The following is a 107,514-nucleotide window of genomic DNA, read 5'->3' on the forward strand; positions in this document are numbered from 1 at the left end:
CTTTGCCAGGCACAAGTAACCAACAGGCATGCAGAGATTTCGGATGCCAGAACTGTGAGTTAGAAAGTTGAGAGCGGAAAACACAGTCTTATGCCCACGTGGGCAAGACTTTTCTACACACGCATGCCCTTCCTGTGAAAGAGGTAAGGAAATCTTCCTTTACTCTGCCAGATAAAACAGCAGACTCACATTCTGCAGAGGTTTTCCAGACTACAAATCACTTAAGAAACTCAGTGTGTGCTTTAGCTCAGCCCTGAAAACCAGCCCCTCTCATCGCTCAGGAACACCCACCTCTCGTGTAGCTAAATGAGTCCCCCAGAACCCAGCACCCTCCTTCCAGGAACGTGGCCCACTTGGAAGCGGAGCAACGAAGCCCTGACAATAATCTGTGCAGAGCACTGAAATGGTCTTGCTAAAAGAGAAAACACGCTGGGCAAATACTCTTTACAAAGTCTACACTGACCATTAAACTAAGTGTCCCCAAAATGTCCTGCTGCAGTCCCTTTTGGCAGGTCACAGTGCTGCTCTGTCCTCTAAATCGGGTGCCGCTGATTGATGGATTGCCAACTTCAGTTCAACACTTAGTCTTCTCCCTGTAAAGGCAGCTACCTGGCTCAGCTAAAAAAAGGCACGCAGATAAACAAGAAAATCCCTGCGAGCAGCTAGGGAAGCAGAGAGAACAGGCGGGAAACGGCTTTCTTACCCCGTAAAAAGTCTGGGGGATTTCTGAGTTTTTCATATCCTGCACTGAGATGAAACAGGACCTTTCAAGGATTTTTGTGAAAAATTAGGTATCTCCAGAAAAGCTGCTAATCAACCAGCTAGGACACTTGCCTGGAGCTGCGGAGCAGCCAGAATGAGTTCTCACTTTCCTTGATTCAGCACAGAGAGTTGAAATCCCTCTCACACATGGCAGGTCAGTGTCAGTAATCACCATTAGCTAGTCTGGGCTGATTTGTGCCTGTTCCTCATCCGCCAGTTCCCTTCCACCTTCTCCAAATTCCATTCTGGGCATGAGCAGTCATTCCTGCCTGAAATAGTACATTTTTTAGTAGAACATTTTTTTTATATATATATATGTATTCAATAATTTGCATTTTCCAAGAGCAATAGTTCCAGCAAAATGTGTAGCTGGCTTTGGAGGTGCTGCAGCTCTTCTTCTTCCCCAAGGCTGGTGCTGAGCAGTGGGATGTGCTATTGGAGGAACTTCTAGATGCTTTTCACTGTGATCTGAACTAAATGTAAAACTCACTGGGAAATCCTGACTTGAACATGCATAGCCTCATTTAAAGAAGTATTGGTCTTGTCTTTCAGTAGTGAGAAGAAGAAAAACTTTCTCTTTTTTTCTTCTTGTTTACACTTTTAATAATTCTCAAAACACAAAGACATGCCATAGCTGAACCCCACATCAAAACCTAAAGCCCTTCCTTTTAGCATCTGACTCTTTAATGCTATAGCACTCAAGTACTAGCTATTTATAAGCTGGGGGGGAAATAATTGACTGCAGGAATGAAGAAAGATTGGAGAAGGAGCCTCCCTCATTTAAGATTTAAAATAAAAACAACTACAAGGCGTGGGGAAAAGAAAATCAGCCACATTGGTTTGAAATAATTACCTAAATAAGCATGAACTTGCAAGTGCCATAAACCCTATAAGAGCATGGGTAGGCAATAACAGCTATGTGGAAGTCAATAGAGTGATGCACCCAAGATAAGAGGGCAAACAGCGGGGCACCGTTTGAGCACAGTGAGGAAAACTGCCTATTCCTTGAGCAGCGAAGGGCAGTTCCCACCATGACTGTCATTACCATGTGCACAATTGCTATTGCACCCAGCAGCTAAGTCAGTGGGCAGTAACCGAGATGTGGTCATTCAGGGCCGCAAGTGACAATGCAAGGGAAGCTGGACTCCCACCTCCTCTGTTTGAAGGTTGCTTTGGGTAAGTTGCAGCTTTGCAGCACCTCGCACCTCCCGGACTGCACACTCCCTCTATAGCCTCTACCCTGCTGGAAAACAAGAACCATGAGGTGTTCGTGTGGACTGGCAAATTGTCTAGCCACCCATAGCAAAGTGGGTTGACTGCAGCTGAACACCAGATGCTTACAGGACTGCTTAATAAGCAGGCTTGATACCCACAGATGCAATTTCTTTGCACTCTTGGTTTTACTAGTGGACTAGGAATACACTGTATTTTGGTAACAGAGTAAATAACCAAGAGACCCACATACAGCACTTTGACATTGTAAAAATTTATGGTCATGGTAAAAACAGAACAAAACAAAAAGAAGCCCATGTGGCTCTAATGAGTGGAAATGAGCAAAAGGGAGCTGAACAGTGCTGCAGAGCAGCCTTATGCCATGGGTCTATCTCCTGCAAGATCTTACCTGCTATGGAATTAAGATTGTCCCATCATTGATTCCTGGTCTCAACTTAGCTTTTAGTGAAACTCACAGCAAACCTATCTTGGTCAGTCTTGCCCTGGGACCAGTTGCAGACTGGCCTAGCATGTCACAAACTCTCCTTCTTCGCATTGCTTCCCCTGCTGCAATGTATCCTACTGCTCTTGTGAGCAAAATGCAGGGGGAGGAACCTGTGACTTTCTGCAGGTTTTGAAGAATAGACAGCCTTTCCCATTATCAAGTACTGCAACAGTGATAAATCTCTCAGACAATGGGTCAGTGTGGGTGAAAGCAGACCTTTCTAATGCCTTTTCTTGTTAACCTTTTCTTCCCTTCTCCCTCCCAGCTTCTCATTCCAACCCGATCTGATTTCACTTAGGACCTGGGATCTGTTCCTGGAGGCTTCAGCCTGAGTGGTAACAGCAAACTAGTGTGATGTGGGGGACATTGGACCTCTTTCTTCCCCTCCTTGCTTTTTCACATCCCAGAGGTGGTGCAATGAATCTTCCACCTTCCTCGCAGCTGCTGACCCCACACACAGAGCTTGTGACAGGCATGGGCAGCCCCAGTCCCTCCCCATTGCAGGACATGTCTCCTGCTGGGGGAGGGAAACCAGCGTGGTGGGGCTTGGCTGCAGACCAGGACGTGAGCTCTATGGCAGCATAGGCACCCCATCATCTCTGCATGGCTGGGTCTTACATATGCACAGGATTGGAGTGCTGCTGTGGAGCCGGCCGGGCACTGCCAGAGCACGCAGGCATGCACCTTGCGAACCACTGGGCCACAGAAGAGGCTCTCGCCCAGACGCCTGTCTGCACTTAGTCACATCTCGCCTTTCCGCCAGCACGAGCACCCCCAAGCTCTGCAGGCAAACCGCCCCGGGGTGCTCCCTCGCCCGCTTCAGGGACAGCACGCTCAGTGAGCTGAAGCTGCCGAAAGCTGGTGCTCAGCTGGCTCTTCCTGAGCAGCCCCCGACAACGCGGACCAGAGCGCCCATGATGACCGAAAGGCAGGCGGAGGAGAAGGGCTGTTTGGCTACCGCAGGTGGAGCCACGTGAGGACAGTGGCCAGATAGCGGGAAGAAAGCTGTGGGCTGCGTGCAGTCTGTAAACGCCCCCAGCTATGCTGAAGGGCCCAGCGCTGCCGTGAGATCAGTGCTCCAGCAAGCGCATCAAAATTCACCACCTCACAGGCACTGGCTGGCACCACATGGGATTATGGAGCATTTTGCTGAATTGGGTTAACCACTAAAAACAGACTAAAATGATTAGTGAAACTGGAGGCTAAAATCAATGCATTTATTTTTAACGCAGTGTCTTGTTAGGCAACAGGATCTTTGAATGATAAAGTATGGGGTTAGGGTTTGGACAACTTGCTGCAACAGCGCAGACCAGCCAGATTTGATCTACAGCATAGCGTTTGTCAGGCTAACATAAAAAGCTGACTATTGGTCTGGCTTTTGATATGAAAAAGACACTATGAACGGTTCCTACTTCAATGCCAAGAATAATAGCAAGTAAGACAGGTAACCTATTTAAGTCAGTCCAGAAACTGTTTTAACTGGGAATCAAATACAATTGGGTGACTTTCTTAATGTAGTGCTAAGCTACATTAGCACAAGAGATGTGACTTTACCAATGTATAAGTACATATAAAAGCCTAAGGTATCCCAGAAATATTCTAGAAGTGGAAAAAAAAGACATTTTTAAAGCTAGCTTGGAAACATTAAACAGACCACACTTGTAGCAATTTTTTATAACATTTTTCATCTTCCTTTAGCAATATACGTATTTCTGCAACCAGCTCACCAAAAGACAGACTAGCCCTAACAACATCTATATAAAAGCTTTTGCTACAACACCCCATGATAGCAGGGGCGTTAAACAGTTCACCCCACTTCCAGCTGGAAGCCCTTCCCCAGGGGAACACATGGCAGGCTGCATGAGTTGCTCTAGAGGCAATAATCTGGTCCCAAACATCATCTTCCAGGCAGGGAAGGGAGCAGGAGGCCTACCAGTTGCTCTGTGAGCAGCAGTACAACAGAAGCAGGTATTTCCTGCACTTGCAAGATATAGGTGCAAGCACAAAAAGCTCAGTACAGTGGTAAGACAGCAGACCTGCAGTGTGTACAACCACCAACCGCTCTGCGCGGGAAGCAGGAGAGCACACAACGGTCTCAGGGCCCCACCACTGCGGCTTGGCCAGTAGGGCCCGGCACTTACATTTGCAGACTATCATTAATCTCAGGCAACGGAAGAAAAGCCAGGCATTGTGGCAAGTTTTCAGCCACTTTTGTAGAGATCTACATCCAAGGTAGGTAGCTGAGGCTTCCTTTATATGCAGTGGAGAGAGGCATGTTTTCAGGGCTCAATTCACTTGCCTATTTCAGACATTTATTTAAGGAGATGAATCGCACCTGAAGCTTGTCTTTCTCCAGTGGCCAGAGAGGGAGCTCTGGCTGACTACCTCAGGGGCAGGTATCTACACTTACTCAAATTAATCCCACTCTGAACGTCCTACCTGCCTGGTTTCAAAACGCAGGCACACAAATACGCCAGTGAACTAATGGGAAAGTCTGAGCTGTCAGGCCAGAGAGGGCATTTTCCACATAAAGGAGTTTGGTTTTGAATTCAGCTTGGATAAAATGTAAACAAGAAGAAAGCGCGTGGATCTGCAGCCACATGGGCCGTCTGGGATCACGCATGTGGCTCCAAGCAACGCTGTGATCTCTAGCCCTCTTAGCCTCTGCCACCCAGTGAACTAAGTCACTCAGGCGCTGCTTTGCTGAGCAGCTTGCGTGGTCACACAGCATGGCAGATCACTCTCCAAAACCCCCTCACGTATTAGCCTGACTGTACAACTTCAGTAGTTAATAGGGTGGGATTCCTGCCTAGTCAGAGTGCTTCTGATAATCACCAAGGGTCATGTATAATAAGACATATAGTGCAGAGAAGTACAGGTTTTACACACACACACACACACACACACACGCTGAAAGAAACAATCAGTACTTAAGAGTTATAATTAAAAGTTAAAAGCTGATATTTTAGATACGTTGAATGGTTTTGATCTTTTGTTCTAGCAGTCAGGTGTTTTTATTTCTTTTTACGGAGCCATTTTACAGATGAGAAACTCTTTCATAAGAAAAAAATCCCTAAAACCCAACATAACCTCAATTAAAAAAAATGCTACCAGAACTCCATTAAAAATCCCAAATTTTAATCTTGGAGCAATGAACTCGTTACAAAGAGATTTTAAAGATTAAGTGTACATATTCACAAAAGCAACAAACTAAGGCATATTATCCATAGCTGTGTTCAATAAATAAAAGACTTAGAAAAGCCACATGACATGATTTCATTTAAACCTTGTCAAGATATGGGCAGCAAAGATTTCAAATATTTGACTTCCTTTTACATGTACTGGACTGTCAGTTTGTTCAATTATCATGAGTATGGACTAGATCCATTTCTAATCACTAAAACAAACATTCTAGGAAGAGCATGAAGCATAAACCTTATTGTAAAGTGCTCATTAGAAACCCACCATTTTAGTCATAATTAAGAAATGTTAAAGATAATCTTATTACATTCCTTAGATATCAAGTCTAAAAGTACAGTATGTACACAATCTACAGTCTTGTCTGTATAAATAGTAAATAATTTATCTATATATCTCAAATGTGACTAGTAGCTGAAGGGAAGTTGAAAGCTATTTTGATTCAGCAGGGGGGGAATCAGAAGAGTCATCCTATACATATATCCATGGGAATTCTGTATCTCAAGTGCCGCCATTTGGGCTAATCTCCTTGACTAACTCCGACGACCCCACTCACGAAGCATCTGCCAGCACATTACCAATACAGAATTACGGTATCTCTTCTACAACAGAATTGCTTGGGTCTCTAGAACAGGCAAGACTGCTGCTAAGAGGAAATGTAATGAGACACACTAAGTCCCTTAATTAAATAGAAGAAATATGTGCTGAAATATATTACACTTGCAGAGATAAAAGAACTCTGGACCAGACTGTCAAGGAATAAAATTTTGGACATTTATTTTTTGAATGAACTTTAGCACTTATAAAAAGTAAGACAAAACTAATTAGAGGCATCTGTGACAAAGTAAAAAAGCCTACATCGGCTTTTTTTTTTTAAACAAAGTTTTAACCAGTGCATCTCAGTCCAGAGCTGCAGTATGTCTGCTAATCAAAGTCTCTTGTCTTACTGGGAACAAAGCAAACCCCTCCACCTTGCTACCAGTGTTTTCTGTGATTTAGACTCACGGTTTCGTAGCATGGAATATTATCCAGTACACAGGTTAAGCTTCTTTCACTCAGGTATCAGTGGTGATAGTGGCGTTAGTATTGTACATCACTGTACTCCCCACAGCGCACACACTTTTCAACATTTTCCTCAAAGTGCAACGTGACAAGCTTTCAAAAATACATGCACCCTTAAAATATAAGACACAATAGTGTTCATGAAGTACAATAAAAAATGTTTTACTTCCTCTCATTGCCTTTCAGTTCTCATCTGCTATGAAGGGCAACATTTCGTTCTCTTCCAGTCTTTTCCGCAGTTTTAAAACTGGACTTTGTAATTTGCAGAAAGATATATAGAAAGTGAGCACAGCCACTCACACATAGTGACATGGCTGCACTATAAAATAACACGATTACAGTAAAATCAAAAGCCATAAAGTAAAATAAAGGTGAACATTCCATAAATGGAATCTTAACTTTTGGTCAACATTTTTGCTAGCCTAAAGACAAAAATCTGCTGTACAGAAATCACTTTAACATCTGCTGCAGGAGCAAGCTTCTTGTTTAATAGTTTACTCTAGCCTCAGCTTTGTGTGTGGTAAGCCTGAACTATGCTTTTTCTTAAAAGAATAGGCAGATACGAGACTGTAAAGCTGTAGTTCTTCCCTAATTATACCCATTAGCAGATTCTTCCCTTATCAAACCATATTTACGTGAAAAAAATTGCTGCGATGTTCAGAAGAGTTGAAGGCAAACACACATGTATGGGCAACAGAAGCTGTCAAGGTGACAAACGATTCAATGGACTGCTTTCTTCTCCACCTGCAGCAAGCTTGAGTGTTGTTAGCTTTCGAGGGGGATGCTGAGGACTCTTACGAAGGTTGTCGTCCATCTGCAGAGAAATAATGAGAGCCGGATCTGGCAAACAGTAGAATACAGATTATGTCATTAGTCTATTTGTTGTGGGTCCAATCATGAATGCTGGTTTGCTTTTTTTTTTTACCCTGTTATTTCAGTCCTAGCCAAAAAAAGATGCCTTGGTTCCTTTTCACTCCCAAGTATCTGCTTGTGTTAGAGCTGCTATTCATTCCATTAGCATATGATAGCAAATCCAGGGCAAACAGGTGTGCTTCTCCCCAAATCATTTGACCAAGATAAATGAAGAAGGCAACATGGCTATCTTTTTCAAAGCGGCCGAAGTTTCGGTTTTGTAGAATAGTCAAACTCTACTAGAAAGCAGATCAGAAGTCAAATTACTAACCTCAATAGATGCTTTTGCATGCTCAGCACCTTGCAGGAGTGAATCTTTTTCAAATTGGAAACAGTCTGGAGGAGTTGGGGGAATTTAGGTGACTTAGAGATTTCAGAAAATATTTAATAAAGAGACTGTGATAAGGCTTTTTCAAACACAGGTTAAAATTAATCTCTGAATAAAAAGATTTTACATTTTCACTGTATATCAATCTAAGGCACTGTACATAGCGTGATATTTAAAAAAGAACAGTCTAGCTACTATACAATAAACAGAATCACATAAGACAGCACAGGGAGGATCTCCAGAGGTCATCTAGTCCATCCCACTTCCTCAAGGTAGGATCAGCTTTACCTAAATCATGCCTGACAAATGTCTGTGTAACCCATTCTTTAAAACTTCCACAGCCACACTTCAATGCCACAAAGAGGAGATACAATCAATACCTAATGCTACAGAAACGGTATATAATTAATCTATTTGATACACTGATCTTTTCCAAAAAGAAGTGCCATCTGTCCTTCTAGTTAGAATTTTTTGTCTCTGCATCAATAGACTAATTGTTCGCAAGCACTTTTCACATAAGTTAGAGAGCTTTTGATAGGTGCTGAGTGACAGCCTTGGAAACAAAGAATGCAAAGAAATAAAAGCTAGAGGTAGAACAAGTAGGAGAAAGAATGACTGCGGGTTAGTGACTAGAGCACTCAGCTGGAGGCAAGGGAAGCTGGGTATTAGTCTTAGCTTGCAAAACCATTTCTGGGTTTTGATCAATACCTTTGCCTTCTTTTTTGTTCGTATATGCACTTGCTGAAAGATATCAGTCTTTTTTGGTATGCACAGTTGCAAGATAATGTTCTTTTGATTGTAATAAAAATACTTCCAAAGTACAAGGCCTCATTAATCATTCCTTTCAAATTACATAATTTTCTTCCTGTATCTCTACGCAAACTAACTCATTAGAAAAGAAGCAATTAAAATAAAAATGTCCGTCGTAGAGTTGCAGTTGATAGGCGAGAATATTTGTTAACAGGAAACCACAAGGAAGCAAGAAAATTAGAAACTGAAGCAAAGGTAACCTTTTCAATCAAGTTGGATTCCTTATTTACAAGCTGTGTGAGTTTCTGCAGATTAGCATCTACTGTATCCTGTCCAGCTGGAGAATGGCCTGGAGAGTGAAGGCAGAAAGATGAAGAGTGAAAAGGTTCTTAGAAAAGCTTTCAAAACCCTTAAAAATGCATTGGAGAGAAAGTTCATACAATATTTTTATCCCCTCTAAAAAGAATGTAAGTGGAAAAGACATTCTGCACTAGAAACAAACAGAAGTACTGAGTGTGAGCCACAGCACAGAGACAGGTGTATTTTGCCAATGCCTGACAGGCTCTAAAAGTGAGGATTAAACCTGGGTTTTAATTTTCAATCATTTTTGCACAGCTTTGGAACATTTTTTACTCACACAAACTCCAGCATAAACAGAATAAAAATCTAATTCTGCCTTGGCTCACAGGTGGAAACCATCACTCCTAAACTAAACTGACTATACATGACAAAATCAGGAAAAGAAAACACAGCTTACCTGAGACAGCTAACCTAAAGTAGCAACTTAAAATATCATCACAGAAACGACACAGATTGGGAAGCTGTTTCAAATGCTCTTGTAATTGTATTCTGGGGAAGCACACTTTATAAAGTGGTGCAAGGAAACCAAACACAAAGGCATCCAAGGTAGAAGGCCTGAAAGAGTAACAGAACAAAACAGAGTGACTGAGACAAGACATTAAGACCGCTACTACATACCCATTTTCTGTCTATGTCAAAACATACTCCGGACAGAATTTAGTCAGCCCTTCTGGCATTCCATCTTTTCACATCAATCTGGTAAAAGCTTTGTGGAGAGTATCTACTGATTTCAGCACCTCTGAATTAGAGACAAGGAGGCAAGCTGAAACAATAACTTTGACATTAAAATCCAGTCATGATGTCACGTAGACTGATAAGCCACTTTAAAACACACTTCTGGCACCACAACAGCCAAGCAGACTAGTTGTATGCCAGGGGAACAGAATCCTCTCTCATGAAATGGTCCAACCTCAGTGGCTAAAGGAACAGATCCTCCTTTTGGGACCCCTTGGAGCTATGTTGTCGACAATATCTGTTTCCTGTTCTGTGTACGTACCACAGAAAGAGGACTGTTCCCAGACCTACAGCCTCTTCCCATGGAGGCAGTGGCAACACCTCAGGCTTAAAGCGTTCTTCTACGTACAAGTGCAGAAGGTGACATTCAGTGATTAGAAAAGCATTCTCTGGTGCTACACTAATTCACCAAGCACCCCACATTTTCTAAGCAGTGTAGGCAGCATCTGCCTCTCTATTAAGAAATGCAGGAGGAGGGGGAATATACCGACTGACACTGACTTCATCAGTCCAAAGATCTCATTCGTATCCTGTTCCCTCATTCAGATCTTACCTGAAATAACAGCGTGAAGCACGAACCCACTGCACAGCACCTTTTAACAGTTGGCAGGTAACAAACCCCAGTGTTCACTGTGTCATGTAGTGCCCGTTTTCCTATCCATTAAAAAAAATGTGCACTCACGTATTTCCAAAGAAAAACTCAGATGTTCCCAGTCTCTTCGACAGGAGATTTAGGCATTCCTTGGCATCCCTGTATATCTGATGAGACACAAAACTGTCTAAGAGCCATAGGTGTAGCAAGCCTAGTATGCACAGCATCATTCATTGTTTGGCAGCACGTTAACCTGTTTGAGCTCTTCTCTTTGACAGCACCAACTTACGAACCAAATTCTTCACTACAGGACACATACCTGTGCTTCCACTTCAGTGAGACTGTAGAGTGGAGGACCACCCCTGGTCAGCAAGATCCTGTTGAGAGCTTCCCTGGACATCTTTCCAGGCAGATACAAACTCAGTGGGAAGGGAATCCTTGAGGCAAACCATGGCTTTGTCACACTGCAGTAGTTCTCAGCCTCAACCCAGAATGTGTGCAGCTGTATCAACACAAGTAAGAATATGAACAAGAGCTGACTGGAATTTGAATAAGAATAGTACACTTCTCTTCAAAGTTTAATGTGGAAGATCTCTGTCACAGAAGCACCAGGAATTGTTGTAATTTAAAGCAATCAGACTCCATAATGGATTGTATTAATACTTTGAGTGTAGGCATATACAATTAAGGCCACAGCTACCTTATATCTAAATGAAAAATTTGAGATGTTACATAGACATATATACATGCATAAAATTACATACACACAGTGTTTGCATATACGTATACACACACACACACTGTGTGTATATGTACACTCACACACATTGTAAACAGAAACTATATGTAAATACTTACACACCTATAAAGTATGTAAGTTCTATTTTTCAGTGTGTCTGATACTACCCCATAAGTTCTACAGGATCAGGTTTGAACTTTTTAGAATTTTCTTTTGGAATTTTACATAAATCTTAAAATAAAAAGAAATTATGAGGTGATGAATTTGAGAGCCCTGCAGGATAGCTGAAGAGGCTAGCTTATGACACATTTGCTCAGAGTATTTTTTCCTGTACAAACTGAAGGCTGGGGATTTTTATACCTGTAATATACTTGCACTAAATTGGTGAGGACATGTGGCCATGTGCTATTTAGAACTGAAAAACAAAATTACCAGTGGCTATTTTAATTTCTCAAAAGTTCCAACAAAACAGTTATAAATGTCTTCACAGTTTGTGCACCTCACATCAGACACCATCACATATACTATATCTTACTCAAAGGTTTATCAGAAGCATCAAATGAAACAAAAAATGGCCAGAGCAAGCTGTTTTTAGCATACTGTTTAGCAAAAAGCATCTAAAAGAAAAAAAAAGTCATAGGTGCAATTTTAAAATCTGTCATAGATTCATTATTATTACCCTTCTATCACATTCTTCACCCACCCTGTTTTTTTTCTTTTCAAAAGTTGCTAGGCAATAGTTCCCAAATTCGACTAACAGAGCAAATGCACTCCAGCCAGGACGATGGTGTTACTTCAGCGTTTCTCCGATTGGGCACCTCTTGCAATACTCACTTCCAAAATTCTGCCCTCTATAAATATTTCCCGATATTTACCAGAGCAGGAAGCAGCTTCTCTTCAAGTAGCGCAATATATGCCAGCGTATCAGCTCCTTGTTTTGCAGACAATTCATAATCAGCATTGTATTTCTATGAATTAACAAATAAGAAAAATACATACTGCAAGTAGTGTTACACAGAACTTTCCAGAAAGATGATGCAACCAAAAATGCAACCAAAAATGATTTCAAACTTAACAGCTGTCAGGTAGGCAAATATTAACAATATTTTTCAGGACGGAAAGCACAGGCTCACTCGAATTTCCTTCCTTTACTTCTTCAGGCTATGTCACACTTCCTTGCATTTTACATTTCTGCTTACTCGTTCCTAGACTTTTGCACCCTTCGGTTCCCAGAATAACTCCTGTGCGTGCCTGCCGCTGCTTGCCAAGCAAGTGTCCAGTGATACAAAGGCAATTTTTCAGCACTCAGGGCTGTAGCAAACCTCTAGCAAGTCCTGGTCTTTATTTTTGGATAACAAATCAAAGTATTCCTATCTGTTACCCTTAATTAGCTTTTTTAAAGTTTTAAAATTGGGTATCAACAATATAAGAGACCAAATACACAGCAAGATTAATGCAGTTACAGCTAACTCAGCTTTTTAATTCTGACACAAGATTCTTTTAAGGTGCATAAAAACGGCTGGTAAATTTTGAGGGAGGGGAGAGGAGGTCAGTTTTATTAATTTAGAAACAGCAAAGGGTTGGTGCTGATCTTCCTTATTTTTGGATATCTGAAAAGTATGCATATCACTGTTGTACTTTAACTGAGTTTTTTTTCCCCAACATTAAAGAATCTTTAGTATTGAAATGATAGGAAACTTCTGAATTTTAAAAAGACTGTCTAAAATCCCATCTCAAATGCTCAGTTTTCATATTCTATTTTTCTCTCCCAAAAAGATTTAAAGTTTCACTAACATGCCATTCATTGGATAATCTTCTTGACTAGGCAGGAACTGAATTTCTAATATAAAAAACAGAACAGAAGGCTGGAGGACCACCTTAGAAATAAAAAGACAATGCCATGCTTTATTAGACATCTTTATACTCTGTGAAAAGAAACTGTATAGCTTTATTCTTTGTGAATAAAACATTATGAGACCTGCAAAATGCTGGCAAGACCTGACTATATAATAACATGATGTGCATCAAGAAATGCTTGCAGATGTTTTTCTGCTACAAGCTACAGAAAAACTACAGTAAGTCAAAAATAAGTTTTATGTATTATCCTTCAAAAAAAGAGTATTAGGAGACAATTACCCATTTAAACAGTCAAAACCACACTTTTCAAACTGTGATCTCCTAGGTCTGCAAAGCCATAATGACATTAAACCGTTTTAATTAAGAATGTGATGAAACTGCAGAGTGCTCAGCGAGAAAACACTCAGTTAAGGTTAGTTTGTTGTCCTGTTCAATGAACAGGGTTTTTTTTCATGTCTATTTTTGAACCTTGCACAGGACTAATAGTAAATCTTTTAAATAGCTATCTGCAATCCACCATTTTGCAATCCTTGTGCATGTCTGGAAAATATGAAAGCACTGGGTCAGAACTGAGCTCCAGGCTTTTGGAAGCCTGTGTCAATATACACAGCGGACACATATATGAACTAAGAGGCAGAAAAAACCTCAAATCTCTCGAAAGAGACCTACCTGCTTTCTTAAGAAGTTTAGTATTTTTGCTGGCTGAGAAATAACAGTGTCCTCCGATATCAAGATTGGTACCTCTCCTAAAAGGCATGAACAATACAGTCAACAGAATTTATACAGAAGACTTCTAATGTAACTGCACAATGATTGGTCACTTCATCTATCTCCCTTCTCTCCAATGCGTGCTCTGATCTTCCCAACGTGTACACATAAACTAAATTTTATTGTATTACGCCCGTAACTAACACCAATACCTAAAAAGGGCCCACATCAAATCAGACTGAAGCCGATGTCATCTAACAGACTGTTGATACTTTGAGAACCAGGCCATTTATCTGGATTTCAGATATCTACCTTAAATCAAAAATCCCAGCCCAGTCCAAACCCCCTCTCAACTCACTCACCCCTAGGCCAATCCTTTCATCCTGTTTGCTTCCTGCCCTTCTCTTCCAAATCCATTTTACCCACTTGTTTTCTCTTGCCTCACTACAACCACTGTCCAAGCTACCAGCGCAGAAGGCAGAACTCTCCTGGAACCCAAAACACCTCCCGTCCGCCAGAGGCGTCCTGGCCTGCCGCTACCGCTTAGACTGCAGGAGCAAGGACTGAAAAACCTCTGGAACAGGGGCTATCTTACACACACAGTATGTTCACAAGGTACTTGTCGCAATGAGCCTAACATGACTGTGCTGCTATGTACTATTAAAGTATCAGTTACCAGCAACATCTGTTATTTGGATTTTTGGCGGTATGGATTTTATGTATTTCGACTATCAAGAAAGACAATGGACCTCTGAGAAGTATACCTAGCTAGTTCTTGGTGTTTTCTACTAGCAGCAAACAGCACACTAAAGAGCAAGAGTCAAAGGCCCAAACTTTATGTGGACATAGTAATGCCTAAATTGATCACATGGTAAGTATAAAAAACAGAATACTTTAAACTTGCAGTGACTTTACCTCTGTGGAATACATCTAGACAAAAACTGAGATGCTGAGCAAACAGATAAGCAATAAGTACAAGTATCCAACACGAAAAAGTCCTCTCTCAATACCTTACCTATCTGACAACTAGGTTGTTAGTTACCTTTTCTAATTCAACTTCTCAAACCAAGTGCAGTAGTAAACATCCCAACTGATACAAGTTATGCTCCCTGAGACTCATTCTCAATTTCCAAATGCACCAGCCTTTTAAGTTTTGTATAATTAAAAAAATTTGATTTCCATATGCATGTCTGGTTACTATCGTTATAAATATGTAAACTGCAGAAAGCTTAAAATCTTGTTTTACTATACCACCTATTTAGACTGTTTGACAGAAATAGCTGTATACTTAGCATCACACATATGCAGTTTAATAGTGTCCTTGCGGCACTTTATTTATGTCTTCCATTATTTTATTCCCATAAATCACACTTGATCCTGTAAACTCATTTATAGATATGTCTGAAAGCAAGGAGCCCAAACTGGAGCGGGTTACTCACGAACACAAAACCAAAAGAAACTCTGAAATAACTCTGAAATTGGAACCTACATTTATAAAGTGACTGTGAGTTTAAAAAGGGGGGGGGGGGGGGGAGAGGGTACCTTTTCGAGCTCTCCAGGAGTTATTTATGGCATTCACTGTCAGTGGAGCACCAGAAAATTTGGCATAAGCCTGCAAGATTGCAGAGAAAACAAAATTTAGTGGGCGTCCGTAAGTGTGAGAGGGCCACAAGGAAGAGCAGAGCTTTGTGGCCGGCGGTGCTGATCAGACTGGAAGCGCTGCCCCGTCGCGCAGCGCGTTTCCGACCCGAGGGCGGCTGCCACCTCTCCCGCCGCGGTCGGAGGCTCCTGCTGCAACGCGCACTGGCAGCGAGCGGCGGCAGCATCGCCTCCCGCCGCCTCGCCCGACCCAGCCGACCGAGGGCCGGGCGCTCCCGGCGCCTCGCCGCGGCCGCTCCCCCCTCACCCGCGCGGCAGCCCGCGAGCGAGGTGGCCGGGGCCGCGCCGCCCCCGCGGGCCCCGCACAGGCCGCGCCCGCGCTCCCGGCGCCACGGGCGGGCGCGCCCCTCAGCGGCGGCGGCGGCGGCGGCGCCTCCCTCGGCGGGGACAGCAGCAGCGGCGGCGGCAGGCGGGCCCTGGGCGCTGTCCCTCCCGCCGCCCCCCCGGCGGGCGGCGGCCCCCCGGCCGTTACCATGACGGTGAGCGACTCCGGGTGCACGGACGGCAGCCCCCAGCCGCCGCCCCAGCAACTCAGCTCCATGGGAGCCGCCATCTTGTCCGCCGCCAGCGCCGGCCCGGGAAGCGCGCCGCGGCCGCCCTCGCATGGCGGCGCCCGAGAGCCCCGGCCCGCGCCCGGGGGGGGGCAGCGGAGCGCAGCGCGGGGGCCGCGGCCACCCCCCGGGCCGGGCCGGGCCGCCGCGCACCTGCCGCCCCCGTGCTGCGCGCTGCCGGCGCGGGGCCTTGGGCCAGAGCCGCCTGCGAGCGAGGCCGCGGTGCGCGGCGGCGGCGAGGGCGCCTGCATTTCTGCACCCCGTTTTTTTGGATTTGTTATTTCATACACAGTTACGACCTTCCACGGGAACGGAAAATCTGACTTTTGATGGAAGGTAAACAGCCGTCGTCAGTAATTTGGCTTTGAAAACAAGGAACTCTGATCATACTGTACGAGTTTTGTCTTTTGTATAAATTGTATTTTCTTTACTATAGACCTTTAAACATTTCATTTTATCATTCCTGCAGACATTCTGTAGCACTTTTAATTGTTGAAATATTACGTCAAACCAAATGTTTTTATACTTCCTGAACAAGAAGGAAAAATACCACACTGCCTTAAAAAGAAAAAACGCACTGACCATCCTCATTAAGGCCTTCTGCTCATAAAGAGAAGAGGAGAGCAAGGGCAAAGCTTTTTTTTCCCCCTCTTGAATTTGCACAGTTGCAGATCTGCATAAAACTTGTGGCATAGTGTCATGATCAAAACCTGCCACCCAGATCTGAGATCATTCTGCTCCAGATCATTAGGATCAAAAAAACGCTATACAACTGGCAATATTAACAGTAATGAAATTTGTGGGTTTTTTTAAAAGGGCTGATTACATTTCTCCCTGTAAAGAGGTATGTAAAGTAAAGGTTCTTAAGGACACCTTTCTCTTCCTTTCATCCCAGCTAATTCCTAGCCCGTCTTTCTGGGTGCTTCATTTAGGCCTGATCACCCTTGCTGGGTGTGCAAGATCTGAAAGCAGGAGTGGCTCGATAGCACGGATCCTAAATGGCTCGCTCTGTACTGAGCGTGTGCCAGTTTATGGCTCTTCTCTGATGCAGGTTGCAAAACTGCTTAGGAGGTAGTTACGAGTGTAAACTTTCCTTGCAGTGCCTTAGGGCCCAATTCATCTCTACGCTATTGCAGAAGCCAGAGCAAAGATGAAAAAACGGCAATCTGCATCTTCCCTCCCCCATCCTAAGCTATTCATGAGTTTTTTCCTCTTGGTTGCCTGAGTGGAATTCCTCTTAGTATAAATGAAAGATAGATTGGTGCATTGAGAATGAATATATGCCTTGACTTGAAGAAGTGGACTCAAGTCTGTGTTCCTGAAAAAGCAAAACTTCCTCTGAAACCTGTGTGTTTGAAATGGTACTGCACACATTTTTTCTTCAATGAAAATGTTTCAGGATCAAACCCATAAGTGTCCAAGTAAATGTGGAGGGACATGGTCTGGAGCTATACTTCACTTGGCTTTCACTTGTATTAAGACTTCTGTATCTTAGTTTTACTTGTATTCCCATCCTTAAGCCATCCATATAATTCCATGAAAATAGTGAGTCTTCCTGATGCACAGTAGGAGCAAAATATGAAAGATGAATTAAGCAGCGGGGATTGCTGCCTCCTTCCCCTACCTTGTTACTTGGAATTTGAACAAGTTATGTACGTATCTGTAAAGCAAATCTACAGTGTTGGCAGCTTCTCTGTATTCTCTATGTTTAGAGTTTTGTTGATTTACATAAATTAAGTAGGACAAATATTTAACAGGTGAGTTGAGGTTTACTTGCAGATCCTGTGTTAAGAATTAGTCTTAGGTTTCTGTGAGAAACTTCCGTATATAATGTTATTGACTGTATGAAAGTTTTTGAAGATATCCTGCCCCATAACCACTTTATGATTCTTGTTCAAAATATTAAGCTCCAGTAAATTAAGCTGGAGTTTGTACTTCAGAGAATACACAAAGTCTGTTGCTGTCAGCGCAAGAGACTCCACTGTAACTAAATCAGAAGTAACAATGATATTTTAAAATTATTTATTAAATATTTTTGACAGAGAAGGGAATATTTCTAGGAAATATTTCCTATATTTTGACAAAATCAAATTACATAATTGAGCAAATAATATTGCAAATACTTGATAGTGTTAGCTTAAAGAGGTGAAAGCAAAACCTCACTATCCTTTTGTCCTTTTTTGTTGGCTATAGTCACTGAATACTTTAATATGGACCCGTGAAGATTTTACTTCTTCATGGTGCTTTTGCCTCAGGTGTTTAAACCTGTGTTTGCAAAAAATGCTCTTTGATGACGAAGGGCTTCTTCCTCATTGCTCACAGATTGGAGAGCAGTATCTCGGCTGCTCTGTGCCCAGGTATTTAGTCTCTGCAGCTTGTGTGCTGTCTCCATCCTTTAGGTAGGAACAAGATCTGGACTGAGGCTTCCTTCCAGGCAGCTTGTGGCACAGTTAGTCCTTCCTTCTGCATTTTTTCTTCCATGCCCTTGCCTCCTTCCCTACGCTCTTTCAGCCTCCCCTCGCTGACTCTCCCTGCCCCGTATCATCCTGCACCTGCCACGTTCCTCTCTGCGCTGTGCTGTGCTCTGCCAGCCCTGACACCACCACATCGTCTTGTCACTGTCACCACAGAGGCAGGGAGTGAAGCTGAGGGTTATCTTCTTGAGTGGGGACACATACGGAAATGCCGGGGGGTGAGGGGATGGAAGAACGCTGTGCTGGGGCACACTGGGTATGGGGAGCACTCTCCAGCCTGGAGAGGCTGGGCAGAGGAAGAAAAACTGTGCAGTCAGAGTGGGGACAACACTGTCACACAAACAGGCTAAGGAGAATTGTGTGTTCTGGGGTATGGGGGTATGCACCATGTGGGGAGGGCAGCTAAAGGGTATGTGAATACAGGCCAGCTGAAGGTACTGGAAATGCCGTTGGCCCTGCATCAGGAGGAGCCAACACCTATGCCTTCTGCGGTGGTGGAGCCACTCGGCCAGACCCTTCTCTCGCAGCGAGCCCTCCAGCCCCAGCCCTGGCGGCGCCGGGTCCTGACTCACCCACAATGACCCCGTGGGGGCTGTTCTCCGCGGTGCTCATTAGCTGTATATTCCAAGCCTGATGTGACTGAACATTAATCAGCACTATTTTGTTCATTTAACGTACAATTTCTCTCCTATTGTTGTCCTTCTTTTTATGATGTAAATAATACCAGACAGCTCCAGCTATTCCAACTGTGTGCTGGGTAGCAGGTTGGCAGGGGGGCAGCCACAGCTTCCTGGCGTTCTCCCGTCCTGGCAGAGGTTCATCTGCGGGCTGGGGACACACAAACAAGAGTAGGAGGAGACAGGTTTGGAAGCCGGCTGCACACTGTCGGCTCCGGGGCAGGAGAGGCGCCCTGCAGTCCTTCTGCCACGCAGTCCCTTGGGAGATCCCTTCCTTTGCAAGCAGAAAGTGCTGGAGGAGGGTGCCCTCCCTGATGGGAGACTCCACGTGGGCATTGAGGACAGGGGCTGCAGGGCCGCTCACCCCGAGGGGCTTGCTTGCTTAACTTCAGCAATGCAGAGGCTGGAATTTTCTGGAGTAAGGATGGAATAGAATGGAAAGATGGATGGAGCACGGGAATAAGGACATCCTGGGGGCACATACAAGACTGAAAATCTGTGCAGTTGAAAGGGAAAGGGTTTTTTTGTTAAGCAGGTTGGTTAAGTCATCAGGTTTGGGGTTCTGTTAACGCGAAGCAACCTTTTCAGTAACCTTAACGCTTTCCAGTTGAGCTCTCCCAATGTTCCTGAGCGCTCTAAACAAAACAGGGGAGAAGGGATTATAGGTTCTGCACTTTGCCAATCCAGACTCTTCTAGAAACCAAACTTGCTCCAGTCTGATCTGCACGACCCCTTTTGGTGACACTCTTAACTCAGAAAAAGTGGCGAAGTTAAATTCGCACCAAGACCAAGCTTACGCACTGGAGCGTCCGCATCCATTTTGAACGTCACGCCATTGAGCGGGTTCCATTTCTAGACCAGGGCTCCTCAAGGAGGAGCTCAGCGGGAGCTGGGGCCTCGGCGAGACCCCAGGCCTGCCACCTCTCCCGCCTGCCGCCGCCCCAGCCGCGGCAACAACCCGGCTCGGCCCCGACGGACCGAGGGCACCCTGGACGGCGCCCCGCGCTCACGGCGGCCCGCGGTGCTGCCGGGGGGGGCTGCGCGGGCACGGCGCTGCCAGCGGGGCCGGGCCCTGCCCCGGCTCGGCCCCCGACGGCTCGGCCCTTCCCCTCGGCGGCTCGGCCCCCGCCAATGGCCTCCGCCGCCCGCCGCCGGCCCTCCCCGGACGCCGGGCAGCCCCGTTAAAGGCGCGGAGCGGCGCGGCCGGCCCCGCCGCCCTGCGCGCCCCGCGGCCGCCATGGGGTGCGAGCGCGGCGCCGCGCTGCTGCTGCCGCTGCTGCTGCCGCTGGCCCTGCGGCCGCTGGCCCTGCGGCCCGGCGCCCCGCGAGGTAAGCGCCGAGCACCGCCCCGGCCGGGGCAGCCCCGGGGGGGCGCGGGGCCGGGGCGCCGCTGCCTCTCGGTGCGCCCGAGCCGCCCGCCCGAGGTGGGCTTGACGCCGGGGGCGATGCCTCGGGAGGCGGCGTGGCTGCGCGGGACCTCCCGTTTCGGGGGCGCGTTGCCCCCGCTCCCCCCCCGACGGCGCCCGCCGCCCCCCGAGCGGTTTGGGTAAAGCAAAAGGGAGCCGGTCGGCTTAGCTGACCCGCCTTTTCCAAAAGCCCCTTTTAAAGTCCTTCTTGATTAAAACCACTTCAGAATATTAATTATCCTATCGAGAGCAGCGCTTTAAAGAGCAGAGGCAGAAAGACAGGAGCACAGTGAAGCGCTGGGTTTCTCAGCTTCGTGGAGACGGTGGACAGCCAAAGACCTCCCTCCCAGCTGTGAAATTTTCTCCTCATTAGAGTGTCAGAAATCCTTGCAGAGGGTCAGGATTTCACCCTAGGTGTTTAAAGCATCGTTAATTATTTCGAAAAGTGCTGAGCGGAGTGGAGTACTGCTTACGTTTGCAGGTATTACAGTTAGTTGTGACTGGAGCAGAGCTTCAGGCGGCTCAGAGGCTGATACAACATTGCAGCAGAGTTAGGGGAAAGAAAGGGTCTATTTTTAGCTCTTTGCTCTCCTGTGACACTAATTTTATTTCTACATGCTTCCTTCTCCTTTACGGGCTTTGCACCGTGTCCTTTAACTCATTACAGAGTTGGTCTGTTAGTACAGAGCCAGTCCTGACATTTTGGAGAGATCTGCAAAAAGTGACTTGCCGCTTTCTCCAGATGTAGCTGATCCCTTGCCAGCATTATGATAGGACGGTGTGCAGGTCCTTGCTAAGAAATTTGGAAAGCAGCAGGGAGATCCCTGGGACGTGTTGGGGTGGGCTCCATCTCACGGGTGGGTGTGCATGCACGCGCATGTGCTCGGGGGCAAGCTTAAGCCCGCACTGCTCACTGCCTGAACTCAAGCCAGCTGCATGTGCCTTTCAGGTTTCGCAGTCAGTTTTTAGCAGTTTGTTTTCCAGTCTGCCTTTCCAAGGAAAGGAACTAAAGGATTATTCTTCAAAAAGTGAGATCTGAAATCCTTGCAGATTTTTTTTCTCGTTCCTTCCAAGCAAGCAGTTATCTCCATCCTTAAACTCTACTGAAGGTGTAGCATTTTCATAACCCCATTGCTCTTCTGCTGGCCACTTTTAGCTAACATGTGAGTAATTTACCCTAAAGGGTGGATTCTGTCACGTAGAGTGTCTACATGCATGTCAGTGGAGGTATCTCAAAGGGTTTGATAGCAGCAACTGGATCCTTCAGCAGCATGTACGAGCTTTATGGGAGCTCAACTACCAAACCAATCTGAACATTCATTTAAATACGCAAATTTCAAAATTTTGAATAAGTGTTTTCTGTAAATGTGGAAAATAGACATTGACAGAAGTGTGCCAGTGTTTAATTTTTTCCCTTTACAATATTTTCCTGTATTTTGAAGTGTTTGACTCTATCCAAGATTAATTTGTCTCTTCGGAATTCATATAAAATATGTCAGTAGAGCTAGAAGTACTGAACGGCGTGTATGCCTATATTTTTTGCTATGAGAGACTAAGTGCAATGTTCTGGTGTTCTGGCTGAGAAGACAGCTGTATTCTGTGGATGGTTATTACCTGAAAAATGCTGTTGTACAGAGTAGCGAGTTACATTTCAGTCTTTCGCTTGGGCGGTTGCTTTGCTCTCTGTGAACCGAACATGATGGAGTACCCAGCCTTTCCCCTCCTCCCTCTGGATCACTGGTTGCGGTGGGAGCTGCGGTTGTCCTGGAGAGCTTGTAGGTCTGAATTGAATGAAGGACATGCAGTTTGGCCAGATCGCTCTCAGATATGCATTTCTTGGTGGTTTGACAACAGTATTACAAGTGCATGCAAATCAAGGACCTCATTCATCTTTCGTAGTGTCCTGGGACTCCCAGTAGAGTCATGGGATTCTTGGACCCCAAGGGAATGTAGACTTAAGCCATTAAAAATAGACTATAGATCTACGTTTCAACATTTTTGTGAGAAGAAGGGAAAAGATCTCTTCATTATTCTTTCTTGGGAATGACATTGGCGTCCAAATTAATGGAAGCTACAAACGAGCAATGGGAGCAGCATGAAGCCTGGCTCTAATTCCCGCTCAGGGAGCAGGGTTTGCCACGTGGCTCTGGGTAGGGCCGTGCACCCACGTAACACTGTCCGAGCACTCACAAGCCCGCGCCTGCCCGCGGAGTGCGGAAGCGCTCGGTCAGCGGGATGGCCCTGGCCTCCCGGCCAGCAGGCTCGCTTTGGGGAACCGCGCGGGGTGCAGGTGACCCGACCGGAGTTCGGTACGGGACGCTCGTCTGTGTAGGTCCACCATTCTCCGGCCTACGAAGCTAAACTCTGGCATGAGGACACAGCACGACGTGCTATCACGTGCCTTTGCCGCCTGGCTTGCGTTAGGGCTCTGCAGTGGCGGCTCTGTGGTGTCGTCCTGGTGTGGGAGAAAAATGTGGCCCAGCTATGACAGGTCTGTTGGAGTGGCAGTGTTACATGTGACCATCTAAATATATCCTAATATTTAAATAACCCTTGTGCACAGTTATTTGTTAGTCTTTATTGGAACGGAATAATATATTTGATGTTCTAATAGCAGTAGGTTTAAATAGGAGATAACCAAGAAACCTGTTGGAATAGTTGACGGAGTTTGGAGACATCATGGATTGAGGAACACTGAGGAAAAACCCAGTTTGCTGTTTCTGTGCCATAAGGGGCGTAGCTGACATACTTATGAGTATAATGTTCAGGCTCTTTGCTAATGCATTGTGCAAAAACTGAAAAGAAAAATATGAAGCAGCTTTCACTATGCCTTCAGGCTTATTTTTTGTGAGGCCTGTCTTTGTTATCTGTGCCAAAAAGGAAAGATGAGTCTTGTTTATATAATGCATCTCCTGAGGAGTCAGTGAAGTGAGAAGGAGGTTATGAATATCACATTGCTTACCTGGCTTTTTAGCATTTTAATTGATTCCCTCCAAGACACCATCAAAATGATTCTTAGGATAAGCACACTGGAAATCTCCTGTCTGAAAATGCTGGTGCCAGATTCTGAGACTAACTGAAATGTGAGCATCAGCATTTGGATTTATAAAAACAGAAACAGGTTAAAAAGCTTTCCATTGAGTTGCATCTCAAAAGAGATAAATCTTAGAGATCTACTTGAAAATATTTGGGTAACTTCAATTTGAAGACTAGATATTTCTGTTTTAAAAACTTACCAATAATTTCTAGAATCTGTTGCTAACAGATGATCTGTTGCACAAAATCCATATAATATTTTCATATTATTTCTTGTTATTTTCAGATTATTCATTTTAGAGAGGGTAAATAGGTTTAAATATCCATACAGAAATAGAGACGAGTTTGCATTTTCAAAAGGTGGCATGGGGATGAACAGGCTTCAGGCTACATTTTTCTTAGCTCACTATTGTATTTAAACTGCTGTTAAAACCATTTTATTTTTCAGTTTTTGATCTTCTTTCTTATTCCAACAAGAGAATGGTAACAAACTTTCTGCAACAAGCACTCAGTGATCCTACACTGAATGATGTGTACTTGCTCTCAACATTCAACCTGCAGTCCAAGAGCACAGCCACCATATTTGGCCTGTATTCGTCCGCTGACAACAGCAAGTATTTTGAATTTACAGTAATGGGACGGGTGAATAAAGGTGAGTTGTTTGGGGTGGGTAGGGGGAAACTACTGTTGGATCCGTAGTTATTGGTATGTTATGGATGGCCATTGAAAACAGTGTGATTAACCTTTGTGCTTGAGTCATTCCTGTTGCGTGCTGTCGCCACTGGGCCTCTTCACAAGATGAGGGCGTTGAGAGCATCCTCTCTCACTCCCCTCGTGTTTCCTTCCCCAACTGCGTGCTGCTCCCCTGGCCGGGTGTCTCCGCTCTGCCGTGCAGCCTGCTCTGAGGCATGCTCAGAAAGGAGAGAAAGAAAGGAGTATCGGAGGAAGGAGTCAAGTTGTTTGTCTTTATTTTTTTCCCCTTGGGACAATCACTGGTTCTTGTTACTCAGGAATGTGCGGGACACACGCACATGCCGCCTCATGCATATGAAAGGCGAGTACTTGTTCCCTCTTCCCCGGAGGTTAGATGTGACTGTGCAAGACAAACATTCCCAGCACTTACAGGACCTTTCGGGTGAATTAAAACGCTTGTTCTTTGCTTATGGGAGTCAGTTCATTAACAGTCGAAGCAGAAACTTGAGCAGATTTTTAGAAACTGAGAACTCTGTCACTCTCTGAGTCTCAGATCAGTCTCACATCCAGGATATGTTGCAATATTAAGGTTCAGTGAAAAATCATCAGATGGTGAAAATTATTGTTGCTCCATTGACTTCACTGCTGATATGGTTTGCTTCTGCTAATGTTATAATCAGCAGCTGAGTCTAATATACTGAGAAACTTTATCAGTAACTGTCTTGCAATTCCTAAAATTGACTGACTTTATTGCTAAATGATATATTGCATATTCTCTCTCTCTCTCTCCCCCCCTCCCTCATGCCTAATATCCGTATATATCATATATAGATATGATTTAAGTAACAGACTTAAGAGGCTTTTTGGTACAAAGTTGCAAAGTTTCTTTTGTTTTTGTCCTCAGTGTGTTTGGTTGTGTTGTACTTGAGAAGAGTCTGTGACAGGATTGGGGCATAATTTTAGGCAACATAAAGAAATTTGTGCTGGCAGTGACCCTTGTCCTTTATACCTTGAGTAGATGGAGGACTTCTGTAACCTGTTGTAAAGGTCTAACCGAACAGAGGGAGGCTTTTCTCAGCTTCTTCAGCTGTACCATGGAGATCCCTTTGCTGCCTCATTATTTTAGTGCACCTTGCTTAAGACGTATGACAGTGTGAGAGTAGTAGGCAGTGTTTCACAGCGTCTTCACACGTGATTTGTCTGGAAGTGTCAAGTGTCCCATATGGCTACTTCATACGGTAAGTTAAACTGCATCCAGGAGGCCATCACATGAGCTGAAAGCATGGAGTGTGGGGGCTGTTTGTGATCCTCTCAAGCCTGGAGATCATCACTTAAGTGGTGAGCCAGTGCTGGCATCTTAGCAAACCCTGAAGTCAAAATATTTGGGCTTTTGGAATGGTGCATGCGTGCATAATGCTCCCTCTGCATGGTATTCCCAGTTATGCACCCAAATTCTGATCTAAGTAGCCCAAAGCAGGCCTTAGCAATCTTTTACAGTGCCACGTTTGAAAACTACGTTCCAAATGTTTTGCTTACATTCTGGTTTTGTTGTGGTATATCTGATTGTAAATAGGTTAGCAATAGCTGAACATTTTACAGCACAATTTTTATATGAAATTATTTTTGCCTTTGATTTGCTAAATCTATAATAAGGTCTTGCCTGGCCTGGAAAGATGCACGGATTTACCTACGCGATGTTAGAACTTTTGCCATTTTATCCATTCAATTTAGGTAAACCGGTTTAACTCTTGCTTTCACTGGTTTATGATAAATGTGTCTTACTGATTCAAGATAAATTGATATATGCTTCAGTTAAGATGTTTTAAGTGCATCTGAATTACTAGGCAACTGCTTAACTTGTTTTGGTTAAACCAAAACTGTACTTCACAGAGGCAAAGTCTCAAATAGGTCCAGGGGTTTCTTGTCCTTTTTGAATGATACATTCCTTGGAACAAATAGCAATAAGTACATAAAACTGATGTAACTTAGCAACTCTGTGAAGCAGTTCCTATTTTACTGGATTAATAGTTTCATTGAAAATCTGTATCTTAAATGGTGCGGATGAGTCACTCTCAGGAGTGTCAGTGTAGAATATCCTAGCAGTAGACAGGTAATGCAGAGGCTGGGATGGGTTAAGTCTTACTGAGGCTGTGGTCCAGCAAAATGTCCCTTCAGAAGCCTATTCTACTTTACCAGATGGATATTTGACTTTGGTTGAGGAAGGAATTCTTGATCTTCCTTCCAAGCCAGACTGCTCCTTGTCCTGCAACTATTCTGGCAGGTCGCCATCAGTCCGTTCTGGGCCCTGCCATCATCTCTTCTTTCTTTCACTAACTGTTAGCTGCATTTGGTCCCTCTGTATGCAGGGCCCAGATCCAAGGATCTTGCTTTCATACAACCCTGTGTGCATAGTATTCACATAAGTAAAATGCCTGCAACATACTGTGTCTTGCCAGATCTTTGAGTTTGCCAACAAATGCTACCTTTTAGCAAGTTACTGGTGACCTCATGCACCTTTGCGGAAATCTCAGCTCTGGCAGTGTTTTAACATAGACAGAAGTGAAAACATTCCAGATATTGATCGCAGCTGCTGGGACTTAAGCACTAGTGTACACTTTAAAGATGAAGACATGTTCTGCCCTGTTCATACTGGTATAAATCTGGGTTTGTTCAATCATTAGACCAAGCAATTAGAAGGATTGTCAGATCTTCTGAGTTACTAGCTACATGTTCCCTACTAACAGAGATCTCACAGCATCAAGGAGGGTGCATTAACAAATCATCTTCCTGTCTCTCTCTGCTACTAGACAAATAGAAAGCGTCCGAGTTCCCTAGACATTAGAAGCTATTAGAAGCTTTCTCTGAAGCTATTAAGAGTTTTTGCCCTCCACTGTATCCACAATTTTTATCTGACCTCATTTTAGTCTAGGTGTTTCTTGAAGGTCAGAGTGTTTGTGAGCTCTCACTTGATGCAATAGTGGCAGCTCTCTGTGAACTTCAAACAGATGTTCGGAAGAGCCAGCACTTAACTATTTAGGTTCTCAACGTGTGTGCAATTTGGCTCCCCAATTCATGTAACCGTAAGGTGAGGAAATATGAGAGACATGCAGGCTGGGATCTTTAAAATAGGATCCTTAAAACAAGATCTGTTTAACATTGTAAAATAATTATATACTCTAGCTGCTCCAGCTCATTGCTTTGGTGGATATCCTTATGCATTCAGAGACAGGGAGAGATTTGATGGAGAGAACTAGCTAGCAGGTCTAAGTGATCTCGCTTGCAGATCTGGTTTCTTAAGGAAAGAGGCATTTCTTAATATTACTTAGTGTGTAAGAATTTTTGTTTGTTTGTTGCTGTGTTTTTGATGGAACATTTTTATTTTGTCAAATGAGAACATGTTGTGTTGGAAGTATCAAGTAGGTCACTCACTGAAGCCTTAAAGAAAGAGTTGAGAGGAGTGTTAGTCATCTTTATGGGCAGGTTGTCTTTTCTGGCTTACAGTTTGTTTTCATGTACTATTTGTTACAATGAAATGCAGATAATTCCTGCTTGGTTCTGTTTCTTTAATGACGCAGTTGGATATGCTGTCAGTCAGCTTTGCCTAATGCAATATGCATTACTGCAACTGATGATTCTGGTGGTACAATTCTGCTACACAGTAATTCTAGGGCTATCTGATATATACCTCGCAAAGTGCTGACTGTCGGTGTGCCAGCTATGCCCATTATCTTTATCACTGTGTATTTTAGCACATTACCCTTTAAGGTGACATATGCTTCCTCAATTCAGCCATTTAAAAAGGCCTGGACAAAGCAGTGGAAAACATTCTGCAGGCAGCAATGCTTTACAAATTGGGAGCCGCACAAGAGCCCTGGTAATCCAGCTCTGGAGTCTATGTCCCATTTATTCTTACCACATATATCTGCATATGGGATGCATTTACCAAAGCTGACATGAGGATAAATACCAGAGCCATGACAGTTTTCCACAGGATCTTCCTTGATCAGGCTTGGATTATCTGCTACCATCCCACAGTTATTCTGTATATTTTGTACTAGTGGCACTTCGCTATCTGAAGAGTGATGGGAGGCTGAACTCCGTCGTCTTCAGCAACATCCAGCTGGCTGATGGGAAACCCCATGCTGTCCTCCTGAGGCTGAGTGGCCTGCAGCAAGCATCGAGCACTGTCGAGTTGTATCTGGACTGCGTGCAAGTAGGTGCCCTTCGGGACCTACCGAAAGCATTTTCAACTCTGTCTCAGAGGTCGGCGTCAGTAGAGTTGCGCACTTTCCAGAAGAAGTCACAGGTGAGCAGGAAAACTGGAAGCAGCCTGAGCACTTGGAGGGGCCAGTGGGGACCCTCTGGATCACTGAGTCCAGACCTCTGCCCTCACGGCAGCCAAACTCTGAATGATGGTGCTTTAGTAATACTTGAGTGTTAAAATAATCTGTGAAAGAAATGTAAACAAATTCACTGTGGAACACGTGAAATCTTAGCCTCATTGAACCCAGTAAGAGTTTTGCTGTTCGTTGTAAACACAATTTTTATCTTATTTAAAATTTTCAGCCTCCTTTGCTGCAGTCTAGGTGTTTCTCAGGAATCAGACTTTTTGTAAGCTCTTATTTGATCCATTAAGGGCAGCTCTTCTTCTACAAACATCTTTCATTGCTGTTAATGCAAAATATGCATTAGGTGCAAAGACATTCTGCCCGAAGGTTGCCCCTTCCCCTGGCTCCATTGCAGGCTAGAAAATGAGCCCGTTTATGTGGAGAATTACTAAGGTGCCACATTCCTGATGTGAATGTGAGCCTGTTTGAGAGGGGGAAAAAGAGTGCTCTGGATTCAGTTCAACAAAAAATCATTTTTATATACTACGGATATAAAAATACTTCAACTTCCTGGTATGAGATTGTATGAATTTAAATAGTAAAAAAAAAACCCAAAACAAAACAGAACAAAACCACAGCTATTTGAAAATCTGCCACGCAAAAATTTGGGATTTTATTACAATTCAGATGGTGATGGGTGGTCTTGAAGGAACAGTGTAGGAGCTCTGCATGCTTAGGAAATGGAGATCCTATCTGAAAAATTAATTTACTTCTACCAGTATTTCATATTTTTCCCATTATTGTACCAGAACTGTGATCTCTTAATTTCTCCTGTGACTTTAGGATACACTAGATGAGCTGAAGCTGGTAGCAGGAGGATCACTTGCCCAAGTGGGGAATCTGCAGGATTGTTTCCTTCAACAAATTGAACCTGTTCCTCAGCACAACGGTAAGGCCTGCAATTGGGAGTTAAAATGCTCAGATTCCTTAGGATATCAATGCAAAGAAGCTATCGTGGTTAATATTAAAAACGTGAAGAAACTCTGTAGATGAGTAATGATGATTTTTTGACTGAATTATAGCCATGATAATATCCTGAAAATATTTTATACACAGCTCAGTCTGAAGGAGAAAACAATCACACAGTTGCAGGTGACAAAGCAATGAGTTGTTGGCCTAGTGAAAGAAGAGTCTGTGGTGATGAAAAGCAGCTTTTTGGCCTAATTTCATAAGACAATGCAACTTATGTGATTGTGCTCTGTGTGTGTCAGTTTAATAATATTTTAGCTCTTCAACCGGGACTTGCAAACAGTAAGTAGTGTTAAAGGTGATACACTCCTGCAGGCTTTATGAAAAAAGGCAGATGGATAGAGGAGCAAGACCTATCAATGCGCTTATCCACATGGCCAGTGTTCACCTTCTGTGGGTCATCAGGTACCCAGGAGAGGGGAAGGCCTGAGGCGAGGATGGGGACCACAGAGTGAGTTGGTGCTGCCGTAAGAGGGTGCATGAGTCCGTGTGGGAAAAGCTGTGCCAAGGCAGCAACTAGTCCTGCTGCAAGCTAGCCGATGCTTTTGTTCACCTGCTGGACCAGAAATCTGTTTCAAAACCAATTTCTTTCCTACCTCCCATTGCAGAGACTGGGCTAGGAATGGGGAGGAAAGGAAGGAGCTGCAGCTGTGGGAGTTCCTTCAGGTCCCGTGGGGCTGGATGCCCTCCCAGGTGATGGTGGGGGTGCTCCTCAGCCTCTTAACGGAGCGAACCTGGGCTAGACTGCCCCATCTGGACTCCCTCCCCAGCCGTGTCAATCTGCCTTTCTGTTGTGTGTGCGAGGGAACGCAACGGGTTCATGCTATGCATGCCGTATGTTGATATGAGACAGCAGTGAAACAAAAAATCTGATTTTAAAGTTTGAAAGAGCATCCATTAGAAGCTTGCTGTCTCTCCTACCCTTCTTCCCGCCCTCCAGAAAACTACAGCGTAGCTATTTTTGATTAAAATAGATTCAATGCCGTTGGGAAACAAGCCACGCAATTTTGATATAAGGCCATCCTGGGTGCACTACATGAATGTGGGCATCAGTGCCATGCAGTGATGACAGTACCTGTTTTGCTTTTTAGCTATGTAAATCGTCTGTGACACACACTTATGTTTTATTGCTCCTTAACATTTATACACCTAGGCAAAAAATATGAAGGGTTCTATTATCAAAGATCTCTCTTCCCTTAAATCAACAGGCATTTGCAGATAGAAGGGAAGGGTAATTCAATGTTTCCTCCTGGAAAAACTCGCAGCTCAGAGCTCAGTGAGCAAGATTTCCAAATTGCACGCTTGTTCTCATTTGTAACTTTCTGCTTGTTAATCAGTAATTCAAAGCATAGTAATACGTGGAGATACTGTCTCCCTGGCTGCCTACACTTGGCTGAGCTTTTTGGACTGGCCTCTCAAGTTCAATTGCTTATAACCTTCATATGAAATTAGTATCATATTAAGTAAAAAAAGCCTCACATGAATATATTCAAAGTCTGCATAGTCAAATCCACAGAAGGAAGAGGTGCAAGTGTTCCAACAACAATATTAACTCAGCTCCCTAGCACATTGTATATGTTTCATGGTGCCCTTTATAGGAGCAATATATCAGATAACCACAACTTTTTCTTTAGCCAGAAAAAGCAGGAATGCAAGTGCTTAGCTGTGTAGGGAATGACACTTATGTATCTTAGTATAAGCATGTGTATGTGTGGTTTTATATTGATCAGAAAACATGTGCGAGAGCTTAGTACCTGAATAACGGTACTTGGCTTTGATTGAGAGTCCTCATCATTGCCACTACTGTGGCAGCAGCAGTCCCTCAGTGCTGTCTGTGAGGCTGAGACACCTAAGCAGTATAGCTGTGAGGTGAGAATATTATGATCAGCTAGAGGTTGAACATGGGTATTCAAATCTTTCCATGTGGGCAGGAAAATATGGTGCAAGACACATTCTTTTTGATAGAAGAGATCAGTATGCCACATGTAATCAGAATCACAAAATCACTCAGGTTGGAAGGGACCTTTGAAGGTTATCTAGTTCATTTAGGGTAGCTGGACTTGACATAATGTAGAAGAATAAAAATGTCTGTGTTGCATCAGACCAAAGATTCTTTTTGTCTGGTATGCTGTCATGGACCCAAAGAGAAGAGTGTAAGAGAGAGTGCAGTTATAGTGTTGCTTTCCTGAATGCTCTCCCGGGTTCCAGCGATTCCTGGTGTGTGGACCTCGTGACCCAGAGGTGGAGTCTTTGTGCTTTGTACTCAATAGATGATATGTCTGGTCAGTTTTGAATGTGTGATTGAGTACATCTCCTGGCAAAGAACCCATTACATGTCTGAGGAAGTATTTCCTTCTGTTTACTTGGAACCTGCCACTTCACAATTCCCTTTGATGCCACCTTGCATCTTGTACGCGCAACTTGTACATCCACCTTCTTTGGGTACTAGGTTACAGGCAGACAGGGGACTGTTCACTTATCAACCATCATCTGTACTTTAGTCATGACTGGGTCTCTGATTTTGGCTGAGTAACCAAAATCTCTTTGAAAGACACTTCATGACTGTGACTTTGCCAGATGACCCGCAGTGGGGTGTTCAAGCCAGTACTGCTCCCAAGAGGGCTAGAAGAAAGGCTGGTGTGTCTATGAAGCTTTATACAGGGGCCTGCAGTCTCCCAGGCTAGTGTTTGTGTGTTGCCCAACCTGCTCAGATTAGCTGTGCAACAGAGCTGGTCACCTGCTCCAAATCCAAGGCCTGGTAAAAGGTCCTGCCTAAGGTATGAAACCAGGAAAGAGAAGGACAGGATAGCTTCTTGAGCCGAGTGTGTTGTGTCACTGTCATGACCTCAGGTTTATGGAGAAGAAGCATGTCAAGAGACTTCAGTTCCCTGTTGGACAGTAATTTTTCAGATCTGTCTCTGAATTTAATTATCGCCATGAAAGCCATCCTGTTATCCAGGTCGTTACTGTTTCAAACTGGACTCAAGCTGAACTGGGGAGTCATCTCAGTAGATGGGATGTGGATGAGAGAGACTAGGTGGTAGGACCAGGTAACTGTAAAGCCTCAGGCTGCACCTTTGGCTTTCCCAGCTCTGTCCTAGGAGAAGCTACCACTGAATGCTACCGTGCAGCACACTACGGCCAAGCAGTCCTGTGAAAGGCCTCTCTGAAGTTTGCCTCTTGCCATGGATCATCAGTAATTCAGCTACAGGTGGTATCTACCATAGGATTTGGCTTTAAATGCAAGAGAAAAAAATATCATGGGAAGTGTTTCTGTTTGTGGTAATGCTTTGCTATCTAAATTTGCAGTGTGTATAATTCATGGCAATACAACCTGTTCAGTCCACCTTAAAGTTTAACAGTCTGCAAAACTTAACTCTACAAAATAGATCTGTTTTTCATTTAGATGCTAGCCAACAAAGAAGCATCTGAAATCTTGAGAATTTTTTTGCAGATTGCAATCAATAAAGCCTAAGCCAATCTTTGTTTAAAAAAATAAAGCAAAACAAAACAAAAAAAAAACCCTACATCTGTTTTGACAGCCTGCATGCCAGGTTCCACTATGGGATTCTGAAATACCAATGATTTTAAGTCTTGCTGCCTTCCTCCACAAATAAAGAGAAGGTTGGGACTAGAACGGAGGCATGTTCTAGAACAGGTGCTTCCCAAGTCTTTAAACTTTAGTGTTTTGATGAGAAAATCCGAAATCAAGAAACAGTTAGAAATGCTTTGAAGTACAAAACAATGAGGTAAACATTAAGAAAAGCTTTTTTCATGTAAGCTTTCAATACCCATGCAAGTAACACATGAATAAACCTCCCTGGAGCGATTGGACATGATATCAAAATACCCTGCCTGCTTAAAATGTAAAAAAGCATATATTTATGAAATTTGTTTTGACATACAGACTTAGAGAAGTAAACAAATAACTGCTCGAGAGAGCTACAAACTCAGCAGGGAGCTACAAACACAAAGAACGGAGTATTACTGTTACACATACTCTACGCTTCTTTCCTGTCATCCGGTCAAAACTAATGTTTCATTTAACAAATGAGTCTTGTGTGAAAATCTTGGTGCACATTCATAAGTGTGTTGAATAGATGTTTTGTGAGTCCGTATGAATGAGGCAGCCCTGCAGTCCTTATGAATGAGGAGGAAACGCAGCCGTGGAACTTGCGTATGGTAAGATGAGCTGCAGTAGGAAGAGGAGCCAAAGGAGGGCTGCAGGTATGAAAACTGCTGTTTTGGTCAGAGGGGCTGCTTTTGATGCATGATCAGAGCTGCACTACAAGCTTTCCTGGAACGCCGAGTAACTTCTCTTTGAAAAATGAGCAGGAATTGATTGTAGTGACACAAAATGTATTTAAAAGGGGTTACTTACCATTATATGGACAGATATTTCTTGGCTCCCCCAAATGGATTATCACAGAAAAGTTCCTTTTCAGTCTTGAAACCATAAAGCTTCACATAGGGTTGCAGGTCTCAGGCCTGGGAGAAACCAGTAACATGAGTGGCATTAGTTGCCAATATTGTTAGATGCTGAAGTAGTGCTACGAGTATATTGCTTTACTCCCTGTAGAGAAGTTTTTGTTTTTTCTGCTTGTTTCTTGGCTATACCATGGAATTAAGTCCAGAAGAGCCTCGAGGTCATGCAAATCCCTCTACAAAAAATGAAGCTAAATACTGATTTCCTTTAAGCATTCCTACAGGACTTAAGCAACAGTAATATTCCCCCCACCCTTGGCTCTTTAAGATGATTCCATCTTGTATCTCATGATGGCATCATGGCAAATGAAGGAGACTTATGTGCATTGTGCACTCTTTTCATTACTGTTTTCCTGCAGATGATTTTAATAGGCAGCTGATGGGTCAGATGATGCAGATGAATCAAATACTGGGAGATGTGAAAGACCTTCTCAGACAACAGGTACTGTACACGGGCTTCAGCATGAAATCCCCAAGCTTGTGACTTTTATTAGGGTCAGGGCAGAATTAATGTAAGCAATAAAAAATAAGTGTGTAGAGTTCATTGCCCCAGAGGCATGGCACAGTGGAGAAGTAGTAACTGTATAGGCCCTGTGCATGCTGTGAAGGTTCACTGAATGTGGCAGTGCAGGTGACTTGCATATTCAGATCCAGAAAACCTGCTGTTTTAAGTGGAGAAGAACTACAGCAGCTGCTGTAGCCCATTGATAGACAGAGGTAGGTCTCTTGCACAGAACTGAAATTGAATTTGTTCTAGTCGTTGGTGGGTCTCAGAGCTGAATTTGCTGGCATATGCCTTTAGTTAAGCATGTCATTCTTAAAGGCTTTCTTGATGAAGGATGAACTGAATTAGGACCATTATCACTGAGCTTAGTTTTATGGAGTAGGAAGAGTATCTCATTTCAAGATGTAGTACATATGTTGCATGGTTTGAGTGGCGTCTTGGGGAAGAAGATAACGGTTCTTCTGGCAGCCAGGTGCAAACTGGAGCTGCCCGTATCCAAATAATGTTTATTTTCTATATCCTGAAGGTCAAGGAAACAACTTTTCTGAGAAATACCATAGCTGAGTGCCAGGCATGTGGTGAGTATTCCTGTATGGCTTGTAAAAGGCAGACAGATGAGATATAAAGTCACTTTAAAACTAATTCTGATTACATTAGATTTATTTGGTTTCTGAAGAGTACTTTTTAAAAAAATGTGTCTAAAATTCTAGATATATTTGACACAAATTTAAAATAGATTTCCACTGGGGAAAAAGCTTTCAGTTTCTATACTCCTGACAATCACCTACTGCGGGATTAAACCCTCTAAACCAAGCAGTGCCACCTCGACCTGCATCTCAGTTCTTGTGTTGCCGCAAAGCTGTGTCATGTGTCCCCCGGAGGGAGACATTGCCTGCAAATGTCTCATCACCAGTTGTAGTGGAAGGATAAGTGAGGAATCCTGTTCTGTAACACTTGCTATTTTCAAGCTCAGGAAGATCCCATGGATTTCACCTGAAAATACTCTGATTCTGAGTGGGTAATCATTGGTTAACAGCAGTAAGATCCAAATGAAACATTGGCCATCTTTTGGCTAAATGGAAGAAATAAATACCTTCCCGAATGCCGTTGCATGGCCCTCCTACACAACTGGCAATCAAAACATGTACACTGGCTATGAAAACCAAAGATATTCCCTCCTGGGGTGGCATAGTAGGCCTAAACTCATTAGGCCTTTTAGTTAATCACTTCTAAACTACCAGCCTCATCAAAATATTTTATCTCAGTTGAGCTCCAGTCAGATTAAACTTCCTGTGCGAGTGCCAAAGAAAATGTCTTTAAATCACCCAGTTGCAAAGATGTAGCCCATACATCGGTACCAAGGCTCAGCACCAGCCAGAGACTCTGGCAATGTTGCATTTCCCCAGGGCTGGCCTCTGTGTATCTGAACCAGTGTACTGCATGTCCTGCTGTGCATCCCATCTGCTGCCAACTGCTGCTGCTTTGTTCCCCTGTGTTGTAGATGGTCAGATTTTGCTCTTGTGAAGTCATAGCACAGTTTTCCATATGAAGGGCTAGCGTTGCTGATTTAGCCTGAGGAGTGCCTTGTACCATGAAACTTCAGTTCTCAGGAATCCTTTTGGCCTTCCGAGGTCCCTGGCTTTCCCCTGCCCAGCAGCAGGTCTGTCCTGGGACAAACATAGCAGGAGGGCTCCCATGTGTAGTCAAGAGCAGCATGCAGACCTAACGAAATAGGCTAAATTTCCACTGTCCAGAGGCTTGGGCTGTTCCCAGCATGAAGTCTCGTCAGCCCCAGCGCAGCTGGTAGCTCCTGCAGCCTCACTGCACGGGGCAGAAACACGATCCCCCACTGAGTCGCGCCACGGGGATCTCTGCAGAGCGCTTGCCAGCTGAAAGCTGTGATGGATGTTTCTTTTAATCGCTAAAACAGCTGTTCTTTCTGTGTTAAAGGTTTGGGAACTGTGAATTTTCCAACTCCACCTCCTAGACGCCCTAAACCCAAATGCGAAGCCAATTCCTGCTTCAGAGGGGTCAGGTGCACGGAGACAGCCGAGGGATTTCAGTGCGGCCCGTGCCCTGAAGGGCTCACAGGGAACGGAGTTACATGCTCAGATATCGATGAGGTAAAATACTGACTCTCACAGAACTAAACAAAAAAAAAATTAAAACCACCTGGTTTTTACATAGCAATGGGTGGCTAATGCTTGGTCTCTTCAGCATTTGCTGACTGCTTGCACAGTGAATGTTCTGACTTGATTCCACCCCTCTATTTTGCTGTTGCTGTTGCTGCTACTTTGTGGAGGTTACATGGGTGAAAACTTGGAATACCCTGGTGAGCTGAGAAGTTACCTAAAGGAGTTGTTTCTTTAAATTGTAGTGCTCCTGAACCAGCCGTGGAGACCAGTCCTCTGTTCACCCGGTACAGCTGCCATGCTTTCAGCTTAACCTTAAAGGTCTATGACAAAGAGTGAACATTTAATGTTCCACTTCCTTTTGCTTCTTTATGGTTATAATGAAAGCTGGAAAGGTTGACTTAAATCTTTTTTTTTCTTGTGCTGTATGTTACCTTGTTTGTATTGAAGACTTTATATCCTGAATTATTAATTGAAATAAGTAACGTTGACTCAGAACACTTAACACAAAAAACAAAACAGCCTACCACTTCACCACGCTTTTTCTGTACGATGATTTTTGCCATTACCTTTGCTGATTTTTGTGGAGAAACTAAGGGTACAGTAGACCAGGGAACCAGGAGGATTAGGTTGTTAGTTGTGCTTGTGGATAACCCAGTACTATCAGGGTACTTACCAAATGACATAAAACAGCAAAAGCACTTCCTCTTTCCCCTTCCGAGCCAGCAAGAGATGTGCTTTGACTGCTGGTTTGCTTTACTCGCTCCTTTTGGCCATCAGCAGAGGGGTATGGTGTGTCCAGCTTACTGCTGTCTGTGGAAGACGCTGGGGGGAGAACCTGGGTTCAGTGTTGCAGCTTCCTGAGATGTAGGAGACGTCTTTTATTTTGCCTCACGTGGCATGAGCTGTGCCTGCTGCAAGAGAAGGTGCCAGACCTGGGGGTGAAGGCCTGAAACGCGGATGCAGGAGGCGAAGCCGAGGCAGCTCCGGTGCGAGTGTCACGGCACAGACAGCTGTGCTGTGAGGCTCGCGCCAGCCGAGGTGGAGCTCAGCCGTATGGAGAGGTACTGCCATCTCCAGCGCCAGATTTGTGCTGGGGCAGAGCGTGGTAATGATCTCCTCCCTGCCATTTTCAGTGTGGGAGCAACTCTACCCACGGTAGTGCTGTGAGAAAGCAAAGTGCGACCGATCGGTAGTAACACGACGGTAACTTTAGGTTTCTCAGAGCAGCCAGGCTCTGCCACTAGAGACGTGTGTGCTTCACGCTCCTACCACTGCTCCAGGTGGCAGAGCTGAACTGACGTTAGAAACAGCGAGGAAATGTTGCCAAAATGATATCATGGAGACAGTCTTGCTTATATGAGTTCTCGGTCTCTGTGTGGACAATGCTACCAAAACGCCATCTAGTGTGGTGCATTTTCTTCACCAGAAAACATATCCTTTATCAGTTGGATTCACACTTATGGTTTCTCAAGGGAGGGGGGTGGAAGAGATAATAAATGCTGATAGATTTTCATTGTCAGATAAGCTGCACTTTGCCATGTTCTCTGTTTTCTCTAGTCAGCTAAGACAGTAAGGAAAGTAATATTTTTTGAAAGCTTTTGCAGAGTCTTCTCTAGGATAACACCCTTCTTCTGTGTGAACTTCATGTTATTTTAGGAAATAACAAAATTACTTCCTAAAACCTGGACATTTAAATAGGAGTTCACATGCAAGTTCTGGTGAAGGGAAACCTAGAAGTTTCCCCACTAGGAGCTGCCATCAGTCTTTCTGAGACTGTTAATATCTCTGCAACAAGCTCCCGTGTTCATTACTAGCTTTAGGACATTATTTTAACATGCTGATGTCCTCTATATTCTGCGCTTTGGCTCTGCTGGGTTTATGATGTAGTTTGACTGCCCTCTACTGGCTGCAATAAAATTTGCGTTAAATAATACCCTCTCAGGGACAACATGTCTGTCTTAGCTTTTACATTTGCCTTATGCTAGCTTTGGACATACTTCTATCAAATCTTTACATCAAACACACTTTGATATTAAACCTGTTTTTTTCCTGCTCCGTTAAAAGTGTGTGTGTGTGTGTGTGTGTGTGTGTGTGTGTGTGCGCGTGTGTGGTTACTGGTCTGTAACAGCTCTCCAAAGATGATACACTAAAGGGCAAATGCAAGCTCTGGGCAATATAGAATCATGTATTTTATACACGCACACAAGTTACATGTTTGACGCTGTACATGGATGTTCTCTGGCTTGTTCTCCTATCATTTTATGGATGTTTTTCTGCTAGCGATGGAGGCAAAAAGAAGTATTAAAAAGAAAACATATTTTTAAAAATCTTTCATATTTCTTTCTTATATTTCTTGCTTATTGCTGTCTTTGAATCGTACATAGCATGATGACTTGCTGACGTTTTCGACAATCTTACAAATTTTACCAAGTGGCTGGCGATATTTGAGAGGCAGCAATGCAGGATGTGGTTGCCCACGGGCACCCAGAAGACCACTGTCACCAATGGGTGACAACCATTCTGTGAAACCACATTGGGCAATGAAGTCAACAGCATCTTCAGTCCAAGGGTGATGGTATGGGTATGTGGTATTTTGGGAGAAATGCTGAGGGTTGTCTGTGGCCCTCTGGTCTAGAAAGGTGTGGGTGCTACAGGCACATCCCCGTTTATCTGGCTTGTATTTTGGGCTACTTCTGTCTACAGTATTTGCTCAAATACAAATGAGGGAAAAATGCTGATGCTCCTTTTGAGTGCACAAAACACAATGGCAGGATCATGTTGTGGGCTGCAGTTATGCTGCTTTCCAGATATGGTGGTCCTGCGCCTTCTAGGGGGATTCTCTACCTCAGCGAGAGCTGAACCTGCCCAGCAAAAGGAAGGATGGGAAGCAGAGCTTGGGGTACTACTGCAGGCTATAATGCAAGATTATAAGTGTCAGTTAAATTTCAGAGATAGCTGAAGATCAATGGGGTCAACTATACCTGAGACTTTTTTTTCTGCAAGCCAGCTCTGAACAGAAGATGTGCAGACATTTGCATGTAACATTGCCTAAGCAAATTCCCTGAGAGGTCTGTGCGTGTGCTCAGTGGCTGGATGTTACTGAAGCATCAGCATGTGCTCAGTTCATTTCTTGTCCTTGCAGTGCCGTTACAACCCTTGCTTCCCTGGAGTGCGTTGTGTGAACACTGCTCCAGGTTTCCGTTGTGACACCTGTCCCCCAGGATATACAGGACAAATGGTGCAAGGGGTAGGACTCAGCTATGCCAAGAGCAATAAGCAGGTGAGTGGCAGCATCCTTGAAGCAATCTCCAGTGTGAGGGTCTGGTTTATATCAATATTGCATTTTATTTGTATTTCAGTCATTACACAGTTGCCTTGTGCAGTTAGGCAGAGCTTAGAGCGTTACTGCTCCAACTGATTGTTGTGTTTGCTTGGCTTTAATGAGAGTATTAACTGCCTACTAGTCAGGATTAGGATGGAGACAGGAAAAAATGTCATTATCTACATAGGCACATCTGATTAATTTTAAAGAGAGGCTTTATTGATTTCTGTAAACTGATTCTGACCTAGGAAGAGGAAGAGTTTGATAGAAAAGGTCTGCTTTACTGCTGTTTTTATAAACTTTCCTGTACAGCTCTGCAATGGGGACATAGTTCTCCTCTCCACTCTTGTGGGTGAACTAGAAGCCCATCCTAAGTTTGACATTTTGACGCTATATCACACAGCATCTCTTCAGAGTTGACTTGAGTGTCTGAAGAACCATCCAAAAATTAAGTTTGTGGGTATATCTGTGCCATTCTTAGAGTGGTTTCAGGAGAGGCTATGACTCTTCTTTGGATTTAAACTTTGGTGGCTTTTCTTCAGACTTAGATCCAAGTTGACTTAGATTTATTTTAGGTTGTTTTGTTTTATTGCTAGGTCTGCTTAGACATTGATGAATGTCAGCATGGTGGAGATGGACTCTGTGTTCCAAATTCCCATTGTGTGAACACTTTGGTAAGCACCTTTTTATTCATGGCATTAAAAAAATCGTTGTTTTAAAATTCCATGAGGCTAGGATTAGATTTGTGGCTCTGATTCAAGAGCTAAATAATGTAATCTGTTTGGCTCTATCTAAACCAAAGAATCACCTTTTCATGAATAATAATACAATAGTCAATACTTAATTTGTCATTAACATGTACACCTGAGCTTTCCCTGAAGAATGGCAGGAATTCTCTGTTCACCCTCCAGTTATGTGTGTTTATGAGCATGTTATGGGAAGAAACCTCCTTTGAAAGATTTTATCTTTACTTCCCAGTGTGTCTACTCACTTAGGAATTACTGCAGCAAGATGACCCTATAGGATCATCCTATAGACGATCCTATGAGCCCTTTTTGTAGGAGTAATATCTTCACTTCATTAGGGTATCTGGTATATACAGTACCAGGTATCTCTCTATATAATACAGAGAGCAGGAGAGCTACAATTGGTATAGCACGTTTAATAGCTATAGACCTGGGTAGGTAATCCAGGAAAACAAGCATTGCAGAACTAAAAATGGGGGGTTGAAAGATGTTAGAGGTGACTGGGCACTGGAACAGGTTGCCCAGAGAGGTTGTGGAGTCTCCTCCCTTGGAGATACTCAGAAGCTGTCTGGACACAATCCTGAGCAACATGCTCTAGGTGGTCCTGCTCGAGCAGGGGGGTTGGACTAGATGGTCTCCAGAGGTCCCTTCCAATTTCAGCCATTCTGTGATATGGTCCTACAGAAGGAGCTTATGACCATTTTAATGCTGTGAAGCAATTTTGAGCTTTCACTTAACTTATCCCACTGTCAAATACTGTTCTGCTACCACAGCCTGCTGGTTGCATAAAGCAGGCTCTGTTCATAACAAGAAAAAGGATAAAAATAACCTACAGGTGTAAAGATGGTCTTTTCTGCAGCTGGGTATCATGGAGGCCACCAGCGACGTTCCAAATGGTCTGCTCTCCTTGTGCACGGCCTTGCCTTGCTAGGGACTGCTTTCACTGCTCACTGTATTTTTCTTTTTTTGATATCTGGAACTTTTCTTTCACATGTTGTACCTATTGCAAGACTGGCCCTCTTCTGAAGGCTGGTAGTCTCTGTTTTAGCAGAGAAAAGGGAAGCCTGCTAGCTGTCAAAACAGAGCAGCATGATTTTTTTGCTCTTGTCTTCCTTTACAAACTGTTGGGTCAGGAAGTGCTGCCTTAAAGGCTATTTTAATGCACAGAAGAGAATATATTTAGCAAACTCAGCATGCTCCAGAAGATTTAATCTGGCTTCAATTAGAAGAAAATGCACAGACCATTATGTTTTATATAGGCCATACCATTCGGATGGTCCAGTGATTATTTTTCTATTAAGTATACAGACTGAAAGTATACAGATAGCACAGAGTTTAAATTTGGAACAAAGCTAGAAAGGCAGGACAAAAATAATGCACAGTTGGGTAGTAAGTGTCTCTCTCTAGCATGGTGGACTGGGATGGTTCTGACAGTTCATCCAACAGGCTTCGTATGGGATGAGCAAAAACAGAGGTCTGAAGCACCTCTGTTTCACGAAGGGTGATGCACAAGTTTGTCAGAGATCTGTCCGTTTCTGTTCTTTGACATATCAAAATAATCAATCGCTGTAAGAAAAAAAGAGTTTGTTTTCAATTAACTTTTATGTCCTAGATTACAAATCTACAGATATGTGAGACAGAGACAAAAAACATATTAAATACCTAAATAAGGCCCATTCTTATCAGCATTTATCTGCTCATATTGCATATAGTGATTGTCCCAGCATAAACTGGGATTCCTTGGCTTAGCTTCTTTGGGTTTTCTTGCATAGAAGGTGCACAAAGGCAGTTCATGAAGATCTATGTATCTTTCTAGGTAAACCAATGCAAAAGGCTGCATCGACATTCTTACTGCCATTTCAGTGAGGATAACTGTATCTTCAACTCCTGAATTCCTTTCCAAAATACAAGATTTAGCTCAAATTGGCTTCAAAACATTTAGGATTAAAAAAATAAAATAAACAGGGCAAAGATGGTGAATTTCCTTGTCTCACTTCCACTCTTTCACTCAATCCCCAGCTGAGTTAAGATACACTGATGGAATCTCTTTTACACTGAAATAAGAGCACCCACACAGGTTTGCTTGTTTGGCTAAGCTGATCTGATTAAGCAGGTGCTGCTGAGGAGTTTACACAAAGTTTTGGCACCTGGTCTCAACAGGCATGAGTTGAGCATGTTTTCCAGCACATGCTGTGGGAGCCAAACCTGAATGTTATGTGGAAAGAAAAGTCTGTTCAAAGTGCAAGAGGTCTCAATGGATGAAAAACTGCACTTGCACAGTGTAAGCAATATGGCATGAATCTCATTCACACATCTGCTTTAGAAAAAATCCAGTTGAAAGACTGGCTAGTAATTTTTTATTCTTACAGGGCTCTTACCAGTGTGGGCAATGCAAATCAGGATATACAGGAGACCAAACCAGGGGTTGCCAGGCTGTGAGGAGTTGCAGAAGTCGAGCCCTCAATCCATGCAGTGTCCATGCCCGGTGTATTGAGGAGAGGCGAGGCGAGGTGACATGTATTGTAAGTGGATAAATTCATGCATGCGTTGACAGTGAGAGCCAACTGTTATAAGGCTGGAACTGAGCAAGTCTTTGTGGCCATTTTATTAGAACAGTTCTGTTTTTTAACCAGATTATGGCATGCTGGTCCAACTCGGCTACAAAAATAACTGAGCTAAGTCTGTGTTGCAATTTTTTTCTTCTTGCAGTATGTCTAAACGCAGCCATACTCATATGCTATATTTACTGTGTGGGCTGCTAGTGTCTGTGTAACTAAATTTTTTGGGAAGGGCCTTTTTAGCCCCTTACATAGTTTTCTCAGAAAGGATTCTCAAGTGTCACTGCACAGAGAACATCACATGAGCAAATTCCTCTCCTGATGTGCTGCCGCATGGAGCACATTCAGCTACATAGCTGTGATCAGGGATCCAGCCTGCATACCCGCAGTGCTCGCATTCGCCTACTGATATAAACGCTAATACGCCCACCCAAAGGGGGACCAAAGATTCCTGGCACAGGTAAGCTGTACTGTGCTTTCCAGCCCTAGGAGCAGATGAGCTCAAAGGGCATATGAACTTTCATTGTCTGACTGAAGTATATTTCTTAGTTTTTCCAGCTTGCAAGGGGAAACGAGACTAATCCTGTGTCCTAAATATGGCTACAGTATGTGCTTTTGTTGGCACTTGCTTTGGTCTCATTTTTAAGTGCATCTGTTTGAAAGAATAAGATGTTAGGATATTTTAAGTTCATGTTGTAATGGGAACATGTCTGGATACTCATGTTAGGTAAGTCCTTGTATTAGGAGAGATCTGAATTGGCCATGTAGTTCTATGCCTGTGTTCAACTACAACAGCACAATACAAATTAGGCATTTGAGTGAAACAATAGCAATTTAATCTGCTAGCAGAAACTTGCAGATGCACTTGCTTTGCTGATGCAAACTCAGTAGCTGTCAACATAGTTTTCTCTTAAAGCTTCCCCTAGTTGCAGATATATTCTTGCGATACTGATGCACGCTCATGCCACCCAACCATGGTGCTAAGTGCATCTGTCTAGGTCCCCTCTTTTCTCTACTTTCTCCACTGACATATGGGGAGCAAAAACTGCCTCCTGACAAGCATCTAAAAGAAATTTATAGCTCTCACTGAAATTGTTAGGTGTTGCAGGCACGTGGTCCATCTAAAATGAGGCTTCAGGCTCTTTTTTTCCACACTATGAGATACTAAGGCATACTTCACGGTACTTCAACATCTGTTGGTGCCTTTTGCATATTACTGCTTTTCAAGACTGATGTGGAGTTTCCCTCCTGAGTATTGCTGAAGTGACTCATTAACCTTTTGGTAATACTAGCACGGTGTTTTATTGTTAGTGTGGCATCGGCTGGGCTGGTGATGGTTATGTTTGTGGAAAAGATGTTGACATTGATGGCTACCCGAATGAAGAACTCTCATGCTCTGCTGAAAGCTGTAGAAAGGTAAGAAGTTCTTCTTAATCCCATAATAATACAGAGCATGAAGGAGGGAGGAAGAAGAATGGAAGAAACATGACTAGATGTATTCGTCTTTTTTCAAGTTATTGAATTCTTCTGGATAAATTGTTTTTCATTTGATTATTTAATGAAAACAATAAAGAAAAAAGTCATTCAAACCATGATAGCATTCAGTTAACCCGTAGAATACAGACTTCTCTCTCTTTGTTTTGTTTTGTTTGTTTTATCTAGGACAACTGCAGATTTGTCCCAAACTCCGGACAAGAAGATGCCGACGGTGATGGGATTGGAGACGCCTGTGATGAAGATGCAGATGGAGATGGCATTCCCAATGAGCAGGTTCTGTGTAGATCTGGGTGTTCATCTCACGGACTGGGGGTCTGTGTAAATTGTGTAAACAGAAGGATTTCATGTTATTGCAGTAGGCAGTGATTTCAAAACCTGGTCCATTGCCATTTGCCAATCATTATTCCATATCCATTACCGTTACTACCTCTCTAAATCCTGTCTTTTATGTAAGGCTAACTATTATAAAGCCTTAAAAAAAAAAAAAAAAAAAAGTCTGCCACACCAGCCTTAAATCCCAACTGTGAATGCTCCATTATTTATATTTTAGCATTGAATTTTATTTTCTCAATGACAGCTTTTCTGTAGAATGCACACATTCTACAGAACATAGTCTTGTGCTCTTCTTTCGCACTCTTCCATAACTTGGCCTTTAAGAACATTGCTTAAGTTATTGTCTTTCTGTTTAAAGAACAGAGTGACCTGGCAGCACATTGTGCGAGGGATGTAAAGCCTGCAGAAATTAGTGAGTGTCTTGCCAATAACTTCAAAAGCTTTGGATCAGGCTCTCAAAGAGGAAGAGCTTTCCACGTGAGGATATCACTGCAGGATATGCTGGAGCATAAGTTCAGACTATAAAAACTCTTTTGCTTTCACTCCTCACTGTTATTCCACATCAAGATATTTGTGTGGTATTGCTTAACGCATTTCCAAAGAAGACAAGAAGGATGCTCTGTTCAGAGTACAAACAACCATGTGGAGCTAGGGCAGACTAGCGGTTGCAGAAGGTCTGTTCTGGGGTATTTTGCCGCAAAGACAAAAATTCTGGCAACTTGGAGCAATTGGCTGTATTAATATTGCATAAGGAAAGACGTTAAATCCTCCTTCAGCTGTGACTCTCTGCAACGTCAGCACCTTCGCAGTCAAGCAACTGCTGTGAATTGTTGCTGGGCTCTGTTCTGCCTCTTGCTGCGTGTGCGTGGCAGGGTGAGGACACCGGCGTGCGGGTGGGGGAGGCGCGTTTACACCACTTCGAAATAGTTCTCCCCGTGTGCCTCCTAATGGTCCTAGAGAGTCAACAGCATGTTAGGTGACAAAAGAATAGGACTTGGGCCTTTTTGCATCAAGAAGCAGAGTTTTCCAAGTGTTTCAGCTTTGATTCAAGTCTCTACCAGAAGAGGGCAACCGCCTGTCATCAAGAGCACCTCGAGGACCTGTCAGGGCCCCTGAACTGCAGCCCTTGAGACAGACCATGTGAGGGAGCCAGGGCTTCTGAACAGGCTACTTACATGGGCCTGTCTGAAAGGAGAACCAGAAAACAAAGTCATAAATAAGGCATTGTCATACTGGATGTTTGCATGTAATATTCTCATGGTGTGGTTGAAAGCAGATATTTGAGGGAACCACTGAAATCTGGTCCAGAGCTAATATTCACATAAAATGTCAAAATGCTTGGAAATTGCTGCTTTTTTTTTTTCCTGAAAATATAAATTACAAGGCTTATATAAATCCACTAAAGTAGAAATGAAGGATTCAGAGCCCAGCTCATACCTCATTTGGGTCTGTGTCTCTTGCAGGATAACTGTGTCTTGGCTCCCAATGTTAACCAGAGAAATAGCGACCAAGATATCTTTGGAGATGCTTGTGACAATTGTCGCAATGTCCTGAATAATGACCAGCGGGACACTGATGGTGATGGGAAAGGAGATGCTTGTGACGATGACATGGATGGAGATGGTTGGTAATTCTTCACTTACAGCTTCTGTGATATTTGTGAAACTTGCCCCTACTGTGCTGTGCGTTAGGAAACTTTCACCAGCTGCTAAGTGTCATGTAACACATTCCCTTTCTGCAGGAGACTTGTGGTTGGAATCATCGCGTTTAGATTATTGTATATCTTTTTGCCTCCATCTGAAGCACTGTACACTTTTTAACAGATACCCTGAGCTGTGTTTCATGTATAAGTTAAGGGCACTGGTCATTCAGTAATTGCTTAAAGGCTCAAACGTGTCCCAGAGTGTTTGAGTGTCCCAGCTGCTGCCTGTCCCAGATGCCCAAGAGCTACATAATGTATTATTTTCATTACTGGAGGAGGCTTAAAAGATGTCATAAAATCACAACCCTCCAGATGTAATAATGAAGATGAAATGTCCCATCCTGTAAATTGTGACCCAGGGAACAGGCTAGAATGAAGTGTGTGTAATTAATGAAGTGTATGTTGTTGGGTTGAACAGGACAGCTGTTCTTCAGTAAGATGTTTCTTACTACTATTAATGAATAGATAAGAAAGATTTGCTGTAAAGGTTTATAGTGTCATTGCAGGATAAAGCAGTTGCAGAAAATGAATCGCATCTTTACTGTTCTTTATTTATGTTGTACAATGACAGATATAGGAAATAGTTTTTAACTAACGTCCAATCCACTTTTTCCTAGGTATTAAGAACCTTTTGGATAATTGTCAGAGGATCCCCAACCCAGACCAGGAGGACAAGGATAATGATGGCGTTGGCGATGCCTGTGACAGCTGCCCTACCGTCAGCAACCCAAACCAGGTTAGCAGGTGGAACGAAAAAATATCCTCGTTTAGTGAGAGGGATTGTTGAGATCCAAAAAGATGCAAGAGAATGAGGCAGCCAGTGCAGCCACAGTGCTTATCTTTTGACAGTGGGTGTTTAGGAAGATTTTATAGAGCTTTGAAAGCTCCTGACATTGGAAGGAGGAGCGGCCGGGTACATTCTCATACACTGGGCTGTTGTTAGCCCCTCTCCCTCATCAATGTCTCGCCCATCGTGCTCTGAAAGGCGGGCTGCTCCAGTCCCTCAGGGTCCAGTGCCAGACTTCACACAATGGTGTGACTTAGTTACACTGATAATTCCTTTCATAAGGACTAAATCCTGATGTCCTTATTTAGCAAAACCTCTGCTGCTCCTAGGTGAGACATCAGGGAGAGTTTTGATACGTTTACAACTCTGATTAAGCCCTTTGTAACTAACAAAGAATGTGGGAAGCTTGCTTACAGAAACACGGTACATTTTTAAAGCCCCTCAAGAAATGAACCTTGGTTAGAAATGAGAGGTACTTTTTTCCAGTAGCGGAGGCAACACTTGTTCTCTCACCTTGCTTGAACCCTCCACTCTAGATTAACCCTGTTTATCCCTAGTCTATTTTTTCTTTAATAAAACTGACTTTTTGGTTAGACAGATGATGCAGACAAGAGGCTATGTCTTCAAAACAGAATGTTTTTTCATGCTTTATTTTAATTGCATTTGATTTGATCATGTTTTGTTTTAGTATTGCTGCTTTAACAGATGTCTCAGCAGCTGGTGCTGGAGCTTTCTCTGTTTTCTTTTGCAGTCGGATGTTGACAATGACCTGGTTGGAGATTCCTGCGATACCAATCAGGACAGGTATGTTGTGTCATAGCTTGTAACATCCGCAGTGAGATGGGAGAAGCTAGTCTTGGACTGAATGCGCTGCTGATTCCTGGAGAGCTGTACTGCCTCAGGCTAGGCTGGATATAATTTCAGTACCTCCTGATAGATTGGTTATTTCAAAGATAATATTATTACTTATAAGCCTTGTTGGTTCACTTCCCTGTGGCAGTAAATAACGGAGCCTCTCACCTGTATCCCCATTTTCATAAGCATCCTGTGAGTTCCTCTGGAGGTGACATTCGTAGCAGTTCTCTGGCTGTAAAACCGGGGAGCACTGCTCAGAGCTTCTTAGTTAGGTAGCGCCTTTTTTATTTTTTTAAGCAGTTAAGGCTGTGTGTTTTCCCATAAGATCCTTGTGTTTCAGAAACAGAATTCTATTATCAAGTATAACACATCTGAAAACACGTCCCTTTGCTTTAGCACGGCAAGAGCGGCAAGGCTCCTCTTGGGCTTTCGCGTGCCCTGCGCGTTCGGGGGAGTGTGTCTCGTGACAGGCTGACTAACGTCCGGCTGGAAGCAGCTTCTGCGCAACCGGCTTTGGGGGGTGGCAGGTCCTCCCCCGTGCTCATCACTCAATGCGGAGGAAGGGGAAGTGACAAATCCTGTGCTGACACCGAGTTTCAGCAGCTGCAGACATCTGCACGGTTTCAGGCGTGGGGCTGTTGGCGGTGCCGCAGTCCGGGACGAGGAGTGCCGGGGACCCTGCTTGCCCCTCCTTCGCACTGGCCATCCCCAGCCCTTGACTGGCGGCTGCCACTGCCCCCAGTGTTTGGCAATTGTTTTACTGTTAGGTGGACATGGCTTTGTTTCTTCCTGTTTAAAAAAGGATGTGTTTTCTTTTTCCCTCAAAGCTAACTAACGTGCATGAAGCATCCCCTGGTAGAAATGCTGTAGCCCTCCCTGAGGTTAGCCTCGCAATAGGTGTATGTGCCTGGTCCTCGCTGCCTTTTCCCTTGGGAACTTGCAGGCATTAGCTGCTGTGAACTAAAATTAAAGCACCTTTCCTGAGCAGGGAGGACAGGCTGGCATATCCATAGCTATAAGCTTCAGCACTGCCTTAATTTGGCTGCACATCACTTTTGCTCTGCCTGTGCTAGACAAAAAGCTCCTGAGGGCAAACATGCCTGCTCTTGGCAAAAACCATTCTGGTTGCAGTGTGTGTATGAAACGCACCTGACTTCAGGCTATAGCCATAGCTCTTGACCTGATCTCTTGGCACAGGTCTGAAGCAGAGAAGTGCCCCTGCACCTCTCCTGGGGAATCAAATCCGGTAAGGCTGGTGCACCCAGAAACCGAGAAATGCAACAGTAGTACCATGCTCTTAGGTTAAAAAAAAAATCTATTGACACCAACAAGTTATTTCTAAAAGCCCCTTTTCCCCCCCCCGGCACACGTGCACTTAACCTTGGGATGGAGAAGCGGTGCAGCTGCCCTTCCCAAACCCTTTTCCACAGTCGGTGTCACTGTTCCCCGTGACTCTTAGCTGTAAGCAGCTGACACAGCCGTGTGGGGTTGGGGGAAGCTGCAGACTTTCTCTTCCTCTCTGCTACTGGATCACAGTGCGAATGAGATGCCAGGGGCTGCACAGCTCCCCTGTGTGAAAGTAATACAACAAAATGCAGTGTGCCGGAGGGTGAAAGTGATGCTTATTTTAAACAAGACCGATTTCAGTTGCTTGCTTAGATTCTCCCATACATTTCACTCTCACCCTCATTTTTCCGAGCCCCAAGACACTTGTGCACAGTGTGGAGGATAAGGGATGCCAGCTGTCGAGCCCTTCTGCGTCTCCGGGCTGCCTTGCACATCCTTTAGGAGTGGATGTTTTTTGGGATCTTGGGCTGTGGGTTCTTGTCTCACCCCATGTGAGGCTGCCTTTTCTTTTCCTTACCTCAGTAATTTTTATCACTCCAGGCCTAGTCATCATGTTCTCGTCACCTTGTTGTTGTGGCTTTCATTTGCTCTGTGTCTTCTTGCTATTCAGGCATCCGAATGCCACGAGGTCCCGTGGCCCTGATAGTCCGTTTCCGAGCCCAGTGACAGACTGCTGGGTTGCCCCTGTTGCATTTCCAGCTCAGGTACTTGTGTGCTCTCTCATCCAGAAGCAGGAACTGATGTTGGTGTGTGGTTTTCTTTGTGTCTGTACTCGCAGCGATGGTGATGGGCACCAGGACAGCACAGACAACTGCCCCACCGTCATTAACAGCTCCCAGCTGGACACGGATAAGGATGGGTTGGGTGATGAATGTGATGATGACGATGACAACGATGGCATTCCTGACCTCTTGCCCCCAGGCCCTGACAACTGCAGGCTGGTCCCCAACCCAGGGCAGGAAGATGATAATGGTAAGCTGGGTCTTCAGGAGCCATTTCGGAGCTTATGCCCTGCATCCTTGCCCAGGTGTTACACATGCACCAGGCCCTGGTGCAGACACTGCGTGCGTGGTACGCTCCCCCACAGCACCTGTCCTGGGAAGGACCCCAGTGCACAGGGGCCCTTTTGGCTGAGGCAGAGCTCCTTGGGGTCCCCTCCCCAGGCGCTGCAGGCAGTGGGGCTGAGACTCACCTCCTCTGTGGATGCCCCAGTCCAGTGGCTAAGCTTCATGTGGCTTCTTGCTGCTCCACAAATCTGCTTTCACTTCTCTGATGCATTCAGGCGATGGAGTCGGGGATGTCTGCGAGTCTGATTTTGACCAGGATACAGTAATTGATCGGATTGATGTATGCCCTGAGAACGCAGAGATCACCTTGACAGATTTTAGGGCCTATCAGACAGTGGTGCTGGATCCAGAGGGCGATGCGCAGATTGATCCCAACTGGGTGGTTCTGAACCAGGTAAAAATACCTCTGGTCCTTCTTACCTGTCTGAAAAAAATCATTTGAAAACCACATTAATGCTGTCTCTGTTGCTGGACCTCTAGCAAACAAATGAAAAATCAAAACTCTTAGGTAACTGACTATTTTACAGGAGCTATAATGAAGGAACTTTTTCTTAGTGTATGACAATTTGATGCTGCATTGCTAGTAACTAAAATAATTACAGGCGGGGAGACTCATTCTGGGTGGATTTCACTGCTGCTTGGAAGGCAAACATGAGACCTTCCTGTCACCTGTTGAATTAGCTCTGCAGCAAATGCAGTCTCATGAGTCTTTCCTAAAGTTTGAAAGTTGGACCTGTTGTGTAGCAGAGCATCTGCTCCTAGTTGGAGACCAGTAACTGTTATTTACACAAGCACATTTTAGTCTTCAGGAGACTAATGTATTCTGAGTCACAAGGAATGGACAATTCATTCCTATTGCCAAAGTCTCTGCCAAGCCTGCTGAGCTGCATATGCTTGCCTTAACCCACTCCTTGCAGACAATTTAATCACGAAGGCTGTGAATAAAACTGTATGAGTTAGGACTTAACAGCAACAAAACAAACAAACAAACAAAAAACCCTCTTCCCCATTTTTTTTCAGTTCCATCTCCAATTCTGGCTGGTTTCTGTGATTTCAGAAGAAGAACTGGAGGGGAGGGAGGGAAAAGTATCAGAATACATCTGGCCAGTTCTGCAATGGGAAAAGAAAAATTCTTCCACACTCTGCACACAAGCACCTGAAGCATTAGGATTTGATTATAGCTCTCATTTAAATTCAGAGCTACAAGTGTTATAGACACGTGAGCAAAAGGAGGAGAGGGATGATGGGGGTGCTAGAGGAAGGCCAGAAGAGGTGGTTGCCAGGCATAGCCAACACAGCTCTTCACGCACGCACGCACGCACACTCATTAACCACCCTGAATTTACTCTTACAGGGCATGGAAATTGTGCAGACTATGAACAGTGATCCTGGCCTTGCTGTTGGTATGTATCCTCTTCTGCAATTCAAGTTTTAAGCAGAAGAGCTTTTAGCATGTGACCACATTTCTGCTGACTTGATTTTAACCTGCGTGTTTCCTCAGGTTACACAGCTTTTAATGGCGTTGACTTTGAAGGCACTTTTCACGTGAACACGGTGACAGATGATGACTATGCTGGCTTTATTTTTGGTTATCAAGACAGCTCTAGTTTTTACGTGGTAATGTGGAAACAGACTGAACAGACGTACTGGCAAGCGACTCCCTTCAGAGCTGTTGCCGAGCCTGGCATCCAGCTAAAGGTACTGGCCGCAGCTCCTAGCTGGGTCAAAGTGTTTGCCACAGCCTGGCTACACCGCCACACCGCGTGTCGGCCTCGCCGGTTGACTCTGCCGCGGGCCACACAATCATGCTGTGTGTCAGCCCCGACAGCCAACTCTGCCGTTCTCTCCCAGCACCCTGGGTGTTAAAACGGCCGAACAGCCCCATTGGTGGCACAGTGTTTTAAGGAACTTCTCCAGCTGGAGCATTTAATCTCCACTCTGATTATGGCCTGGCTGTAATCGGTCAAATTAGAATTTAAACAGAGCTTTAGAAACACAGAAACAAACACATTCAGAGATTTAATTCAATGTGTTTATTAGCAGTGGTGTAGTGTTGCCAAAGCTAGTCTCATTGGTGGGAAACCTCTGCTCTCACCCATGGCCTGCCCAGGCAGCCTGCTTCTCCTTGGTCCCGGGTATTCAGAGAAGAAACAAATTCAGTTGTTTTTCCGTGCAAGCAGAGGAAAGAGCAGTTATGGGTGTGGGGACAGGAAGGAGGGTGCTTCTGCAGACATCCTCCCTGCTACAGAAAGACTTAGAGCTCCTGCAAGTGGCATTTCTCTGTGGTCAGTAGTGGAAAACAACTGTATTTCTGCAGGCTGTGAAATCAAAGACAGGCCCTGGAGAGCACCTCCGCAATTCCCTCTGGCACACGGGGGACACCAACGATCAGGTCAGGCTGTTGTGGAAGGACCCCAGAAATGTAGGATGGAAAGACAAAGTCTCCTACCGCTGGTTCTTGCAGCACAGACCCCAAATAGGATATATCAGGTAAGAGAGCAAAGGATGGAGAAGGTAAGTATTTATACACTTCTAACTAAACTATTGTTTCTCAACACTTAATTTAGATAATAATCTGAGAATTTATAATATGTCAGGGCTTTGCAGTGATGAAGCATTATAACAGGTTAGACTTATGAAATTCCACCTGCAATTCTTTTCCTAGGTAAGACAACTCCAAGCTAAACCTGTTTATCTGGGTGTTGAACTGTGCCCTACAGTAATAGCTTATCTTCCCTTTCCTGGCTTTAATAATTTGCTTTTTCAAGCTACTACTGACCACTGTAAAATGCAAAAAATAAACTGCACTGGCATCATCAGCCCAGGTTTTGCAACCTTGTGATATTTCAGAGAGAGCTAAAAACAGAAACACAAGGAAGACAGTTTTCTTCATGAAATCACCACCCTGCAGTTGAGCTACAGTAACTTGGTGGTATGATAATTCCACTTTTTTCTTGCAGAGCATCTTAGAGCATCTTCTGGGGAGATTAGAGTAAGCAAGTTTGACTTTATGCTAAAAGAGATTAAGCATATTTGGACTGTCAGTTTTTCCATCCCAGCCACAGGGCAGTAATGTATAGACTTGAGGTGGCAACTTTTCTTTAAATCAAGCTGCTTGTGAAGCTGCTTCACAAGCAAACATCTGCGTGTGGCTGCAGTCTCTCTAGTTGCCCTAAATGCCGCTATCTTCAGTTTTGGGGGGTGTTAATCAGCATTATGAAATCCTTCAAACTAAAGGCAGTCAGGCCCAAAGTGGGTTGCTGCCAGCATCTCACTGCAAGCTATTTACACTAGTTGTTGCAGACCATAACATGTCTAGCAAAGCTCTTCTGATGCTTCAAGGAGGCCTAGGAAAAAGACACTTGAGCCAGCCTCTCCCACAGAAATCTGAAAGACAACAAGCTTCATTCATTGTGCAGATACTTTTGAACTGCCTCAGCAAATCAGGAAGTGAACTCCAGAACATAACAGGAATTGGGTTTTTTTTTCCTTTTTCTTTTATGAGGAGACATAGGAGCTTTCTTTCCTTTCACCACTCCTTGTTTTCTTGCATGGCAGACCAGCTCCTAACACAGTGGTGCTCTCATCCAAAATGAGGCCCTTCAGGCTCATCCTCCTTTACATTGTTTACACAGTACCCCAGAGGCGGAGGACATGGTGCAGCCGATACTGTGATAGCATGGTCCTGCTCGAGCTCTCAGTACAGAGCATGCGCTGGGAATCTGGCAGTGTGCAACTATTCCCCAAATTATTCGGGAATTTTCTGACAATTCTTCTAACAGGATGCCAGATCATCACAATTTTTCCTAGAATTAATCTTACATTTTAAGACAAGTCTCACAGTCAAGGAAGCAGCTTTAAGACTCCAAACAGTTTGTTTGAAACTTTTTTTAAAATATACAAAGTTTAGCTTCAGACTGTGTGAGACAGGCTCCATCTGGTCGTCTTCAGCTGATCTAAGCTGATTCTCCCTTCCCCCCATAATTATCAGCTGTGGAAAATTTCAGGAGTTAAACCCCTCAGCCTGACTGAGGTCAGGAAAAAACAGTCCAAGGCTCTTGTGGGATGTGTTTAAAAAAACAAAACAAAAAACCCTTTCCCCAGCGCTTGCCAGAGTGCAGTGTTGCTCCAATTCCCAACCTGCAAAGGAGCTAACTTACCTGCTTTTTTTTGCCCTTGTGCTAAAAAAAGGTGGGGGGAGGACAGTGTGTCCAAAGCTGGAATCAAAATGGATAATGAAACAACTCATAAATGTTACAGCCTCAGAAAAGACTTAATAGCCATTCTGTTTGCTTTCTTGAAGGGCAAGATTTTATGAAGGCTCTGACCTAGTGGCAGACTCTGGTGTAACTATAGACACCACTATGCGTGGAGGACGGCTTGGAGTTTTCTGCTTCTCTCAGGAAAACATCATTTGGTCCAACCTGAAATATCGCTGCAACGGTAATGTTTCTCCTATGTCATTTTAGCTAGCAACTAGCAAGTGGGAGTTGAGAATTGGTACTGTGGCTGTTGGATTAAGCCATCTTGCATCCTTTGCTTTGCTTTTCATTTACAAGTTACTCGCAGCTGTGAAACACCTCCCCTGACACCAGCAGTGCACTGCAGCCCAGCCAGATGGGAACTGACACCTCAGAGCTGCTCCTCCCAGAGCAGTCACTCCGCTACAGAGATTGTGCCAACTAAGTAGTATAGCTGTCATCAGAGAACTAGAAATGTTATTTAAAAGCAATCAACCAAAAGCTAGTGCTGTTGTGGGAGTTGTATATGCACAACATACAGAGGACATCATGCATGTAGGACACCCTGAGGGCTGAGTACAAGGTGAAACCAAATCTGGAGATCCAGTGGGATCAGTCACCAGGAATCTGCATCACTTGTGTACCTGCTAGTTGCTCTTGCCTGTAGGAGGACAAGATCATAAGATGCCCTTTACACAGGGAGAAATCCTCCTCAGACTCTGTGGAAACACACTGGCTCTCTCCAGTTGGGATAAGAGCCTCACAGCTTAGCCCTGATCTTCCACTATATAAAGTATATTAAACCTTGACAACTCGCACAAACTGATCACATCCAGCTGTTTCTGCCCCAGCAGCAGTTCAGCTAGATAGCGCAGAGGTTGGAGGGACTTCTCCTGCCACATCAACCCCTGCCTGACTGAGGCAGCCATGGGAAAATAAGTTACCAGCCAAGTTGGAATTGTTTCGCTGTTTGATTTCTGTGGATCCAGAAAGCCCAGGTCTGCAGTGGACACAGATGCTGTGTGGATGGGCCCTGGCTCCGCAGCATCTTCCAGTGATAGACCACTCGGTACTCACAGGCTGACCCTTGTGAGTGATGGTTAAACAGGGGAACTTCTAAATAAGAAAATGGTGCTTACAAGTAAAAATTACTTGATAGGAATCCCAAACAGTACAGTGTTTCCCAGAGAGTGTGCTTCAAAGCTGCCACCACAGTCACAGACTTTCCTGGCAGTGAGCAGGCGTCAGAGTCCAGGACTCTCTGACCAGGTTCTTTTAGATATTCCACACCTACGGAGAATGCAGTGTTTAATATAAAAGTTTACTTTGAAGATATTTGATGTTACATGGGATTTTTGATTTAGTAGAGTGATCCAGCAATATACTGAAATCACAATACAAGTATACAGTTAGGCAGTTAGTCACAATACCAATGTGACTGTCATTACCGGTCTATATAATATGCTCACTGTCACAACGCTGGGTGTCCCCAGTTGCAGGGAAGGAATAGGTGGGTGGAAGCCAGCTCAAGTCCATTGCTCTCCAAAATTTCTGTGTTAGTTGTTGAGCTTTTATACTCTGTTGGGCTGAGCCACGTATACACTCCCCCCATGCTGGTCTGGTTCATCTCAGGGAGACATTCACATTCTTTTGATCAGTTTAGGAAGAAACATTTACACCTGGTCCAATTAATGGCTATGGCACTTATCTAAAACAAAGGTCACCCTCCAGCCCCCTTTGTGTTGAGATAAATTCAGTTCTCTGTGGAACAGCTGTGATTAACAAGTCACATCCTACACCATTCCTGAGCTTCTTGGGCACCTCCCCTTGCCCATCTCCTCTGAGCCTTTGTAGGGTTATTGGTCGGTCACAGCAGGCACTGGCTTTGCTGCAAGTGTTGCAGTGAGTCAATAAAACCCACTTGGGGAAGTCTCTGGAGTTCCCAGGAATCGCTTCTTTCATTTTTAGGCTAGATTCTACATTTGCAGAAAATGCTTGAGAAGAACACTTCTTAAAAAAAAAAAAATCAAAACAACAGTTGAAAAAAGCAGAGGCCTTGCCACTTGTTTTCTACACCGTATGTGGTTATATAGTTTTTTGTTGTTGTTGTTGTTTTGTGTTTTTAAGTCTAGAGTTACCTGTCCTGGGCCAGACTGGAAATAATCAAAGTCGAGGTCAGGTAGTTCAGCTTCGTTGTTGTGAATCCCTCTAACTGAAGAGTCCTGGGAGCTGGCAAAGGGATACTACAAACTCAACGTTAAAACAGAAACTGCAGTTATTCTTGTGACATTGACCCATCTCCAGCTCCCTTTGCCAATTTTGCGGTTATTTTCTAACAGTTACTACTGGTCCTGGGTTAATGTTTCTGTCCCCTCTTGCAGCATGAAAAACCATCAGAGAGGAAGCTGAATTAGGATACATGAGAAATAGAGAAGCTGGCAGCACAGATCCGATCTGGCAGATCTGGCAGATAAAGACAAATATTTTTTTTCCTCCTTTCTGTTCAGTGTTCAGTAACAAAAATGTAAGAGTGGAAGCCACAAAGTTTTCAGGTGGAAATGTGATTTGTAAAGTGATAGTACTCCACTATAGGCTCACGTTGGAGCACTCACTGTCTTGCTACCCTCTGTGTTTTTTAGCAGCATGGGGCTAAAACTGAAAACATTCCTAGTTCACTCTTAATATGTAGGCCTAAGTTACCTTAAATTAAAAAAAAGTAGTTGAATAATTCATGAATTTCTTAAGTGTTCCTTGGTTGTGTTAGAAGAGACTAAACTTTTGCATATTTTCCTGTTTTCAGACACAATCCCAGAGGACTTTCAGGAATTTCAAGCTCAGCAATTTGGTGTTGGTGATATTTAAGGAAAGGCAAAATAACATTGCTATTGCAAACAATAAAACAATGTATTTTAAATCCTTATATGACTGTCATTTCAAGAGTGCAGACCGCAGCTTTTTCTCATTGATGTAACTATGTCAAACTTTTTGTATAAAAATGAAAATAAAAAGGAGACAAAATAGACTGGGCTTAGTTATTTTCAAAGGTGCTCAAAACTCTGTGAAGATTCAGATAGTGTAAAGATAACTGCTTAAAACACTCTCAGGATCAGTTTGAATCTACTGCTCTCTTGGATTTATTATTAAACAGGGTGGTGGGAAAAAAGGGCAGTTTTGTCTCTCTGGTACATGGCAGAAGCTAAGACTTCACAGAGACGGAAAAAGAGGAGGCTGCATCGAGCATGGAGCGAGTGTTGGAAGAGATGGGCACTGCTTGTCAAAGGGGAGCGCTTCACGTAACCTTTTCCAGGCCTACTTAGTGTCCCTGGTAAGAAAGGAAGAAGTTTTATCTCCTTTAGGGCAGTTTAACTCCTTGGGAGATTTAGTTACCTTTGGCAGACCTCTCCCCCCTGCCTTGGAAAACTGAGAGTACGCTATCACATCTTGTAAAAACAAAAAAAGCTGACGGCAGGGAGTTGTATTCAGATCTCAAACACGGTATGACTTGCCCTTGAAAAACCAGATTAAAAACAAAAAACAAAAAAAACCCAACCAAACACATGGAGATAAATGCGGAATCATCCCTACAGAGAAAATAATCCTAACTTTCAAAGACTCAAAGCTGGGCTTTGACCTACTGAGCTCTCTGAACAGGTATTACAATCTTAACAAAATAAGTCACTAAGTTAAAAAAACAAAGATTGAATTAAGTGTTATGAACTATTAAGAAAGAAATGGAAAATAAAAGCCCAAAAAAGCCTCATCACCACATTGTACAAGAGACTGTTGACTTCTAATACATCCTTTTTTTTTTTAGACTGGAGCTAGGAAAGGAAGGAAAGACAACAGCCAAGAAAAGCTGCAGAAAAGCATATTCCAGGCTTTAGAGCAATTTCATTAAGAAGGGCAAAACTAAACAGTGTTTCACCTGGAAAGAAAAGAGGCAGAGGAATGTGATTTTTTTTGGGGGGGGGCAAAAATCACAAGTAGCATTGACACAGTTACCAGCAACTCTTGTTTCCCGGTGCAAGACAAGGGGAAATACTGCAGGGCACTATCAGGCAACAGTATCAAAACAAAAAAAAAAAAAAAAAGAAGATTTCTGTTCCCATTACAATAAAAATACCCTTAAGGTTTTGATGTTCTCAAAGGACTGGGCTACAGGAAGACTTTTCACCACATTTTCCATTGCAAAGGCTTCTGAGACGATGCCGATGCTGGCAGCCCTGGGCCAAGTCCCCTTGGGGAGCCATCACCGTCTCGTGATGAGGACAACGCTGAAGTGCCCCTCACAGAGCAGCCCTGGGGCAGGCAAGCGCCTGGGACCACACTTATTTGTGACAAAGCCTCCAGTTTCAGTCCCTTCCCCTTGGCTTCACTAAACCCAGCTTCACTCACCAAGTTTCCAATGGAGGACTGAAAGCCTAATTACTTGGGGTAGGGGGTAACACAAAGGGTATTAACATGTTTTTGATCAAATTATGCTTAAAAGATGCGCAAAGACCCTCCTCTAGCTGTACACAGACTATAACTGCAGTATCATTCAATGATGAACTAGAACCCAGATCATAAAGCAAATTTCCATCTTCCATATCGTGCATTTGCATTTCCCTGGATGCAGCCTCTTTTCCAGACAGAAATCATGTCTGAATGGCTTTTCAAGCAGCCTTGGCAGAACAAAGTTACTCGTAGCATGTACATCTTGGGCCCAACACAGCTGGGGTCCATCTGGCCAGGAGAGCACACACTTGCACAGCTGGGCTGCGCAGAGCAAACCCAGCAGGCCAGGGCCATCCCCGACTTCCCTGCCAGGCAGCAGACTCTGTGCGTGCTGACCAGAGCGCTGCAGCATGTGCGGCCCCAGCTGGGAAACACAAAGGGGGAAAGCCAGCTGCCAAACCTCCCTCCAGCCCTCCTGCCCATGGCCGGAGGCTCTCCTCCTGCTCGACGACTAGGAGAGCACCTTGGAGCTTGCCCAGTTCCTGCTGCTCTCCCAGCCTACAACACGGCCAAGCTCCCCATGGTTGGCGACAGGATACTGGAAGACAGGCTACCGGCTCTCTGGCTTTTGGGCTGCCAAAAGTAATGGCACAAAGCTGCGTGTTGCTGCTAGGAGCTTCTGACATCTCCAGCCAGAGAAGGGATTTGCTTGCTCACCCGCCAGCACAGGCGGTAGTCAGAGCTCTGCCAGCCAGAGCAGCCTGTTGGCTTTCGTTTCAGAAGGCGATTACGGGACTATACAAGTGGATGCTAGAGCTCACCACAGTATATCAACACAATGGACCTTCCCAGCTGCTGGACGGCCAGCAAATTCAAGAGCAAAGTCTCACTCCTGCAGACAGACACTTGTCCCAAGGTCATGCTCGAGGCTTGGGAAACTCTCCTGCCCTCCAAGTTTCAATCGCAGCCTGCAGTCCCTGTGTACAGGCATTCGAACAACCTCCACTTGTACCACCACCTCTTCCCGGCCCACTGTGCGACGTAGACAGAGCTCCATGTGTGGCCTTTGGCAAGTACAGACGTTACAATCCCTTCTTGCCACACACAGCCTAACGCGCTAAGCTGCAGTTAGCCCTACGCAGCATCTGCAAGTACTTTGGTGCTCTTGGAGTCACACAGCTCACGCACACAAGGGTCAAAAGCCTCACCAAAGGTTAACTCTTTCCTGAGTGCTGCAAAAACCATGACAAATACGCTTCAAACGCTTCCGTTTCCTAAAGCCCATCTCCAGAGCTGAGCTACGAGAAAAGACCAAAGTCCTATGGGGGCTGGAGGGGGACGGGGCAGACAAGGTGTGCAAGCCCCGAGGAGGTGCTTGACGAAGGCCACAGGCGCTGACAGACCCTCGGCTCAATGTGGGAGCTGCCGCCTCTGCCCTGCAGCCCCATCACCGAGCTCGGCTGGGCACAACGTGGCACCCAGACTCACAGCCACGAGAAGCTCGTGTCCCGACCAAGCGAGCTCCTGGTGAGGCTCTGGTGAACTCAATCACATCAGCAATGAGGGCCAAAAGGCAGCTGCAGCTAGGACATGCTGAAACCCCGTTTAACAGTGGCCTGCACAGAGAAAGGTGGAAAGCAGGGACTAGGGCTGGCAGAAATGCAGTGTTTTCTTCAGCACAGATCTAGGTTCCCAGTTCAGCAACTGCCTACCTCGCCATCTGGACAACTGAGAAAATCAGAGATCTGCATTTAACACAATTGCACAGGCTTCAGCGCCATACTTAGTCTGGAAAATACTTTGTTTGCACTTCCAGCAGTATCTGACACATCTCAGAATCAGAGCATGCAGAACAAATCCCACTGACAAATCCATGCGAGCCTACGACGCTCTGCAGTCGTGTTCTGGATGAGAATAAAACAACACGTACAGAAAAAGCCGCATAATATTCCATAGGCCAACCTCTTTTTGTTAGACCACATCCAAACTTTGTGAACAAGACAGACCAATCTATGCACCTTTACCTGGTCAGTAACTCTTTAGTTCATATATTCACATACATGTAAAATTTCTCTTAAAATGAGTTGATTTTACAATTTTATATACCACAACAATTCATTTCAAACGTAAGAAAAACTTTATTGGTCCATTAAACATTAAATCTATAACAATACATTCACTCAGTATACAAAAGGAAGTGTTCGTAAAAACCATTAACATGCTTTAAAAAGGCAAAGCTGTTTACCATTTTACAACCAGGTTCTTAGAATTGTCTCAAAGAAGTGTTACAGGTACTACAGACCACAACATTTGCAAAAAATGTAAAATAAACTAGCTAACCTCCGTTTCACTGGGCTACAGCTTAACAAAGTAAAACCACACATACACACCAAAAAAGTTCCCTTGAGATATTAAAAACCTTAAAAAGGACTAAGTAAAAACCCCTCACCATTAAGAAAAAGTATTTCCATTTTGAATAGTTTGCATCCAGTTTTTGAACACGCCACACAAGAGACTAAACACCACAGACCTGTGGTAAGTAAAAAGCAGGCAATTGACTGTATGTTCCTCATAAATATTTTCCCAGCTTTTACATGATAAGTTGAAAATTTTATTTTCATTACTTTAAGTTTGCACAGATGTCCAACACCACCTAAGCACCTGGACATGTATCAGTAAGAGAAAAATAAAGCTAAGGTATGAGTAACATTACATTATTTCCCTATAGTTTTCCAAAATTTTTCTTGGCTTCAGACTGAGAATTCTTTGGCAAAACCACAGTCCCCCTGCTGCACCCCGCAGCTCTGACTAACAAAAGCCTTGGAAGCTTTAAGATGTTGGAGAGATTTCAAAGCTGACAACTGCAACTCTAAGAAGTTTGTGCAAACGGCTTATATGCTACAGTAGTCAGAGCTATCAGAGACTGGGAAATGGGGGAAGCCAATTTGGTTTATATTTTAAATAAATTCAAACTTTATTTTTAATAATGTATTATTAAGCAGGTGGGGAACCATTCTAAACCAGGCGTGGGAAAAGTGGATTTAAGGCCTACTTGAAAACTACAAAATTTCTTCCGGCATTAGAAAGTGGTCGTCATGCCAATCTTCTGACCTCAAGGCCAAAATTTCTGTTCCAAACACTGCTCTGCTTATCCATATCCTCATTTTGGGACACTCAGGCATTACGCCTTTTGGATGTTGAAAAGACAGAGATGTATTAGTTCCCAAGCTACATATCCTGTTAAGAGTATAAAAAGCCCTTGACCCCTGGCACTCCCTTTTACAGTCATGTGAAACACTCTGTTTGAACTAGTGTTTACAAAATTGAGCACACACAAAGTAAAATTTCACTGCACTGATTACGTGTTTTCCTCCCACAAGAACTTGCAAAGAAGGGGGACCAGGCCACTTCAGAAAACAAAAGATACAGTTTTCATACAGAAAGAACTGATCCAAATATGAAGTCATGATCCTCAACTTTGCTTCAACACTGCAGGTCCTCCTATAAAAAGGAAAGGATCATCTACAGCTGGCAAGGAAGTTTCTATCACTGAAGACAGCCCAATCGATAGGGAGCAGAGTGCAAGCTAAGCAGGTTTACAATGCCTTTAAAAACAAACCCAAGGAGAAAAGGGAAATAAAATGAAGGGATACGGTCTGCAAGGAAAAGATATACAATTGCTTCTAAAGCTCAGAAGTAAAGATGACAATAAAATTGTAGCTGCAGAAAATTTTGCTCATCTGTTCATACATAATCTCCTGGTACTTTGTTTTACAAACTTATTTAGGAGAAAAGCTTAAATTGTTCATAGCACAGATCATTTATAGCATGTTATAAAAATGGACAGTGAATTATTTTGTTACCAATCAGTTCAGAGATCCCCATAACATTGCAGGCTGCTGGCTGAAGTTAAACTAGTGATATCTGGAGTTTCCAAAGTCTCCTGATGCATTGGTCAGAAATAGAGAGTTGTTAGAAATCAGCTGTTTTGCAAGTGGGATGGCTGCCTTAACAGCAATGTTCTAGCCCAAAAATGTCTGCACTAGTGGCTGGTGAAGCAGTTATATGTGCATAGCTTATGATCTCAAAGCTCTTCTAGATTTGCAAAGGTGCTAAAACATAAAATAAATAAATAAATAGACATGCAGTGTTCACGATTCTGTGAGGAACAAGCCCTCTTTCCAGACTACATATATATTAGCAACACTGAATTACCCGTTTCAGAAGAAAGTGGCCCATCCAGCAAGGATTTATTGAATTAGGCTGGGTAAGCATGAGCTTTTCAAACCTCATTGAAACTCTTCAAGTTCAAAGTTAAAAGTATCACATAAGCATGATTCTGATTTGCAATCACAGTGCAGTTCCTTAACCAGCATCCACTTGCAAGGGCAGCCCGCACACTTTGATGAACCAGGTGGTAAACAGCAAACAAGCAGATCCATTTGTTTTCCATGTGTTCTTCATAAGATTTCGTGGTCTCATTTGTTAGTTCAGGAGTTTGGGTTCGGAGACTTGCTCTCCGAGTCTGTCCCCTTGGTTCTACCCCAGAAAAGAACCAATAATGATTTTGGTTCTCAGTTGCCTTTGTGAGAAAAAATAAAATTGTTCCAGTCTCAGGCAGAAGTGCAGCAGTGAGCTTCCAAATAACTTTTCCTCCAATAGGGAATTTGAAAAAGTAGGACGACACTAATAAAATAATTCCATCCTCCCGGCAGAACTAACTTCTGCCAACACCCCCGTTCCTCCAAGAGGCAATTAAACTATAACACTAGTTCAAATTCAAGTTAAACTAGAGGAAATGAGGACATGATCTCTAGTCTTCCTGTCTTTAAAACTGACAGCTTTCTCACTTCACACAGCTCAAAAATACTAGGGCAGAGAAACACAGCACAGGCCGTTTCTGTTCAGGAGCAAATCCCAAGAACAGTTGTGGTACAACGTGCGTGTCCGTGCAGAGACACGGCACAGCTAACCACGTCAAGCAGGGCAGCTACCTGCACTTGAAGGTGTGGAGAGAGAAAGTTCTGCTCAAGGTTTAAATTCAAGTGTAAGCAACAACTACTCTCATTTATTTACTAAAGCATCAGACTATCTGTGAGTTTTCCCAGTTTATCTTCCCCTGCACAGTCATATCCCAAATCAGGCTCCCCCCCAGGAGCCCATCAAGCATAGATTACGTGGTCTTCCACACGCACGGCGAGTACGACTGCACCGCGTGCACACCAGGTGTAACGCACAAGGCAGGACCACCTGGCCACAGGCTCAGGTCAGGTTTTACAGTTCCAGTGCCACCTGAATTATTAGCTCAGAGGGCAGTATGTACGAAGGCACTTAAAAAAAATTAAAAAGCCCATTTGTGTGAACTGTTCACAATCTATGAACTGGACATTTGAATCTTAAAAATCCCAGCTCAGGATTTTATGAAGCAGTTGCATGTGGGAAGTTCACAGTACAGGTTTTACAACTAATGTTAAGTCTGTCATATTTGCCTGCCCTGCAGGAAGCCATTGCTCGCTAAGGAAATAGAGGCTTTGCACACTGAGGCGCCATTTCCTCAGAAAGGCCTCAGATCCACAGCTGCATCTGGGGCCTCTGTGTGGACAGCCAGGTCCAACTAAAAGTTATTTTTGGAGTCTTCTCCCACAATGCTAGCTTAGAAGCAGACAAAGCAGAGGACTCTCGCACGGCCTCATTCCCATCCTAGGTATACTGCAGACCTTGATACTTAAGGTCAACAGCAGGTGGACTGGAAGGATGAAGGAGTAACTTAGCAAGGCAAGTGCTGTGTAAGAAGAACAGACTCATGCCTCACTCCGGAGTTTCCTCTTATGACCCTATTTCCTTCATAAAAAAAGCTATTTCCCTAAATACAAACTACAATAAATGAGCACAAGGAGGCGTACAATGACTTTATGTAGGCTGGTACTGCCTACACAAAGTAACCATTTTTGTAAACAAATAAAAACACCCATTGACCAAGATATGTACTAAGATCATCCACATTTGTGACCAAGACGCTTGTTATTAGACACAGAGAATGGTTACACCGTTCCCTGCCCCTACAAGTTGACATATTGCATGCCCTTCTTCTGTAGGGCTCCTTGCCCACAGATTGTTCTGCTTTAAAAAACATTTTAATAAAATATGCTTGGTTTCTTATACTACAAGATATTTGTGACCAGAAGGCAACTCCTGCAAGACTCTGAGCAGCATTTACCTGGGGAGGGGGTGAGAGTCTGGACTATCTCAGTTGCAGTTCTAACATTGAATCAAGATCATTTGTCAGAATAACTGCTACAAGTTAGGAGAGACGACTGTTAGTCTTCATTGCGCAGTCCATAAGCTCTCATCTTGGAGATGGGACAGATAAACACTTCTAGTTTGTTAACGCATTAAAAAAAGGTCTTCCTGCTGGAAAAAGATCTGTGCGGCTGGACTCCAAATGCAGAGACATAGAGACGGGCCCTCATGCTATCAGAGCTCTTGGCAAGATTAGAACCTCCTAGCAGAAGCAAAAAAGAAAAAAAAAGAAAGAAAGAGAAAAGATAAAAGCCTGCCTCTATTCTCCAGAGCTATTTGTGGCTTTCATAACTCAACTACTTTCTTCCCCTAGAAACAAACAAGAAGAAGAGCAAGAGTTTCACCTCTGGGCAGACTTTCCCCCCCCAGTCTTCCTCCTCATCAGATTACATGATAGGGGAATTTTGAGGGTTGGTGTGCTCCTGATCACAGGGGTAGGTACTGTAAGTTTACAGGACTGCAGATCTGTGGGTTTTGCTTGAGGTGAGAGTGCATGGAGCTGGGAAGATCGCACCTCTAGCAAGCTCTCTGCAGGGCAGGACCCCACGATTCCAGAGCAACAAGGCAGCTAGAAATGTTACAGACAGCAACGGCATGATTGGTATCTAGCACGTCACGGTTATTCACCAGCTGTGCATTAGCTATCAATTACTGCAACAGAACAAGTAAGACATGCAAATATTTTGGCCATCTCATGGGCCTCTGTGTTGTGCTTTTCTTTATTCTGTACAAAGCATTGGGTGAAGATTTAAGGCTCAACTGTATTTAAGAAAAGAAATGCTACATAAGTGGATTTATATCCTGAATATTTTGCTTTTGAGAGCGAGAGTTTGAGAGGGAGAGAGAGAGAGAAGACTCTGAAACTAACATAAGTCATAAGTTTATCCCACAGGGACGTGGATATATAAAGTGAGTCCAACCTTATTCAGCATTAAAAATGTCTGAGGTGTTGTTCTGCCAGCAACTCATCTATTTAGAGCAAATAAAAGCGACGTGGTGGGGTTTCATATTCTGAAGTCAGCCATTTTTACTAAGTCTGCTGCTGCCACATTTGGGTTTTCTGGTTTTATTTTTTTGACTGCTTATCCCACTGCTTAGAACATAAGTTCTCCAAAAAAAGGTTAGTCTCTATTAATGGAGTGGTTGGCTAACTCCCATTCCCATAGCAAAACTTGATTAACAGAGAAGTATAAAAATATAAAGTTAGAAAGATCATTTTCCAACCAACACAGGCAGAAAAGGAAGATAACACACTGAAGTCCTTTTTCTGACTATCACTGCATTTTAAATATTGTAAAACTGGTAATGAAAACAGAACACAAGAGCCCGGGAAATCTTTAGATACAAGCTGAAACAGCAGGTTACAGTAGTAACTGAGCACTTCACTTTTAAAGTTATCAGTTACTGGCAATGTTCCTGTAATTCGTGTTCCTGTAATTAGCATTCCTGCAACAGCAAACATTCTGAATAAAGAATGTACCGTATCTCATACCTCTGCACAGAACAGCTTGCAGTTAAATGATCTGGCAAAGCAAAACTGGTCAAAATTAAGAGTTTAAGAATTTGTGTGCAAAACACCCCTTCTGTTAATAATTGGACCAGTTTGGATTTACATAAAATATTCAGGTGCCTTTTTAACTTATAATAGCATAAATACTCTGTTATCATTGGTACATTCCTTTCTCATACTAGGTTTGCAATAACTTAATATATTTAATATTTAGTTAAACAATTTTTAGTAGATGCTTTGGCAGTCAAATTCTTACATATTTTCTATTTCTACAAAAGTATTTAGGTGCATTTTTGGGGAAAAAAATATCTGGAGACTACTTAAAAGAATTATATGCTGTACAAAACAGCAGTCCAAACCATCACTGCAATTGCTGTAAAAGACATAGTTAATAAAAAACTATAAAAAGGAATGCATATTTGCTAGAAGATACCCAGCATTCACAGGAAGGAAGAACATATATTTCCACCATTTTTTTTCTTTTCTTGCCAATGAAGTTGGAGAAAGATTGTCAGTTATTCTAAAAGCATTTCACTTATTCCAGTTTACGTAACAATCATGCTTCCTACGCTCTACACATCAGTGTTACAAAAATCTTTGAACAGAGACATTCCCTGGGACACCATTTGTTCATGACAATTAGGAAAGGTTAAAAAAATTCTTCAACCATTAGTTTTGTCTGACTAAAAGTTACTAACTAGTATATTATGAAAACTGGGCAATAGGTATTTCCTCACTATAAAGTGACTGCTGTACTTTCTTTCTAAGAGAAAAACAGAAGGGGGGGAAAAAAGAAAGCACCTTCTGAGTCTTCACACTGAGAACTGTCTCGTTGGGCAACAGAGCGGAGCAATTAGAGTCCATAAATACAGAAAGACACAAACCCAACAGGAGACCATCTTAATCCAGAAGATGGACCAGGTTCCAGTGAAGAATTTTTCAATCTGAGCACTTTCATAACTGTTAAAGAGGAAAAAAAGAAAAAAAAAAGCAATAAACTCACTGTGCACAACTATTCACATCTCAGACTGCAGTACCCTCTGCTTTTCTGAGTGGTTCACAGACTTCAAGTAACTTAACCCAGACCTGAAGCAGGAGAAAGCAGTTCTTTGCAAACAAAACCTTGCTCAGGGATCCCCCAGGAGAGACTTGGATCCTTTCTTCCAGCTTCCTACTTTATCAGACGAGACACTCATCTAATGGTAGGAATTCCCATTCGTATCTCCCCTCTCTTAAATGCACAAAGACATTCATTTCTCAGCTTTAAAGAAATACACTTACTGGAACCAGTGAGTTACTGTCATCATCACATAGAGTGAAGCCAAGAAGAAAACAAAGTGGAAGTAGGCGTAACTGTACACTGTGCCTTTCTTTTCATCATAAATCACAGTCTGGCCTCCTCTTTTTTCAGTGTGCTCTTCAGCATCAGCTGTAAGAGATGGGAAACAAGAAAGCTTTTGCAAACGTAATGAGAACTGAAAACAGCAGCTGGTTTCATGAAGCATAGATTAGATATAAGCAAAAAGTCTTTGGTGTGATTTAGCAAAGCCTGGTACAGAGCAACACTTGAACATTTTCTTGCCCTTAGGGCATGGGCCTAAGCCTTTATTAAAATAAATGAGACAACCACTGAAATGCTGCCCTATATCAAGTTCCTGGCCTACCAGCTGGTTTTTGAGCATTTGGAGCATTTAAATTGTAATAGGCCTGCACAAAGGGCACCCCTTCTCAAACTCGGGCATGGGGAACAGGGACTGAAGGGGCCACAGAGCAGCTGAGCCCACAAATCTGGCAGTCACACCCACACACACGCAAAGAGCAGAGATTCCTCTTTGCATGTTCTGCTAGACAGCCTTATTTTAAGAAATTATTAACTAGCCTGCTGTTTTAAAATGGTATTATTACACCTCGTTTCCCTTCCTCCTCTAATGTTTTGCTCGAGCATTTCAGCTGCTTCAGTTTGATGCACTACAGAATTAGGATACAGGAATCTCTCCATCTGCAGCCATGTCTTTACTTTCTTTGGTTGGGTCTGAAAGCCACAAGTTAGGTAAGTTGTGCAGTGAATAGGTAATTACCATCTCCATCAGGCATACAGCAAAAGCAGCAACGAGCTACCTGTGAAAGAGACAACAGCAAGTGTAAGAGCCTAACAACCAAGAAACAGAACAGCTGCTGAAGAAGGTCTGCTGTGTCTGAACTACAGACACTAGCTTAGGAAAAATCTACTTTGTATTTCCAAGCAACACAAAACTCAAATTAGGATTAGCCAAGTAGTTCACAACAGCATTTTCTCAGTTTTGCTAAAACCTACTCAGTAAGCCTTGGTGCAAATTAACCACTCTTTAAGAATGACTCTATCAAGACATTTTATGTAATTCAAGATCAAGCACTGGTAGTAGTAGTACAGTGCAAGCAAGCTATGATAAATTGGTTGGAAAGCTACACTACAGTGGCTGTGCATTTATATTTCAGAGTGGACTTACCTTCTTAAACTAGTATCTAAGTGCTTTTTAAATAAAAATTTCTGTACTGAAATGAAGATGCAAGGAACTTTCGATATCCTGCTGATGGGATGGAAATCAACTGCACAATCGTAAGTCTGAAACGTAGTCATATTCTGTACCAAAATGGAGCCAGAATGAGTACAAATAAAGACTGTTGTTACCTCTTCTTTTAAATGAGGATTTTTTTTTTTTAAGCTAACAGAAAAAGAAAAGCTGAAATTGGTCACTGATGGGTCTGACACTTCTTGTGTTGAGTGGTAATGTAAATGGGAAGAAAGGTGCTGACAGTACAATAAATATTTAACTAAGTGCATTTTCTGCACCAGACCACAGTACAAGGCAGCACTTTCTGTACCGCATCACCAACATTACTTGTTCTGACAGAATTCCACTTTGAGGTTTATTTTTGTTGTGGCCTGATAATGTATCCAAAAAATGAAAATGTGTAATAGGCTTTTAACATTCAATTTCCAACAGAACTATCAAATTACATTTTTCTCATGCATACCTATGATTACATGTACTCTGGGTTCATAAATTAATGAAAAGACAAAAAAGACTCTAAGAGATTGGTTGACAGTTTAAAAAAAAATCTTATTTCATGTTTCAATAGATTAACAGGTTCTTTCTACTGTTATGCTGATTGTAGTGTTAGGTTTAGTTTCCTTTCAGCTGTATCAGGTTTCTGAAACAAGTGCTGGGTTCCCCCAAATAATTTTTAAACTTAGCTGCATTTATCAGAAATTAAGTCATTGTGCATACAGTGATGCAATTAGCAACACTGGCACACATACAACTAGCCATTCATAATGGCTAACTGTCCTCAGCTTGGACACTGAGACTTTCTGTATAATACAAGCAACTGCAGAATTACGTTTACATTTCTGGTGCGAAGACAAAGGCCCTTTATCACAGAGAAGACAATCAGAATGCAATTAGTTGCTCTTTGCCAGTCATTTCTTTATATTTACATTCAACGGCTCTTGTACCACTCTTTAAAACCAATGGTCCAGAAATAATCCTCTTGGCAAGTGCTGCAGTGCACGAGCTCGACCTCCTCTGCAAACAGGCCACCTCCGCCAGCCGGCAGCTCCAACTGCACCAGCCAGGGCCGACTACTCTGTATGCAGCAGATACAGAGCGGATGCTAACCCTGAAGCTATAGACCATACATTTCCCTAGCAGTAAAGACTCCTCAGCTGCAACACCCCGCTGTGGCAGCATATCGAGCAGTGGCGATCCAGGAAACTCAATTAGAGAACTGAGGTGGGTTTTAATATTGTTCATTCTACAGTTTCACACACTTTTTGGTATCACAGGCTACATGCCAACCCTGCACCCTCGCTCTTCACGTCGCTGTGTCCTTGAACAAGAGTTTGTGCAGCTTAACACTGAAAGGGGAAAATGGATGCATGTGAAGAGCAGCTATTTTCTCTCCAATTTCCCCCCCCCGCTCGCTTCACCTCAGCGCAGGGTGGGAAGGGCCGACACTCTGTGACTGACCACAGCAGTCGGTGCAACAGCGAGGCAGAGCCTGGCGCCTGAGCAATACGCAGATAGGCAGCGTACTCAGAGAGCAAGTTCTTGTGCATGCTAAACTAGGTGCTATGTAAGCTTTATTAGATACTTCTGCATTTCTGGATGCTTGCAAGTACTTCGAACTTTGATTAAAGCCTGAAAAAATAAAAACTGAAGACGAAAATATCACCAAAGCAAAGTGAGCTAGAGATGGAGATGCATTCTCCAAACAGAATACATATTTTCAAAGTGTGACACTATCAAGCATATGTATGCAATAACTGCTACACAGCAAAAACAGGATCATCTCCCAGCATATAGGGGTTTTCCCAGGGTAAGTAGGGCAAAGAAATAAGCAGGTAGAATGAAGGTGCATGTGTTGAAGAAAATAGGGACAAAAAAATTATCTGAGGTGAAATTGCAGGTGAAAAGAAAGATGATAATTAGGTGTGGAAATAAAAATAAGAGATAAAAACCTGTGATCAAAAGCACTAATACTGCTTTTAAAACACAATCATGATTGAAAATGTTCAAATAAAAAAAAAATGCCCCACACTTCTTTATCTACATAGTTTCTTAGTGCCCAGCAGACTTTTCTCTTAAGTGAGAGAAAGAATGGGAAGATTATTTCAGTTCATAAATTAACCTCCAAGGGACTAGCAAGAGCTGCAGACGGGCCAGTGCGGACTCAACAAGTATTCTGGAATTCCATACCCAGAGGCAAATAACATGCATGCTGCGAACAAGCTTTTGCCTCTACCTGATTACAGTTCAGTTAGTCATAAAAACAACAGGAGGAAAATAGTACAAGGAAGTCTGCACAGAAATCTTGTGGGAGGAAGCAAGTACTCACTTCAGTTTCAGGTGTTGCATATATTCCCCTCAACGCTTCAGAGCTGGCACGTGTTGTTGAAGTCAAACTAGGAGCAAAAGAAGATAGTGTCAAAACCCGCAGTGTAACTATAAACCTGGAAGGGTGATTTTTCACTACCACAGCAGTCTACTCTCGCTTTTGAGCTAAGCAATTGCCCAGATATAGCATCGAATGCTAAGCATGTGAAAAGTTTGTTCTGCACAAGTAGAAACCAGCCTGACAGACAGCCACTGGCTGACTCAGACTCGATCACAAACTTAAAAGTAGGTCACTCTTGAAAGGTGGTGAATTTACCACCAGCAAACACCAGGGACAACAGTGAATCGTTCCAATCTGCGTTTCAGAACGGCTCTCCTCTGCTGGGCGCAACTGATACTTTTATATTAACTTCACAGCCAGCACTTCAGCTGAGCACTTATTAACGTTTCAGACAAGGCTTTGCCAGTGAAGTAGCAGGTCACTCACAGCAGCCTGTTTTCAGGAGTCAATTACCAACCGGCACTGTCAGTATATCAGCTGTTGGAAATCACTTGCTTGTACGACTGTACCTGTCTGGGGAGAATCCTTTCTAGTTTCTTCAGATTAGAAGCTTCTATGTTTTGGGTAGAACATCTAATCATTCTGAAATTAAGTAGCAATACAAATGTTCCAGCTCAATTCTGCTCTATTTCTAGCCGTTACCGTGTTTGCATCAGGCTTATTGCAAGCCCTAACTAGTCTGACCATGACATTGCATTTACAGGGAGGTAACTGCAAACCCCAGACTTACCAAGAATATAAAATGCAGCAGAACAGAATGGTAGTACCCAGGCCAGTAACGAGGTTTTCATCTCTGTGCAGCCCTTGGCTAAATTCAGGTACACAGATTGTGATGTTCTGATTGTTTTCATCCAGGACTTCACAAAAACAAAACAAAACAAAAACAAAAACATTACTGAAGCTCATTTCATTGTATTTCAAAGGAGTTTACAGACTGAGCGTTTTCAGCAAAATAATTTTATTAGTTCAGACGTTAGGTAAGGACATTCCAGTCATTTCCTTCCTTCTTTTAGAAAGATCAAACAGAATAAATTCTGTAAACCTGAGCTGGCAGATTCTGTGTTTCAGATAGGACAAAAATGCAAGTTAGTAGGGCACTGAAGTTTTCTGCTTGTCAGAACAGACAAGCACATGGAAAAAGACTGCCTGATGCACTAAGAAGTTGAAAGTTTCCCAGCACTTTACCCCAAGACTAAAAGGCCACTAACACTGAGATAGGATGGACTGCAGACCATAAATCTTTAAAATCGTTCAGCAGGGGTCTTTGAGGACAGCTATGAAATTCATACTCAGTGAAAAAATGCAACGTGTGGCTGCTCTGTTCTTAGACTGATACAGAAGACCAAATAAAGAGAGATGCACTGGTTACAGTCAAGATTTTATTTTAATATCTAAGCAAACACTGCTTTTAGGTTCCTGAAAAGAAACCAGTTTAGTCCTTGACATTCAAAAATGCATTCAGCTTTTTGGTGTCTGCTTTGGGTCAAAGCAGAGCAAAGTAGTAGCCTCCAGCTTCGCCCCCAAAGCAGGCAATTACTGCTGCACCTTATCTCAATCAAGAGCTTTTTGAACCCATGCTGTTTAAGCAAACTGCGTCCCCATCTCCTCCTTCCTTCCAGCAGCCACACTGTAACTCCATTGTGGCAGCACAACTTTGTGTAAGGCCAGAGGGCAAAACGCAAAAAAGGCTACACCCAGGTTAAAGATAAACCTGAAGTCAGGCCCCCTGACCTTGCTGCCTGCAGGGCTGCGCACACAGCTTTATCAGCACAAGACAGGGACAGTGTGGAGGTGGGTGTAAATGAAGGGAAGGCAAGACTTAAAGGAATGCTTTGTCTAGAGACATGTGGAGTCTCCCACTTGGGTCTATCAGGCACACACTGGTAGGACATCGCCTGCACGCCTTCCAGCTATGTCTACCACCAAGAAGCAAAGGCACAGCGTGATAACCATATATTAAACAGAAATCCTTTTGTTTGCTCATGCCTTTTAAAAACATTTTGCAACTGTTTTTTTTGGATGTTGCGAATAAATACTTGTTAAAGGCATTCTCTGGGCACCCTGCCCAGTTTGCAAGAGGGCTGATTTGAAGGTGCCTGCTTGAAGAATAAGTCAACAGGCGTGGTAAATCTGGACTGTGGGACATAGGAACACCTTAGCAAGTGCCAGTGCCCCACACATTCTCTAGCATATCAGCATGCGTCACTATAAGAGCTGCACAGGCCAGTGTGAGAGTATTACAAAGAAAGGTAAGAAAGAAGTGTCTTTAAGAGCTGATGAAAACCACGAGAACTCTCTGGTCTGTGTTAAAGACAAGGAAAAGCATCTCTGATGCAGAGGGTCTGACAGAGCACGCTTGATGTCACCTCTTACAAATACAACAACCACATTTACAACACATACCAGCACAATCAGAGCAATTACCTGCTGAAGGCTTTGACTGTCACAAGTGCAAAAATGCCCTGAAACCAGTCATTTAATGCAATGCATCACTGTTTCCCCCCCCTTTTTTTTAAGTATCAAGTCTTATGAGCAATTCAGATATCATTTAAATAAAGTTTTATATTCACTGAAAAACACTGCTTATATAAAAGTTCGATAAGTAAAAGCTTCTACCTAAATATTTTCTCTCTTTGGTTCTTAGCTCTGGAATACATGTGTGTTTATACTTGCACGTACACAAGCATGAGAGATGCTTCGCCCCCCTCCCCTTTCTTATGGGCAGACAGGTGTTTGCAAAACTTCCAACTCCTTCCTGTCAGTGGCCTTCCTTTCCTCTAGTTATTGTTGTTTCACTTATTTAACACTAAAAGCTAAGAGATAATAAAGAAGAGGTTTTAGCATTATTGATCTGAATCAGGAAAGTCTTCTGTAAGTGCAAAGAATGTTCTCCATCCAGATAGCTGAATCTAATGGTTAGCTGGGAAAAGGAAACTGCTAAAGTTGCACTTGTAAAGTCTTGCTATGTTTCTGCAGCATTAAGAACTTAAAACTCTGCAGTTTCCTACCCCAGGCTTGCAATGCGAATGGTAAGAACACACATGGAGCACAGGAGCCCTGGGTTAAGAACAGCGTCATCTTAAACAAATGCAACATAACTCCAAAACCTTTTTCAGGACTTTTCCCTCTCAGAGTGAAAGACAAGTGGTACTCTCAAGTCTTTGTTTCATTAGGAGCCCAGAGCTAAGGCTACCTAGCACATCAATTATAGGAGAAAAGAAGTTATTTTACTATCACCTCTGGCAGCCAGCATGGCAAGAACAGGACAAAGCCACCCGGGTGGAAGAGACCTACTACCCAGTGGTGGCTATCCTTTTGGATGGAGCTGGCCTCCTGTCCCCTTCTAGAGGCATTCACGAACTATTTGTTCCAACCCTTTCCCCATCACGAGACCAGACCTGTTACATATTTAGTCATGTCCTATTAGATGAGGACATGCACTTGCCACACGAGTGACAGGCTGCAGGACTCTGGGTAGGCTGTCATTGGGAAGTAGACTGGAATGGCTCTGGTGCACTAGATTCAACCTACCTGCTGTAAGTTAAGCTCCCCTAGACCAAAGCATTTAAGATACATGGAGGATGCCAACTGCATGGTCTCTTAAACGCTGCATAGATTTATTTTTAGTATTAGCAATTCCTTGTTCATAGGCTAGAGTAGCTCAAAACCAGCACTCCTAAATTCATGAGTACTAAGGTTTGCTAAAGACCTTTTTGCTTTTAATACTTGGCATGTCTCAAAGGATTTAAATAAAGCACTAGATAGCTTACTAGTTTCTGGAGGCTTGCTGGATAATGCTGAGAAAGTGAGGTACATGACGTAGCAGCTGATGACTCCCGACTGCAGCAAACCAGAATGGGGTTGGCCTTTAGTAGAAAGAGGACAAGAGACAATTTTTGTAGATGTTTTAACGAACTGAAAGGGAAATTCAAATCTTTTAAAAACAGTACACTAAAATCTTTCAGAAGAGGAGAACATCCTTTATGTTTTACTGCAAGCAGTTCATAAGTTTTGAGGCAGTTTAGATAGATTTTGTCTGGTCGGTAAAGAGAAAAGAGTGTTCTTTAGTTCTGCTGGCTGTTTTAGAAAGGCATTAAGATTTCCACGTAAGGAATCACCCCTCTGCTCTAGCCAAAAGCACCAGCTTTCCAAAAACTACTGACAGGCTGCCATGAGAGTTTTATTTGCCTGCAAGATTTGTTTTGGAGCCACTGGAATTACTCCTATTTCCTGGTCCAATGACTGAAACATACCAACAGCACATGTAAAATATCCTGGAAAAGCATGAAATACAGGTGAAAGAGCAAGACTTCTGATTGCTGTCAACTCATTTGCGTGCCCAGACTTTACAGATGGTACACCACAAGTGGTCGAAAGCAAATGGTAAGAGCTGAATGTGTTTGATAGCTATTACCTTAACAGTTACCACAGTTTAAGAGTTGTGTAATTCCTCAGTGCATTATCAGCCCTCAGCATGTGAGCCTTTTTCACAGGCTGTCTGATAGCATGCTCAAAACGTCTCACATCTCTGGTTTTAGCAGCTGGGCTGATGACGGGGACAGGGGCAAGAATGACACCAAATCTAAAGTACCATCTCAGATATGAGCATTAGACTTGTTGCCCAAAACACAACACATGTCTCAAGGTATGTGAACCGTGGAGGCACCAGGAAACCCTAGATGTAAAGAGGATGGCACACTCACGATTCTGGACACAGGGCGATATGGCTACCAGCGACACAAAGAGGCACAGGCCACCGTTAACACCAATGAGGATCTTGTTGTACGTGCAGCCCTCGGAGCGTGTGTAGAGGACGGCCATGACAATCAGGGCTGCCACTGCAACGGAGTACAAGACGAGAGTGACCAGAGCCAGCAAACCATTCCAGAGCTGTTTGTGATTTGCGCCAGCAGTCCTGAGGAGACAAAGACAAGTACCTTATCTTTCTCTCCCCAACCCTGACAGAGTTAAAACAAACAAACAAACAAACAAACAAACAAACAAACAAAAGAAACGCACTCCTCACTTGCATAGTCTGTATTATCAAGCACAATGAGAGTGCTTGTATCACTATACCAACACAGTCCCTTGCAAGGTTCCTCTTGTGAAACCGAGGGAAGCATTCCTTAGCATTAGCATTTATCATATATATTATCGAGCCCAGCTATTTCCATAATTATAGCCTAGCCTGATTCCGAGAACTCCCAGCCACGCCGATTAGCCTGTCAGACTTGCTGGCAGCTCAGTGCATCTCAGCTCAACACAACAGGGATTTTCTCAGCAGGACGTTGGAGTGCCGCAGGCTCAGCCTGTTAGTGATATTTTTCACACAAGCACTGGAAAGCCCTTGTTCAGCGCTGCCTCTCTTCTTCCTCCATGTGCTACCTTGACAGTTTTACTACCCATTCCCCCCTAAAGCCTCCTCTTTATTTGGTTCTATCCCACTACCTTTCCCAAGATAGTGTTGCCTGTCTTGTTTTCTCTCTTCACCTTCCTTCCCAAATACCCCTTGCAAAGATCAGTTTTTTCTTCTTTCACCAACAAAGAAAGACTGTTCAGGCATAAAGGGTTTTTTTGGCGTGTGGAGGGTTGACTTTTGCTGTGGTAGCATGATATTAGAAAAGAGTAACTAATGTAGATTGTGCCAAAATTAAATGCTGCTGCTGGAAATCTCTCACCCACAGAAAAGCAGCTGGAGCAATTAATTAACAGTAAAAATAGCTGTGGTGTAAGGAGCTCTCATCTCCTCCTCTATAAACACGTATCTTACAAAGTCCAGGGATTTGTAAAAATCTTCCTTAGTAGTCAGTGCACTAACTGGAATAAGAGAAGGTAGCAAAGATTGTAGAGGAACAGACTAAAAGAAACAGGAGAAAGGAAAGGGGGGAAGAGAGGGAAGCATAAGTTAATGCATATATGTGGGAGAACAATTTACATATTTTAATGCATGATGAGAGGCTAAGAGCTAAAAGAAGGTAATATCAAATGTACTCACACCAGAAATTAAATCAATGCCAAAACAGAGTGTAAGTGGGTTGATAACAGAATCTTGCATAGTTAAATGAAAGCAGAAAAAGGAGCCACTTTTATGTTTTAAAAAAGTCATTTGATGTGTATTAAGCTCAAACCGAAAAATAGGATTTACTGGTTTATATCACTGTGCACAGTCTCACTGCTGTGTTTAGCAATCCAGTTTTATTCTCTTGTACAATTCTGTGTCTTAGCAGGTGTGTTTTCATGCAGAACTGAAGCAACTTAAAATGAGGGGTCTTCACATCCCTTTGCACACCACTGCTTACTGGAAGCAGAACAATTCAGGGTAAGAATGAAGCAGCAGAGGGTAGAAACGAATAAGGAAGAAACATTTCCACTGGGGAAGGAGGAAAGTGGGTGAAGCAAAGATGCACAGCTCTAAATATTGATATTAAACTATCTTCTCAGAAATTGCATCCACACAACTTTTGAATGCTTTGTTCCAAGAGATTCTGGGGGACTCACAAATGACATATTATGCAAATAGCTACTTGCCCAACACATACCAGTTTTTATTCCACTTATGTGCAAACTCAACAAGCAGGATGAGCTGAATGGCAATGAAAAGGAAGCCTCCTGTTGCTCCTACGTAGCGCCAGGCTGCAAGGCAGACAAGCAGAAAATAGGTCAAACAAAGGCCTTCCCCTTGAGAGAAAATGGAATTATTGTCCATGCAATGAAGCCATTACACAGTCTGAATAACTCAACCCCACAGATGCTGCAGATGAGATATTTCAGCTGAAAGGCCAGGTCAGCTAACCCAAGAATAGTTGCCTGATGAATTCAGCTTGTAACCTGCTACACCTTCAAAAAAAGCCTTTTAGGACACATACTGAGATTCCTTAACCTAAAGAACTTCTGTGGAGACAAAGTTGCTATATTCAGACATAAAATACTGAAACCTTTATTTGTGATGTGAGGAGAAAAAAAAAGCCCTGAAAGCATTTCATGGAAGTCTAAACCCTGAAATTGCAAGGTCCTGGAACCCAGCACTAAAAATGGCAATTCCTTCCCCTCCAGATCCTAGCACCACAGAGAAATAAAGGTGGGGCTCGCTCCTCTATTTACATGCTCATCTATTTACACGTGCTCTGTCCTGAGCTGCTCCCAGAGAAATGAGAACACTTGGTATTCAGGGTATTTGACTACTTAACTATTGACCTACATGTATCTGGATCACTGTTTGGTGCTTTGGATAACAAACACCTCATGCACAACTTCAAAAGTCTCTGAGTAAATATAGATACCTATTGAAATGTTTAGCTGCATATACAGTTTGTAACACTGTGTAGTATGCAACCTATAAGTGACTCTAGCTATTCAGCAAATTTCAGTGAAGACTGACTGAGGAAGTGCATTAGCAAAGTCCTGCCATATCCTAACATTGTATTTTCCTTTTGAAAAAAGCTCGTGGAAGCAAAGTGGAATAACAGAACAGTCAACATGTTATGCTTAGCAGAAGACGTAGAGATTTTTTTTGACTGCACCATAAGTTCATTGTTTGACTGAAAGCAGGCAAAAATGACATTTTTCTTGTTTTGCAAAATCTATTGTATTCACTGAATGAGCATGCTGCTTTTTTAAAAAAAGAAAAATCAGGGAACAGGGAGTGCATGTGTGTTTGGGAGAGGCACAATAGGAACGACAGACCACCGATGGAGTGAGTAATTAAACAGCCAGACTCCCTGTAAGGATCTCACACAGCTACAGGCAGGATACTTCAGGATGTTTTACAAAGCCGCCGTAGATAAGGTTAATGGCACTAGTGTGGATTTGACACTAGAGCCCATGCAAGCCTAGTATGTGCACATAATACCCCTCCCTCCATGATCAACAAAGTGCTGCTGAGTGTGGGAATCATGGCAGGGGGAATTTTTTATTTTTAGAAAAAACAGGGAAACAGAGAGGAGACTGCTCCAAGAGTGTTCTTTGGTAAGGGGAAAAAAAAAGACACTGGAAGTTTCTAGACAGGAGGGAAAAAAAAAATAAGGGAAAATAAAACCTGGCAACCCTCTGTGAATCTTGCACTGAAGGGCTTCCTGGAGGACAGTCTAGCACCATATACAGCACACTGCTTTACAGAGAAAAGTCAAGAACTAATTTGCGTAAGGAAAATTGTTTCTCAGCTCCAGTCTACCTAGTGTGAAGACAGAGAACAGCGGTTCCCTGACCAGCCCCCCAAGCTCCATTCCCTCCTTCCCTGGGCACCTTAGTTCTGGAACATTTTTTGCCATGCAAAGGGTTGCTTGGGAAGACAAGAGGGAGTCTCAGTTACCCGTGAGTGCAATGTATTAAACCATTACACCTTTCTAATCCAGCCAGTGAGCAGACATTAAGGACAAGAACATATGGCCAACTCATAATTTACTGGAGAAAAGGAATAGGGATAAGCAGCCCCTCACTTCACCTCGTATTACTCCCTTCTCTTCCTCTTTTTAAATACCTGAGCAGTTTTAAAAGAGGAGATGGGTGTCAAAAACAAACAGGTCCAGCAGGTTTTTGTAGAAGCAGGCAGCCGATGGCCCAAACCGTGGCCTGCCCTGGCTGAGCGAGCACCGAGGAGCAGTGGAGCTATCGGCCATCAAGAAAACCCACGCAGAAGAAAGGCTCCCAGTCAGGCTCCATTAGTTTTGTTACTCACAGAGGAGTCGAAAGCCGCTAATGCAAAAATTTAGCAGGTTGTAGAAAAGCAGAGCGCTCTGGCAGTGCAGCAGGTTATTCCTCCCCCCCCCCCCCCCCCTCGGCCATAGCAGTGAATAAAGAGGCCCAGAAGCCTTCTGAGGAGCATGGAGCTGAGGTAAAACGGCAGGAGCCTTGCAGCAGAAGACATCATGGAAACTAACATCCTCCAAAACAAATTCTGACATTTCCTGTTTACATCAGGCAATCTCAGCCCAGAGGTCCCCAAGACAACAGGGCTCTCCTCGCTCAGGGAAGCTGTGGCAGCGACCCTGACCACACGGTCCCTTCCCTCTGCTGCTGGTGCACAGGCAGCACAGCTGGAATTGCCTCAGGTGGCATCTTCCCAGCAGAGGCAGCTTCTCTGCTGGATTACGGAGCCTTTCACCTGCCCGCAGACTCTGAAGCTTATAGGGCTTACAAACACCCGGCAACCAGCTCATCTCGGTATCATCAGTATTTTTGCCCCTAACTCCCAAGAGGCCTGTGAGAAGTCTTCTCCAGAGCTGATACTTAGTATGAGCCCAGTTAAGAGAACGCCTCCGGAGCACCTGGCCCACACCAGTGGGGCTGACTGGGGCCAGCCTGTCTTTTGAAATCGGAAATGCTTCAGGCACGGGATTCTCAACAGCGGGTTTACAATGCTCCACAAGAAGTCTAATTTCATGTTATTAGATTCACGCTACCTGCTCTAAAGCTAACTAGGCCCCAAGCGTCTTTGCAGCTTTGAGGACAGGCAGCACGGGTGCCCTGCCGGTCACCGTGCCCCCTCGGAGCACCGTGCACCCCGTCACTGCACATCGCAGCCCCCACAGCTGCACCGCAACAGCGCTGGCCCGCCAAGCCAGACACGCACGGGCCTCTGCCTTCAGCGGTCACAAAAGTCCTGGCTTTACTTACAGAAACACAGCAACGCTTATGCTGTTCAGGCCTTTAGGGTCTATAAGCGCTCACGAAGCGGTACAGAGAAGCACACCATAACAAGATAAGAAGGTTGTACCATTGAGAAAAGTGTCCTGATCAGGAATGAAGAAGGCTCCTGAGCACATTGCTGCCAGAAGTATAAGCTTAATAAACCAGAATCTGGATGAGAAAAAAAGAAAAAAGAGAAGTCATCTGGTTATAATAGCAATTAACAACTCAAGTACCATAAGAAATCTCTATTTAAAGCCCAAGTCTTAAGTAAGAGAGAATCAACCTGTGTTGGCTGATTGTCATTTAAGTTAATTTGTACTTGACTGTGTTATATCTCACAGAAGCAGTAAAATCAACTCCTCTTTCCCCTCCTCCCCCCATACTACACCCAACTGGAAAATAGGCAAAACCAATCCAGAAAGAGGCATGGAAATTTGGCAAGCAACCAAATACTCACCCATTATGAACGTAGGCTCGGCAGCTTTTGCTGTTGTTTATTTTGATAGTGAACAAGAAGAAGAGAAAGAAGAAACAGGCCATTCCAAAACAGACTTTGTACACGGCAGAGTACCCCACCAGCTTCTCGCACATGTCTCCCGCCTGAATGCCCTTGCACAGCTGCTCGTAGAAAGGGATCTGGAAAGCACAGCAAGTTACAAGCCATTAGGGCGAACGCAGGGCTCCCGGTAACCAAGCCTACATCAGCCTTTGCACCACCAATATTTCACTGGCTTCATCTAACATTAGCACCTTTCACTGTGGTTACCCCTCAGCCTGGACTTAACGGTTCACGGGACATAACATCATGTAAAACACAAGTGCCTGGAGTTTTCCAGAGCCTCAGCTGCCAACCCCTTTCCCGCGCTCCGGGTACAAGCCCACCTACCTTTCCTTCGGCTCCGCTGGCGTAAGCCACCCCTCACCGCCCATTCCCGCGCCCCGGGAACCCGCTCCTTCCTCGCACGCTTCACAACAAAACGCCCTGGTCTTGCCAATCACCCCGCTCCCGTGGAGCCGTGCTGGCGGCTCTCTCAGCACGAGGGGCCGGGGCCGGGGGCGCGGGGCAGGAAGCTCTGCCTCGCATTGCCATCACCAGAAACGCACACTGAAGCGTGCCCAAACGGCACGGGAGCAGCAGCTCCTCTCTCCTCCACCGCAGCTTCGGAAAGGGCGTTGGGCCAGTTGCCCTGATTTTTTTTTAAATTAGCAGAGAGGTAGGAAAATTCCACCTTTTTCTCGACTCATTAAATATTTGCCTTTGAGGCCTTGCCGGTGGTGTAAGAGGAAAGCAAACAGCCGCACATTTTGGCCTCTGTTTCAGCACATGGACGTGACACTGAACGCTCAAAAAGCAGGTTTCTGTGTCCAGGATCCCGGCATGTGCGGCATCCTCGTGACGCCAAGCCCCCCTTGCCTTCACAGCCAGGGAGCTGTTGAGCTGCTCAGAAATAGAAGCATTTAATTAGAAAGCCACTGGTCATCTCAAAGAAGTAAAGGCCTCCCTGTATGCTAACAACCCCTCAGCTGAAGCTGGTGAGACTAGTAGAGCAACACATCAAAGCCTTTAAAATTCATCATGGTTACCTGCACAGGAGGCAGAAGACGATGCATGCCAGGACAAAACACTGTACAAATAGGTAACTTGGGGAGATGAAACGGGAATCAAGGTTTCAGAAAGCATTCAGCCAGGGCAGATTTCACATAAGAAAAATATGCAAAGATTGTAGGCAACACCATCCATGAACATTTACAAGAAAGAAGGAAAAAAAAAATACCAGCCTTCACTTCTTTCCGCAGACAGGTAAATACATGAAAACAGGAAAGGGAAAGCACAGGCAGGGCTGCAGAACAAACGGTGAGACAGAGCTCCCCGCGGGGTGGAAAGCCCTCTGCGAGCAGGAAATGGGGAACAAACATGTAAACTGTTGGGTCCCAGCTGCCAGGCTCAGACAGCGTGCTTCCTTTAGCCCAAGGTGCACGCTTCCCACAATTGCTAATAACCAAAGCCAGTCAGAAGTCCAACCACCTTTTCGGCAGTCACCCCCAAAGAGTAGGCATTTTAGCAGCTCGTGACAACACAGAGTTAAAACGTTTGCTTGCTAAGTGTACAGAAACAGAGGAAAAACTGAACTATAATACAGGGCTGGTCCTAGGTGGGCTACAACCAGATGGGAAGATAAAAAGCAGGAGGTTTCAAAGCAGCTGTGTCACATTAGAAAAATGGATTCAAGTTGCACCATGCTGAGATACTCTCCTAGAAGTAACTCAAGGATCAGTAGCGCTGCTTAAGCTGCACAATAAGCGAGTCCGTCCAACTTACTTGCATTCAAGAATTATTAGAGAGCTCCTGAGAAACCACCTGAACCATCAGCAACACCTTTCCTCAGTCTTGAAACACAAGGGAAATGTCAGACTCTGCCAGCATTCAGAAAGAGTAAATGGATTGACTGAAAAAATGAAAACACTACCAATGCCCCAGAAATGCCAGGGAGAGCAATCAGTTTATTAATTCTTTTCAATTCTTTGCTTATAATTGCCATCAAGCAACACAGATTTAAAAGGCACATCACATTGAACTAAACAGTATTTCTGAGATGTTTGTTTGTAAGCGGATGCATTTCTGTAAGACCTGAACTTGGTACCAAACAGCATTTTGATTATGGGACTTAAAGAAGAAAACAAAAAATACCATGGAACTTGATTAATCAACTAGCTAATTAAAAACAGATCTCCAGGTAGCTGTAAATGGTAAACTGTAACTTCTTTAATTGTGTAGGTTTCTGAGATCTTGAAGGGATTTTCTGACCCTACGTACTTTTTTCCATTCTGTAGTAATTTCCTTACAGATCAGGCTGACAGAGAATGGATGGATTCACAAGAACAATAGCCGAGTTTGTGCCCGCACAAACAAAGAGCTCAGCCATTATGGAGCACGCACAACCCTTACGTACTCATAAATGATGGCCACGTGGCCCTGTGGGATTGAACACCCCTTTCTGAGACCAGTGATCCTGAAGTAACAAAACATGAAGAAAAGCAAACCCTTGGGGGCCTGGCAGATGATAAACGTGAGCACAAGGCTGGGCACAGAAGGGCTGCTCTAAGGAAAAGGGCATGCTTTCACCAGAGGGTCATCTGCTGCCGGAAACAATTTATCAAGGCTTATGTGGGCTCTCAATCACTGAAAGTCAAAAGAGACAAAAGCGACTTTTCAAAACTCTACTTCTGGTTGGGAGAGGTAATTCGGGACCGGCTGTATGGTTGCGCGACCCTCTCAGCCCAAGACGAGCCTCTGTTGCTGCCACGGACGCGAGTCCCGTAGGCCAGGTCCAGCATACTGCCTCGCGCCAGCCCTCGCTGTGCCCGGCTGTCCCCGTGCAGCCGTCGGGCCACTCCAACCGCACCGTCCACCTCGCAGCCTGCCCAGCGCGGGCGCCGCTACGCTCTCCCTCTGCTGGGTCGTTCTGCCAGCTCATAAACTCATGGATTGGTTATTTCGCAAGCTCGATACAGGGAAATATTTACCTTTATGTTTTTAAAAGCAACATAATCTGAATTCTTTGGCCTGCAAGCGGGAGACAAAGCATCTTACCCAGGAACTGTGTCTGCTCGCAGGACATTAATGCCTCCACAGCTGCGTTAGCAACAACGTTATCAGGGCAAATCAGCAATTTTCGGAGCGCGAAGCCCTTTGCTGCAATGGCTGGATCCACACGAGCAGGTACAGACCATCCTAAACTTGTTTTGCCCTCACTGCTTGTGCTGGCACCCCAAATAACAGCGTGTGGCTCTGAGCCAACACGGCCACGCAGCTCCCGGGTGCCAGCCACCGCTGAGCCAGGACCACCGGTACCCAGCCCTGTGAGTGCAGGACTGCAAGAAACGGCATCGCGGAGAACAGCAGGGGAAAACCGTGTCTGAATAGGACTAAAGGGTCAGAGAAACCGGACTGCTTTAATCTGGATGTCCTCATCAAACACAGGGAGAACGTGGCAAATGAAATTTGTGATAGAAAAGGGTAGGGAAGACATAAAAGAAAATGTGTACGTGGCTGCAGGGACAAAGAGGAAGAACAGGTAAAACCACCCGTCTTGAATAGCTAAGAAAGGGAATAGAAAGACAAAAGCCCATCTGCTCAAAACGTATGCCATCTTGCATATGTAGCTGAATTCTTACAAGAAATAGGCAATGGACAGCTTCATTAAAAAAAAAAAAAATTCTGGCAAATTTGTTTTAACACACTGTAATGCAGTTAAGGACCAAGACCTAAATCTGGCTGCAGAAAAAAGTCAGAAAGCATGCTCTGCCTGAACACATAACCCTCTAAAACTGAAATGCTTTGACACAAGTGGACTTGGTTTCACTGGAGTTTATTCTCCTGAATACCTCTTTCTGATTTTCTTTCATTATTTGAGACATTGATACTTTCAGGATAAACTCACTAGTTTTCAAGCACCTTTTATTAAGAAAAATAAATCAAAATACTGTTTTGACAAACCAAAACAATTCTCTCTCTCTTTTTCCCCCAATTATTCTTTCAAACCCTGTGAAACACAACATTCAACAGAATGTTTGAGGGTAAAGCAATACCTGTTCTTCAACCAACTGGCATAACTGCAAAAAATACATATGGACCCAGGCATAGAAGTCCTTCCTCAGGTTGGGTCCTGCTTTGTTTCCTTGTCTTGATTCATGTTGTACCCCATCTTTTTCCTTGAGACACAACCTTGCTCCTCTGAAATCTATTCCGCACACTAATACTCAGACCTTTTTCCTGGCCAAAATCATCCTTTCCCTTACTATCCCTCCACTGCTTCTTGCTTTTCCCCCAGACATAAAACACAAATGACTTGACTTCTTTCAATATTTTTCATAATTTGGCCCTCCAGGCCTCTCTCCCATGGTGTCCTATATACACAGGAGCAGCTCAGGGGAGAGGGAAGAAGCCTGAAAAGAACATAGAAAAATCTCTCCAGAAAGACAGTGTCCTTTCTTTCTTCAATTCTTAAGGCTCATCACACAGTACTAGGCCCTCAAAATGCTGCCAGCTTGATTAGGAATCAAGGTTTTGATACCATAACCAAATATTTCATAGGTACTGTGCCCTCCCATTGACGGAAGGTTTCATCTCCCCACGAAGTCTGGTGAGGATGTGGAACTGAGCTCACCCATTTTTCCATCCATGTTACAGCACTTGGAGCAGGGCCCTCACTCTGAGCTGGCACTTGCAAAAGAACTGAAAAACCAACCCAAACTTGTGGGACAGTTGGTGTCCAAACACTGCAAAACTTCTTTAAAAGTCTCTCTTTAAGCTGTCCAAAAAGCCACTTGCTGTGGCTTACTCCCAAAATAATTTCAAAAGTCTAAAGGCTACAGTGCTACAATAAATACTTTTAAAACTACTTCAGACTTAAGAATTTATAGCCAACCAACAAAACAAAGAAACCCATTTGCAAGGGTTAGATTCCTTTCGCATAACATTAGGATGATTATTTGATCTCTAGACTGGTAAAGGAGACAGTTCTACATCAAGACTCTGGCTCAGTAAAGGACTGCACTCAAATATTTGTCAATTTTTCGTGTCAATTTTAATATTAAAAAAAATCTAACTAAAATTAACTAAAATTCTCTTCTCAAAAAAGAGAGGGTGAGGCTCTAGAAGCATCATGCAAAGCTTTTGCATACAGTCTGGCTTCAGGAGCTAACAGTACTCCACCATCTGGCCCAAAGCAATGGAATCAATAAGTGCCCAGCACTTTCAAAACACATTTCATTATTAACCAGTCTCAGCTTCCCAGTCTGGATAGATACTTTCAAGGTGCACTCTACTACAACTGGGCTGAATTAGCTTCAGGAGTCTTTGAACTTTCCACAGCCCAGAACATAATTATTAAATTAGAGAGCAGATAAAGAAAGCCTACTTTCAGATGCTCCATTTCCCATTCAAAGCCATCAAATGCTCTAAATTAAGAGGGCAATTATCTTTCCACTTCACACTAACAGCTACTCTTTGTGCCATTTCTTCCTACGGCTGAGCTTTCAACAATAAGAACTGGAAAAAAAATTTGGCAATACTGAAAAGCATGTTGTTGAAGGCTGCTTAATGACTCTGAATCACTTTTTTGTTTGGATAAAATGTATTCTTTTTTGTTGGGGATATAAACGGCATTAAAACCATTCTATTGGTGGAAAATGACTGTATGAAATTTGAACATGAGCATGTAATTTGTCTTCTACACACTTCAGTTCCTTGGATTATCCACTTTTTGCCAATCTAAGCATCTAGTAAGCCAAAGTAATTCCTGGCAAGCAATTTCAGCATGCACATGTTAAGCAGTTTTAAAGTCACAGGTCATGGACAAACATCATGTCTGTACTGGGCATTCTTACAGGGCTACCCTCAACCTCTGATGACCAGCAGCCATCAGGCAAGGTCACTGAGAATGCAGCACAGAAGCCCTCAAGCTAGCCGTGACATAAGCCAGTCAGCTCATCTGTGCTGCATTCACAGGGTGAATTCAACTGGATCCGGAGGGAAGGTTTCGCAGATAACAAAGACAAGCACGTAGGGTAAGCAGAGACTCAACACGACCAGCAACCGGTTAAACCAGGAGCAGCCCCAACTGCAATCCCACTGGCGCTCTAACACCGCACAACTAGATGCCTGCGGCGACTGAGTCCTTCTGAACCTCTAGGGCAAGCTGGATTACAACTGCACAGCAGGCCTCATGCCACATTTGATGCTGAAGCTAAGTTTCAGTCCTACACTACTTAACTTTTAAAAGTTAAATCCGACCATTTTTCCCTCTCCCTAAAAAACAGACTTTTTTCTTGTAGTTTGCAGAGGGTGAGAGAGAATTTGTGCTACTGAGACTGACTTGGGTGGCTTAAAAAAACAACCCAAAAGACATGGAACAACAGCTCTAGTGTGTGGCCTCAAACAGGCTGGTGAACATTTAGCTCAGGAAAGCTATACTAAGACTCTGAAAGAAACTTGCTTTTAAAGTCTTGTTTTAGCCACAGCTCCCTTCATTCTTTTGAAGCTTTTTTTAATTAAAAAGACAATTAGATCTGAACAGTATCTGCTGTGGGTAGAGGCCATGGGAACATGATGATTCACACACACTTAAGAAACCCTTTGTAAAGGATTCAGCATTGTGCGCTGTGGTAGCCTGTCACATAACATCAAGGAACACAGAATTAAAATTATAAATGCAGCCCTGGAAGAGTTATCTTTGATTTTTTTCTGCTACTAAACTAGTTACCGAAGCCAAATGCAATGTTAGAGTGAACTTGTGAGGAATCCCATGCCAGAGATGCCTTTACTAGCTAGGATTAGGCTACCCTTTCTGTTTCCTCTGCTATTACTTTGTGTTCTGTCTGACGGAGCCCAAAGGACAAAACATCTCCTTTAAAAGCCACTGAGGTTCCTGACGAGTTTCTCATTTGAAAAGGTTTACCAAAAAAATAATCTGTTCTACCGTAGCATATCCCATAACAGACTCTAGTGAAACCACCTGCCCAGCCAATGTAGGCTGGGTTTATTGCAATGGATTTCTACACAACAAAAGAGGAAGAAGGCCACTAGTCCTATGATCCTTGACTCTTCCCGTTGTGAAATAAACTTGAAGGGTGAGCAATCGATAGGAACAGGCAGAACACAGAAACTTGTCCCTTTTGGGTTTCGAAGTGGTGGGGTGGAGGGAATCGACTGCCTCTTGATCATGCAGAACAGTCCCCAGAGGAAACACTGGAGGGATTGCCCATGTACCCAGAGAGACCTAGAGGGAGCCCCATTTCTCTTTGGGGCTGATAGCGGAGCTGTCTCTCTTACTTACGTGCACTTTCATTTCGTTCGCTACTGTTGTTGACATCATGATGCAGCAGATGATAGTCACCAGGATGAAGTAAAGCGCATACATGAACCGGGTACTTGTTGACTGCTTTATCTTGGGGCAGCATTTGCAGCACAAGGAACAAGCAGCAATACCACAGCAGCAGGCCAGCTGGAAAGCAAGACAAAAACATAAGTCATTCCATCATCACTGCTGCTTTCTATTGCCTAAGTCAGAAAGGGAAGCTGGGAGACTTCCTATGAAACTCCAGAATTTCTTGAGTCATCTCTTCCCATCTGATCAGTATTGAAGTGCAAACAGATTGTCTTGTTTACCAAAAGTCACCATGTTTAAACATACCAATTCCTAGTTTTCCCACATACTAAGGATGAAGGCGAGTATGAACTGCTCCTGATTTCTTAATCCTATTTTCTGATATTTCCATGCAGTTTATGGTCCTGGTATGTTTTGCCCAACAGAACAGTCACCGCAGTGATGAGGCTCTCTTTCTTGTAATATACTCTCCCGCCTCCACGGTGAATAAACAAATCTGTGCAAGAAGGACACAGATTGCAGATATTTGCTTTTAGCTTACAGACAAAATGACTTGGTTTCTCATACAAGTTGGAGATGGGTTTTGCTTCACAACAAGCTGTATAGATGCATTTTCAATTCATCAAAGTCATACTGTACATTTTAAGGTGCAGTATGTACATACAGGAACACACTTTTTTTGCCACAAACTTTCTGTGCTACTAGAGACTGAGGAAATTAAAGGTTAATTAAACTGCTTAAGCCACACTTGGGGATAGTTGTGCTCAAGGCTGCCTAACAAATAACAACAAAAATGCTGACAGTCCTAAATCTTGGGCAATAGAGGAAGAACATGGAAATATATTTTCTTTCTAGCTTATTACAAACAAAGCGAGAGAAAGGTGAGATTGAAGATCATATTATATACATATATTTTTATATATATGTATGTGTGTGTATATACATATATGTGTATATACACATATATGTGTGTGTGTATACATATATACACACATATATAGAATTTTTTTTATATATATACATATATATAAAAATATATATAAAATATACAAAAAGAAGCTTGTGTATACACATACACGCCCCTCATGTAAGACAACAGTGTCCCTGGCCAGGCCCTTCCTTGCAAAAGGAGCCAGGTGAAGCTGCCTCTGCTGAGCAAGCAGCGGTGACCAGAGGAGACACCCGAGCGTGCGTGCTGGTGGGACACCTTCTCTTCCACCCCCTCCCGCAGCCCTAGAGCCGCTCACCGCTCCCCTCCGCAGGGACCATCTGCGGCCAGGGCCCCGCACGGCAGCGGGGCGCTGCCGGGGCCAGGGGCACACAGCACGCCAAGAGCCGCTGAGGCCGCTTTGCCCGTGTTTCCTTCAGCCCTGCGAGGTGACGCAGGGGCAGAGCCGCAGCTCTGCCCAGACGTTCAGGAAACCCCGCTGCTGCCCAGCAAGGAGCTGTACACGATGGCAGGCATTTCTTAGCCCTTGCCAAGGGCTTCAAAACACGCTTGTTTTTTCACTGAGGGAAACGTCCTAATCAGCAAAAGCCACATTTAAGTTGCCCTGACAAACTTCACTTGCTCATATGCATCTTTAGACACTAAACCATCACATACTGTTTTCCTCCTAAGACACTTCCTCTTTCAGTATCGAAGACTGTCCAGCCTAGAGAAAAAGGCAACGGTTTGAGAAGTTTGTTTGCAGACGTGTATCTGATACGACTCCACAGGATCTCACATCTACGCTGGTTGGTCGAAGAGCCCTAAACCATTTTGAAGAATTGTCTTGAAAAGACTCGCAGCTTGTTATTTCCTTGCGGTTATTATCAGTTGCAATACTCACGCCCAGGCTTCCTGCCTTCAGCCCCACACAGCGGGTGCATCGAATGACGCGAGGGCTCAGCTACTGACGGCTGCTCAGCTTTTACAGCAAATAAAATGGGGGCAGTTCAACTCAACTCCTGCTCTACAGTGCTCTCAACTCATCACCGAATCTCACGCCAGAGGAGAGAGCGGCCTCAAAGCAAGCAACCACTAAAACTACTGCTGCTGCAAACAAAAAACACCCCCCCCCCCAAAAAAAAAACACACAAAGTTCAAATTGTGTGGAATAAACAAAAAGGGCTCACACTGGCACCAAAGTTAGAATAAAAAGCACTATGTGTATAAACACACCGTGCAAGTGCACTTCTGAAATAGAAGGCAATGGGGGCTGAATGGATATTTTAATTCTGATATGTACTGAAATTAAGTTAATGCTTACAGCATCAACTACTAGACAAAGAAATAACAAAGCTATGGCAAGTTACTGATTCAGCAAACAAATGGAATAATAGTATTTCAAACCAAAAATATATCAGAAAAGTATAAGCCATCCACTTAAGAATTATGGAAAAAAGGAAAATAGCAGTACTAGAGCTCTTTTCAATCTGCATCAACTTAAGTGCTCAAACTATCCAGGATGAACTTCAACTGCTGGCTATATTCACCATAAGGTTAAAAACTACACTAAAGAATTAAAAAGGCATGCAGCTTTGGCATTTGTAAGAGTGAGAGGGGAACAATGTTTCCTAAGCCAGGTGCTACACAGCTCTGCCAGTGAAACCTCATTCATGTCCAGCAACGTGTCTGCTATTCCAGTCCTGGGTCTCTGGAGCTGCTATTTAAAGCAACAAATACTTAAATAGAACATAACTCATTTATGCTTTGTACCACATTATTTAGAGCGACTTTAATGATAGCTTCTAATAGCTGCCATGCAATCTGTAAGTTAGCAATATTTATGCAAAATACCAGTGCAGCCACCTTATTTCAGATGCGCTCCTTTGAGCATTCTGAATAGCCATGGAAATGCTAGAAAGCTGGTTATTGGGCCGCAGCCTCAAGCCTCTCTCTCTCTTTTTTTCCCTATTTTTTTTAGCTCTAGCTATGAGCAACTACATTCCAGAGTGGACCGCAATGAAAAGGGTGTTATCCAAACGTAAATGAAAACAGTCTCTGTGTCAAAAAGTAAGATGCCGGCAGCACATTACTGGCCTGAGAGGTTTCAAAGACATTACCTTTGGATGACAGAGCTCAAGTCCACCTCCACAGCAAATTCTCTGTCAGACAGGTTGACCTTGAAGGGCAGCTACACTGTGGAGCCTCTCTAATGCCATGTGCCTTACCATGGGCATGGCCCAGCTCACCTCACCTCTTCCTTCTCACCACTTTAAGATCAGCTGCCCTGCCCAAGGACGCGGGACCCACAGGTGCAGAAGTGCAAGCCCCTGAGAAATCTCTTAACATGTTAAAAAACAGGCTGTGAAGAAGCAAGTAATGTCACAAACCTTTTACATGTTATTTAGCTGATCATTAAACAAGTCTGCAGGAGAAACAGTTTTGGATCGCTTCCAATTTCTCTGGAACACTAGTTTTTGCCAGACCTAGTCAAAAGCTGAAAACTCACCTCCCAGCGCAAATTCTGGGAAAAAACAAACAATAACTTACATCCTGTTTTAGAGCAACAAACGCTCTTCCAGAGGATGAGTCCTGAAGAACAAAACATGCTTCCTAGTTTTCAGAACAAAAACCAGAGAACCCAAGGCCCAACACCTGTACAAGCAGGCAGGCCTCGAGGATCCTGTCCACACTTACAGAGCCGGGAGCCGAGCTCGCCATCCCGAGATGCGATCCCTGGGAGCCCTGGGTTCCCAAGAGCCCAGCACCACCGCAGCAGGGAGTCAGGCTGCGCTGGCAGAGGTCTGTCACAGCTGCGAGCGATTCTGGCTTAAACTCCTTCTGGTCCAAAGATTCCCACAAGTTAGCAGTAAGCATGAGTATGTACGGTCATCCCAATTCCCTCCCCAGTCTTACATCTCTTTGTTTTTGGGCAAGCATCAGTGTCTGACAATAATTACAAGGACTACATAAATATTTGTGCTTTCCACAAATATTTATAACCAACCTCCCCCGTTGTGCTAATCTACTGAGGAGTCAGGCCTTCACAACGCAGCCTGGTTATCTGCTCTGCTCACTGCTACCCTTCAGGAGCTCGGAGAGTGTGCGACCATAGCGTATTTGAAATTCTGAAACTTGAGTATCCAGTTTACTTGCAGAGAGTTCAGTGATTTGAACTGGCTGGATAATGGCTTATTTGACACTGGCTTCACAGTACCAGCTGTGGAAAGCAGTGGTGGAAACTTTTCTGTTTTGTTTTGTTTTTAAAAAATTATTCAATATACAGTTTCACATCCATCTCTTTTGGTGGCAGGACTGGCTTAAGGGCCACTGGCTCCCCCCAACCTTTCTCCTCTGCCAGCCACTCACTCCTACCCTCGCACCAGCATCTCACCAGCACTTATAAGAGCTGTTTCTGGTGCTGGGGGTAACCAAATCAAGAAATCAGATGGGTTAAAGAAGAAAAAAAAGGGGGGGGGGGGGGAATGAACAGTCCTTCTCAGCTGCCTGATGATATCTGCTACGCAATGACAGAACTAGTTCTACCATTTCAACCGAGGGGACAGCAGAGGTCAGTCCCATGCGCTTCGACCCAGCCGATTCACCTCCTCCGGACGGACGCGTTCCCATGGTATCTTTCTATTGTTTCATTTGAGGAGAGTGCAGGAGGCCCCTGTCAGACCAGGAGAACAGTCATTTTACATCCACACAGTGAAGATCAGAAACTAGAAATAGTGCAGTACAGACCACACAACAGCCCTAGTCAGGGCTAACCCTTTTTCCAAGTATAGGCAGCCCTGGATATATTTGCACATTCCTGCCCTATTTCAGCTTGGGGAACACCTATGGTTAAAAAAAAGGTTAGGCAGGTTAACAAAACAGGGTAAAAGCAGGTTTAGCATCTTGCGTGTGAGCTACTCCTTCCCTACAATGAATAGTCCATCACCGTATACTCAACATCTGCCACGTGTAAGTTTTTGCAAGTCTATGATCCAAGCTGATAAATCAGCAGAACTAGATACAACAGTAATGCTAAGCACGCACATAATTATTCACATACAAGAATGAGCTGCAGAGTGGATATGTCCTGCCTACTGCTTTTATAGAGACAGTGACATTTTAGGAAGGTATTTTCCAGAGACATTTCCAAAAAAAACCCAAGGATCATTGAAAATATTTTGTGTAGCCATTAAAAGAAAGTCCATTAAAATAAAGTGTATCTCAGTACAGGAGTTCCAGGATCGCTGCCCAAAATAGCCTCTGGTATTTTTAATATACACAAACCATAGGAAAGTATCAAACTTGTCACAGCAAAGCACTCTTCCGTTTGGGAGACTTAAGCAGAAATGGTAAAAATCAAAGTGAAGAATAGCAGATTAAATAAAAAAACAATGCACGCTTACATGAAATGAAGACTTAACAGTGCTTCACCTCTTTCCTTCTAAATTACTGCCCAAACAGTGTAGACAGAAAGATTACATGCCTTCTGGCCATTCCATAGAGCAAAGGAATGTGCCTTGCTGAAGCTTCTTTTCATGAAGGCTTAGTTTTTCATAAATTGTTTGATTACTTGACTACCAGCATTAGCCAGGCCATAAGGCTTGCAAATAATGTGGTCAGTGATCTGTTAATAGCAAAGTCTACAAAAAATGCCCAAACAACTCTCATAGCAACATGAAGCATCGAAGCAGGCTGAGGGAGCAAAGCAGCATGCCCTGAACAGCTAATATCTAGAAGTGGTTACGCTCCAACACTTGGACCTTTTATTTTGTGAAGGAACATCAAGCAAGCAAACTACTCTGTTAGTGCACTGCTTCACAGAAACGAGAGGTGCCTGAGGCCAGGGGTCCCAAGTGCTAGGATCTGGGGTCAGACCATTACTGAAGCCCCTGCTGCTACGTACACAAGCTTTGCAAAAGCTTCTTCAAGCAGTTGCATGACTGCAGAATGGTTTGCTTGTCCCTGTGAAGTAACTAAATTCCCTGAAGAAGCTTTATTTTGTCTTTTATCAGTCTTAGCTGGCTTTTCAATGCTTCCTTCTTTAATATTCAGGCTGATCATGTGGCCTAAACCAAGAGATTTTGTGACCAGCATACCACTTAATTAACCAGCAACCTATTTTTAGGAGTACACCTCACACTGTGTGAACTGTGAAAAATTATAACTGACTTCAGAGAAAAGTCACGCCAGCACAAACATTGCCTGAATCCTCCTTTCCAGTGAGGCTAATGTGCTCTAAGTCGAATTTCTAAAATGAAGGGTTTGCGTCTGGCACAATGGGGCATATACTACCGTATAGTAGGAAGTAGTTCAAAACCTAAACGAGAAAGTAGCTTCTAGGACAGCTGTGCTGGGAGTGAAAACACGGGCAAGCTTTCAGACTTTCAGACTCTGGCAGAGCAGAGATTAAGCCCTTGACTGAACTGAGGATGAGGATCTTTTGTCTTTATGCTCAAACATTACTAAGCGGTGACTAAGCTCAGCATTAGAAAAAACAAAACACGTCACTGAAATTTCTAAATTAGAGTGCTCCTCTCTTAATGATTTTGGAAACTTCAAGACAATTGTTTAGTCTGATACTGACCCCAGTATCAGTGTGTTTCACATCACCCAGTCCCCTGCAGCACAGCTACTCCCTAGTTATTGGGCTCAGTACAGACTGTCTGGATTTGACGGCAGTATGAAATGGTCAGCCTGTCCCTCCTAGTGGTTAATTATATTTATCACTAAAAATAGCAAAAAAAAAAAAAAAACCACTTTGAAATCTGCCACAGTTTTCAGACAGCGGTTCTTGCCGAGGCTCTCTGCTAACTTAGAGAGCCTTTTAAATACCTGGTGTTTTCTCCTTGTTCATCAAACAAGGAGCTCAAACTGTTCAGTCCCAATCTCTCATTTGAAGGCTGTAAGACACTTCCTCCAGCAACCTCAGCTTCCTGAACCCTGTCCTGTCATTTCGTATTTCACAATTTTCTTATCTGCAGGTGGTTCCAGCTAGCACTGCAGCCACATCTCTGCCTCTCACGGCAAAGATGATCCTACGCAGAGCAACTGGAAGATTAAAGACAAGCCAGCAATAGCAAAGTCTGACAATTTAAGGCCACTGTTTCCATCCAATGAGCAGATAGATTTTCTCCAGTTTAGCTCTGACGCTCAAGACCAGCACTCTAGAGGCAGAATGATATAATGAAGCAACACGGTGCATCGCCAGGGATGGAAAGAAGCTAGAACATTTTGTTAAAGGAAGATAATTTCATAAATCCATAAAACATAGGAGTGAGGAAGCAGTTAAAACAATCTCCATATATATTGATTTAAAATCATGCAGCTGGAACAGCTGCTTCAGTTTTGAAGAAACTGACAGCTCTAAGTCATTTCACAAAGATGTTTTGTCTTTAAAAGGTATTTTTGGTACTGAGTTCAAGCAGACTTCAAGAGGAGGAAAGATTAACACCTTCATACAGACTGACAAAGCCAGCAAACTGGAATGAAAGGTTAACTATTTCTTGCCAGTCACATTAAAACAAAAATGAACCCTTCTAATTGCCCAAAGCTTTGCTAAAGACCTTCCAGTGTCCAGCACAGCCAACTTCACACACATTCCCAGCTTGATAGATTCAAACTGGAACCTGTTTATGACTTCCTATCGCTTATTTTTCTGTTTAGAATTGGTAATAGCATTACAATGACTATTCAAGAAATATCTTGAATAATATTTCTGAAATATTTCTGCTAAACTGCAATAAAAAAGGGAAAAACATGCAAGTTAAGTCTTTTCAGAAGAAGTTAACAACAGATCCTGTTTAAATTTAGTTTAACAGATGATACATTTTGGATCAGTTTTACTGGGCAGAAATGTAAAACTTGCCATCTTCAGACTGTGACCTCTTCCATATATCTAAAAATCTGAGCATTACTAACCGCAAAATCAGCCCTAGTATAGTTATGACTAACTGTATCGATAACAAGATTACTAGGTGTGTCGGCACTCTCTTCCAAGCAAACACAGAGCCAACTTCCCCCAACAAACGTCACCGTAAACAGTACAGCCCTGAAAGCGCTTGCCGGCTCTGTCACTCCGATAACCTCACGCTGCAGCGTAACAACCTTCAGACACCACCTACTAGCACTTTTAAACAGGAAAAGGCTTTAAATCAGTTGGGAGAACAGACGCAATAGCATGCATTCAAAATAGCAGAGATTCAGCGATTTTATTTTAAATGAAGGAGCCTCCACGACAGAGGTCAGTTTCCTACAAAGGCACTCAATTCAAGGATATCCTTCAAAAACAAGAATACTCTCAATGCTAGCACTGAAGCCTGTTCCCTGGGTGCCCTGAACAATGCAGCAGGTCAAACTAAGTAGTCAGAATAGTCCATCAGGTCCCAAAAATCTAGGAAGCCAGGCATTTAACATGTCAAACTGTATTACAGAGCTGGGAAAGAAACAGAAGTGCCATTAATTCAGATACGAGAAGATCCTTGGAAGCAACCTGAAGTCGAAGTGCCTTCCCAGGGCTCTGTTGAGAACATCATTGGACCCCAGTGTGCGTTTTGGACCACAGAGGCCACCAGCTCCAGACGGGACCTTCAGCTCACGCTGCCGTCGCAGCTAATGCTCTCATTCGATTACTCCCCTGGCACGAGCACGGCTGCGCTGGCAACTATGAGTGCACGCTTTCTACTGCAAGCCTCAGCAATGAAAAAGGCCACCCCAGAACACCTCCACTCGCAGAAAAGCAGCAATAGGATTTTAATCCATTCCCAGAGAAGTACTCCCTTGCCCTTAAAGATAAGGGTCCTGTCCTTACACAGCCTTTGCTCTGCGGCTGTGGAGCGATGGGTATTTCAGTGGGCTCTTTAAAACCACAGTGCAACCAAGTGACAATCACTGTGGGACATGAGAAGTAAAGGCTGAAAAATTATGCAGCAACAGATAGGAGAAAGAGTATCTTCTGCCTCTGTGTCTTCCCAGAGACAGGATTACTTAGAAATCAATCTAACAGAGCAAGCGTCAAGCGATACAGCACTCCTGTGACCTCGCTGTCGGCTGGTTGCTTTGGCCTCCCTTTCCAGTCGCTTGTGAATACATCAGCAATTTTTGTCCAAATAGGACAAAGAGATGGGGGCCTCAAAAATATTAAGTTCTTACAATTTCCATGAGAACAGGCAAGCGGGTTAGCAGAGGAAAATGATCTCTTAACCCCAAACAAAGAAAAAGCTGCAACATAACGTCACTATTAGAAAAGGAATCGACATAAGATACCAAGCTCAATACACAAAGCTGTAGAAAACCAGGCTTTGCTAATTCAATTGCTCAGACAACCGTTTGTGCAAAATAAAATCTGTATGTTTTTGCAAACTGGGAAAAAAGTCCCTTCCCACCCTGTTTTTCCTCAGTGTATTTAAGAGCCCTTTAGGACACGGCGATATTCCAAATCAGACCTCAGATTCGGTTAAGTAGTTTCATCTTAAATCACGACTGACAAGAGGTGGTGGGACAGAGCGGTGTTTTGTCCGCTGTGGAAAGACAGCTGTGACTGTGGTTAAAACCCGTAACTGATCTTCTCACCTTTTTTCCCCCCTAAACTGAAAGGTTCAGGTGAGGTGCGACAACCCAAGCCCTCTGCGGCAGGAAGGCCACCGGCAGCAGGCGGCCCTTGGAGCACCGTGGCGAGAGGGCGCTGGCGAAGGCACCGTGCCGGCACCGGGGCTGCAGCCCGTCCCGCCACGGCACGGTGCAGGGAGAGGGGGAGAGCATGAGGGCAGGACGGAGGGAAAAGCGCCCCTTTGAAGCCTCTGCTTCCCTTCCCCCAAAAGCCTTTCCCTTGACCCAAAAGCCATAAGCCCCCGAAGTCATAGACTACCCTAAGCCATAATTTTAAATAAAGCTTTTTTATTTTCTTTAAACTCTCAGAGTTAGAGGTCTGGGTATAAAACAAAAACCTGATATTCTACTTGTGGCACATCTTACTGAATTTATCACATGATATGATTTCTAAGTGCTGAATAGCACTAAAGAAAGCACTCAAGATTTGCTAGGCCAATGAAATTAGCTTTGGACTGTTCCTAGATGTTAATAATTACCAGTTCTAATTGAAAAACACATCTTCATGAACAACCCAGCTACAAGAGATTGCCACCTAACACCTAAATGTTAAATATTTAAATTACATTTATTTAACTCTGGAAAAAACATTCATTGTAATAAAGATTTTCCGCAACAGCTGCTTTCTTAACCATGATCTCAACTTTATTCTCATGAGAATAACTACAGAAGAAAAGCCAAATGTAAAATCCTGTTTCCTGTCAATTTAAGCAGATGTTTTTATGTAATCAAAAGCAAACTCATATCGTGGAGGCCCAAACTAGACTGTACCCTCATCGCATTCTGAAAAAGAGTCTACCAAAGAAAGATTAGAAAAAGCAGAAATATGTAGCAAGTTTCTCACAGCAAAGAAACCTAAAAATTGCAATCCTCTTTAAAGTAAGTTTGGACATTGCCCGACACAAACCAGTTGCAGAAGCTAAAGTTTATAAATGGCCAAGTATCTCAAGAGCAAGCTCCCAGGGTCTACTTGGCAAGGATGCAAGTTGCATAGTAATGCTAATTAAGATTATTTTAAATAATTTTCAAGTGCAAAATCAGCACAACTGAAGTACACTGAAGTCTGGCAGCTTGCCACTGTCTTCTTTAACAACAGGAATTTATTCTGAGAAATCTGAATGCATTTATTCAGAGAGCCATCATTGAGTGGATGTTTAGCACAGTTTGATCCAAAAACAAAAATAATAACTCATCTACTTCTCACCAGGAAAATTTGCTGGCATTAACAATGGAGAAAATGGACAGCCAAGTCATTAACTCACAATATTGCTTTGGTATCAGCCACAGACATCCAAGTACGCTAGCTGCACTTTTACAGCTCGCAAGGACAACACCAAAATTCTCAGCAAGCTCTTGGAAAGCACACTGACAGAAACGGAGAAAGGCAGAGATGTGCAGGGCAAGAGTACTTCGTACTAAAAAAACATGGGATACCAAACCAGTTGAACTAGTGTTTTTCAGGGAGAAAAGGAGGGATACACCACCAGTATTGGTCAGGACTCATTGTATAAAGTTCATCCTTAAGCACATCATCTCCATATCTGAAGGCAGGATTAACTTCATACTCTGGAGAAGACTTAAAAAGAGGCTAAATTTCTTCTCGTTTTTCTAGCTGGATTAACATTACCTATAAAACATTTGAGGAAGATGGGCTGACAGAGAAAGAGAAACTTCTGTCCCTTTTGTGTGTGTATTAGAAGAAATATTGAACAAGCAACCTCACCCCATTGAGGGTTGAGATTCACCTACCTGTGAATGCAAAGATCGTTCTTTCTTAAAGAAAAGTTCCATTGCACACTGCTGAAACGCACTTTGTGTCAGCTATCTCGGCCTAGAGATAGGTCATCCGCAGTAGGAGTTTGCTGGTATAACTCCAGCAATATGCCATATTTGGCATAGATAAGTCTTACATCAAAAAATAATGCTTGAGCCAGCAGAATACATTTCCCCAGGGTACTGCATAATTCTGGCGTTATGACTGCTTTAGGGCTTTTGCTTAGACTCCAACATCACCACGGAGTTTAGTTTGTTTCCAGACTCTTAAGTGACACATCAGTATCAATGAAACATTACTATGGATACTACTACACGAGATAGTAACAGTAGTTTTAAAATGCTTCAAAGTTTGGTCACACTAAAATGACATCATTCACCAGGAGTCTCAGCAGAAAAGCAGTGAAGGTGCCATGAACAGCCACGACCTGCCACTGAACAGCGCCTACCAGCAGCACTGCTGTTACTTCCACACTGTGCAACAGAGGTTGAGCCGGTCTAAAACTTGTTTCACATGCTGCCAAAATACATGGGAGGCAGCAGCCAAGGAGAGCCCCTTCTCTAACAGCGGTATTAGCAGGCGCAGTTACCGCTTTCACCCGTGGCCACCTACAGCTGTGTGATTAGGTGCAGAGGAGCGTGCACGGGAGCGCGGCGCGGGCACACATGGAGGTCCTCCCGGCCCGCCGGGCGCTGAGAAAACCACAGCTGGAAGAGCAAACCTAGCTGGGATTTCACGCTTCAAGAAAGATCTGAGCTTGTTCCAGATGGTGCACACAGAAATAAGAATAATCGCAAGCTGAGGGTGGGCAGAGCAACCAGGGAGGGAACACCAACAAAATGAGGACTGTTCAGGTCTTTAAATGTGTAAAACAGAAAGAATAAGCTCTCTGGCTGCTCTGTTGCAGACAGGACAGGTAACAACGGGTTTCTGTTGCAGAAACAGAGATCTGGGAAAAAGAAGCACAAGAATAAAGTGCCTGGGGAGACGCAGTCTAGCAACAGGCCGGGCAGACCGCTGGCAGGAGCGCAAGTCCCTCCACGGGGCGCAACGACGAAGCAGGTCTGGACGGGACCCTGGGAGACCACGCTTCCCCAGGCCCACACCGCTCACCCGTCACAACGGGCACAGCCAACAAGACGGGTATTTCCATAAGACGCAGCGAACGGATTTACCACCTCCTCGATGCCGGAAGGCGGAGGTCCCACGCCGCCCCCTCACCCCGCGCTTCGCCCCGTCGCTCGCATCCCCGCCAGCACTGGCACCGGCACCTGCTGGACCCTCCGCGAGCCAAATGCGGGGGCGCTCAGGGAAGGGCCCGGCCGGCACCAGGGCCGGGGGTGCCGGGCAGCCGGGAGCCGGCCCACAGAAATAAGGCCATTCCCCTTCTCGCACGCTGTGGGGTCTCGCTGCCCCAACGGGTATCAGTGACAACCACGCAGCCCCTCTTTTAGCTCGGTGCGTGTCAGGCAGTTCTGCCGGCGTTTCCCCTGCAGGAATTATTCTTCGTTTTACGGCTCTTCCCAAAGGTTTCCTCCTCAATACCGCGTCTCCATCCACGCCGCGCTGCCCGGCTGCGGCTCCTCGCAGCGGCGCTCACGAGCGCGGTAAGTGCGCGCACCCCGCGCTGCCCAGCCGCGCTCCAACGCCGCCGCCGCGAAACCCGGGCGGCTGCGCGGGGCCCCGCGGCCGGCACAGCGCGAGCCTCCCCGGCGCCGCGTGCACCGCTCCCCGCCGACACGGGCCCCGGCAGCGCCGCCGTCGCCCCGGGGGCGGCTCGCCCGGGAGCGCGGCCCGCAGCGGCCCCGCTCGCCCGCCCCGCAAGCGGCCCCCGGCGGCGGCGGCGCCTCCCCGCGCGGCCCGGCCGCACCTGCCGCGCTGCCCCCGGCCGCGGCGCGCTGGACCCGCCGGCCGCCCCCCCGGCGCCGGGCCGCCCCGCGCCCTACCTGCCCGGCGCAGCAGGGCGCCGACATGCCGGCGGCGGGGTGCGGAGCGGAGCGGGCTCGGTCGGTGCCTCAGAGCGGCGCGGCGCCCGGCGGCGGCCGCCCCCCCGGGCTGGGCTGTGCCGGGCCCCGCTCGGCAGCGCGCAGGGCACCGCCGCCGCGGCGGGCGGAGCAGCACCGCCTCCGCCGCCGCCCGGCCCCGGCCCCCGCGCGGGGCTTCCGCTGTCGTCAGCCCGCGCCGCGCCGCGGCCGGCGGAGCCGCTGCCGGTGGCGCGGGGAGCCGCGGGTGGCGCCGCGGGCGCGGACGCGAGCTGCAGCAGGAGGGGCCGCCCGAGCGGTCCTGCCCCGCCGCCGACGCCGCGTCCTTAGGCTGCTCTTCGTTCCGCCCGCCCCGGCTGGCAGCAGTAACAACCCCACGGAGAGCGGCAACGTTTGCATCGGATCGGCGCAGAACTGGCGCCGCTGCCCTGTCCTAACTGCCGGGGAGAGCAGATCCTTTACGTGGTAGTGTTACAAGACCACCCTGGGAAGCTCAGAAAGAATGTTTAAACTAGGTAGATTAGGACAACTTCTATCTCTATTTTCTGAAAAGAAGCATTCTTCATCAAGGGCATCCTGGAACTGCTAAAGCCCTAAAAGAAACATTAAATCAAAATGTTCTAAGTACGTACTGCCAACTTGGCAAGAGAATTGGAGGTCCATGTATCCCTGACTGAAGACTTTGGGACTTGGACTGTAAATTATTGAACTGAAGCTGTCTAGAGGTAGCCGCTTAGCACAACTTCTATAAAACTTGCTTAGCATGAGTAGCTGAATTTGCTGGAGCCTTAGGCCGCACTCCTAGTTCAGTGAGAAATGGCCCCGGAGCTGGTGCAGGCTGGAAAGATAAGGGAGTTACAAGCAGTTTGCATTCCTGTGCCTCACACTCTGACAGGGAGGATGTCAAGGCTTGGAAATAAGGCCTGCTGGGGCGCCAGGACCCTGGGAAACAAAGCCTCCTCTCGCTGCCGGAACAGTGTTAATTAGGGCGTCTGGACTCTCTGCCCCTCGTCAGGACCTTGGGAGATGACACCTACTGCCACTGCTGGGGCAGTGCTAATTGCTGGAATTCCACCTGCTCCTCAGGACCTTGGGAGACGGGGACGGGACCGAGGAATGAAGACACATCCGTCAGCAGCACTAACCAATCAGTGTAAAAGGGAAAGTTGCAAACCTGGCAATTTGTTTGTATAAATGCTACTTGAAAAGCTGGGGGGGGGGGGGGGTGCTCGATTTGTGGGAACCACCGAGCACCCAGGCTTGCGCAACTCTGAAATAAATAAGCAAATGTCTCTCCTCAGCGTGTAATTATTGGCTTACTGCACACCGGGCAACGAATATGCTTTTCGGACAACAGTAGTGTGCACTCCCAAAACACTGTTTTTAGTAGCTACAATTTAATGAACACACCAAAGGTATATAAACATAGGGATCTTAAAAGACTCTGTAACTGCATAGCTGGCCCTCAGACCTCCACAGATATAAATGTAATACTGCAATGAACCAAACTCCACAGCTCAAATTCAGACTGCTCTGCCATGCCCTTAGACCGCTTGCACCTTAATGTAAAAATCACGTTCATTCCAATGATGGCTTGAGGGCTGTGCTTCCCAACAGGAGCTCCGAGATCCACCTCACTGCTTCTTAAATACTTTGTCCAGGAACAATTTATAGGAATCAAGTCTGCAATAATAGGCAGTACCCAAGGATTTTTCAGCTTCCAGCATGATTTACAGGATGACTTCTCTGCTATTGCAAACAAAGCAACCAATAGCATAAATAAGGCTTTTTGTGGAAAGACTCTCTCCTTGTCTGCTTTGTTGCCTCTGTGTGTGTTCATGTATATATCTACTGCATATAGAGTCAAACATGTAGATACATGTACCAGAAAGGAATTAGTACAGAATGCAGGATTTATTGCATAAAACTCCTTCCTTTTCCCTTGTATATGCAAACAAACATAGAAATTTGATGCTTTGGGAGGAAAAACATGTTTGCAGATCATATTGTTACAAGACAACCCTGAGAAGCTCAGAAAGAATGTTTGAAGTAGGTAGATTTGGATAACTTCTATCTTAGATAGAATTTGCTTAGCATGAGTAGCCGCACACTTGCTTAGCATGAGTAGCTACATTTGCTGAAGCCTTAGGCCGCGCTCCTAGTTCGGTAAGAAAGGGCCCCAGAGCTGGTGCAGGCTGGAAAGATAAGGGAGTTACAAGCAGTCTGCATTCCTGTGCCCCACTCTCCAAAAGGGAGGATGTCAAGGCTGTGAAATAAGGCCTGTTTGGGCGCCAGGACCTTGGGAAGCAAAGCCTCCTCTCACTGTTGAAACAGTGTTAATCAAGGGGTCTGGATTATGTCCTCTTCCTCAGGACCTTGGGAGATAACGTCTACTGACCCAGCTGGGGCAGTGTTAATTGACCAGGACCTTGAGAAGCAGGGGTGGGACCCAGGGAATGAAGAAATCACTAACCAATCAGTGTAAAAGGGAAAGTCGCAAATCTGGCAATTTGTTTGTATAAATGCTACTTGAAAAGTTGGGGGGGTGTGCTCAATTTGTGGGAAACCACTGAGCACCCAGGCTTGCGCAACTCTGAAATAAATAAACAAATGTCTCTCCTGAGTGTGTAATTATTGGCTTATTGCACACCGGGCAATGAATCCGCTTTTCGGACAACAATATGATGAATCAGTACTGCATAATCTGGTGTTCTACTGGGAACTGAAGAACCCAGAGTTACTGTAAGGGTAGAGTTTACAAGAAGCATGTGTGTGCTTTATTTTTAATTGTGTTCTAACATCTGCATATACTCAGAGACAGGGTATTTACCACTGATTAATTCTGTCAGATTATTTAGGTGCAAAGGACACCAGCTTGCAGGGGTCCCAGAGGGGAGCAGCAGCGGCAGCCATGGCCTCAGGTGGGGCCAAGTCAAAACCAGGAGTAGGAATCTAAGCACACAAATGTGCAGCTCCTCACCCAAAGACGGGGCAGGAAAAGAACTGAACCATGTGAGAGAAAGCAGTAGGGCCAGCAAACAGGCAGTGGAAAACCACTGATATCTTTTAACTTTGAAACCTAGTCAGGTTCTTGAAGCATGTGGTTAAGACATAGGAACGGAAACATCACAGAATAATGAGAAGTCAGCAAAACTATGTCCATTTCCTATTTCTGTTCCAGACTTCTTGTACAACCACGAGCAAGCCAGCTGGTCAGGCTTTGCTTAATTTTCACATCTGTAAAATCAACTCAAAACATGAAGGAGAATCTGAGGTTTTATTTAAAAATAAAATTGTTGAAGTCAACTTTTTTGCAAGGAGAGCCTAAGAAAGGTGTCTTACAGGTATAGCAGAAGAATACAAGTGGCTGTACCCCAAGTCAGCATATCAAGAGGTTGTAAGTGAGAAAAGAAAACTCCCTTCATGCAGTGCAGTGCTTTACTAATTCAATCACCCCTCATGTTCCCAACAATTGGGGCCCAGCTGCGTTCCACACCAAACACGACATGAAAAGTCAGATGAGCTAACAAGAGCTGGGAAGGGAGACCAACACTTGTCCAGATTAATGAGAGGATTCAAAGCTACATCATCACAGTCTCAGTGCAGCATCCCAGTGATACATGCTCATTTAGCAGTTTACATCTGGTGCTTAATCCAAAGTGTAAACTCATCTCACTGCCCCTCCTTGCATTCCCACATTAGCTTCATGCTTTGTGTGGTAGCAACAAGCATTTAGTGGGTGGGGAACAACACTGACTTCACAGCTCCAGACAGGTCTGTTAATGCCAGTGCTATTAGCACTGACAGAAATAAATCCAGCTCCTGCATTGAAGAAAACAGTGGAGCTCTATATAGGACTTTTCAATCAGCTAGTCAGAGCAGCCCAGGGCTCCGGGATGTACCTGGTGTTTTCAAATGAAAAATTAATCACCAGAGAGGCCTGAACTTCCCCACTGTGTTTCTGGCATGCATTAGGCAGGCTAATAGGTATGTAATGAGCAGACATTACCACACAAGAAGTGTCACTGTAAAACTATCCATGTTTAGAATAAGATTTACCTCCACCAAGTAGACAGATTATCTCTATTTTTACTAGCCAGAAATCTCCAACCAGTAATTCCTGCCTCAAATAGTTCCTCTTGGCAGGGTAAAGAGTGTCTCTTTGAAGAAATGCTAATTCTGATTTAGGGCTTTCAAGCGATAGTAATCTATGGCATCAGAAAAGAAAGGCAAGGTGCTTTGGCCTTGCTTTATAGAAGGAATTTTACAAACATAGATTTAAAAAGATTTAACAAATCAGGACAGGAGAAAATAAACATATGCCAGCCCCAAAGATCATACAGCCTGAGGGAGGTATGGGAGGATGAAGGGAG

At 44.2% G+C, this 107,514-nt stretch overlaps 3 protein-coding genes across 8 annotated transcripts; 1 reads left to right on the plus strand and 2 right to left on the minus strand.

Moving 5' to 3' along the window:
* Nucleotides 1–5,596: 5,596 nt before the first annotated feature.
* LOC135324636 (metaxin-3-like) lies at nt 5,597–15,974 on the minus strand. Of its 4 annotated transcripts, none has more exons than XM_064501281.1 (9): nt 15,852–15,974; nt 15,263–15,332; nt 13,682–13,758; nt 12,031–12,123; nt 10,736–10,918; nt 10,507–10,583; nt 9,487–9,644; nt 8,990–9,078; nt 5,597–7,553 (listed from the first exon to the last, which is right to left on the minus strand). In XM_064501281.1, the coding sequence occupies exons 1-9, from the start codon at nt 15,930–15,932 to the stop codon at nt 7,443–7,445; spliced, it is 939 nt and encodes a 312-aa protein (XP_064357351.1). In that variant the 5' UTR covers nt 15,933–15,974; the 3' UTR covers nt 5,597–7,442. The 4 variants fall into 4 exon arrangements, with proteins under 4 accessions (XP_064357351.1, XP_064357352.1, XP_064357354.1 ...); XM_064501282.1 differs by having other exon boundaries at nt 5,597–7,579; XM_064501284.1 differs by lacking the exon at nt 8,990–9,078.
* Nucleotides 15,975–20,181: 4,207 nt separating this feature from the next.
* On the plus strand, nt 20,182–58,172 carry LOC135324980 (thrombospondin-4-like). The gene is made up of 22 exons (XM_064502198.1): nt 20,182–20,409; nt 23,971–24,174; nt 28,274–28,521; nt 29,387–29,492; nt 34,417–34,499; nt 35,089–35,140; nt 36,513–36,685; nt 39,840–39,977; nt 40,616–40,693; nt 43,135–43,287; nt 44,635–44,739; nt 44,986–45,093; nt 46,617–46,776; nt 47,473–47,591; nt 48,394–48,446; nt 50,623–50,816; nt 51,127–51,305; nt 52,266–52,314; nt 52,413–52,609; nt 53,229–53,401; nt 55,215–55,354; nt 57,953–58,172. Exons 1-22 carry the CDS (start codon nt 20,319–20,321, stop codon nt 58,012–58,014), a joined length of 2,865 nt encoding a protein of 954 aa, XP_064358268.1. The 5' UTR covers nt 20,182–20,318; the 3' UTR covers nt 58,015–58,172.
* Nucleotides 58,173–61,707: 3,535 nt separating this feature from the next.
* On the minus strand, nt 61,708–103,264 carry LOC135324981 (serine incorporator 5-like). 3 transcript variants are annotated; one of them, XM_064502201.1, is made up of 13 exons: nt 103,106–103,264; nt 89,803–89,970; nt 82,422–82,600; nt 82,050–82,132; nt 78,877–78,970; nt 77,041–77,252; nt 76,108–76,203; nt 73,068–73,194; nt 72,278–72,344; nt 69,478–69,517; nt 68,681–68,828; nt 68,201–68,359; nt 61,708–63,090 (listed from the first exon to the last, which is right to left on the minus strand). In XM_064502201.1, the coding sequence occupies exons 1-12, from the start codon at nt 103,130–103,132 to the stop codon at nt 68,212–68,214; spliced, it is 1,389 nt and encodes a 462-aa protein (XP_064358271.1). In that variant the 5' UTR covers nt 103,133–103,264; the 3' UTR covers nt 61,708–63,090; nt 68,201–68,211. The 3 variants fall into 3 exon arrangements, with proteins under 3 accessions (XP_064358271.1, XP_064358270.1, XP_064358269.1); XM_064502200.1 differs by having other exon boundaries at nt 61,708–66,091; XM_064502199.1 differs by lacking the exon at nt 61,708–63,090 and having other exon boundaries at nt 66,754–68,359.
* Between the last annotated feature and the right edge of the window lie 4,250 nt (nt 103,265–107,514).

The sequence above is a fragment of the Dromaius novaehollandiae genome, chromosome Z (assembly GCF_036370855.1).
Source record: "Dromaius novaehollandiae isolate bDroNov1 chromosome Z, bDroNov1.hap1, whole genome shotgun sequence".
NCBI lineage: Eukaryota > Metazoa > Chordata > Aves > Casuariiformes > Dromaiidae > Dromaius > Dromaius novaehollandiae.

What these genes read in the sequence shown, in the direction of transcription:
- LOC135324636 (XM_064501281.1), bottom strand. Translation starts at nt 15,932, where the DNA reads ATGGCGGCTCCCATGGAGCTGAGTTGCTGGGGCGGCGGCTGGGGGCTG. An exon ending in CTTTAGGTTAGCTGTCTCAG is followed by an intron (nt 9,079 to 9,486) that starts GTAAGCTGTGTT and finishes TTCACTCTCCAG; the next exon opens with GCCATTCTCCAGCTGGACAG. An exon ending in AATCCAACTTGATTGAAAAG is followed by an intron (nt 7,554 to 8,989) that starts GTTACCTTTGCT and finishes ATTTCTCTGCAG; the next exon opens with ATGGACGACAACCTTCGTAA.
- LOC135324980 (XM_064502198.1), top strand. Translation starts at nt 20,319, where the DNA reads ATGGGGTGCGAGCGCGGCGCCGCGCTGCTGCTGCCGCTGCTGCTGCCG. An exon ending in ATGCCAAGAGCAATAAGCAG is followed by an intron (nt 39,978 to 40,615) that starts GTGAGTGGCAGC and finishes TTTTATTGCTAG; the next exon opens with GTCTGCTTAGACATTGATGA. An exon ending in CTGCTGAAAGCTGTAGAAAG is followed by an intron (nt 44,740 to 44,985) that starts GTAAGAAGTTCT and finishes TGTTTTATCTAG; the next exon opens with GACAACTGCAGATTTGTCCC.
- LOC135324981 (XM_064502201.1), bottom strand. Translation starts at nt 103,132, where the DNA reads ATGTCGGCGCCCTGCTGCGCCGGGCAG. An exon ending in CGAGCCTACGTTCATAATGG is followed by an intron (nt 82,133 to 82,421) that starts GTGAGTATTTGG and finishes TTTCTCATCCAG; the next exon opens with ATTCTGGTTTATTAAGCTTA. An exon ending in CAGCAAGCCTCCAGAAACTA is followed by an intron (nt 73,195 to 76,107) that starts GTAAGCTATCTA and finishes GTTTTTGTGAAG; the next exon opens with TCCTGGATGAAAACAATCAG.